Source organism: Meleagris gallopavo, chromosome 2 (assembly GCF_905368555.1).
Source record: "Meleagris gallopavo chromosome 2, MGAL_WU_HG_1.1, whole genome shotgun sequence".
In the NCBI taxonomy this organism is placed as follows: domain Eukaryota; kingdom Metazoa; phylum Chordata; class Aves; order Galliformes; family Phasianidae; genus Meleagris; species Meleagris gallopavo.
In genome coordinates this window covers 34,028,269-34,172,447 of record NC_139405.1, presented here as the reverse complement: position 1 = coordinate 34,172,447, position 144,179 = coordinate 34,028,269, and the positions used below count along the sequence as shown (strand labels likewise).

At 42.0% G+C, this 144,179-nt stretch overlaps 5 protein-coding genes across 7 annotated transcripts; 3 read left to right on the top strand and 2 right to left on the bottom strand.

The window, feature by feature from the left end:
- Positions 1 to 54,040: 54,040 nt before the first annotated feature.
- On the top strand, positions 54,041 to 57,629 carry SPMIP3 (sperm microtubule inner protein 3). The gene is given in 6 exon segments (XM_085218101.1): positions 54,041 to 54,140; positions 54,143 to 54,231; positions 55,150 to 55,220; positions 55,557 to 55,649; positions 56,284 to 56,468; positions 57,583 to 57,629. Coding segments are annotated over 6 exon segments (585 nt in total).
- Positions 57,630 to 59,787: 2,158 nt separating this feature from the next.
- On the bottom strand, positions 59,788 to 91,989 carry ADSS2 (adenylosuccinate synthase 2). Its single transcript, XM_085219608.1, has 13 exons — positions 91,577 to 91,989; positions 80,320 to 80,422; positions 77,842 to 77,910; positions 77,045 to 77,095; positions 74,762 to 74,828; positions 71,807 to 71,914; positions 71,506 to 71,587; positions 70,049 to 70,175; positions 67,527 to 67,681; positions 66,569 to 66,693; positions 66,149 to 66,246; positions 61,283 to 61,432; positions 59,788 to 60,536 (listed from the first exon to the last, which is right to left on the bottom strand). The coding sequence occupies exons 1-13, from the start codon at positions 91,841 to 91,843 to the stop codon at positions 60,484 to 60,486; spliced, it is 1,455 nt and encodes a 484-aa protein (XP_085075734.1). The 5' UTR covers positions 91,844 to 91,989; the 3' UTR covers positions 59,788 to 60,483.
- A 129-nt stretch (positions 91,990 to 92,118) lies between these two features.
- CATSPERE (catsper channel auxiliary subunit epsilon) lies at positions 92,119 to 119,738 on the top strand. The gene is made up of 15 exons (XM_085219607.1): positions 92,119 to 92,258; positions 93,712 to 93,760; positions 98,369 to 98,457; positions 100,983 to 101,013; positions 102,232 to 102,306; positions 102,440 to 102,493; positions 103,371 to 103,477; positions 108,369 to 108,852; positions 109,227 to 109,688; positions 112,391 to 112,449; positions 115,442 to 115,529; positions 115,920 to 115,972; positions 116,177 to 116,270; positions 117,455 to 117,612; positions 119,119 to 119,738. The coding sequence occupies exons 1-15, from the start codon at positions 92,191 to 92,193 to the stop codon at positions 119,210 to 119,212; spliced, it is 1,965 nt and encodes a 654-aa protein (XP_085075733.1). The 5' UTR covers positions 92,119 to 92,190; the 3' UTR covers positions 119,213 to 119,738.
- On the bottom strand, positions 94,935 to 122,896 carry LOC146544934 (uncharacterized). Of its 3 annotated transcripts, none has more exons than XM_085219611.1 (4): positions 121,633 to 122,896; positions 121,346 to 121,529; positions 117,731 to 117,817; positions 94,935 to 105,967 (listed from the first exon to the last, which is right to left on the bottom strand). In XM_085219611.1, exons 1-2 carry the CDS (start codon positions 122,355 to 122,357, stop codon positions 121,523 to 121,525), a joined length of 732 nt encoding a protein of 243 aa, XP_085075737.1. In that variant the 5' UTR covers positions 122,358 to 122,896; the 3' UTR covers positions 94,935 to 105,967; positions 117,731 to 117,817; positions 121,346 to 121,522. The 3 variants fall into 3 exon arrangements, with proteins under 3 accessions (XP_085075737.1, XP_085075736.1, XP_085075735.1); XM_085219610.1 differs by lacking the exon at positions 94,935 to 105,967 and adding an exon at positions 115,966 to 117,107; XM_085219609.1 differs by lacking the exon at positions 94,935 to 105,967 and having other exon boundaries at positions 115,966 to 117,817.
- Positions 122,216 to 136,876, top strand: DESI2 (desumoylating isopeptidase 2). Its single transcript, XM_085219612.1, has 5 exons — positions 122,216 to 122,358; positions 128,759 to 128,831; positions 130,602 to 130,695; positions 131,035 to 131,176; positions 133,306 to 136,876. The coding sequence occupies exons 1-5, from the start codon at positions 122,320 to 122,322 to the stop codon at positions 133,537 to 133,539; spliced, it is 582 nt and encodes a 193-aa protein (XP_085075738.1). The 5' UTR covers positions 122,216 to 122,319; the 3' UTR covers positions 133,540 to 136,876.
- Positions 136,877 to 144,179: the final 7,303 nt, after the last annotated feature.

The window sequence follows — 144,179 nt, the reverse complement described above, 5'->3', positions numbered from 1 at the left end:
GCTCTCCAGATCTGCAATCTATCTTCCCATTTATCTCTAACTAGGACAATTTCTGAGTCCTCTATGAGTCATCGGTAGGTTTTATATAGAAACCAAAGAAGGTTCTTCCAGTCTCTCAGTAAGATATTCCGTGCTGCCAGGGAAGCACTTTTGGTTGTTCTGACAAGCAATTGTAACTGCTCTGAATTGCCAAAAATACTATCTGAAGAGCAAAAGAATCGCTTGCCATCTAAACCCAAAAGGGTTTATGATACAATCTTCATATTGCCTGAGTGCGTTGATCTCACCTTGCAACAGCAGATATTATAGGCTTTGCAAACTGTCCAGATCCCAGTGGGTATAATTTTCAGGCTGGCTAATTCTCTGGGCTCAAGTGATGCCACTCAGGGGCTCTGAGCCAGCTGAGGGGAGGGGGTGGCATGCCACACACGGGAAGGGGTCTGAGTCAGGGCTCCCAAAAGCAAGGACCTCCTTCCTTCTGCTGGACACCGCTCGTCACAAGCCTGCTCCCATCACTGATGGCCACCTACCTGCAATTAGGTCCTGTCCTTTCTCAGCTGAGACAGGAGGGACAGGTGGCCCGTGCCGGAAGCAGTGGCTGTGGCACAGGAGAAGGGGGGAGATCCTGGTAGAGAGCCCAGAGCTGCAATGTGACAAACAGGAGGCCAGGTATTAACAGGTGGATGAGAAGACAGGCTGGCTGGTTGCACAGGGAAGGGGCCGTTTCAAAAGCAATGCGGCAAGGATCACAGAGAGAGCGTGCATGGTGGGGAGGGCATATTTTGAAGAGGAGGAAGGAGCTGTTTTGGAATTGGGTGCAAAGCCATTTGTTTGGAGGAATGCCAGGGTAACAGTAGGTGCCCAGAACAAACGCATACAGTCGTCCTCACACCCCGCGCCTGTATGCTTGTCCTTCGCAGTACCTAAGTAGGTCAGCCCGTTTCTTCAACCTTTCCTCTTCCCTTTCACACTTGCTCTCTTTGTAGGAGGTGGTGGTGGCGGTAGCAGAGGGGCTACACCCGTTTTCACTGATTTCCAACACTGTCTACGTGTGAACAAGAGAAGCGGAGAGAAGCTAAAGCTGCTTTCTTATTAACAGCTGGTGACAGTCCCTTTGCACAGTGCATGTCGCATTTCTTAGTCGAGGTAGAAAGGAGCGAAAGAGGAAGGCAGTTATTTAAAGTTAAGCATTACAGATGAATTACAAGGATATTCTGAGGCTCACGGTCCCCCAGCGATTCCACAAGCCCCGAGGCTGGCCTCACCACACCTTTGCGAATGACTATTTTAGGCAAGTGTGCTCATCGGGTCTGGGAGGACGACTGCTCCAAGTAATTCTGGGATGCAGGTTTTGCACCACAGGATGCCAGCGGGATCCAGTGAAGGTTATGGACCGTCTAGCCTGAACTCCATCTGTGCCCTGAAGTTTCCTCTTGGCTGGGCACTGCTGAAGGACCAGAAGCAGCCAGTAGGAAGCAGTAGGCACAGGGACTCATGGGGACTTTAAGCCATCTGAACGTGGCACGCCGTTTTTAAGACATTTTCTTAAAACGCTGTGAACATATTGCACCCAATTATAATTGCGCTATGTGCTCCACGCCGTGCTATGAGTGCACAGCTCCTCGCTGCTACAGAGGGGCAAATGTGACATACATACAACAAGTGTGCCGTTTTCTCCTGTGTATCTTTTCCCATCGTGTTTATCACGATAGGATTTGCATGCCTCCCAGTAGGGCACTGAGCTATGCGGCTAACATCTGCCACGTGCTGTTTTGTTCTGTCCTCCTCTCCCAAGGAAGGAGCTGAGTGTAGTGGAGCATCTTGTTTTAGTAGTGCATTTGGTTGGCTTTTGCTTTTCCTGCATGTGGAGCTGCATATTTATACGAGCAAAAGGGCACAGAAATGTGTCCTGCAGTTGGAAATGCCTTTATTTCAGTAAGAGGAATTATGGCTAATTAAGTCAAATTAAAAAGGGAAGAGAGAGTTGATTTTCTTTATTCTCAGCATACTCCGTTTGACAAATGGGTCTTAACCACAGATGACAGTATTAAGCTTCAGCCTCTCAGACAAGGAAATCTTGGCTTCTATTCCCTCTGCCCATTTATCTATGATAAATTTAAAGACACATGTTCCCCCTTCTTGGACGAACATTGTTCAGCTCTTTTTTAAAAAAATTCAACAGTAAAATACATCTGGAATAGCTTTATATTTGTCCTTTTTCTCCTTCTTTGAATGAGTAGCCCTCCACAAAGCCCTCTGCAATGCCTCACAAAGCCCTTGGTGGACCTCATCAAAGAGTAACAAAGGCTCTGTTTCATGACAGTTTGGATCTGCACCCGATTTAGTGCCACGGGCACTTCTGAAGCCTGGAAGCCTGGCCTACTTGTACTTCTATTGCTAGGGCTTTATTTAAGTATTTTCACCTTCATGAAGGTGAAACAATCCAATCAAGCAAATAATTAGTATTATTAAGACAACAATTCTAGTATTCCACGAGGAAATGAAACATAGATCGACTTTTCAAGACTAAAGAGAAAAACTGTGTTTTACACTAAAACAGAAATGTCATTTCTTGAGCCTAGAGTCAATGTCCTATGCACTGGATGTGTGGTTTTTTCAGCTTTTATAGTTTGATTCTTTTATTTAAGTTGGCTTGTCTTACCATCAGTACGATAACAAAGACATGTCCACATGTTGCTGCTAATAGCAAGTCTATCCATATTTTTTCTATGTACATTTTGGGATCACCTCATCACAGAGGGTCAGAGTGAACCTTTCTTTGCTTTAAGCTTAGCAAAACACTTGGTTTCCTATGGTCTCTGCAGTCGCCTGTTACAGCCTATCAGTTACAGTCTATCATCCTTTACTTACTGCTTTGGTATTAAGACAAGAAACAAACACAGATTCACAAAAACATTACAGGAAGCAAATAGTACTTTTAATGTTGGAGAAGAGCCAGCCTGACAAAATGAAGCCTGAAACTTCCCTGACCTCCAGCGCAACACTCAGGAGCTGGTCAGGATCCAGATTGCAGAGACTTGGGCTGCATACAGAGCACATTTGGTAATGCCCTTTCTACGCTTCTGAGATATTTGTTGGCATGATCTGTGTCATGTTTCCAAGGTCCAACATAAAATGTGGCATTTCTGCATGTTCAGCGGTCCTTACAAGTCTCAATCCCCAGATTCTGTAACAATTTCAGACTCTCTCTGCCTGTTCTCTTAATGTTAAGGTGATTTTAGTGAGGGAAAAATACAACACTAACGAAAATACACTGAAGCATCAGGACAGGAATTGATATGAAGTCTATTGTACAGTTCACAGATATTTCCTATGTTTCTTCAGGAGTATATCAGGAAGGAAAAAAAGAACACTGCAAAAGCATTCACCATAGGCAGAGCCATTTGTGCACAGGGGCCTTCAGGTAGGCTGGGTGCAGCACCAAGAAACTTTCCTCCTTCCCAAGACATTCCCAGGCATTCATAGTGCTGTGTCTTGCCTCAGCCACAATGTCCCTGCCTGGGCACTGGGGACAAACCCATTTAAACTCTGGACCTGAGGCAACCCCAACGCTGGACTCCCCAAGTCTGCCCCAGGTGTGATGGAGGAGGCTGGTGAGATGGCTTCCCACACTGACCCCACACCTCTGGGCCAGACCTTGGACGCTGGACTCCTCCCGCCACAGTGGGACTGACCCAAGAAGCACCACAGGGCCCTACCCAGTGCCCAACCAGGTGGGGCACCCACCGCCACCCTGCCATGGCTGCAGCCTGCCCTCCAAGGGCAAGCAGTAACCCCATGTTTCTGGAGAACTGGCTGCTGCAAAATCTCCTCCTCACAACAACACTTGTTGTTCTTAAATACAAGTTTTTTCCTTGGGCTGCCACAGATTTTCCATCTTGGTGGCCAACCAACAGCTGGCCAGGGAGATTCATTAGCGCCCATGAGAAACACCATCTTCCAGTGCCGGCAGGGCCTTGCTCACAGGGGAGGCAGGCGGCAGCACCGTGCAAAATGCCAAAAAACCCCAGTTGTTTTCCTCGGTTGCCAGGGTAAGAATTAACATTGTCCCTGGCGGAGCACAAGGACTCCCTGTGATATGAGTAGGGACAATGGGAAGGTATGTTTTCGTGACCCGCTGCAGGAAATCCTGTGCGTCTTGCAGGGGAACACAGCACTTTCCTGCGCTGTCTGTGGCTGAGCCCTGGCTCCAGAGGCCCGTGCAGCCAGGCTCATAGCAACCTATGCCAAACCCTGCTAAATTTTAACAGTCTGTTTTTATCCAGCGAGCTGCCCTGGGCACAGTGGCAATGTTATGCAGCTCTCAGATGGGCCTCCAGGGCAGAGAAGGGTAACAGAAGCAATCAAAAACAAAGCTGAGCTTCTCAGCCAGTACCTGCAACCAGTTCTATTGATGGCTCTGGGCTGCAGCGCTCAGAAACCCCTCCAATACAACTGGGACAGATGCATAGAAACTGTCTGTTTTGAGTTTGGGGATTTGTTTTTTTTGAGCGATGTGGTTAATACAGTAACTCAGACAAGACTGTGTTGCACGACTGATTTTGAATAAAAAGCAAGAGCTACGTATCCCTGCCTCGCGCCCCAGTGGAAATCACACTGATAATTTAAACACAGCTGTCCTGCTGTGCATTTGTGTCTGTGGCCCTCAAGGATGGTGACACGCCGCAATAGCTGTGGCTGTCTCAGAACAGAAATAATAAGAGAAACATCTGTCTCCCTGTTTCTGCTCCCCTAGCTCCAGTAAGCACTTCTGGGTCCTTCTCTTAACGTGGGATGTGCTCCCAGAGAAACAGAGATACCCAGCTCTTCTTCACCGTTTCCCCTGGCTGACACTAAATGGACCACTTACATGGGGCACCACTGCTGCTGTTGATGAAGCCATTTAAAAAAATAAGAAGAAACAATTCAGAAAGTGACGCATTACTTCTGCCTGCGGACAGAGGGAACAGCTGAAACGTGGGAGTCCAGACTACAGCTGTGTGACTACAGCTTTAAAAAAAATATGTATGCATATTTGAGTGAATAAAAACTACTGATTCCCTCTGCTGGTGTTATAGACCTTATTTACTTACCGAGGTGGTGAAACTTGAAACTGTAGTCACAAGAATATCCGTGAAAATAAAGATGAGACAACAAGAGAAGCCACTATCTCTTCAAAACTGGGGGGTGTTGATACCACAGCAGCCCCCCTGCCCTGTCTTCCCTTCAGACCTCATTCTTCCACCCTGTTCCTGTATCTGTATTGTCTCCTTTTATCTTTGTCATGACTTAGGGTCCTATCACACTAAGCAGCCTAACTGCCACAGACACTTGCATCCATCAGGGGAATGGGATCATTGCTAGGAAATAAATATTCACCCAGATAAATTACCAGCAAAAGGGCTTCTGCAGCCATTTGGAAAAGCCTCACATTCTAAGACCTGTCAAATGTGGATATTTTCTGAATAGGAAAAAACAAAACAGAAGTAATTTCTTCCTATGGAGGCCAGGCACAAAGACAGTGGCATTAAGGTTAGGTGACACATCCATCAGAGAAAATGATTAACTCCAAACAACCTGTTTACAGCCAAGCCATAGGCAGCATTTTTAAGTGTTCTTTTTTTTTTCTTGTCTTAATTCCTTGCCAGGCAGCTATGAACAGGAGCACGCCCATGAACTTGGTGCACCCTGTGTGCAAAATTCATGCTGAGAGGAGGAGGCTGCATTTATTAGAGAATTCATTTGCAAAAGCTAATAGGGCTGACTAGAAGCCTCACTACACTTTTCCCCTTTCCTTTCCCCTTCAGCAACAGGGAGAGCAACACCTCCTGGAAACATTTGTGCCAGAATTGTGTGATACCTTGCACTCCCAAAATAACCTCCTCTACGTGAATGTTGGTGACACTGTCAGACCATGAGGGATACCTCCTCTATATTCCGTCTTCCGGCAGCAGTGCAACACGGTGGCTACCACAAGCATAAGCTTACGATTAATGTGGATCAGGGATGCACAGCCACCAGCTGCTGGAGAAGGAGAGTGCGTGTTAGAAGAACAATGTAAACAGACATGATATACATGTGCCTGTGGATCTGAATGTAGGAAACTTTTGCTCTGCCCCCAGATGGGCTGGTTTCTGGCTCCATGATGAATGCACAAGGAAATGTGTGCTAGGCTTTAAACGTCCTTCACAGCAATTGGAGAGTGAGGGTACACAGAAAGCAGGACTTTACTCAGGCGTTTCCACTGCCATTGCTTCCTTTGACATGTCAGCACCTAACTATTTACCTCTTTGGTACTCCTTTGTACTGATGCTGAGACTATCCCTGTATCCAGGAGGTGAACTGTCTCTGACTAGATATGATAGCACAGAGAACATGCCCTCAGGGGTACACAGTCTGGTAGAACTCCAAATACAGACAGATTTGGTTGTCTGACTTTTTGCCTGGTCGTTCTTTCCCTCTGTGCATCCTCTGATCTTCTCTCTTTTCACATCTGTGCCTTGTCCCCCTCCTCACTGTGTGACTTTACTTGTCCCCATCACCCTTGCCCTTCCTTTCCCCTCTCTGCTCTTCTGTCTTCTTCTGAAGTCCCATTGCCTCCTCCCAGAGTGCTCTCCTGGTGCTTGGAAAATGAGAATAAAAACTGTGATCTCAATGGGAAAAGAAAACAAACAGTTGAAATAAGCAGCCCTTCTTGGGAGTTGACCAGTGACTCATTCCCAGGGCATTTGGAACGACAACAGGCATCTTCTCCTGTCTTTGCCATTGCTGCTGTTGTGTTCATTACAGCAATGCTGACCAGCCAGTGGAGAATGGGCCCCCCCTATGCCTGGTGCTGCATAAATCATTTCTTTAGCCTGGGAAAAGAAGGGAAAAAAAAGCAAGGGGGAAAAAAAAAAAAAAAACACTGAAGAAGATGAATACGTGATTCAAGGATTTACTACTCAGATTGCTTTGGGGGTCTTTTATTCTTTACCCTTTCCTTTGTTTCTCTCCCAGACTGCCTTTCCTGCAGGCCTAGCCCTTCACCCCACCCCATCACTCTCACTCCTGTCTGGCTGCCTCATCTGATTTACCTTCCATTTCACTTTGTCCCCTGCTTTGTCCACCCAAATGCTTTTCTTGCTGTTACTCACTCCCTTTCCTGTGTGGCCAGATCTCCCAGTTGCTTTCTCCATTCTGTGCTACCGGGTAGCTTTTCATCACCTTGCTGGTGGAATCAAGAGATGCAAAATATTCAGCGTGAGGTAGACACTGAATGGTTAAAACTTGGCAAAGTTATAGAAAACTGAAAACAGGCTCTCATAGCAGAAAGTGTCAGGTACCACCAGCTCCAGCTAAATTAAATTCTGTCCCTGCAGTGTGTATGCACAGAGACATTTATATTCATATTTTTAACAGCCATCTAAACTCTGCAGTTCACTGACAAACCCTTCACGAAGCTATCATTCCTTTTTTAACACCTGAACTTTAAAATGTCACATACAGCATTTAAAAGGACAGGCAAATAACCAAGGAAACATCCTAGCATGCATTTTGCTTCCTCTCCTTATGGTTTGATCCAAAGTCCATGGAAATCAATGGCAGTCTTTCTGCCTAGTTCAGCAGAGTCTGCACCCAGTATGTTGGTTCCTTCTAAAATTTCAGAGGAAAAAGACCCCACACAAACCTGTTGGTTTTTTTTTTTCAATTTCCTTTTACTCATATATTTGGCAAGACTGATGTGCTGTCAAATGATCTTTTCAGTGCTAAATATACACCATTAACTACTAATAAAAAAACAGGCTTTAAAAATTCAGCTCTTTTTGGCATCTGTACAGAGCATTCAACTTGATCTCACAAGATGTATGGTTTGCACTAGGATTGCAGTCACAGTTTTCTTGTTAAAGCTGTCAACCACTTGAGTATCTATCTTTACAATGCAATTCAAACCTTGGTTATGAAAACAGGCATTTTTACTTGATCTCGGATATGAAGATCATTTGCTAGCCCTTTTCTGCATGCATTTGCAGGATACAGGTCCTGTTAGAACGCAGTTGCAACATGAAAACAAGGGAGGGAAGAAGCTGATCCCTTCTATTAGAGATAGTTCCTCCCAGTGGCAGAGATAGTGTGAACAATAAATGCTTCCTTAAGCTGCTGTTTTTCAGGAAAAAAAATGTTGTGTTAGAACAACTTACAAGGCAAAACTTCAGAGTCTTATGTCATTAGAGTTAAAAAGGTAACTTCAGGACAGAACCTTGCCTTTTGACTCTTAAAACCAGCAGAGAAATTCTGAACGTCAGATTTGTCATAGCATTGCATTGGTGTCTGACTGGACTCACTAGCAGATACTTGCTAATGACATGGGAAAGATAGAATTAAGTTTACGTTTGTCTTGTGAAAACTGATCATCTTCTAAAGACAAACCCCTAGCGCATTTTTGACAAGCCCCCGTAAATCTTCAGCTAATGTTGCTACAATGAACTTAAACGTAGTGATATAAAGCAAAGGGAAAACTCAGGTAAGAGATAAACATATGTCTCCTAATGCCTAGGCACAATGGGGAGCCCCCTTATCTGCTCCCATAATGCGCCTTATTATGCTTAAGTAATGGGTATTAGAAGCCAAGCAGTATGTTACATCTCCTCCTACATGGTACATTCCCATACTGCCTAGATACATATGAATCCTGCATGTCACATGTCATTACGTTTTCTGAAACTATATCTCCATCCATGCTAAAAATACACAGAGAGAAAGAGAGAGAACTTGAATGTAAGCAATAGATACTTCTGCACAGACCCTTGGCAGTACCAAAGATGGAGAAATTCATACATGTTATTATTCATCGTTGTTTGAAGAGCCTTTGTGAGGAAGATAACCAGCCCCAGGGGGCTCACAGCAGGAACCCAATAGGTGCTCATACATATCCATTTCCAAGCCGGCTGAGTCCAAACAAGGCCCTCTGCATCTGTCTTCTCATCTGCATGGTGCCCTGATCTTTTTCTGAAATGCTTGGTTACAGAGCTGTTCCCATAAATATAACTCCAGAACTCTCCATAAACAATCTCATTTGGAAACACCAAGCAATGAGCAAACCTGTGCATCTGTGAACCTACTGCTGGACACACTCCTTTGCTCTGGAACGCAGAGCCCTGAGCTGCTGTGGGGTTGAACCACCTTCCAGCAGCCCTGCCTTGCTGCCCCTCACAGCAAGGAGCAGGGTGGCCCCTGAGACCATGCTGTGGCAGGGATGCAATGCAGACCTTTTGGACCAGACTGCTTCCCTCCTCCCTGAAAACCCAGGAAAATCCTCAGTGATGCTTTTTGAGGCCTAAACAGTCACTCCAGCAGCTTCAGAGCTGGATTCTGTCTCACCTGTGAGAGACAGGGGAGGAGCAGCCATTCCCTGGTGACTTGTGTCAGGCAGAACATGCACACACTGATACCCCGGTGTCCTAGGCTTTCTCACTTCTGTGCAAGCAGCCGAATGGGCAGACCCCTCATGCTCGGCTGTGGCAGATGGAGCAGGGAGGCAGGCTGCGTGTCTGCGGGGCTGGGCAGCAGAGCTGTGCTCTCCAGCTCCAACTAATGAAGCTGATTTGATGAGCTGATTATTCTTGTGTATTAGTGTGTCGCTGACATGGTGCTCCACACTGTACCGGATGCTGGAGGAAGGGCACAACACAGGCCCCTGACCAAGCCTTCCACCTAAATGAGTGGACCGCTCAAACCCAAAAAACATGCTTCTGAATAAGCAGAAGGAGACGGAGCCCCTCTTTATAACAGAGCACTGCTGCTTTCTAAGCTGGAATGTAGCAGCATTCCTAATTTAGATACTCTGGTTGAATTTTAAGTGGAAGCGAACAAAACATTTGAAAAGCTGTCCCCGTTCTCTCAGCAGGGAGACATCGAGAATTTTCTGGTTTTGGGAAAGGAATACTGGCATGAAATCAGCCAGGCTTTTCCCAGGTAGAGATGTGAGCCCTGGAAGCAAACACGGGCTTTCTAGATATGTTGGATGTAAACAAAGAGAGGTTGGTTATCAGGAGGTGATTCATGATGAGAGGGATAATGATGAATAGGTGTTATGACAACAACTGCTCTGCAGCTGTAGCTCTCTCATTTGCCACAAACTGCCAAAAACTCACCAGCTTTCTCCTGGGACCTTCTAATCACAGCAAACAAGGCTTGACAGTGTCCAACACAGAAGGTACCTGACTGTTGACCTCTCCATGGCATGAGAAAATTGGCTAAATAAAATGAAGAAGTGGAATTTCAGATACCTGTTAGGTCTCTGGGCTTTTGCAGACAGCAAAGCATCTTCCAGACAACATTATTCCTGGTTTACATAAGCCATTAATTATGTTAATTATGTTTCTACCTGTGCAGTTTTTCCAATTTTAGCTCAATATTCCTCCCTCGAAATGTAGAGAAATGCTTAATGCTTTTTGGGAGCACTGAGATACCTTTTTCTTTTCTTTCTTTTTTTTTTTTTTTCATTTCCACCTCAAACTGAACAAGAGCAAGCCCCAGCAGAATTTTTTTTAGGCAGAGTAGTGGTTCTACTCTTGCTGAATCATCTATAACAACGATTAGGCAAGAACACAAAAATAAACATTCCTTGGCAGTCAGGCTTGAAACTGCCATAGAATGTATCAGAACCACCATTTAGAGATGAGCCGCAGATTCTGAAAGACACTGGGAGATGTCACTTGGTCTACACTGAGCACTGAGAGCAAACTGCACCAAGCACACAGCTTAACACTGCCCAGAGGAAGGAGCAACGCTGCATTGGTGATAGGTGCTCAACATGGGTACTGAGTGGTCTCTGCCACAGTATCAAATCATGCACAGAATAAACAGGAAACACATACTAGAGGGGGCAATAAGAGGAGGAATGCATGCAGAGGTTTGCTGGAAAGAGAGGCTGACATATGACATTGTTGCTCGCATTTATGTAATCATATACATTCGAATATATTTCCAAATTCCCTTGCTTCAAGTACCTTATTCATGCAAGTCCCTTGCTTGGCCTCATCTGGGAGGATTTTGATCGTCAGCTCCTCATCTCTGCCATTCCTCATTACAACAGTCACCTATGAGAATAGGTAAGAAACAAAAGGCCAGATGCACAGCTGCACAGATGAGCGGAGCACACTGCAACAAAGGAAAGCAACTCTCTTTGGACCTAACTAACATGTGTGAACTTGCTTGACTGTTTGTAATCCCATTTCTTGCTGCCTGCTCTCACAGCTCTGCTGAATTTAAACACAGTATTTTGCAGCCAGAAGTATCTCTTTTTTTTTTTCATATGGTAAGTCCTATTGAATCAATACACCGAGGTGTTAAGAGCAATGGGGATTCAGAGAGAAGGAATGATGAAGAGGAAGTAAGGGCAAGGGTTAAAGCAGAGAAGCTCAAGTCATTCTCTGAGTTCCTGCATGCCTTTGGACATCCCATGTCACCAGTGTGTGTCTTGATTGGGAAATGTCACTTGGAAACACCAGGCACCCCACACCGTGACGTCTTGTTGGGTGTCCCTGATGCATGTTAGTGAGTTTCTCAGATCCCACACTGGCTAGCACCACAGAAGCTTTAACTAAACAGGCAGAAAAGAAAGCAGAGGCTCTGAGATCTGGAAACATCAGCCTGAGAATTTGTGCCTGGCAAAGAGTGTCAATATTTTTGCCAACCACATTCTACCAAACTTCCTGTGACGTGGCTCTCCTTGTTTCTATACAACAGCAAATATTCCATGAGGTGTGAACAACCACTGCCATATTTTGCACTTCATTTCCATCACAAACCAAAGAACAAATTCACTAGATTTTCAGTGACTCTCAATCACTTTTGCAGCCATTGTAGATATAAATGGCTTTATAGATGGAAAAACACATTGCACAGGAAGGCAAGATTCCCATCCAAGATTTGCAAACCAGAATCTCATTCATTGGAGAAAGTCACTGGACAATACTTCCTTGTCTTGCACCCTGAAAAGCTGAGATGAAGAGAGGGTGCTCACGCAGAAGATGACATCTACTCTGTAGGTGCCTCCTTGGCTCATAATGGGACGGGGTTGGTTGGGCAGGTGCCTGATCTGCAAAACTTTGCAGTGCAGGCTTTTCTGGCTCTCATCTTCACAAGCAGAGGTCTGGACTACACAGACACTCTTTCGATTCAAATGCTGTGATTGTAGTCCAGAGCTATCAGCCCAGTCCAGGAACTATATGGGGAAGACTGGAGAGACAGAGCATGCTCCTCCTGCACAATCATGGGCACCTGCAGGCTGCTTCAGGCTCTCATCCCTACTCAGCTTCCCACCAGATATCTCATGATTCTCAGTCTCATTAAGATTTTGATAGGGAACTTCCTTGGACAGGGTAATTGGCCATTGGACAGGGTAATTGGCCAATCCCTCTGCTGTTGTGACAGTGTAGTCCTTCAAATTTCAGACACCAGGTTCTTGTCTTGGTCTCCAGAAAGCACTCTTATCTGAGATTTATTGAACTGCTATAGAATTACTTCTCTCCAGTCCATCCCTCCTCTGACTAGACTGAAAACACAGGGCAAGTCACAGGGGATGCCTCAAGTCTCCTACCAAATTTTTGGTAGGATAGCACCTGAACTTGCGATGGTCTTAGAGTAGTTAATCAGCAGGGTGTGCTGGGCCTGTCTTCTCACACCTTCTTCAACTGTGCATTTCTGCTGGCCATGTATCTCATATGCTCTCCTGTGCCTTTTCTAGCTCCTATCTCATTTTTGTTTTTTTTATTTTTAGAGACAAACACATACCTATCTTTTCCTAAAAGGATTACAAAGTACTTAGAACAGCACCCAGACATACAGTGCTCTAGTCAATACAGAATCCCTTAAATCTGATCATCAGGAAGCACCTGTTACCAATAGCTCACTGAGTCAGCTTCTTCTGCTATCATGTGCATGCAATTAAACAAATTCTTCTGCCCAAATCATTAAGAATAATGAGTACTTATGTTTTGAGATAGGGGGTAGCTGTCTTCTTGGCAAAACATAGGGTTTTTTTGTTGTTGTTGTTATTTTTTTAATTTATCCTTACTTTAAACAACTACTTATAGAAATAACGAATGGATAAATTAGGCACTTATTGGGTGTAAAGGCGGCACCTTTCAGTGATCTCCTGTGCAAGCTTAGGGAGCGATAGCCTGGAATGGTAGTAAGTTCATACAGATAGTCTCTCAGTTATGTTTCTTCTGACTGAAACTGAAGGATCTGAAGAGAGAATGAAGGAATAAGAATGTATTTCTTATTCATTCTCTTCTGACAAGTTTCTCGATATGAAAAGACTCAAAGGCATGCTGGTAGTTGCTGTGAACTCTATAGATATTTTCAAAATGATGACCAAGCCTAAAAGACTTGATAGTTTTCTTGTGCAGATACAAAACAGAAAATGTTTATATTTGTATTATTGTTTTGGATATATGTATCTTTTCTGAAACTCGAGTCAAACTGTTTCTAAAGTGGAAGCTGAGTGGGAAAGAAAAAACAGCTTATATGAAAAGTACCTGTGCCTCGTTTTCCCTTCCTCTTTGCTTTTCCCAAACCTAAGTTATATCAAAAGGGCACAACCAAGCCCTAAAAAAGATTACTTCAATGCCCAAATTCTCAGTGTCGGAGGTTTCGGTAGGATAGGAACGTAAACACAATGGAACATGAAGGAGACAGCATCTGAAGTCAAGCAGAAGTTTGTGTAAGAGAAGATTAACGCTGGAGATCTGGCTAAAGAAGGGACCGAAGTAAATCATTTCTCTTCCTCAGAAAATTAAGCATATGCAAGGGGTAGCAGACAGTGACTATGGGAAAACCTGTCAGAACAAAGTAGCAGTCTTCCATTCTCTCCTACCTACAGATGCAGCCAAATGCACAAGAAAGGGGTTGGGGGTTGTTCATAAATAGTCTGGCTGCTGTTTGTCAAAGGCAACAGTTGAAATGTCCGTACACAATTGCTACTTTAGCATGTGCTAAAAATGACAATGGCATCCAGTCGCAATGGCCCCGCTGAGAACTGTCGTTCCAAGTCACAGTCATAAAACTACTGGTGGGTGGTCTTCATCTCCGCTTGTCCTCATTATCATTTCATTGTGTTTCTGTGGCCCACTGCACCATGGCACTCCCTGCATTTTAAAGCATTTCATTGATGGGGCAGTTTGACATTCATATTTATATGTCCTTGTTGTATTGCAGCGGTTTTCTCTATTCTTGGGATCCAAGCCTTTTGTGAAATGGTGCAAGGAAGATGTGTATTCAAATCTTGGCCCAATGAATTGGGTATTGTCAGGAAATAACAGAAAGTTTTGAGGATTTAAACATCCTGGACCCTATCCTGCTGCTGTGAACGTAAAGGAAGAGCATTTTCTTGCCAGGGGCTGAAAATCAGGCTGCAAAAGGAAATCAGCTGGGGAGCACGTACCTGCTTCAAGAACAAATGACAAACTTACTCAGTTACGGTGCTAAAGGGAGGCAGCCCATGCTCCATCTTCTTCTGCCAAGAGTGGACAAAAATGCTCCTCTTGTCTTCAAAAGCAGAAAGTCCAAACCCTAATAATATCCCTTTTTATTTCTTAATTCTCGCTTAATATGCCAGTCAAAAGCTAAGTGAAGCCTATATGCAGCCCAGTGATTGGCCAAAGCCTGATCTGTAAAAGCAAACTGCTTGCCAAAGCTGTGGAAAATAAAAACAAGAGAGAGTTTACACAGTAGAAAAGTGAAAACTAATGAAACCTGGAGATTTGCTTCAACAGTTTTTCTTTCTCGGCAGATGGCTACTCTTCTTCAGGAACCGGGGCAGGAGCAGCGCATTTGTCCCACAGGCAGAATGGCTGGGGGGCACCATGGAAACTTGACACACACTGAGCTGCTTTCTCCAAGCTGGAACACAAAGTAAAGTGGGCAGACACAGGAGGCGTGTAGGGATGTTGCCATTTTGTGGGGCCAAAGTGTACGTAGCTGGCATACTGTGAGGCAAATACCCCTGTTCTGAGTACGTTGGGCTGCACTACATGGCTCTTCTGATTTTCCAGATTTTGCTTGCTCCAGACACATAAAGGAGCAGCTGCTGCTCATGTGTGCATGCAATGTTGCTCAGTGAGGAGTTGAGGACACATCTTGGCAAATGGCAGGAGCCTTAAGTTTGCAGGTAAAATGCCACAGAAAGGAAATGAACAGATAAGCTCAACTAAAAACATGAGAAGGTGTTTGTTTTAATGTTCTGTTCGTGACTGTTCAAAGTAGGGCAAAGCACTGCTTGAAAATCATACTAAAGAAAGATTTAAAAATCTGACGTGGGGTTTCTCTGGATTTTCCTTTAAAAAAATTACCCTTGGGCAGGAAGTCAGTGGTCTGCAGTCAGTCAAAAGGCCAGTCTGCTCCAGAAGTGCTCCTTCTTGGAATATAGCTTTTAAATGAGCACATTCACAAACCATTACTAAGAATATCAAAACTGGTAGAGGAGACTTCATCCCTCTGGGATCATAATTCCTTCCCTTATCCAGAGAGCAGTTCCATTTAAAAGGAGGTGTAAAGGAGTAAGGCATTGCTCTTCCAACACATCTCACTCCTGATCTGCAAGCTTTTAAAGGAGGATTCATTCCCTGTGCCCATTCAGTCCATGGCCTCCAGCTGTGGGTGCCAACAGTGAGAACAAGTAGAGCCAAGTGGGATGACAGCTTTTGCGCTGTGCTCCTTGGCCCACTAGAAGCTGGATGGTGAGACAGCAATAAAGATGTCTTTATCAACCATTGAGCCTAGACCCCTAGCAAAACACCAGCAACAATGCCTAAATTCTGTACGTTTGTGTTCATATTCGTAGCAATGACCTGAGGATGAAGAGGTGGCTCTGAACAGGCAGTACACATCTCTGACTGGTACAGCAGAGTATCTCTGGTGTGGTCTAAACTCAAGGTATGTGATTCCTGCCTTGTCCTCCTCTGTGAGGTGAGGGTCACGCATAGCAGAGCTAGCAACTGTAACATTATTTGTTCAAGTATCACTTGCCATAGTTGCAGCACCTCTATTGGTGAATGGTTGATGGACCAGCCAGAGCTGTGTTGAGCACGTTCATAACTTTTTGGTTTATTTTTACTTCTGGCTGCTAATGATTTATGGTCATGATTTTCATCTTGTACCCAATTTATGAGCTGTTTGGCCTGACAGTTTCCTATTTACCATTCACCCCTCGTGGTGTTCAGCCGATCACCTAAACCACACACTAATCCTTCTGTTTTCCTTTGGATGGGTGAAACTCGTCAAAGAGAACAGTAAACAAGGAAATACTGACGTGACCATATAAACAGTCATGTTTTTATGTGCAGACGGACATTACAAAGAATAATTAACCACTCCAACAATAGACAACCATTGCTTCCCTAAGCAAAATGCATCAGAGGCAACCTGGAAAGATAAATCAGATGAAATTTAAACAAATAATCACTAAATCTGTTTTTTGACCTTCTCTATTTATTGGGACCCCTGCCTTTTGCTCATGTTGGAATCTTTTTGGAGATAATATTCATGTGTATTTTTATTGCTAGCGTGTGATTTTCTGATGAATTCTCATAGCACTCACACAGGAGAGAGGAGAGGTTCACATTAAAAGTCCTAACTAGTTATTAGGTTATTATTTTCATCTGTAGTGTGTGCTCTTACTAGCCAAAAATCAAATGAACTTTAGACAAGGTTCTGACCGACATGCAATAATGAGACCTGACATTTGAAAGTTATTAACTACTTTAATTTTAAAGGTGAGCCATCTCATGAAACACACGTAACTTCCTCCCATGCTTAGAGCTGCTTCAGCACTCAAGTCCTTCTCCAGAACAGGAACAATCCTTTTTTTGAAGGTGAGTCCCCACCTGTCCCCAGATAGCCTGCAAAGAGAACATATAAAAATTTTGTTGTGATTTAACTTTTCTTGCCCTCGTTGGTAACAAGAAAGGGAGGAGTGCAGGGGGGAATGTGCCAGCCATTAGACTGCATATTTGACATCCTGCTTTGATTCATTTAAGGAAGTCTGCAAGAACATAAGATTGCAAGAAAGATTGTTACAAAAGAACTGTGAAAAGATGACTCTTGGAAGAGATTGCACAGGAAAGAATGTTATAAATCACATGCAGAGACTGTCTATAGACTGCAGGGAAATATGGAAAGAAGAGAAAATATACTTTCTTCCTAAATACAGAAAAGATGAGTTTAAAAAACGAAGCAAGGGACACGGGGATGCTGCTGTTTTGAATGTTTCATTATGTTTGGTTAGATTTTGTGTAATAGTATGTGTCACTGATGTGACTACTCCACCAATATATTATACATAGGGAAAATATTCCATGCAGTGGCATTTTGCATAGTGCATAGCAAAAAAGAAAAATCTCAAAAGATATACTCTCTTGAATTTTGTTTTAAATTTCCATTTTTTATTATTAGCATTGGAACGTTGTGGATCCTGCTGTAATCAGGAGCGGTTTTGCCATGCACTGTCCCCAGTGCCTGGCCGGCTGCTAGGAGGCTGCTCTGTGCGCTGAGAAACACTCAGCAGGGAAACAGGGTCATGTTGGGAATCAGCACAGCCAGCTGTGACCCAGCTCTGCCCAGCAGCCAGCATTACCGAGAGGGCCCATTTGTAAGCACGGGAAGAGTCCTGGTCCCCAAGCACCATCGCCTATATTACCGTATGCGCACTCTAGCAAGGTGCCAACAAGCTTCTTATGTTCACCCGCCTCCTCCAGCTCTATCCCACCTGATGTCTCCAGGACACCAAGTCCTCGCATCCCTCCTGATGCAGCAGGAATGCTGCTTCCCAAGAAATTAAGCTGCCCCAAGGCCCTATCTCAGGATGACTGCATGCAGCTTTTCCATGTCTAGCAGGGCAGGTAGGGAGGTGCAGGCACCAGGGTCTGGGGGCCAGAAAGGCTCCTTCCAAAACGCGAGAAGTCATGTTGTGTTTTGAAGGCTTAATTTGGTCACTGGGCAGCTCCCTCAGCCATCTGTGTTGAGCAGTATCAGCCCTGACTGGCTGGGCAGAAGTACTGGGTTGCCCCCTGCCTCGCTCGCTGCTGCGCAGCCTGACACCTCCGATTAGCCTCCTGCATCCCCCTCTCCCCACGTCCCTTTGGGAGAGGCAGTTCCCAGCAGGGTGCCCAAACTCAAGCAGAATGGTGGCCAGACAGGGTCTGAGCAGTGGCCTCTCTAGCTCAGTGCAGGAGGAAACAGCTTCCCTGCTGCATCCTTCCAGCCTCCAAGGTCTACAGATCGTGATCACAGAGGATTGTGTTCACGGCCACAGCTTGGTACCCACTGATTCTCCAACTTCAAAGATTTTCTTCCAGTTTTGGGGATGAAAGTGACTCCAAAATTGCACTGAACCTCAGCTTCTAGAAACACCAGCAAGAAACAATTTTTGTCGCACAAAAGTTTGTGGTTTATGCTCAATGTTTGACTGTCACATCTTTAAAATGATCTCCCTTGGAGGAGGGAAAACCAAGCATGGGAATGCCTAGGTGGTCCGAAAAACCTTCGGCGCTATTTTGATAGTAGCGGCAGCATGGCATTTTGTTCTGGGAGGAATATTCATGGCTGAGCTCTAAGCCTCTGATTTATAATGGAAATACTGATAGATCCAGATCCATTTGCAGATGCTATTATAATGTTTCATCCTGGGGAGGGGAGGGGGAAGGGAAGCAGCCTCCTTCCCTTTTCATTTTAAATATCGGCACACTTTGATATTGGTTTCATGAAGCATTTGGATGGGTCCTTATTCACAAATGAATAAAAATGAGTAAAGTCCTCAGAATCAAAGGTAAGCCAAAACTGGCACCCATAAGCACAAGGCAACCCAGAGAGCCCATCTGCAGCCAAACCATGCAGCAGACCCAGACACAGCTTAAAGGCTGGCAACAAGACCGCCTGCAGAATCTGCCAAGGAGCCAGATGCTGTTGCTTCCCAAGCTTGGCATGAGGGTTCCTGATTGCCATCCAACAAAGAGGAAAAAGAGGAATGATATAATGTGGTGGGATAAAACACATCCCACCTCAACCTCCTTTATTGCTCATTGAAAAAAAATTGTGGAAGAAAGTATTGGAAACGTATCATTGTTTTCAGAAATACATACATTAGCCACAACAATGGCCTTGCCAAATGGGAGAAGTAGTAGCTATTTAAATGTATGTGCCATTTGAAAAAAAAATTAAATCTTCATATGCTGTGTTTTGGGTATGGATGTCTTTGTGTCTTTTGTTAACTGTTACAGTGATAACCACTAAAATGAATACAAGTGTGGCAAAAAGCTTCCAGTTTTTTACAGCAATATTTCAAAATCCTCTGTCTCAGCACAGCTGTCTAGATCAGATAGATCACAGTGATGGCTATTGAATGTAAAGAAGCCAGGTTTGTAAAAGAAGGTGCACAGAAAGAAAAAAGAAATTGAAAAAAAAAAAAAAAAAAAAAAAAAGGAACCTGAATAAGGATATGTGCAGAGAAAGACATTATGAAACAAAAAGAATTTATTTCAAGACATTATACAGATAAGAGCACTGCTTTTCCACAGAGTTACACAGCTCTGTGTTCATGTATCGATTCCATTGGCAATGTACCCAGGGGAAGCTGGAAGTAACGCTGTGAAGAATTTGGACCCAGCAATACAAAAAGAAGTCGAGCTGTACACTTGAAGATCTATAAAGAGATGAGAGCATCATCGTGTACAGCAGTGTAAAGGAGGAAGCAAAATAAATAGCAAAGTGGGTGTAAAATGATATGTTGAAAGAAGGTAAAAAATAGAAAGCAGTAAAAAGTGGTGTAAAAGAAGAAATAAGAAACTAGTAGTAGAGTTATCTGAATAACAAAACTGATATCATTATTGTTATCATCATCATCATCATCATTGGCATCGTCATATAGTATATTGGAAAACATCAAGGGTTTCCACAAATGGTATGTCAGGGCTACATGAATGTATTTGCAAATTGAAGTCAAATTATCTAGAGAACTGCAGCTGAAACCAGCACATCAGAAGTTGGTGGACAAATCCATTGAATTATTTCTAATGCTAGCTGTTTTAGCACAGTCAGAAGACTGAGGTGCATATTACAAAAGGGGCTTCCAATAAAATCAAGAACAAGGGATCCTCTTTAACTTGATGTATGATGGTTAAAGCAGACATTGAGGACACGGAGAAACAGCTCCAGCTGAACCTGCAGATGAGTGCACAGGGTATTGTCTGAAGAGGGCTGTGGTGCAGCTTCACATCTCTTCTATGCACAGGACAGTGCTGAATGTCAGTGTGAGCCCTCCATGCCAGAAGGCTGTTCTAGCTGCTGAGATACTGGCTTATAGGAGCACTTTAAGCTGCTCCATGATTCCAACTTTTACTAGCTGGAATACATTTGATTTTCATTACTAATTTTATTATAATTTTTTTTACTTAGGAAATTGTTTTATTTTCTTCACCTGAATCAAACCACTTTTAGACTTTACTTTTTAGTTCTAATCTGTTTTGGTCAGTCTAATCTATTTTATTTTTTTTTATCAAATTCAATTATTCATACTTCCAGTGTACGCAGTCAGTCACATTTTCAACAAATCAAGTTGAAAATACTTGATGTAATACGAGGTATGTAAATGTTTGTTGTAATACAAGAATATAGAATAGTGAAAAGTATATTGTGAGCTGTTAAATATGAAAAGAAATAAGGTTGTTCTTGGTGCATCTCCCTAAGTTTCAAAGAGATATTTATACTTACGAAGTGCTAGATGTGATAAATCTATTAGATGTGTAACATCCCCACTGTCGAGAATTTCAGTGGCATCCACACTTAGGCATTGGGAAGTGAAGAAATGGGATACCATGAGAAGGTGAAGCAGAAATGGCTTCTCTTACCTTTGCAAGGCACAGATAAATGTTTCCCTTTCTAGAAATGGAAATTTAAGACAAGTAATAAGGAAGGGTTCAGTCTGAATGGCCACTTTGGGTTGTCATAGCTGACCACTCCAGAGCATGTAACCTAGAAAGTACGTATTATAATGCATTTGTGTCTTGGTCATTATAACTCTCTTCTTAGGGGACAACATTGCCTGTTGCAGCAATATTATATCTTGATGTCATGTGATGCAATGAATTATAGAAAACATAGGCACTAATGAGCTCTAAAGAATACCCTAAGATTTTCTATTCTAGAATCTTGCTTTGTTATATCGTAACGTGGCTGAACATTCACCACTAGAGGTAATATTTTCCACGATGCTTTGCTGTCTCTGGTTGATAATTACAGTTCTTATTTTGCTAAGTTTTAGAAAAATCTCCCTTCTTAAAATGAGCCATCTTCTCTTAAGAAGTGAATTCTTATGGTTGGTGGACTGTCTGAGAACTCTTCTGCAAGGGAAGGAATAGGTCAGAAAAGCCGCTTCTCTGAGATTTGACCATGAGATGGACCATCAGCCACACACAGCCAACTCCAACCATGCTACAGCCTTGAAGTGGCCAGGCTGGTCATATCCTGCAAAGACAGGTTGGGGGCCAGCACATCAGTCCTCTGAGCACACTTGAGGAGATGATGCCTTGAGCAGCTGCACTACTGTCCTTTCCCTGGCCTTGCCCCTTGCCCTGGCTGCTGTGGCAGCACTGCTGTGGCAGCACTGCCATGATGCCAAGAGGCTGCTTCTGCCCTGTAACATGGCTGGTGCTGGTGTGGATCCATCCACCAAGGACTTCTTGGCTGGCAGGGCACCGCTGTCTGGCAGAGCACCTGTATGACTGGCAGCTGCCCAGATCCCTGCTGGTGGGCAGCAGCTGCAGCTGAGGGGGCTGGCACTAAGCGACAGGGCACCCTGAGGCGTCCCATCCCCATGAGCAGGCTCTGAGTTATTAATGGGCTCCCTGGATGCTGTGCTGGGGCCCAGGCCAGGGCAGCCAGCCAGCCCAGCATCCCATGAGGATTCCTCAGCTCTCCTCTCTCACATCTTGTGCTCCATCCAGTGGTGATGAGCCTCTCAGAGCCGGCAGGCATTGACAATGAAGAAGGGGGCTTGGGGCAGAACCAGGTCACCCCCATGGAGGATGGCTGATCAGGACCTACCATCACCTTCACCGAGCTGAGGCCTGAGCCTGGGGTGCCAGTACATGTGGTGGTCACCATGGAGGGAACAACTTGATCCTGATTGCTAGGGAATTTCTTTTTTAGTTCTTCATCTTCTTTTTTTTTTTTTTTTCTTCTTTCACATCTCTTTTTTCATTGCTAAAATCCCCAAATCTGAAATCTTCTCATAATTTATGAATTTCCCAAGGTAGAAATACACTGTCCTGACAGCAGGAGGGACCCAGCAGTGAAGAATGAAGCTCTGACACCCCCTCTCCCCATTCCCTCTTCTCTTACCTGAGATGTTTCAGATAAAAATAAACAAGAGCAAGTGCTTCCACTTCCTGGGAGCAGAGCCGGCAGGGCTGCAGCTCACTGGAGGAGAGCAGCTCAGACCTGAAAAGCTTTCTTCTCTGTTGGGATCACAGCTTGAGCGTAGGCTTGTTGTGTCGGAATGGGCCTACTGTACCCAAACATCTGAGCTTTCTCCAGCTCCGAGAGGAACATTTTATACTCATTATACATGCAGCAGAATTTCAAAATATGTCCCTGGGACCAGAATGCAGGAGGAGGACATTAAAGGTTAGAAGATAGTAGAGGGAAAAGCAAAAGGAATGAGTAATCTGGAGTTGCCTGATAACCATTTGAGGCTTAGCTAGAATGAACCGTAACAAGCTATCGTGAAAGGGAGAGATGTTCTCCTTGAGGTATTATTAGCAAAGAGAGGATTTTATTGCTTTAGGTACCTTTTAAAAGTAAAAAGCAAAGGATCAGCTCCAGGTTTCAAAATGTTATGATCTAAGCGCAGAATTCATCACTGCCACCACTAAGAGATCATACATCCTGGAGTGTCATGAGCCATCCGTGATTTGTGTCATTGCAGAGGATGATAAATCACTGCTAAAGACATAACAAGCAGCATCATCACTGCAACACAATAGATCATGATGCATCAAGATCTTTGCTAAAATATTATTTACAGTTAGCAGGGGCTTGGAATGGCAAAGCAGAAGCTGATATTAATCTTGCCAGTATTGTGCCTTTGTGCATACCAACAGCACTGTCCTGGGAAAAATGGGATCCGTAACTTTCACAGATGCAATAACCATCAGTTGTATACACTGTGTCTGAAAGGGATTAAGTATATGTATTTCTGTGATGGAAAGAAACAATGGAGAGAGTGCAAGTGAAGCCCCATCTTTCAGACCTTTGGGAGCCCAGTGATTACACTGTTTAGAAGACATTTGTAAATGCAGGCATGTAATTGTCCCTGTGCCTTACTGCAACGGCGGAGATAGAATTTAGTCTTAGAGCTTAGGAGGAAAAGGGACTTACAGAAGTCCCTGGGCATTCAGAAGGGCCATATAGGTCCAGAAAATTCTCCAGATTTCCTCCATCTCTCCTAACATACATCATGTGCACCAATTGAAACAAATCGCCTTGGTTTTTCTCTCAACATCGCTTTGGGAATCACTTGAAGAAAGGTGCTGAATAAAAAAATAAAAGGACATCGGTGCTAATTAGAAAACAATACTGCTGACAAAATTTAAGTTTGAGTTTTCATTTGTTGTTGTTTGCCTTGTTTCATTTTGTTTTACTTTCAAAATAAAATTAAAAGATTAAATAAAATAGAAAAGTCCATAAAAACACCAAAACCAGACAAATTGAAATTCTGAAAACTGCTACCAGCTATTTTTATAGGAGGCTCTCTGGAAACACATCCTTGCTCTGTCAATTCAAGCAAGTGTTTCTGAGACACTGAGGACTGTGAATTATTTCTTTCCTATGCAGGACATTGCTGATTTAGGTCACATCAACAGGACTAACAGTTCCATTTAAAGAAATGCTGAGATGGGTAGAAAGTTTAAAAAAGAGGCTTCCTGTTAGAAAGAAATCTGCATTTCCAAGTTGCTGATGACCTTTCTGACAACAACAAAAAAAATTTAATGTTTTACCACAGTCTCCCTAGCTCCAGCCTTACCATGTCAATGCAGGAATATTATCCACTTCCCGCCACTCTGAAGACAAAAGCCACAAGGAAAGTGCTGTTCGGTCTTATATCAGTTACTCATCCTGTGTTTGCCTCATGATGTGAAGCTGAGCCCTCCCACAGACTTTAATTGAGTTAAATCATTGCCAGAGCCTTCCAGGCTGCCTCTCGCACACCCTTGGGTTCGTGCATTTCTGATGAGGCATATGACTGGGGCTGTGCTCCCAGGACATCCGGGAAGCCAGCCACCTGCCTAGGAGCTCCAGATATTTCCATCAACTCTATTTCACTCCAACATTTTCTTCCCGTTTAGATGATCATCAGAGTTGGGGAGGGGAATAGGGAGGATCTGAGAGCAATTTACTGGAATATGTACAGGCATTCCCCAGATTTTCCATCCTCCTCCTTAATTGGATATTATCCCTCATTAATGACTCTGTCAGAGCCTGTACAGTACTAATTGTCTGTGGTTTCTCTTCCTTTCTCTCTCCTCTCCCCTCTCAGTCATTCGTCTTTTGTTCAAGTTCATGAAGTTTAATTTCTGTTCCCCTCACTGTGATGGGAAGCGCATCCAACTTTTGTTCCGGCAAAGCACTCAGAGCCTGGCATTACCTCCCAGAACTGGTTCTGTAGGCTCAGGGGAAGTCCCAATGTCTCCTGCCCAGTGCATTGTCAGTCACTAAAAAACAGCTATGCTTGCAGTCACAGCCCCGCAAGATTCCTTCACTTCTCAGGCAGGTGAGAATGCAGGAGAGCCAGAAGTCTGTGTCACCCCTGTTTAGCTTGTGAGGGGCTTGTGTTCCTTCTCAGCAAAGCAGCTAATCCCAGAACAAACAAACAAACAAACAAAACTTAATTTAAGCGCCTATTAATCAAGGGCTGACATGAACAATGAATGGCTTTGAATGGCTGAGTTATTTTGCATTGTCGCCTGCCACAGTAAGCTTTCTGCTGCTCTTTGGCCTTTTTCTGGCTGAGTGTCTTGCTACTAGGACGTTTTAGGTCAGTTTATTTAAAGCACAAAGATTGGTGAGGCTTCCACTAGTATTAGCAAGCCCTGTGATGCAATTTTGGTTGCCTATAGTCAGCACAGACATGCACAGTTACACGGAGCATGAGTGTGTCTTTTAATCCTTGCTACGTAGGGAAATCTTGCTTTCCAACAAATGTCGTATGACGGGAGGCTGCTTTTTCAGGAAGCAACAGCAAATTATTAGCTCGACATGGTTCAGTCCCCAGGTCATCCCAGGACACCAGCAAACAGGCACGGCCTCTCTTGCTCCCACAGAGTGTCCTCAGAGTGTCCCATGGCTGCCTCCAACCTCCTCCCCACCTTTCCACCACCTGCTTGCCACCCACCCACCCCTGCTTCCCTCCTCCACACTGGGACTGCTTCAGACAACTGGATCAGGTGAGCAAGTGCTTCGTGGTTCCATCCTGAGAAATATAGGACAGTAGAGACTACGCGACAGCTAGAGACTTCACTGTAAGGTCTGACCCATTTTTGTCCTCTAAAAGCAATGTAACATCTGTTCTCAGTATCCCTGCATGCCATTTAAGAAATACGTCTGAAGGAGTACTAATTCATGCCCTGTTCCCTTTCAAATTGTATTGCTGCAGCTCTTACATACAGAGAAGATTATCCTGGGGAAAAGTTCTGTTACCAAATGGACCTGTGGCACTTAAATCTCAGATCTCTCTGACTTCCTGCAAAGCCTACTGTGAGTAAATTCTAGTTGCTCCACATTGAGGCCACTTCTGGGAGACCCTTGGAGCTTTGCTTCTGGAGGTGGCAGGAGAAAGAACTTGGAAGGCATCTCCCCACAGTTGTGAGGAAAGCGCAGCTCTTGCAGGCTCCATGGGCTACAGGAAGGAAAGGCCACAGAGACCTGAGAAGCTGCAGCTCCCAGGTTTCCCATACTTCAGTTTCACAGCCTGGAAACGATGAGCAGAAATCACTTTCCAAGCAACTCACTTCACCTGGGTGCAGTCAAGAGGGAAAGGGACTTGGGTCAGATGCCTTTCACACCTTGGATGGAGAGAGAGAAGTGCTGCTGCCCCAGGGGGGCACTGCAGGCCCTCCGTTTTGGCTCAAGGTTCAGGGAGACCTGGCGGGTTCTGAGGGGTGCTGGCTGTTGCTGAAAGTTTTCTCCAGCTCCTGAATGAGATGTTCTTGTTCTGCAGATATTCTCTGCCAGTAAATATTCCTCTAATCTGAGAGCCATCAAAAATGCTGGCTCCACTTATTTTAGAGTCCATCTTTGACCTTTACTGCTGTGAAATACGTCTACTGATATTCCACCAGAGGCTATAAAACATCTGGCTTGACTGTGCACCAAATAGATGGAAATTTCTATCCATTTCAGCCTGTGGCATTGACCCTAAATAGCAATTTATCTGCAGTACTTCTGAGTCCCTTGGCACCTGTGGAGCCCATGATGCCGGGAGCAGCATACACGTGCCAAGCAAAACTAGCCTGCATCTGGGGAAATTGAGAAATCTTGATATTGAGGGAAGACATACATAGGTCTCACACAGCATGATATATAGCATTTGGGCAGGTCAAGGAGGCTGAAGGATGCTGGTTCCAACTGAGCACTGCAGGTATACATGTGGATGACAAAGCAACATATCATGTGCCCTTAAGTGCACCCATTCTGCACCCAGCATTACTGCTGGGTGGCAGAGTAGTCAGAAAAGGCAGAAAAAATGTGGACAGTAAGGCAAGGTGGCAGCCAGCTCAGCTGTGCACTCACACATCATCAGGCAGGCTGTGAAACACCCACATGCCATGCCTTGGCGTGGGTGGCACCGATGTCTGCCTGGGAGAGGAGCGGTGCCTTGCCCAACGCCCTTCATTTCTGGCTCTGTCCCTTCCTCTGTTCCTCCATGACAGCCTGCAGGGATACTGGCTGGTGAGATGGAGGGAGCTGCCCATCATTTCAAGGTAATTTCCTAGGACAGCAAACAAGGCTTGACTTTGCGTTCCTTTTGGTGGGCCGCCGGGAAGGTCAGCTTCCCAGAGGCATTTCTGATGGTGGCATCCGTACTGGCAAGGCATTGTGATATCTTCGATTGCACATCTAATTCATTGTGTTCTCTGCTACAGATGAATAGACAAAAGACCTTCCAAGCGGGAGGGAGGCTGCTTCACCAGAATTGGGATTTTTCACTGTCAGCCAAGTAGAGGATCCAAACTCCAACAATGAGCTCCCTGCTCCAGTCGAAATACATTTATAACCTCTCCAAGCAGAGCTTTGGCAGGGCAATACAAACTGTGAGCTCCACAAGCTAATGACCTTGAAAGTATCCATTTATCTTGGCCTTTCCCCCCAGCTTGAGATGCCACAGAAAGTGTGAGGTTTTCTTTCTTCTCCTTTCCTTTTTTTTTTCCCTTTATGAACAGAAGGGATGAATTCTCAGCAAATGCAGATGACATGGAAACAGCTTAGTTTCACCTCTGTGGCTGGAGCTCAGGGCTGAAATCCCAGTGGAATTCCAACATGCCAGTGACTGTCCCTCCTGTCCGCAGTCCAAGTACACCAGGAGAGACATTGGTGGTGAAAGGACACCACTGCTCTGCCTCACTTACCTCACCGGTCCACACTGCCTGCTCATTCATTGATATTTCTAGATAAACAGTATTTACAGCCACAAAACCCAATATTTGAGCCCGTTGTTTGTACCCACCAAAGGCAGCTCCTATCATCCTGTGCTGTGACAACCTGAACTGCATTAAAATCCAGGAAACACGTTAAAAGTGTTCCTCGAACAAATGGAGTTGGTGCACAGTAAATGGTATTTCCTCAGGGAGAGCAGTGACTCCCTGGAGAGTTTTACTTTTCAAAGTCAGTATCTGTTTTCTATGTCTTGCCACTGTATAGAAACCACTAGCTGGCACAGCAGGGTGCTCCCTTTCTTAAGGGATATATGACTTGGGTGTAAAATAATCCCTTTTCATTTCCTTTGGCACTCAGAACAGACAGCTGAAAGTGAAAAGGAAAGTCACACAAAGCAGCTGATGGACATAGGCAGAAGCTGCTACTAAGAAACATCCTTCTACTTCCAGAAAGAAAATCAGATTTGCCAAGATGTTTTCTGACTGCTGCATGTTTTTGTCCTCATGCAGATGTGGTGGAGCAGCTCCCTCTATTTGCAGCTCTCCCCATCTGGCTGCTGCTCTGCAGATGCTCCCGTGCCGGTGGCCTGGGACCTGGTGCTCACCTTTGATCCCAGCCGGCAACAGGGGCTGTGGGCTGGGACAAGCATTTGGGCTCCAGAGAGGATCTGCTGGCTGCTGCCTTTGAAGCTGTAGAAATAAGCACCAGCTCATGTTTCCATTTTAGGCATACATGCAATGTACATCTTTGCTTACTGGACACTCTGGGATGCAATCCAGCCTCAGGAATTCTTGGCTTCCCGCTGGGCTTTGATGACTTTATAAGAGGTGGTTTTGCACCAAAGAGGTCCACAGTAGTCATCTCCTGACAGCTTGCCAGGCGGATGGAGGCCTGCACGGTGGTTTGGAGGATGGAATTTTCCTCCAAAGGCACCCCAGCAAGTTGGGCACTGTGCTCCCTGTGCATGGATGCTCCAGACCCCATCCAGTCCATCACTGGAGATGTGGCTGCAGCATCACACACAGCAAGGGCACGAGGCTTGATGTGACTGTGCACCAAAAGTGGTGGCTGTCCTGTGGCTCCATAGACCAGATCTTTGCTTTTTGGCAGTGTGGAGAGACTGAGCAAGTTGCTGATATGTCTCTCTTCCATGCCTTCTAGTGATCTGTTTGCAGGGGAACATTCAGTGAGACCATCTCCAAAGACTGCTTTGCTCCTTGGGCTCTCCAGCTTTAACACACCTCAAGGAGCCACCTGTAAACACTCTGGGTAGAGCCTTGCTGGCTGCCATAAGCAGGCATTAGGTCTGAATGAGCAACTGGAAGTTGATCAGCATTCAGCACAGCACTACAGCGGTCCGCTCGCTCAATGAGATCGCATTCAGTGTGAATACAGCTATCAGAGCCTGGCTGCTTCCAAACACCTTTATGACACATGGGTTCAATTATTTCTTTAAAAACAAAAATTCCTTTGCAGAAAAGGAAATGTCACAGCCTTTTCAAAGCTTCTTAACACAGTCAATAAGAAACCAGCTCTGATTTGCATAACAGTGATATACATACGTATGTATACGTGCGTATACATTTGCATGAAAAGCATTCGCAGAGCATTCTAAAAATAGGAGACATTTCAGAAGGTTTCTTGGGCAAATACATCTTCACTTTCCTTTTAGTTCTATTACTTCCCTCAGAATTAATTGTTTAAATTAAAATCCAGTCCTTCCATCCCGTGCAGCACAGGGAGCCACAGACTTCCCAGACACCTCGCTCTGATTCCCTCCATGCTCACCCAGGGCTATGGGGATGGGGATAAGCAAAGCAGTTCTCCTAAACTGAGACTCACCTCACTGTCTGGAGGCCAGTTTTTCTCAAGGGAAGGTAGAAAAACCGTAATACTTCCCTTTGCAACACTACTTATTTTCACATGCAAATGTCTGAATGTTTGACATACAAAAGCGGGAAAAGGGAGGAGGTTAGAGACCAGCTCTTGTGAACTGTATGCTTCAAATACTTGAAAAGATGCTGAGCTTAAAGCCCAGGCATAGCCCTGCTGACATGGAGGAACAACTTCTGTGCTTCAGGCTGAGTGTGCTTAACTGCTCTTCTGGTCAGGGCCCCTGCTAGCAGACCAAGATCTAATTTATTCTTAGTTACTGCTGCCTAAGATTATATAAAGAAAATCAATCTGTATGAGTAAAAAAAATAGGTTAAAATTTGTCTTGGGATAGAAAGGGAGAGCATAAGACAATAGTGTATTTTGTTGCTGGATGCTGCTGCCTCTGTTACAGTTGTGCACTTTCACAGCTCTTTGTCCTCTTGAAATGCCTCTGCTTCAACCTCTTCTCATTCAGATCAGTCTTTCTATTTGCTTCTGCAAAACAGCCTCTCAGCAGAAGGTGCTCCTAAGCCAGTGAGATAATACTGCACACAAAAATCCTCCAGTTTCTAAAACAAATCCTAGGAGCTAAGATCTAAGAAAACTCATAGATGAAACCAACGTCCACAAGCTAAACCCGCATCTATGCCCATGAGTAACCACATACTGGTATCTTTGTACTTCTCTTTCTTCTCCTTTTCCTTCTCTTGGAGCTATTCAGACCTTGACCCAGCCAGTAGCTCAATCAAGAGCCCTCTGACTCCAGCATAGCTTAGGTGTGCTCTCCACATCCCATTTTGTAATGAGTTTTACATGGGAGTATCCCCTGGCACAGCTAGGCCACAGGGCTTGGCCAAGGGCCTGGAGGCTTGGGGATGGCTTTGGCCAAGCACTCAGAAGCTGGTAACATCCAATGCAGCGTCAAAGAGACACCCACGCTCCTACAGTGCTTGATGTGAAAGAATGCACAATTCACAGCAAATACATGGTACACCCCAATCTCTAGCAGCAGCCACTCCTTTTATCAGAAACATGGTTTCACCTGCCTACAAGGAAAGTCGGGAAAAGCAGCATGGACAGAGATATGCCTGGAGATGACCGAAGCCAGTACTTCAAAAAAGCACTTCTCAGCATCTCTCAGTGGGGTCTGGTTGTCCCCACGCAGACAGAATTATCAACAGAAAGTTTAAATTTTATTAAGCATAGGTATGTTTTTCTGTCAATCTTACCTTTTTCTTTTTTTTTTTTTTTTTTTCAATTGGCTGTAGTAGTTCTGAAATGCAATGTAAAATAGAGGGTTTGTAGAATCACTGGTAGGACAGCGTTGATGTGGCAAGCCAAAAGTTTGAAGAGAAATCCATGCATACAGGCTCCTAAATATGGATCTATGTGGTTATTTTCAGCCAGAGTCTTGCACATCCATAGCTCTGGGTTAGAGAAACACCAGCCCCAGGTGAAATGTACTTGGAGGCTCTCCACCACCCGATGGGAAGGGAGACCCCTGCCACACAATCATCTGTATGACCTACTTGCTGCTAAGGAATTGTCCAGGACTCATATAACAACTCCAAACTCAAGCACATTCCTCGAGCTGTGTGAGGAAGCTTGCACATTGCCTGACCACATTATATCTGCCTCTAGGCAGTGTTATCACTCCTTCCCTTCCATATGCTTAAGCAGAATTTCTACAAAAATAAATGAAATACATATGTACATTATGCAAAGAGTGTTCTTGAGCCGTGCTATATTTGGTTTTGCATGATACGTATCCAGCGTGTAGACCATTGGCACTCGGTTTTTAACTGTTAGAGATAAGCAGAGTCACAGCAAGCTACAAAAGAGTGTAAAATATGCGGGGCCTGATCCTCCGGCTGACGGAGGCCCCTTTACATCACACTGGCACCGTGCTGGAGCCTAAAAGCAAGTGCACATGTGACTGGAATCCACTCTGAGGCCCTTTCATACTGCCAAAAGAGCTTAAAGTTGCCTGCATTCAAATGAGACTCAGAGGCCTGTAGCACAAGCTGGTAACCATAATTAAAAGGTTCATTATCAGAGCCGCCCCTCTGCCTCCAGAGGAGTAGGAGCACTGACCTGGGGCAGCCGCAGTGGTTGGGTCTGGAGGGTGCCATCATACTGGAGGCATGAGGACAGGCAAAGGTGGACAGTACATGAGGAGGAGCTCCCATTTGGCCCCTGCACAACCCACGACCTGCATTGCTACTGTGTCCCTGCTCAGGGCTGCCCAGGGCCACAGCAAACAGCAGGGAGTGATGCACGTGTGGGTGCCCATGGATCAGACACAGCTGGGAGAAGGAGGGGAACCAGAGCTCCTGGCCTGGGATTCTCACACAGAGCAGCCCATGGCTCTCTCCTGCAATAAAAGAAAGTTCACTTAGATTTAAAATGCTGAGGGGAAGGATTTTTTTTTCCAAACTCCAAAGTCACGTGGCCAGACTATTTTAAACATTCCTGGCTATTCCCCCATGCACCAGCTCCCTTGGCTGGCACCGGGGTATTCTCGAAGCTCGGTTAGGAGAGTAAACTCTGCATGTATAATTTATCCATTGTAAAGGATGCAAAATCTACTGGGAACAGGAGGGGATAAGAAAGAGTGAAGACACTTGTGGATGCCAAGAATTCCAAGTGCCAGACCTTGCTAGCTCTCTTCCAAAATGGAGGGTCCTGCACGGCTTGCATTCAGCTTGAGCTGAACCCAGCCGTGCCTGCTGTGTTGAGATTTGGCAGCCTGCAGCTCCCCATTGTTGCCATCTCGCATGAAGGCGGCAGTGCCAAGGCTCCGGCTGCACCCCTCACCGCGCCGCTCCTGCTGTATCAGGCTGCTTGGGCTGTGCCGGGCAGTGCAGGGGACACAAGCCCCAGGCGAGCCCCACCCAGCCCCGCTCACTGCCATGACAGATTGCCACTGTGAAATAACAGAAACGTGACAAAAAATTGGGATGGGGAGAAACGTGAAATTTTATTCTTTATCCTTCCCACTGGACGAGCCAGAGGGGCCTTGCCAAAGCCGGCAGTAACACTAAACACCCTGGGCGCAGTCCCGTGTGGTGCTGGGGCCGCTGCCCGCTGGCTGCAGGGCTCGGCCTGGCTGCCCTGGCTGCATGCTGCAGCCCAGCTCCCTGTCTCCTTCTGTAGGGTGGGAGCACTTCTGCTCCCCATCAGTGCTTGTAGGGACCTTATCCTGTGGTGCACAAAGGTAAAAGGACAGGATTTCACACCTTAGCAAGGCAGTGAGGTCGCTTTAGGAAGCAAGACACATTAATGGCACGAAGCCCAGGGTCCTGTAGCCTGGGTTGGCCTCTTTGGGATCCAACACAGCCACTGAGCAAATGGTTATCTGATGGTTTTTCAGCCTCATTCAGCCCTGGGTTTGAACTAGGTTTTGCAAAACATGAACGTTTTAATAGCTAAGGCTGAGCTCCAAGTCCCTCTGCTCTGGCTGGATCTCAACAGGACATCCCTGCAGAGGGACGTATCAAGGGAGCCAGCCCAAATGAATCCCAGCACCATCCAGAGCCAAAACTGGTCCCAAGCGCCCACCCCTATCCATCCCTTTACACACCTCTGAACTGCCCCTCCTTGCAAGCACCAGCAGGACTTGGCCAGTGGGATGAGGGCACTTTAGGTCCTCAGTAGCCACTGCAGGGAGCTTCCCAGTGCTTATACTGGTTGGAAACCAGAACTGCACATCGTGCCAGGGGCAGGGTGCAGAGGAAGTTCCCAGGGCCCATAGTGTCAACTGCCCCACACCATCACGTCCCAGCCATGCCCATTGGCCATGCCACTTATGTCTGAGAAGAGTGGTGCACTCTGGGTACAAGTGCAAGGAAAGCAGAGGAGAATGTACACACCAGTTTCCCACTTCCCATGCCTCCCTGAAAGCAGAGGGCTGAAAGCAGGTGCTGTTGTCGACTCCAAGCTCCTGTTGCCAGGCCAGGCCAGGTATGTGAGGAGCCCAGCCTGTGGAGGTCAGACCAGAGAAATCAGCCAGGCCCTGCCATCTTGATTTTTCAGCCAGGTGGAAGAGGTCCTTCCCTGCAAAGCCTCCTTCCTCCTTAGCATGCTGGGCCATGGACTGGTGGCAGAAAAGGATCTCCTTGCTACCTCAGGGAGAACTGTGAAGGATTTAGTACCTCACTGGAGTGCGGTGGAGAACATCTCCTCTCAAAAGAGAGGTGTACTCTCTTTTGACCCACACTCTTCAGATGAGCAATTGAAGTTCAGGTGTTCAGTAAGGCACATCATCCAGTGCTTTCTGCCCACCTGTGCTCCCTGAGCCAGGGACAAGGTGACGGTACCAAGAGATGCAGATGGATGCCATGGAAGCTTCTTGTTACCTCTCCTTTGGAAAACCCAAAGGAAACTTTCTATCTTGTAATTTGTAGGTCTCTTGCAATGCTGCACACAAGCAATTGGCTGTGCTTTCATATCCAAGCCTTTCCCACAAACATCAACATACTTCACTGCTCTCCCAGCCTGGTTTCCAGCTGCCCTCACTACACCAGGCTGCCCAAAGTGTTCCCTCCACATCATTAGGCTGCCCTTGGCCATGTTCTCCTCCAACCAGGGAGGGAGCAGTCAGGCAGGGAAGGAAGGGCAAGGCAAGGCAAGGCAAGGCAAGACAAACGAGATCACCATCTCCAGCTTGCTGGAGTTACAGGGTATGATGGGAACAGGCAGCACGTGAACATCTCAGGCTAAACAGGGTGAATTACGGCTAGAATTATGGACAAAGGCTCAACTTGGCACCCGGACATCTCTCACTGTTCCTACGGCTCAGTAATCCTGCACACAGGGGCAATCCCGCAGAGAGCACAGTGGGGCAATGCCTAAGGAAAAATGAATCTAATGGTTAGGAGCTAGCTAACCTAAATAAAGTTTCTTTGTAATTTCTATTAGTATCTTTTGAGAAATTAGACTCTTTAACGAAAGAAGAAGTAAGTGATAAAATTACAAATGAGACCAGCCCAGAAAAATACACATTTGCTCACTTATTTGTTAGAAGGCAACTTAGCGGGTCCTTGTACAGAAAAAGGATAACAAATGTCATTGAAGGCCTGCAGGCCTTTGACAGCACAGTCATCCAGCATGGTGCTAGGAACCAAGCTCACTGCCATCTTCCTGGAACATGTGTGCTGTAGGCTTATTCCCAAACACACAGGAGAAGCATTTAATGATAGTGAGGTCTTTGTGTGTAATGTTTGACTGGTAGCTTATGACTTCTGTTTAGTGACACACCATTATTCAGGTCTCTGCTATTAAGAATGCTTGGAAAAAACCATTAGTTGCCTTTAACTGTAACTTCATAAAGTGATAAGGCAACATTTTTTATTTTACCAATTCTGCCCCTAAACAGCACTCTATCTGCCTTTCCTCTCTGCTGCAGGTACACGTGTATCCATGTGACCCAAACACTGAGGTGTGCTCCCCCCCAGACACACATGGCCAAAATGGAAATGCAAGTGCTGGAACTAAACCAGGGAGCCCCTTTTCTTCCTGAGCATTCCTGAAGGCACTGGTAGTCTTCTGATGGTCAGGGCAGACCCTGTAGTGACAAGCCCCCTACAAGTAGACTTCCAACACGTTTTTTATGTATTTGTACATGCATATGTGTAGCCGCACTCCACATATAATCCATAGAAACATGAATTCCTTTGCAAATACATATGTGTAACTTTTTTTTTTTTTTTTTTTTTTTTGCTCCCTTCTGATCAGGTTGAGCATTGCCCCTCCAGCCTTTTAGTTTGGGGATTGAGGCATTTAAGAAAATACCTGTTAGTTTTCCGCAGTCAACCCTCTCAAGACCCCACTGTTTTCCCACAGATGTACCTATTGCACAGGATCTCTGTGCTCTGCTTCTGCTACTGCTTTGCAGTCAGACAGCAAGGAAATTGTTCCTCCATTCTCCAGATGGAAAGCTTCCATTCCCAATCTTCTCTGCAGCACTCTCCACATTACTTTTGCTTTTTTTTCATTTTTTCTCAATACTTGACCCAGTTGTTTCACGTATTTCAAGCGTGGGTCCACCAGTGCCCACGTCACCACGCTGCTAGCTTGGTGCATCCTTCTCCCATTGTCACACAGAGTGCAATTTTCACCTGTTATTGACAATTCAATATTGAGAGATTCTAATTCCAAAGATTTTGATTTTTCAGTGAAAAAGTGAAAATGAATCTCGGCGGGATTGCAGCAGAAATGTTGTAAATAGGCTAGTCACATTGAGGTGGAAGGGGAAGAAGGAAACAGGGAAGAGGAGATATACTGAGCAAAGGGGAGAAGCACACATAGCCAGCCCTTACAGGAAGGCAGTTAAATAATTCAGACGAGAAGCATGACCAGTAGCACAGATGCAGTTCTCTGCACAATCCAACAGAAAACAGCACTGCTCACACCGCCCCATCTGTTACTTCAGTGCTGCTGTGCCTGCAGCTCAGCTCGCACCAACCATGGGTTCCGACCCCCAGATTTTGGAGTAATGCTACAACACAGCTGAAAGCCATTGTTGGTGTCATCCTTATTAAATCAGCTAGCACTTTCTCCTAAGGGTTAATTGGATAGGTAAAACAATGAAAAAGTGATGTTTAAAAAGAAGAGTCCAATAACCAAAGTTAAATATGGATCTGTTCTCCCTATTATTTCTGATAAAATAGTCTACATTAAATATTAATGGGGCACTTTTTGGTCTTCCGTGCAGCTGGAAATCTCACAGCATGAAGGGTGTCATGCTAGTCCTTAGTTATGAGGGACACTGATAGTTGCACATGCCCGGGGTAAGGAGAGACACAACACCTCCACGTGTCCCAGTGCAGCTGGCAAGGCTTTGGTTGGATGTTCATACCTGGAAACAGAAGTCTTCACTGATGCTGGTTCTGTAGACATGCTAATTTGCCTCCTAGGGCTAACATTCTGCTGGAGACCTGCCTCCCACCTGTACCAAAATCTGAAGTCTCTCATCTTCTCATGGATGAGTAGCAATCAACATGAGCCCAGCAGGGTTAAAACACGGCTGCCTGTATTTCTCCTCTCCCTCTTGTGGATCCCTTTGTCTCCAATAGCTCTGCATAACCTCCATTCCACCACCCCTCCATCCCTCCATCCTTCCATCTCACTGCCCTGTGATGCCTTCACCCCTCCATCCCACCACCCCTCCATGTACCCCTCTGCACCCCTCCATCGCTCTATCCCAGCATGCGGTGTCACCTGGGCAGCGGCTCCTGCGGGCGCCTCCCCTGGGCTCCCATCCAAGCCCACTCTCTGCCGCTTGCAGATTCTTTCTGCATCACGTCTCTGAGATATGGCCTTCCTTACCCATCTGTACAGCTAAAACTCTTGTCAAGACTCTCAGCGTTTCACATCTCAATTACTGCAAAATCCTTCTCCCTGCTTGGCAAAGGCAGCCTCAGCCAGCACTTCCTCTCCCATCTCTCTGCCCAGCCACCACCTTACCCGCCAACCACAGCTTTGAGCCATTTATGCACCAAAGGATCACGCACAAACACCTCCTAGCAGCTATTTTTCTGCCATCCCTCGCAGGCGGTCGCAGAGCAGCGGTGAAGATGTGGAGTGATTTTACAGGTCCCTCTTATCACTGCTGTTAGGAGCTGGTGATCACACCATAAAGCTGAGATAAAATACTGCAGCTGGGGCCAAGCCCTGCCATAGTGTGGCACTGCCCTTCCCATGGCTCTGTACGTGCTATTCTTCTCCTCCCTTGTCCTCTCTTCTCAGATCTGCTCTTCTCCTTCCTTCCTCTCCTGCTGCTTTTCCTTTCCCCTTCACCTCCTCTGCGCAGTGTGAGGAAGCCCGGAGCTGGCTCCTGCATTTCTCTCCCATTTATCCTCAGGTCTGCACAGCTTTTACTTTCTGTTTTCTACCCCGAAGATGACAGCAAACTGAGAGTTTAAACAAATTTGGCTTAAGGTGCTTTAATGAAAAATTAACGGTTTTAATACTGGCTTAACCATCAAAAGAAGGACATTAATGTTTAATATTTAAACAACACGTCTTCACAATAATTCCACCACATTTCACATAGAGGATTCGCAGCAAACGCCTGGGGTGAGGCAATAAAAAAACCCAACAGTAACACTATTTGCTGGCTTAACTCCTCATTGACTGCCATCCTCTGTCTACACCACATTCTTTTACAAAGAGAATTGAGACGTTATCAGTGTGCCCTCCTTTCCTCTGCCACAGCGAAAGGTAAGAATGCTGGGCTTCAGGTTGTAGCCCTGATTCCTGAAGACTTTTCAAGATCAGGGATATGGAAAGCTTCAAAGAATAAAAAATGGCTCCAGCATCTCTACATGTTGGAAGTCTCCCCAGATTCCTGTGCCAAGGTCACCATGTGCCTTGCAGCCAGTGCAGAGGGGACCGAGGTGCCCAGCATGGCACCAGGAACACACAAAAGTGGGTTTGGGGCAGGTGCTGCTGGTGGCAGCCTCATGAGCAGCCATGGGCCAGCTCCTTCCATGCTTTGATTTCAGCTGATGGCCAACATCTCCACGAGTCCATTAGTTATGAATTACCCCTAAGCAGACGGCTCTCCAGACCCCTGCAACTCTCACTCGTAGAACACAAACAACTAGAAAACACCTCACCCAGGAGGAAACACTGATTACATGTTACTGCCTGAACTGGCTTCAACACCTTTTTACATGTAAAATGAGAATAATTTTCTAAATGGTGAGGAAGTTCAATTTGAGACAGGAGTCTCACTTAAGTAAATCTCAGCCTATAAAAGAGTACGATCCAGCTGGATGGCAAGAAATTAAATCACATGCATCCCAATACAGAGGAAAGAAACTACAATGCTTCCAGATGCGTACTGCAGGAAAATAATTAAATAGCGGCCCTGGAAGTAACATCACAGTTGAAGTGGATGAATAAGAAAGCTTTGTTGATGTGAACCCAGAAATAAAGCAGAGGAGGAAAGCACTTAAAAATAAAAAATCATCAAAGAAGTTGCATGTCTGCCTTGATCATGCTTCCAGAAAGTTTCTGGGTCACGTGTCCGCGTAGTTTTCCTGCTTTCAAAAGTGAATTCTGTAGCACAACAAATATTTTACAGGAAAAGATGGACAGCTGAAGCAGGAAGCAGGCAAGGCTCCTCAGACCAAGACACAAAACGCTGCCTGAAAATTCAGATTACAATGTCTCCGTGCTCTTTATATGGCACACATGAGCAGTAAAATACAGCAGCACAGAAAGTACTGGGGTGAGGCATTCTCAGCCGCAGACTGGGATTGCTACAGACACCGGCTGCTCCACTGCCCCATACGACACGGGGTCATGTGCTGGGCGCTTTGATTGCAGAGGCAGAACACGCTGTTAGGATCAAGCATGTTCTTTTAAGAGCTACCATGTCCAAGCAGTTGTGGAATATGACTGATGAAGGTAAATGTTAATTTTATGGAGCAGGCTCAGAGGACTGTTTGGATGGAGCCTAAGACCTTCCAGGATTCACAAAGTCCTGATGTCCCCAATCACCACAGCCCTCTTACTAGTAGCCACCATACAACCTCAAAACTAGGTCATCTCCAGAGATCCCTTTCAATCACTACAATTCTGTGATTCTGTGATTGGGAAGTATCCTCCAGCTCAATCCCTCGGTGCAGCATCCTTTACTTAACCACCTTGGGGGTTGTACAGCTTCCTATGGTATACCCTTAAGCTTTCCACAAACTAAGAGTACCTTTTCCTTTTCTTCTTACAAATTACCATGCCCACAGCTCCAGAGGGGGCAGATTTTCCATCGCAGTCAGGCTGATACCCCTAGGATGGGGCCACTTCTAGGGGGATGAGGAAGAACACAACTCAGATTGCAATCAAGCAAAGGGCATGTCATCTTGCTGCTGTGCAATTGTGCACAGTGCAGCACAGAGGGACCTGCTCCACTGCTGCGATTCCTGGCTGCTGCCACCACACAAATGACAAGGAGGATGAACATATTTTTCAAGGGGAATTGGTGGTACACAAGCCCCATCTGTACTATGGCTAATTCCACTTTCCTCAGCTATCATTTTTTCCCCCTCAGCAGTTGGTGCCCCATTGGAGAGGCCTGTAGTAAGTGGAAAACCCCACGCTGGTAAACTCAGCAGAGCAATTCTGGGACACGGTGCTCAAACAGCAGCTTTAAATCCACCTCAGATTCCCACTGGCCTGAATTGCGTTCAGCAGAAGTGTAACAAGTGCAAGATAAAGCCTTTTAACTGAGCTTTCTCGGTTGCTTCCACAAATGTTCACTGGTAGCGGGTACTAGGACAGGATGCTGCTGCTTCCCCGCAGGGGCAGGTGATACCTGCTAGCTTAGGATGGATTCCATTAGCATACCAGGCCAGGAAAACGTCAAGCCAGAGGGGAGAGCAGGAATGGCCTTAAATGCACTCACTGAACTACTCTGGTGGAGAAAGCGCTGACTTCATTCAGTCACTTGTCACAGCTTTTTGTATTGGTGCCATACACAAATATGCACTTAGAGCCTGTTTTGCACAGAACCACAACCCCTTCCCATTAGGTAGCGGACCCCGACTCAGTGTCAGTCGGCACTGCAAGTAAACAAGATTTAATCCAAGGACTTCTCTCCATGTTATAACTTTTCAAAGAGCTTCACATGAAAGCCTACATTGTTCCTAAGTGCTAGACATTTTCCTTCTCTAAAGTTTCTAACACGGAACTTCTGCTGGGTTTTGGATTCAGGTCTTGTCGGTTCCTAGCTGCCAAAATGACTTTTGTGAAGCAGATAAAACTTGGAATCGATCTAGTGCAACCTTTACAGCCAGCTCCTACGCCTGGGAAGTTTCTGAAACAAAACCCCGAGTCTCTGGAAAGAAAAGGAAAAAAGAGAAAAAAAAAAAAAAGCCCTGCATTCCCGATTGTCGCTCTGTTCTCAGTCGAGTGTTATAGTTTGGGTTGACTGGAGCCCTACTGGCAAAGGGAAGTCCCCTTTCAAACTGGCCCGTGAGTTTGGTCTTTGTCCCTTCCGAGGTGCAGCGTATCTAAGTGCCTTTCGCAGCGCGCACGGCGCGTCGCTAACAAAGCAACAAAGCGGCCGGCCAGGAAACCGGGCAGATGTGGAGCCCCTCTGCTGACCGACCTGTGGCTTCAGCAGACCTCTGCGTTCACTCAAGCCAGGAAATTTGCGCGCGCCGTTTCAGAGCCGGAGGAGGAAAAAAATAGCGTGTAGATTATGGCACTTAAAACAAGAGAGGGAGCACCCGAATAGCCTCCGCGCTGACTTGCTGCAAGGAGAGGCCACCCGAGCCCCGCTGCCAGGGTGCAGCCGCTCGGCCCCGGCCAGCACCGGGCCGCTCTCCAGCTGCGGGGCGGCCTGGCCAAGCCGGCACAGGGCGGCCGCCGCCTTCTTCCCCCGACGCCGGAGCAAAGGCGGGCGGTGAGGGACCCCTAGCGTCCGAGCCGCCCGAGCCCGGCTCCCATCGCCGGGGCTGCGGCACCCTCTGCTGCTCGCCCGCCGCATGCCCGGCCCCGCCGCGGCTGGGCGTGGGGAGGCGGGGAGGCAATGTCCGTGTCGTGCCCCGGGTCGCGACAGGGAGCCCTTTGTCAAAGCAAGCCAAAGTAATTGCAGCCCTGATAATTAGCAGCAGCGGCAGGCCTGGCGCCTTCGTAGAATCATTAAGGTTGGAAAAGACCTCTCAGATGATCTAGTCCAAGCACCAGCCCATCGCCACCACGCGCACTAACCGTGTCCCTCAGTGCCACATCCACACAGCTCCTGAACACCTCCAGGGACAGCGACATCGCCTCCCCCGCCTCCCTTGGCAGCCTGTGCCAGTGCCCCACCACACTTTCTGAGAAGTTTTTCCTAATATCCAACCTAAACCTTCCCGGCATAGCTTGAGGCCATGACCTCTCATCCTATCTGTTACCTGGGAGAAGAGGCTGACCCTTTCCTTGCCTTCAGACAGTTGTAGAGAGCGATAAGGTCTCCCCTGAGCCTCCTCTTCTCCAGATGAACGGAGCCCAGCTCCGTCACCTGCTCCTCATAAGACTTGTCTTATTCCTCTACAGCCAGGTGGTGACAGACCACCTTGTCCTTGTCCCCATCCATGTCCCCATCCCTGCTCCCTGTCCTGCCAGCCCCACACCTTCATGTACCTTCATGTACCTTCATGTACCCTCATGTACCTTCATGTACCTACGTACAAAGCAGAAGGAGAGCAAAAAGAGAGCGGTTCCTCTGAGGAAAGCCCAGAAGCAACAACGACGGTGGTGTGTTACCACCACCTCATGCCCAGCCTCTACCAGCAAGAGGCCACAGCCCAGCCACTAGAAGGGCAGGCAGCCTCACAGTAAACATGGCTGGTTGAAATGGTCAATTTATGTTTTTGCTGTGATGAGGGGAGAGGCAACGGGAGGCTTACTTGAAGGGAGAACAGTTGGTTTTCCACATCTTTGAAGGCACTGTTTGTCTTGCTCTGCTTTTTGTCTCAGAAACCTGGATGGATGACAAAGGAACTTGTCAGACTGAGACACAGGAGATGACAAGCAAGTGAAAATTGGTTTGCAGGAAAGTTCCTTTATCATATTTTGATAGTTTTAATTGCACCTTGAGCCTTCGTTCAGACGTGTGTTCTGTGTGTCTGGAAGGTGCCAAAGCTGCCATGCCGCCCTGCCCAGGACTCTGTGAAGGCACCTGGCAGCACCAAGATCTGAACCAGTGCTCCTGAAAAATGAGCTTTGGAGAGAAGACAGGTGTTGTGCTGTGACCAGGGTGTTCCTGTTAATTTTGACTAGAAAAATAAATGATGTTATTTCCTACCAGCTACTTATCACAAGTAATGAAGAAAGGACACCCTATTTTTTCCACAAAAACCGTCTTGAAATAGGCAAAGAAGAGCTGGAAGATGCGTGAGAAGGAGCAGCACAGCCTTGTGTGCCAATGCCATCACTCCCTGATGGATCTCCTCACCTGCACGTGGCAGATGCACACATAACATACATGTGGCCCGCAAGCACAGCACAAGAGGAACCCCAGATAGACACAGCACTTGTGCACTCGCTTCTACAGTAATCGTGCTGTACCCATAGCACCCACCTGGTAGAAAAGGGTCTTTTCAATGCAAGACAGCACAGTGCACCTGCATGATGAAGGAGGTGCTGCTTGGATGATGTCTAGAGAGCTGATAGCCCTGTGCAATGTGCACCAGCTCCTCTGAGGGGACCCTGACGGGTGGTGGGTGGGAGCTGCCTTATGGGTGGAATGACTGACTGAATGGGGTCTGGTAGGTGGTCCCCAGATCCTCAGTGCCACAGCTGGGGAGCCCCATCACCTGTTGCCCGGGGAAGATGCAAGCAAAGATGCAGAAGTGGCAGAGGGATGCAAGGGAGGAAAAGACTGCTGGGGGTGTTCCAGGAATAACTTTAAAGTCAATAAAGGACTTCATTTCTAACCCTACAGAAGCGTACAGAGGATGGTGTGCAAAGGCCTGGGAGTATGTGCTGGGGAAATGTGGTAACGCAGAGGATTGCTGCCTGACTCTGGGCACTCTGAGGGTGAGGGGGAAAGCAAGATGGAGCTCTCTGCCCAATGCTGCCCTCCTGGCTGGATGGTTGCACAAACTCCCAGATCAGTCAAGAGGAGCAGGGAAACTGATTCAGTCACTTGAGACAGAGAGAACCAGACTGGAGGGGGGATGGAAACATGGGGCGAGGCTCCGTCTGTGTTGTGCGGGAATGCTGGGCTCACTGCTGGCTCCACGTTTCCCTTTCCTTTCCCTGCCGGTGTGAGAAAATGCACGCTGCATTTGTTCGGCTGCCAGGAGGATGGCAGCTCAAGCACCATCTTGCTAGCTTTGCTGTGTGTCTTTTCCCACAGCACTGCTTTAAATAATGAACGGAGTCATGATCCACCAGCTGGATTAGACGGTATGAACTTACCTGGCTTAAATCCAATGGTGATATATTTGGTCTCATTATTTTATGCACAAATGCCACAAAACAGCACAAGATTTTTTTTCCTCCAAAATACTCTTTTTCTTTTAGCACTGACATTTCTCTTCTTTGCATTAAGATTTGCACTGAACAATCTGTGCCAGACCAAATTCGACAGAAACTCGTGCTTGCATGGCCGGGTTGTTCCAGGAAACCAGGCATCGAACTGTGTGCTCTGCCACAGGTGTGGGCCGGTAAGCACTCCCCAGCCAGTGAAGACGAGGGAGGGCAGATGCAAAAGCCAGAGATTCCGAGGGAACAGAGCTTAGGGCGGGGTGAGAAATGCTCTGAGCACAGGGTGATGAAGGGACAGAAGCCTTCACTCCAGCAGAGCCTTCTGCTGCTGGGGAGGGTTGGGACTGCAGGGAGCATGCTCCAGTGTCCTGCCACCCTGTCTTATGCAAGAACGAACTCACCACAAGATGCTAGTTACCTGGGATAGCAGTGCCCAGCAGCTTCAAAATTAATCATTTATTGTGATAAAAGTGCAGGAAAGGAGAGTGCTGAATGGGAAGCTTTACTCAGGCATCCTGGCAAGATCATGCCATGTTACAACTGAGTTCAGGCCCCAGACAACATGTTGCTGCTCTGCTTCCGAAAACAGTGCCTGGGTGCCCAACAGTGTGTTGGGTGTTTCATCTGACAATCCAGAAAGAAGGGGAGACAAGAGAAGCAGAAATCTACTGTATTTTTTTAAAGTCTTTTTTTCCCTTTTGCTTTGTGTTTCCTATAGTCTTAGGCCAGGGCATGCAATTGTGCAGAATCTGCTATTTGAAACAGTTGCTGAAAAGACCAAATTCAGAAACATATGGAAAAAACATGAGCAAAATGAACCTGAAAAGCAAAGTCAGGCTCTTCCCTTTTGTCTTCTATTAAGCAGATAAAGGGAAGAGAGCAACCCGTGTGTTCAGCCATTCAGGTGTGGTGTGCTCAGCACAGCCCCAGCATCACGCAAATCCCAACAGTCTCAGTATAAGCAAGAGCTTATACTTGGAGTCTAATTTGAAGAACTCATTTCACGTGTTTTTCAATGAAAGCTGTGTAGTTAGGGGAACAACAAGCCCGAGGGTGCTCAGTGTCTCTTTGAGACATGTCTTTCCAGCACCACGACACACTACACAATTGCACAGCAGTAACCTCTGCAACTGGAGCTGAGCCTCCTGCCAACAGCCCATCCCCAGGCAGCTGTTTTGATTCTTTGCACAAATCCAGTTACTTAGGGTGAAGCTTAAGAGAGCACTCAATTATATATATATTTTTTAATTTTGCTAATATTTCAGTCTTTAGCAAACTCACGGACATTTTACAGACTCATGAAAATGCCTCCAAGGCTGAAGAACTTTTCTCAAGGCAGTAATTGCTATTCCCAGGCACTCTCCAAACTGCAGTGGTACATTTGGATCTCATGAATCCACAGCTGGATTAATGAGCTCTGGGACAGTATGCAGTCACTGAGTGCTTGTGGTTTAACAACATTATGGGAAAACTCAGTGCAGGAGGGAGATGATGCCTCTGGCTTGCAGGGGAACCAGGAAGCTGAATTTGGGAAGCAGGAAACTATTTCCATACACATTCCTCAAACACACTCAGGATATGTATGTTAATGAAGGTTTTGCAAAAAGCATCACTTGATCTTCAGTGGCCACAGGTGGCCAGAATTGGACTGCACATCATCTGAAGACTATTGAATAAAAGAAAACCTAACATGTCTTCTCTGTAGAGACATTTCCTAACCCCTGGCTCCTGATATAAACCACTGGTGTGGTAAGGTGGCCCTCTCAGCTTCCCTGAGAGATGACGATCAGATCTCCCAGCACACAGGACATGTTGCCTCTCCTGTGCTAACTGTGCAGTACAGTCATACAAGGTGACAGGCAAAGATTTCCGGCGCATTTCAAAGCAGTCACATAATCGATATGGAGGCAGAGGAGCAATGGTGGGGTTCACAGCTAAGCAGATAAGGTGTCCTGTCACGTTTGACCTATTTCACAGCATCAGCATCATTTCTGCTCCAGTTATCCTTTATGAGACACACTGGATCCCAGACCACTGGAAAACAAGAGGGAAACATCAGAGTCTTCCACTGAGGTGTTAAATGGGCTCCAGCACAGGTTCTATTAGCAAGTCGCAGTGTAACTCTTCTGTAATATTTCTAAAGAAAAGCTGAGGAAAGAAAATGAATTGCGCAGGGCAGACTGCCACAGAGATGCTGGCTCTCACATACCCATGAGTGCATCTCCTATACTCAGCTCACTCCAGGCAGCCTTGCCCTGTGGGATACTAGGACAGAACTCCCTTTTTGTGTCACTGCAGGCTGATTACTGATGTGTTTGGAAGTGCAGCAACCTGTCAGGCAGGAGCAGGTAGGCAAAGCAGGCAGACTCAATGCCCTAGGAGTGCAGCAATCTTAGTTCGATTATAAGATGAGTCTGTGCTTCCAGGAAAAGAGCCATGTGCTCAGCAAGTATTTGCACGGTCCTATCCCAAAGAGTTTTGCTTGCTCCCAACCTTTCTGTCCAACCCACCTGTGGAAGGTCAGTCCCATATACTATTGCATACAACTGGGAAGAAGCAGTTACCTGCCAGCAGCACTCTGCAAACACACTGTATATCAGACATAAGGCCATTAGCCAATGAATGGGTGGGCAATGAGGAGCTGGTCCAGATGAACCAGGAGAGAAAGCAAAAGCAGCCACAAAGGATACTTTTTCAGGCTGCATCAGCAAACTAGGACACCAGTACCCTCCATTTTGTGCGTTCTGTGCTTGGGAGCATGGTGCCACTGAAGTGCTGCTGCTTCTGCTTGGGGCATGGACCAACTCTTTTGTCTGAGGTGAAATGTAAATGTATGCAATAGCAGGATCTCCTCTGATGCTGCATGAAGCGTTTTTCACAATTAAGTTTCCATGCACTAAATCGTTTCCTTCTCAGAAATTATTCTTACACTGCATCTCAAGGATCCCTTGCTGTGGGGTGAAGAGCTAACTCATGATAATTAGAAACATGGCAGCAGTCTGTCTCTCTCTTTTAATGTGCAGAATTAGTCTTTCCCATTCTAGGTTGAAACATGTATGATGTAGCTTGGATCCTTGCCCAGAATTCAGTGGTCTCTGCTCTCTGTATTACTGGCCAGGAACAAAGACCTTTGGCTATGTACTACTTCAGCTGCATGACAGATTCAAAATCAGTGGGGCTGGAAGTTTCTCCACAGGACTACCAGTTTATTTCACCAGGAATGGTGAAGGTGGATGGTGAGACTTCTTGCATTTGGTCTCTGCATCCTGGTGCTGTTCTCCTGTGCCACCTGGGCAATGTAGTGCAGCCTATTACATCTCTGATGTCCTCTAAATGCCTCAAGAGTGGGGTTTGCAGAGTCAGGACATGTTCATTTCAAAGTACACAAGCACGTTTCAGTCCCTGGATCTAGAAACTCATAGAAATTTCAGATCTGGTTTGAAATGAATTATGAATAGTTACTGCTGAGCAGGTGAGTGCATGGAGTGTGAATCCCTACCATTGCTCCTGGATCACTTGTCTAATGTGCTCCCTTTTGACACTGCTTTCCACTTCTGTAGTGCTCTCTCCTTAATGGCTCCTAGCTAACACTGCATCTGAGCTGAGGGATTCAGACTTACCTTTTCTTTGTGGATGTTTTTTTCACAAAGGGACTGAACTGAGGAACTGCAGCCTTCAAGAACATCACCTTCAGCCAAGTTGGTTGGAAAGTTCAGAAGTCATGTGGAGGAAGCTGGCAACAATCATCTAGGCTTTGTTTCCATTGAAACAATGCTTTAAAAGCTCCACAGGTTAAAATGTATGGAGGCTTCTTTTACTTAGGATCCCTTTGTCTGTTGTCCCTGATTTGGCCAGTCTGTGCACCTACTTTTTCTCTCATGTCCACACAGAAGCCAAGCAGGCACAAGGACCCTCCACGCCCTGCCTCTTGAGCTCTGGACAAGCCTCAGCATTCTGACTTTCCTGCATGCTCCTGCGCAGTTCCTAATGGAACTTCCCAATTTCTAGACCTTCTCCCATGGTTGCAACAACAAAGCCAGACAGGATTCTGCAGGGCAGGGGCTGACCACATGCCTTAGGTCTGCTACTGCCTCCTGGCTTCCCCTCCAACTCAATGCTATTATCCTAGCATTTTTCTTCTCAAATGTAAGGACAGCATATGTCTGGATCTGCAATTACAAGTTGTATCTTTGTGAATCGCCAAGAAATGAATGCTCCTTGATCCAGCCCATGTGTTGCTTCTTCCCCCTGGTGCCAGAGCATATGATGTGAGTGAGGCACCCAGCCCACCTCTGCAGAGGAGAGCTCTGCTGAAAGTAACACTTGGGTGTGTGAGCTCAGAATAACGCAGTGCTGCTTCCCTTCCGATCTCTGTAATGCGAGCTATGGGCAGACCTGGGCTGCTATGCTCCCACATTTTGTTGCAGGGCACCTTGCTGGCAGCTAGCAAAGGAAGAGGGTGTGTGGGCAGAGACGTCTTCAAGGGCCAGCTGCGGTAGCACCCAGCACTCTGCTACCCAGGCACGCCTGTGCCAGTGGCTTTCCCAGAGCTGCTGCTTACTTTAGGTCATGCATTCCATTGTCTGCTGGGGGAAATTATTTTCTTTCCCCAGCTGAAGAACATTAATGGCATTGAAATAATAAGAGATTTAGAGCATCCCCGTGTTTACACAGTGACATGCCACAGTGACAGGCTCAATGTAAATAGCTAAACACTGAGATAACTCAACACTTAGATCAATGAAAAAAAAATGCCAACATTTTTCCCATTCCAAATTCTTTGGAGTAATCTCATTTGACCTCCAGCACAATGCGTGCTTTAATGATGCCTGAATTATCACTAGGCAAGGAATTAACTTCCACCGTGGCTTAACACACTCACTTTCACCCGGAAGACCTAGGTTCAAATCCTGAATAAATCAAATGGATTTGGTGATCACATTCCCATTCCTCCGAGCTCTTTGTTCGCAGCCCATGATGTGACACGGCCAGCAGCCTCATGCAGAGAGCAGCCTGCTGTTCAGCCCATAGAGGTGCTGCAGGTCAGATGCGGGACGTGTTAGCAAAAGCCAGAAAGCTCTCCCTGGCACAGGGTCCCGAGCCCTTCCTTTGAGAGCAGGATTCGGGCAGGGAGTGCGTCTGGAGAACAGGCAGCACCTCACACCACCTCCGGGATGTCAAACACGAGCTGCTTTCAGACACCTTGATGTCAAAAAAGTACCATTTTTGACTGCAGAGCAGCTGTTTGAAGACAAACTATCTCACTGTGACCAGCTGCAGATTTGTCTCGCCAGTTTTATGAGTGGGAGAGTAAATGGGATTCGTGCAACCTGTGGGAGGTCTTCGCCAAGTGGCTGTGCTGGCAATGTTCTGTGCACCCTATGGAAACCCTGCACCTACAGGGAACCTGAAGCTAAAACAGCTTTCTGATGCCTTGCATTTCTTGCATTTCTTTTCTGCTTGCTGCTAAGGACATTTGGACAACATGGAACCTCTGGGTGGCATTTCCAAATTCTGTCACCAAAAGCTAAATGCACCTGTACTGGAGCTCACAGATGACGTCAGCAAAAGCTCAAGTGCTGAATGGCTACAAAAATCACATCACTTCTGCCTAGAAGCGCTGCTGATGTTAAACACGTTGAAAGACTGCTTAGTTTTTTGTTTTCTCTTTTTTTTCCTAATCAATATCTCCTTCTAATACCATACCCAAAACATAGCCAGTAACAGCACAACTGCAGTACAAATAAATAAGCCAGAACACTCTATTATTTCACCTTTAACAATGTAGACAGCCAAACTCAAAGGTCAGTGAAGCAAAGAGCACGTTTCCATATAAATAAAACTGTTGTTAACAACAGCATGCGGCTAGTGCTTGACACTAAATCATACGAAGAGTAAAATGCACTTAATTTTTTTCTGAAGCTTCATTCAGAGTGCAGACATACTAGGAGTAAGTAAACATGCTAGGAACAAGATTAGTATGGACAAGCTTGAACAAATCTGTATTATACTTTTCCATAAGGTGATGTTGCAGTCTGGAGGGCTGCAGCATGACATGAGGACAGCTTTGCAGCATTTGCTGGGGACATCTCAGTCACAGGATGCACCAACAGGAGCTCATGCCCTCATTTCAATAGCAGTGGCACATTATTCCATCTTTTCATGTTCTTGATGTGCATAGTAACACGACAATCTTTTCTGGCAACACACAGTACTGAAAGAGTCATAAAAAGGTTTGGGTACTTGTTATGAAACCGAGAAGCACTCCCAGTGCAGCAGGATGTTCTTCCTGTTCCCACCTCATTTCACATGTGAAACACAGAGGTCATGTTCATGCTGCTGCATTATGGAGCCCAAATGGTGGCTGAGGAGCCACAGGGACTGCAGCCTTTCTCCTGTGTAGCGCAGATCCAGGGCTGTGAGCAGAGCTCTCCATGAGCAGCAAGAACATCTTGGAGCTGCTGGTGCAGTGCTGTGAGCTGAAACAAACACCTCCAGTGGGTTGCAGAGGCACAAGGGTGCAGAGGCTAAACCCGAGTGGCTCCCACTAGCAAGCAAGGCTGGAAAGAGGTGTAAGAGAGCCAGGATCCCTTCCCTCCTGTGAGCATCAGCTGCTCATCTTGGGAAAGCATGTGGCTTAGTGCTGCCCCTCCAGGTATGAAAGCACATACTCATCACGCCATGGCTTGCTGCCCTAACCCAGCAAGGTCAGGCAGGAGGGGAGGCAAGGCCCAGCTGGCATGTGTCCCTGTGCACAGCCAGTGCCAGCCAGGTAACCCAGCAGGGAGAACTCAGCTGCCTGGGAGACCCACAGCAGATGAGAGTCGCACAAGCCAGGAACAGCCAAGACATGAAGAAATCCCCTCCTGAGAGCATGCTGCTCATCCCCATAACATGCTCTTACTGGGAGGAGTGACGACAAATGGAACAAAACAGGCTCACCCTGGCCTAGAACAGTTGGTCACACACCAGGGAGAGGCTGGGGTCAGGAACGAGGAGCCCTTCACAAACATTTCTTCACCACAGGATCTGCATGATGTTGGCCCGCACTCAGCTCCGCAGCTGAGGAAATTGAGGTGAAGAAAAAACACTCCAACAACTACAGGCACCAGGTTCCATGCAGGATGGCAGGCAGTAAAGCTCTGCTTCCAAACCGTGCCCCCCGGCAGGTCTGCCACCAGCCCCAGCAGCCCTGCACTCCACGCTGTGTGTGCTCTCCCTGTTTGCACACACGGATTTAAAGCATCTCCCCCGGTTTCTCTGCAAATTGCTGCATTCAGATGAAGTGGCAGCTGCTGTAATTAAGACACAGTTAATTACATATCCCCTTAATTGCGATGATAGGATTTTGTCAATTTGGTAAATAAGAACTGCAAGGTTTCTTCCGGCAAGTTGAGCCCCCGTGTGGCACAGGCGTGCCTGGCTTACCCCCAGTAAAGGCTGAGACCCGGGCTGGGTGAAATGCCCAGCCTGCAGGGCCCGGGGCCTCAGCTGGGCCCTCTCAGTTCTACAAGTCCCCACCTGTACCAGACTTACTGTGCAAACACTGCTTTGCTCAAGGGGAGAGAAACTGAAGGAAAAGGGATGGCAAAATGCAGCAATCAACTCTGACCTTCGCAGCCAGTTTCTGAGGCAGGCTCTGCAGCCGTGACCGCAGCCATGATGAGGTGCTGCAGAGCCAGCGGGATGCCGGGTGGGTGATAGGCACCAGGTACAGACGTGTGTTGGGCTGTGGAATTGCCTTTCTGTGACTCAGCACAAAGAGCTGTCAGCCACATTATTAATCAGCTGTGGCTGAGCAAACAAGAACGCTCAGGGTGTTCTCACACAAATAAAAAAAATCATCTCTTTAGAGGTTACCTACAATCACCTCAGATTTAATCATTACTTACAAATAAGTAATGATTAGTTAGAAATTAATCAAAATATTGTTTGTGTTTGCCTCCCAAGCTCTCATCCAGTGAGCAAACCCAACCTTTCTCCTGATGAGAAGGAACATCAGGCAAAAGCCTCTCAGCTGCTGTGCCTGAGGCCTGACACAGCAGAAGGGAGCCCCTGCCCCATGCTTGGTGCTCCCAGAGGCCCCTTCACTACATCCCTTGGGCCCTTCACAGCACCATGTTGGCCTACCAGGACCAGTGTGCTTCCTGCATTATCCTCTGCCTCTTTGCTCAGCAATCCGCAGGTGAGGAGCAGGATGTTTTCCTCAAGCACTAACAAACCACTGGTATCAGCTCCAACAGCAACACGTCCCAGCTTGCAGGGTACCACTGTGAGCAGGCAAAGGAATGCAGTTTACAGAGACCTGTGTTGGGGCAGGTGCACAACAGGACAGCACAGTAAAAAAATCACACCTTGGGAAGTGATTCACCATCAAACCAGCAGCAAACTTTTAGCAAACAGATGCTGCTTCCATACGGTTCAAATTCTTCATTAGTGAAGGCAGCAACAGAATAGAGAATACACTCAGTAAAAGCACAGGAGTAGTAAAGCTAAAAAGGACTGGAAGGATGTTAGAGAACAGTGTAACAGTTCAAAATTGCTTCAACAAATCAGAGAAGCAGTCTGAGAAAAAAAAATGCTGTGGACAACACTGTACATGGAAGCAAAAATAAAATACTGATTAAGCAAACTCAAAATGGCATGAAATATTAGTTGGCAAATCTATTCCATCGAGAAGGTAGAAAATATCACACAGGATAATTAAATTTGTTGATGTAATAAGATAGGTATGCAATGCCATCCATCCCTTCTATCTAGCATTGCAAGCATCAGTGGATAAACCATGTTTGCTTTCAGGTCCCAACTCCCAGAGTTAGGAGAGAGTCACAAACAGCTTCACAGATCTCTAAAAATTACCTTCAAACAAAGCCTGAGAGAACTGGCATTGATCAGCCTGGGGAAAAAAACAACTTAGAAGCTTAGGAAATATCCAAAACATTGCTGCAGATAAAAAAAGGGAAATAGTCTGTCCTCCATGTCCAGTGAATGGAGCACCACACAACAAGCTTAAAATGGCAGCAGGAAGGATCCAAATAAGAAAAGTTTTTTTTAACGGCAAAACACCATAGCAGATCCTCTGGGATGTTACAAAGTCCCATGGCAGGAGGCTGGGCAAGGATGTGCCTCAATCAGCAGAGCCATCCTTTAGTACTTCCTGCCACACCAGGCCCTCACTGACCGGAGGGCCCCTCACAGTCCTCCTTGGTTCCAGAAAGGCAAAAAAATCTCTTCCTTCTTCCCTGCTCTACCCCATCCTCCCTGAGGTCTCCCCATTTCACTGCTGAGCTTATAGCTCCTATGAGAGAATATGGTGCAAAAAAAAAAAAAGTCCATACTCAAATTACACCTACACTTCTAATTCCAGAAAGGTTAAATAAAGTTTTACCTTCTGTCTACAGCAAGTAAGATGCACTGGGGAGTATATCCCATGACTGTTAAGATCCAGCCCTGAACACGTTGCTGCTTGCATCAGACCTTCTTTGTTTTCTCATCCTTGAAGCTTCTTTAAATTTCACTGTTGTCAGGTGATGTTCCTACTGTCAATCCTAGAAGTAACGTGAGGATCATGCAGCCTGAAGACCAGAAGACACAGCCATCTATCCACTAAAGCTCAGGGCGGTGGAGTGCAGGGACACAAGTTTCTGGGTAGTCTGCTGGTAGATCAGACTTCCCCTCCCCATCTAGCTCTGTCTCCTTTGACCCTCGTCTTTAGTATGACATAGGTCCTTCATTGTATCGCTTATCATCAACTGCAGCACTGCTAGCAAATTGAACTCTGCTGCGTTTGCCTTGCAGAAGTATTTTTGTGGATTTGAATGCTGCCAGAGCCAATCTCATTGCTCACAGCTAAACAGGACTCCCAGAACCTGAAGGAAGTGAGGAAGCATCACAAAGCCTCACACAGTGAGGTAAGGGGCTTTGTTCCATCGGCTTCACCAGGGACAGGGAACGCAGGCAGACAGCATGCTCTGCATTGCCTCACCACCCCTCCGTGATTCATCTCATCCGTAACATCTCGGTGCGTGAACTAGGAAAGGAAAGCTTGCTTTATAGCCTCCATCTTCACCCAATCTGCAAACAGAAATGCCACCTGGGAAGAGCTTTCCCAATTCTGGAAAGCAGAATGGATTTCATTCCAAAAAGTACATCCTCTTCCAGTGTGCTAGGTTACAGAACTTCCAAAAAGAGGTTCAGGGTATTTTTAAATGTCTGCTTATTATTTAGCACTACCAGGGCAGTTACAGATGGTCCTGTAACTTTAATTGTGTGGCTCTGGCATTTGCATGTACTCTTTTCCTCACCTGTCACAGGCTTCCTGTAGGCCCCTACACGAATCACTTCACCTGCCCGAGGTTCTCTCCCTTCCTGCTGCGCTTACCATGCCTTGTCAGCTCAAACCAAAGCCATGTTGCTCACAGCACATTGAGTCTCAAAGGCTTCTGAGATTCATAGCAAAGTTACAAGAGAAAGCTGTAAACTAGGCATGCACATGGCAGATATTGAAAATACGCCTTGCTGTATCCAGGATGGACTGCTTTCTACTAAAGTCACACTAAGGGAGAAGAATCACCCATGGGGAGGAGCCAGGAAAGGAGAGGAATCTCTGTTGGTGCTGCTGACTATGATGAGGACAACAGTTGTGCAGAACTGGCTGACAGGGATATGGAAATGTTAGTAAATATAACAGTGATTCTCAACAGCTCATATTGTGTGTGAGTGTTGGAGTTGTCACTTTTGTATGTTGTATAGCTACATTTTCCAAGATTGACTGAAATTATCTAAAGCATGAAAATACATTCTTTTGTAGACTGAATTGGATCAGAGGATTTTACATAGTGCTGTACAGCTAAGTGGAAGACTCACTGATCTTAGTTTTAGACAAAAATCAAACTATGGGTGTATTCAAGGAGTTTCTAAGACAGCAGTGCCAGAATGCCATCCAAAACAATAGTCTGCAACTGAGAACTGATCTTAACATCAAACTCCTCAGGCTGCAACATTAATTCACAATTCAGTGAAGTAGTTGCCATGGAGAGGCCAAAACAATTCACTGACTCCAATGGGCAACAAAACACAGAAAACATCTACTTTGTTTCCCAAGTACTGGCGAGTCACTGTTTTATACATAACAGCCAAATTTCGTTCCTCAGGAGGTAAAATAATTTACAACTTAATTGTGACAAATAAGTAGACTATCAGACTCACTGATATAATGAAGCAGTCTCCAAAGAAATTCTTCTTTGAGTCACAGAAAAGCACTGCTGGCCTGAATTACAAAACACTGCCTGAGTAAGCTAACTACTTCCTGCCTTTATTTCTGTTTCGAGACTTGCTACTAATATCATGCAGCTCATCCTACACAAACCCATACCTCTGCAAAGATGCAGCATCTCATAGAACCTTTATTTTTACATGTATATTCCAGTTCTTCCTGTAGCTGTTTCCTGGGGGATTCTTAATAGATACGCTATTTCACAGAGGGTTTGGGTACCAAAACAGAGATTCATATGTTCAGCCACATAAGCAAGTTCTTTTAGGTCTACCGGTAGACTCTTACCAAACAAAAGTAACTTTTTACATCATTGCTCATAGGAATTTGTCATGTTGTACTCTGCAATCAAACTACGGGAGTTTGTTGATTCTGCGCCGATCTTGCCACCAGGGTAAGGCCCCTGACCAACACAGCACACCTTGTGCACACAGGCCAGGCTGTTATCAGTCATATAATAAAACTGCTTGACACTACTATTTTGCAAGGGTATTTTTGGTAAAGAAGTCTGCCCAGTTTTCTTTCCTTTCCTTTTTTTTTTTTTTTTTTTAAATTAAAAAAAGGTGTATCAACAGAAACTCAGACTTTAAAAAAAAAAAAAAAAGCCATTCCCTTATTTGCTAGTAAGCTCAGTAGCAGAACAAACCCTGCTTTTCCACAGAGCAAATGGGATCTGGGATCCTGCTCTCTGCCTCCTGCTGATACCATCACTGTCTTGGTTGCTTATCAGCTTGGTTGTTCGCCCTGGAAAGGATGTCCGTGGATTGTATCCTGGACAAGTGGGACGGGTCCACCAGACATACGTGCTCAGAGGAGCTCCAGGGTAAGCTTACTTGTCCAAGGAAACCTATAGGAACTTTGTAAAATACCTTTCCTACTTGTGCCTATATTGAGCAACATCACAACAACTCCTAATGATTTTTTATGACTCTGGACTAAAAGAGAATCCAGGCAGAGTAAACCAAAATTAAATCCAAGGCTTTTGGCCATAAGAGAATTGATGCATGTCCTGAATGTATCAAGTAACCGAGAATCCAGGACAAAAATTGCTGGGGGAGGGTGGACGGCACAGAATCCTCCAAGAAAATTTGTATAATAGCACATCAACTAAAAAACTTGTCTACATTTTATTTAATATTCTGCATACTATTTCAGTTGAGAAAAAAAAAATCCTAATAATATTAAACTAATCCAGTTAGTTGCTCAGCTGCAAGAAGCACAACTCTTATCATGCTGATTACAAGTCAGATGGAGCCACCAGAACAATACTGAATTATTAAGGTCTTACCACACATGCTGTTAGCATCTATTAGATTACAGTGCATCATACCAAGTGCTCATTTCAGCTGAAGATTAGAAAGTACATTTATACTGCTGGCTACTCTTTGAGTGGATCATAGTATTTACATACCATACGTCAGCATGAGATTACAGAAAGATTCATTCTTTTTGCCTAGGCCTTTCAGTAGACTGCAACCAGCTCCAGTAAACTATAAAGCCAAAGCTCCATTTCAACCTGACTTTGACAATTCAGCTCTCAGGAATTATGTTCGTTTTCAAAAAATAGTGAGAAAGCCCACAGCTGACTGGTACAACCAAACTTTCTACAAAGCAGCATTTGACTTGCCTTATCTCAAAACAAGTAAGTAACCCATGCTGTACTGCACACTCTAGTTCTTGGCAAGAAAGGCATGAAAGATGAACCAGGGAGGTTCACTCTGCTGCAAGTGTTAACCAGCTTGAATTGCATTGAAAAAGCACAGTGAACAGTGCCTCACTTTTTTTTCTCCCCTCCTCCCCCCTAAAGTGAGCTCCACTGGCCTTCCAAAGCCATTCTCTCTCCACTATCAACACTCAAGTATCCCAGTTCCCTCTATAACAGACAGAAGGGAGCTAACGGATGAAAACAAGGCAATTTACTGATACATGTGCAGACTTATCTAAAAATGTTAGCTGAATGCACTGCAGATAGTGACAGCAATGTATATAGAAAGAGATAAAGAATACACACCCAGGTTTAGGAGCTAATCGATTCAGCACTGAAGAAATTAATAGAGTAGAATGTGCAAACAAATTGTATTTATTAAATAAGAGTTCTTTAGTGGCAAGGAAGAGGATTAGGATTTAACTCAATATTTTAAAAATTGCATGAAAAACCTTTGAATGTGAACTTATTGCAAGATATTTAAAGATGCAAGATAATTTATATTTTGAAAGATATTGTTATAAAGGAGTCTGCTATGACAGCAAAAGGGAAGTTATGAAGTTATCGTTTCCAGGATGATGACAGACAAAGCAGATGTCATGTATTACATCACCATATCTGTCCATCTCTTTATCTGAAGGGTTTGTCCATTAGCTGCATGCCAAAACCCAATTACATGCATAATACAAATGGAAAGGCTAAGCATAAGTGTCCCTTGCTTCCTTTCGTATTAAGTTAATAAAGCAGGCTAACCAAATACAGGGACATGAGGGCTATTAAACTCTGCAGTACAGCACAGGCCCAGGACTATCAACCTCATCAATATTTCAGCATAGGCAAGAATGGCATGAGATCAGAATACCTTACCTGTCATCAGCCTAGGCAGGTCTACCAGGTATTTGTGTCTCTCCTGAACACGAGCAACAGAAGAGAATTTAGAGAGGAAAGTAGTATATAGGAATGGGCCTGAGAAATGTATACTTGTTATTGAAAAAAAATCTTAAGTACAAGAAGTACAGTGGCTTTGTCTTTTTTTTTTTTTTCTCTTCAGCTTATAATGTAGCTTATGACAGACAACTGAAAGCTTTTTGCCAATGACTGTGGCAATCTGTTTGGAGGCTAAAGCAGCTCTTGACTTCATGAATGGTAATTTTGGCTCCAGAAGAAACTATAAAAGCCTTTGAAAGCTACTTAACTTGGCAGCATACAGGCACACTGCTGTTAGTATAGTCTTAGGCTGTTCTCCTCCCTGCTTCTGCAGTCAAATGCAGTACAGTTTCAAGAGCAAAACATGAAATGCTTGAAAATCTTCCTAACTTTCACCTCTTGTTTCCACAACATTCAGACTGGTGGACAAGACACCCATTCCAGTGTGGCCAAAAGACCCATTTCTCCACATGTACAAAAGAAAGATGGGGTAGGAAAAGTACCAATTAAAAAAACAAAAAAACCCCCAACACCCAATAACAACAACAAAAAGCATCAGGAATTAAATAGGCTATAACAATTCTATAACCATTTTTGACCAGGAAAGCAGCTGTGCATCAACCCAAGAATTCACTCTAACAAAGCTTGCTTGTGCAAAACTGGCATTTAGGGACAACCTAATAAGCTTTACAGAAGCTAATTTTAACCATCCATAATTTAAAGAGAAAAATTCTTTGTTCCAGGTTGTGAAAATAAGCACACACCAACAACAGTTCCTGTACCATATACGACCTGGAATAGAGTATCTGCTCAGAGGATGTTTTCTGTTTCCCAAGTGTACACTTGAGTGGAAGAATGAAAAAAGTCTTGGAAAAGGGGCATAAATTACTCTTGCATTCACAGCAATTGTTGTTTCTTTAACTGCACTAATACTTCGTATCATTTTAGGCTAGTTATAGTCCTTAGAAACCCTGTTTCACCTAGGAATATGAATTCTACATCTGTACAAAAGGATGGTTTGTACAGTGTAGTTAGGACAGTGAGAAAATTGAAGGTCTTGAACATTAAGGTTTCTGCTTACCACAAGGTATACAGTAAGCCTTATTTACTCTCTGCAGAAGTAAAGCATTCCCTTATTTTACTCCTTAAACCAAGGATTCCTCCATTCCCTGGCTGGTAGTTTTGATGACAGCTACACAGAAGAACACTCTAATTATTACTTATTTTTCACTTACAGTTTTCACTTACAGGACTAATTCACTTCCTTGCCTGCTTTTCACCTTCTGAAGAAGCTTTGTAAATTACGTATAACAGTTATACCGCTCTCTCTCATCACAGATTTTTATTTTTGATTTGCCCTAGATAGGAGAGGAATAGGATGGTTCTCTCCTGAACTGTGAGGAAGAGAACAAAACTAGGAGAAGACAGGGCCTCCTGTCAGAAAGAAAAAAAAAAAAAAGTATGAAGTTGTTTTGTTTTCTCCTCCTGAGGAGGATAATCTTTACAAGTAATGCTGATACAAAGGCCTCTTGAAATACTTGCCATTTTTTCAGTATTCCATGTCAACCTCCTCTTTCCGTGTTACACCACTAAAATACAAACCTTGCTAACTGCCCTGTCACGTGCCAGCGATTTAAGAGGAAATGCTCCTTCTATCCAATCTCAGGCATGTGGTTCTCTAAGCCATAACGTGGAAGATCGGACAGAGTTCATTTTATATTAAAGGTTTCTTACATTTGTCTCACAGCCAAAATCTACTGAACCACCCCCTGCCTATCCTGACACAAGTTTTTTTTTTTTTCCTTCTTTTTTTTTGTGAAGGAAGATAAGTTTTATTTGGAATGAAAAGGAAGCACATGAGTAACACTGTACAGCACACAGAAACAAGTCGCTCTCAGAAATCTGGAATGGAAACATGTAATGTTTGGGTTATTGCCAAAAGAAATCAGATTCTTTGTATTATATCACAATGCTTATAAATGAAAGTTACTCTGAAACATTTTCCAACACTGGTAAGATAAAATATGTTTATGTCATAAGGCAAATGCTTACTATTTTCCCTACATCGAAGACAAATGCACAGAATATTTTTAATGTTATTTCTAAAGCATCTCAATTTAGAATTACAAAATTGTTTGTGCTTTGTTAGCTCTCCAAAGATCTTCTATTGGTTACATTACAAAAAGTCTAAAAGGGCATCAGAACGTTAAGAATTCTCACCAAAAATAACCCTTTTTAATTAGAGAAATAGTTTGCTGAAATACATGCTTTGGAAGTAGGTAAGTGCAGGGATTTTAAAGTAATAATAAAAAAACAACATTATAAAACATTTAACTCAAAAAATCAGAACTGTTCTTTAATAATTGCAAATGAACTTTTTACAATATCAATTTCCTAACTTCCCGAGCACACTTTCTGGTAAACACTTGAGTGTCCTCTGTGAGTTACAAAGAGTTCAGTTTTCTGTGCTATACAGCTAAAAAAAAAACTTGGCATCACACCTTTTTTTAAAAAAACAGATCACACAATAATTTAGACAGCATTTATAGCATTACAAAATCAGAATCCCTCTCTTTAATCACTCACAAGAGCAGCCATAAGGAATACAAATAATGAGGATGTAAAACTATCTGTGCAAAACTGCATTATTTTTACTGTCTAAAATTTCAGGGAAGTAACACCGCCAAAAGCAGAGAGAGGATAACAAACAGTCATGAAGTAACGATACCTTAGATTTCCAGACAGGAATTACATTATGAACTAATATTAGGAAAAGAAAAAAAAAAATTGATGGCACCTTGAACAAATAACAGATGTCCTGGAATTTGCAGTTGAATAAGAACAGATACAGGTTCAAGTTAAAGTCTCTTTCAGGAGTAGCAATTGATTTAAGGATATCAACTCTAGCATTTCTTTCCATGCAAAAAAATTTATCTTTCCAACGTCTTTGCTTTGCGGGCTACTAATGCATTTAGGAATGAGCAGTCTTTTGAGGAGTGTGCTTTCTTCCATGCATCTGAAATCTTTAAAACAGCTGGATCATTGATTCCCTGGACTTCCCTACTCCAATCCATTTAACTGCAGGAGAGAAAAGTAAACTTTTATTATAAGAATACAAAGCAAGATTGGATTGCAGCTTAAGATACAATCTTATACTCTTAAGTACTTAAAATCTTTAGTTCTATAGCTACAAAAAAAAAATTATACTATTAGTAGGTTAAGAAGTTATATTTACATCTACTTTTTGTGAAGTAAGAATGCACTGGTAATTTGGAAAAGCAAGAAAGGTCTTCAGGCTCCTGTAACAAATAAATCTATTTTCCAGATCATAAGAAAAAAATACAGAAACTGTTAGAAAAGCAAAGATTTGCCTCATTGCTGTTCCCAGCTTTGGATAGAATCAGATCATCTTTATTAGAAAGCTTGAGAGTAATAGGTGGTTTGTTAGCTTAGGATCTCCTACTGCCACACATATTTAGTATCTCATTAGTACACCAGTGGTTTCACCTGACTTCATTATAGCAACAGGACTATATCCCTATAAAACCAATTGGAAAAACACTTAAGCTTAACTTCTAAGAATGTCAATTGAATGAGAACTACAGTGTAAGCCAAAGAAAGGATGCTTATGTAACTTCTGAAAATTTTCAATCCGACAAACAGATGAATAAAAAGTAGTGAAATAGTAATTACAAGTATCACCAGGTACAACAGAGTAACTAACTACAACTTAATTTTCTATATAGTGAATGTTCATTAAGGCAGAGTACATGAAAGGTAAGTTTCATGGAGCTGGGAGAAATAAAGAAGTCTTCTTTACTTACCAGGAACACCTAATTCCATTTCTATAAAACGAACATAGTTCTGTGCATTTACAGGCAACTCATCGAATGTCCTTGCATTTGATATGTCTGTATCCCATCCTGGGAGTGTCTCATACTTTACCTCTACTTTACTTAAGACTTCATGGTTGGCTGAAAAGCAAACAAGATACATCCACAAAGTTCATACATTCTCTATCACTAAACACGCCGATATAAGCTTCTTATTCTTTTCCCATAAGAAGAGATTTTCTCTAAGTACAATGCTAGCACTAAAGGTGCTAACACATCTTTTTGTTAATATAAGCAAAGAAAGCAAATCCAAGCAACTATCAAGAATTAAGACTTTTGGAATTCTAGTACTAACAGTCACATATATTTTGTTTAAACCGCAAAACGTAATTTTCAGGAAATCTGTTTTCCTCAAAATGTTGATTCTTTTTGCTACACAAATATTAAAACTCAATTCTCCTCTCATGAAGGAATTTGGTTGATGTAAAAGCAAAAATGATGTACCAGTTTGTGTGTACTGTACAGCTAAAGTACATATTTTAAATGGCACAAGAGTGTACTTTTTATTAAATAAATATAGTAATAAACATGTCCTGTTTATACAGAACATAATTCTCATGCCCCAAAACTTTACAACAGAGTAGTTTGTCTAGTTCAGTTCTTAAGGGTCTTAGATACAGAATACTGGAAGGAAGGTAGTTTGCCAACATGGTATCCAACATCACCAGTCCTCTTGTCTCTACAGCAGAGCCCTCAGCAGTTATCTTGATCAGACATGAAATGTTCTATTCTTGGTATCACTGTATGCACAAGATGTACAAAGAACCTTTCAGTATCTACCATGATAGTCAGCAGTGTGAATGGACAGAATTTAATCAATCTATTCAACACTGCAGACCTGAAGGTGGAGTCACACATTCCACTGTTTCACTTACTTCTCGGAATAATAGAAATGACCCTATTCTTCCGATGACCCTATTCCATTTTGTCAGTCACTTAATACCTTGCTACAATGATGTCCATCAATTATGAATCCTGTGATCTCAAGCCCTGGAAAAACATGTTATTCTGGAACTGAATAATTCTATTAATTTTCTGAATATTAGCATTGAAATCACACTCTGAGGCAAAACAAAAGCCTTAAAGCTGGCTAACTGTTAAACCTGACAATATCAAAGACACATTGGTAAAACATGGAGGGTACCAATATTCTAGCCTTCCTAAAAGAAGGCAGCATTCTACCAAAGACCTTGTAATTAATTTTTCTTAGGCTCCATGTCTCAGATACCCAATCAAGTCACTCTTGCAAAGACAGTCAATCAACTGGGAAGGTGTTGTAGGTGCAAAAGGCATAACGAATGTGCAAATACAGACTCACAGCTAATCTTCCCCCTCAGTGTGCGTGCAGCCAACAAACTCAGGCTCAAATTATTGAATAATTTGTCCTGGTGAACGTGAGTGCTCAAAAGCAGTGATGTCTTAAGTAAAGCCTCTACGACTAGGCCCTTTTGAGTAAGGGCAAAGAACGCATGCTATGCTCTATTGACTTCAAAGCTTGCAATAGTGAGAAAATGCACAATTTCTATTGGAATTGAGTTAGCCTTGACAAGCAGGCAAGATCATTAAGGACATCTGATTGTAAAGGCCAAGGATAAGCACTTTTCTTTATGTCACAAGCAGTAACAACTAAGCTGCTGTCTGCTGCCCTGGTAAATTGTAAAATAGCTATATTTGAAGTGTAAAACCACACACCCATCTCCAGGCATTGCAGATGGTCCAGAATAAGGTGCCAGCTTGAAAGTCTACAAGCAGTTCAGTTTTACTTTGAAGCCTCTCTGACTAAGATGGGTAGGTGAAGGCTGAAATCACTTGGAACTGATTAGTTTAATCTCACCTACATTCTTCCATTACTCTTAATTCAATTCTTACTTCCTCAAAAGAAAGGAAGAAAAAGGATAAATTTCTTGGTGCTCCTAGTGATTCTCTCATGTTGCTCCAGCAGGCGTGGTAAAAGATGCACAGTAAAAATGAACCATTATCTTAGCTCAGTGTAGGAACAGATGCAGTAACCATCTAGATTCTTCCCTGATTCTAGTTCTTCCCTGAGCGCAGTCATCTTTCAGGCTTTCTGGAACACTCCTTATTAACAGCTGATTAGATAACAGAGAGCACAGATACAGTGACAGCTGGTAGTCTGATACTAGAATTTTAAGAAAGTGTGGTGTGATATTACTTCCCAACTGGGAAAGAATAGCTAATGTTTGGGATCTTGGCATCAGTGTAAAAAGACCTCAGCGTAGAAGATCCTTCAGCCATTTCCAGAAAATGAACATGCACTCACACAGATCAGATCAAAAGTGCACCTAACACAGGGTCCTGGCTCTGCAATCACCAGTAAACGCTCAAGACAAGAGCACAAGAAAAAAAGCAAGTATGAAATAAAAGTTTCTTAAAAATACTCTCCCAATGTTTAAGAATCTGTGTTTTCCAAGTCTTCTGAGCAAGAGGTTGCATCTGTGATGAAATTAAATGGTATCTGAGCTTGTACAGGAAGCATTAGCAGGACTAGACTGTGGTTTTCACACTGCTTTTAATCTGGACCATCCTAGAGCTGGTAGGGACTTCTACCTTTCTTCCCTAAGCTCACAGAACCTAACAGAACTGGCAGGAAGACAATGGCCAGATCCACCCCAGGAGCCACTTACAAGCTGATATGATGAGATGTAAACTGCTAAGACATAATTAGTTCTTCCTTAACAGCAAGTGATGAATTGACCACAGAAATCTAAGCTGAAAAAGTAAAAAAAGATTCCTACAATTCTCAGATCCAGCTAGAAAAATCTAGAATCTACGTAATAAGCATCTTTTTTTTCTTCTGAGATATTAGTACCCTGCTTCTAATTTGGAGACAGTCATTTCACATGAAGAATCAACATCTCCAAGAAAATGAGATGGGGAAGGTATAGAGAGAGAAATATCCTGCTAGTGAAAAATTTCAAGATAAGAACTTTTCTACATTGAATTCAAAATATCGAAGTAGCAAGTTAAGAAATATCTAAGAGCTTGTAAAATGAAAGGAGAGCACAGTTACCGTTTGCTTTCGTACAAAGAGCTAGGGCTTGGTGTTACAAGAAACCTGCAGTATAGGTTCAGAAAACACAAATATTGAAGAGTATAGCAGTGAGAGAGAGAGATGGGGAACACAGAGGCACTGTGAGAGACAGCATCTTCCAGCTTAAGGGATGATCAGCTCAAACTCCTTCCTGACAATTCTGGAAGACATGCCAGCAGCAAAGATAACAGCTTTTACTACATTTCTACTGAAATCTTAACAGTTAAATCAATTAAAAGAATAAAAATACTGTTTGGTAGATGAGTCATATTATACTGCAGTGGCCAAAGGTCAGCTTCCTGTTAAACAGGCACATTCAGGGAACAAAGTCTGCCTTCAGGAGCCTTAACAAGATTCTGATCCCATTTGAGACACAATGAATAGAAAAAAAAAAGTGTATATATATATATATACACACATATACACACACACACACACACATCACTGAATTAAGTCTTCATTCTGGGAAGCACGGTCATCTACTTAAGTCATCCTTAACGATGGACTGCCAAAGGATGTCTTCTCAGCACAAATAATCCTCAGGTTAGATGACAGGGCTATAGATGAGTACCTACAGAGAAGTCCTCAATTCCAATGCACATTGTCCGTAATGTTCAAAGGCTATTTCAAGTACAAAAGTTTCCTTTATTTTTTGGAAAAGATAACAAGGAAACAATATTCGAGTCTTACATGGGGAAAACTGGCTTAGTACAAAATGGCCACTAACCTTCCCGAACAAATCACACATTGTGTTACTCAATATGCACTCATATTTTAGCTGGCACTTTTGTTTGAAGATTACAGAGTGCAAATCAATTACAGAACTCCCTCAAGCACACGGAAGAACAGAACTACAAATTTCTCCAGACGTACTAATTTCAAGGATTACTGATAGATCATTGATTATGTCTTTATACATAATTACATATGTAAACTACCTAGCTCTTTTCTGAGTTGTATTTTATTATCTCTGACCAGCCTCAAACCCCAAGATGGCAACTAGATCAAAAATGTATGTATACACAACATCAGAAAATCAGAAAGCCCAATCCTTACTACTGAACAACGTTCTTCCTTTTTCTGGAGTATTTGTCCAAAAAAACTGAAAAAGATGTGTTACCTTAAAAATAGTACTTTAAAAATTTTAGCAACCAGATATATTTTTGACCACTGTCCTCCTAAGAGAGGGACTATAGTTTCCACATGCTATGCTGCTCCTGCACTGAAATAGTCTTGTTTTCTCCAAAACTAACTGCTTATTTCCTCCTTGCACCTCTCTTCCCTTCCCCTTTTCCATTGTGCAGGTGTGCCTGGTTACTTACTGGTTGCTCTGCGAGTTAAGGGATACTGACTTGTTAAAAAATAATATACACAAAAGACCTGACTTTATCTGGCTTTTCAGTTGGAACAGTAGCCTCATCTGTTTCATTGCACATCTAGATAGTCTTGTCCTGCTGGAAGAGGGGGATGAATAGTTTCACATGCAGCCTGAAGGAAATGCAGGCTGATTCAAAGGAAAGGGCTAAAGCAAATAACATTTAAATTTCAGACATTTTAGATGGTCTTTCCAGTAGGCAAATAACACTGCAGTACAGGTATGGTGCAGAGTGTATCTCAGAAGACCTTGAAGGCTTAGTGCTGAAGTAACAAATTCCTGTCATAAATTTTACAAGTAAAAGTCCAATGCATTTAAGTTTCAGGTTACACTTCAACAATATCCAAAACTGTTCAACAAGTAGCCTTACCTGGAAAATGAGGTATGACTTCACCATCTAATTTGTATGCAACACCAACTTTGATTTCTGGAAATACATCCAAGATATCCAATTTGGTAAGAGCCAATCTATAAAGGAACATTACTCTGTTTAAATATGTTTTTAACTCCTGTCAACTTTCAACACATTTTAACAACACAAGAGAAAACTGATTCCTGCACTTTGAGCACACTGCTATTACTATTTTTTTCCACAGAAAAACAGCCTCTGTGACACTATTCCATTCATTTACCTGGCAACTTAAAAAAAAAAAAACCAACAAAAAAACCAGCCTTTTGATTGTGCACTTAGGTCTAGCACTAGAAGAAAAGTGCAAATAGGTTTAGAGTAATCTGTAACATATAACAATTTTTATGTCAAGTTGCCAGCAAAGCTGTCAAAACAACTTACGCAGTAAAGCCATTAATCATGTAGGCATATCGGAGTTGCACGAGGTCCAGCCAGCCGCATCTTCTCTTTCTACCAGTGGTAACACCGAACTCTTTACCCCGCATTTGCAGCAATTCTCCAATTTCCTAGCAAAGAGTAGCACTATTACATGAGTCTCTTTTCATCTGCAGGAAGCATACATCTGCATCGTACATTTTAACACCATCTTATAATACCATAAATTACTTTAAAACTTTTCCCCTATTTTTCCACAAAGTTGTCAGCTGAGAATGAAAACAGAAATACAGAATCCTACTCCCTGTTCAAAAAAAATGCTATCTGAACAAGTCTCTTGAAAATTCCTCCTGCTCTAGCACTCTATTCCACACTAAAGATCTAATAAGTTGTCAATCAGATTTGGCAGTCTCATAAACGCAGTTTAGAATGATAGAATCATTTAATATCTTAGATAGGAAGGGACCTTAAAAACCATCTGGTTCCAACCCCCATCCATGGGCAGGGCTGCCACCCACCAGCTCAGGCTGCCCAAAGCCCCACCCAACCCAGCCTTAAGCATCTTTAGGGATGGGGCACCCAGAGCTTCTCTGGGCAGCAGTGGCAGGGCCTCACCATCCCCTGAGTGAAGAAATTTTGTTATCCTCTCAAAAACCTCAGCTCATTGCCCAAACACTTTCTGCTGAAAATGAACGGAACTATATTACAGTTTCTTACAATCAAGGCTATTATTATTCCAGAAACAGTAACATGGAACTCACTTAACTTACTGGTGACAACAAACATAGGAACTCTAGTCATTATGACACAGCGAGTAGGAACAAACACATAAATAATGGAATTGGAAGAATGAGATATCTAAACACAGTCTTCTTTTTTAGAAGCAATACTGATTTAATGTAAGACAGACACGGTGAGTTATTTAACTCAGTAATACGTCAAGAAAAAGGAAAATAATGCTCACATTATCTTGTTCTGTAGGAAAGGCACCAATTCCAACTCTAGTTGTATATGCTTTCACAACTCCATACACTTCCCCAACATTCTGTGGTGGCATGCCCAGACCTGTGCAAACTCCACCAACTGTGCAGTTTGATGAAGTCACAAACGGATATGTGCCTATTAAAAAAAAAAACAAACCTGAGTTTAAAAATCACAGACACCATTTGTTGTTGTTGTTGTTGTTTTGTTTTTTGTTTTTTTTTTTTTTTTAAACAGGTTTTACATGTCAAACCTGGTAAGGATCACTGGTACACTGCAATTACCTAGATATTACAATACATAAAAAACAGAAAAACAAAAACCAATACCATATATTATGTGTATTTTGCAGTCAATCAGATTTAATAAGCTCTCAGATCTTACACTGCCTGATCCTTCTTTATTAAAACAGTAGAAATAGAATTACCACTTTAGGAGCCTTTTTTGTCATTACTTCATCAGAATTCAAAGTACTTAAACATCTGGAGGCATTCGAGGCCAGGCTGGATGTGGCTCTGGGCAGCCTGGTCTCGTGGTTGGTGACCCTGCACACAGTTGGAGGTTGAAACTAGATGATCATTGTGGTCCTTTTCAACCCAAGCCATTCTGTGATTCTATGATCTAAAGATCTGTGATTCCAAATGGTACAAAAGCAGAATCTATCAATTCTGAATGATCATACAAGTCAAAAATTGGAATAAGATTCCAGGAAATCATGCCTCATGTTATATAAAATAGATTCACTATTAAAACAATGTGAAAATTTGAAAAGAAATCAATATGAAAACGATATAAAAAGGTCAGAAAATACAGGTTTATCATTTTATACTTCTGGCAGAAAAATAACACGCTCTATGAACCGGTCAACATAATATAATGCTAAGAAATCACAAGGAGGAGTAGAATTTTGGAAAGAAGAGTTTTGCTTAAAAAAAAAAAATCAATTGGAAAAAAATGATTGCCACAAGTGAAATAAAAAATAAAGGAAAATAAAGGAAAGAAAAAGCAACCCAACTTCTAGAATATAATCTAGTTGACTGGTGATTAGTTTGTCTCTGGTTAAATATTCAGCCTTCAGTCTGGATAACAAAATATAGCTAAAAGAGTTAAACTTCCTATAAAAGATCAGCCTTCCACCTCATGCTGCAGATGTTTTTTTCCCTTTTTTTCCAGAATAAGGGTCAGAGTTGGGTAAAGAACAATCAAGACAAAGGCAATGCAACCGTACAAAAAATGGAAGCAATTAGAAACTCCTCAGTAAGGTTTTACAAACTACGTACCTATCATCAGGTATATCTAGCTCTGGGTTGGTGTTTGTTTTTGTTTTGTTTTGTCTGCTCAATTTAAATCTCTGTAGAGAAAGACACTGGTTTACGTGTGTAATGTTATGTTCACAATTGCAGTTCACAAGCACTAATTAAGTCTGTATCTTTTCTATGACAGAGTAGCTGAATTACTCTTTACTGCCAGATTCTACATCTAGTGGATGTCACAGCTGGAGTCAATTAGGCAGTTCTTGCTCATTTTCAGCTCCCAGATTGGTAAATTGACAGCGGTTTATCCTCACCCAGTGTTTAAAATACAGAAAACCAATCAGAGACATGTGCAAGCATCATTACAGGTTTCAGAAAAGTGGCAGAAATGCAAGACTATGGATTTACGATCTTCAGCGCTTACAGACACGCACAATTGTAACTTTTGTTTTGGTATTAAAACTTCTGTGCAATGAGGCACAAAAAACAGCCTCATCCGGAACAATCAATAATCAAATTTGGTATCATCAAATCTTTTGACTGAGACTTGACTGTTGTCAACCTAAGTGCCCAACCAACTGGAAATATCTGTCCAAGGAGAGAACAGGGATTCCTGTGTCAATCTGCTTCTCATAGCACAGGCAGGATAAAATCCAGGTAACTCTGTCAATATTACAGACACACTTGATGATTTTCAGACATGATCTGCATTTCCTGTACTTATATGAAAACCATTCTTACCACGGTAACAATCCACTTTCTCAGTGTCTTTCCTTGCATTGTAGAACATTGTTACATGGAGTTGAAAACACTGACTTTTGAAGAGTTGTACTGTAAGTATTTTGCATATATGCGTTGTCTCTCTATTATGGAGACCTCCATTTTCCTTTTCAAGTGTTTTCCCAAGATTTATAGACGTGTGAGCTATTTCACATGAAATATACATTACACTGAAGTGCCAGCTACAATCTCTTTAAGAAATAATTTAATCACCTAATCCTTACTGTCACTTTGAGTGAGAAGCAATCGAGAAGTAATCTTGGGAGACTCTTGAGCTCCTTGAAAGTATTTATGTAAAAACATTATTTTTTCCACTGATTGTTTGGTAACCACAGAGAGCAGAATTCTTGTGGAATACAAAACATTTATTCCACAAGGACAGGTATGCACAGAAGAGTTGGATTAAATGCATATAAAATATATAGCAACAACAAATGTATAGCAACCTGCATCTCAGAAGGGTTATACCTACCAAAATCTATGTCCAGTAGCGCTGCATTTGCGCCTTCTACTAAAATCTTCTTTGGTGGTCCATGTAAAGCCTCATACATGAAATAAACACCATCCTTTACCATTGGTTTTATTTTTTCCATATAGGCCTAAAGAATAAAAGTAGTGCATACTATAATTTCATTATAATAAAGACTGAAATCAGAGTGTAAGCACTTACGTTTATACTCTCACTTCCTTTTGAAAAGGAAAAGCAAATGCAAAGATGTAAAATAAATGCTAAAGAAATACACTATAATATGTGAACAAGGGAAGGAAGAATATTATACTCAAGCTTTACGTATGCAGAACATACAGAGTCTATTGAATAAAAAAAAAAACAAACAGGAAAGAAAATCCAATTTCTTTAAGAATTTTAAATACTTAGAAATATTCAAGCTTGAGCATAACCACCATACTGTATTAAATGCAAGTAATTTTCCTCAAGCTACAATTATATATTTTTCCATCCTACCACTCCATTTTAGGTATTCGGTAAACCTAATGTGCATTATGTAAACTATAAACCATTATAATACATACAAATGAAACTGATTTTTAGTCCTACATAAGTACTTCAATTCAACAGATATAATTTAAAGTGAACAAAGCTGAAGTTCTAAGAACTCCCACATACTCGATTTTAAACTAACTAAAGATAGGAGAAGGATGATTTCTTCAGCCTGATTTTCTGTAAGAATTAAACATATGTAACTGTGCATGCCCTCTTCTGTTCCACAAATACCTCACTATTTTTAACTCATGTCAAATTTGGTTGACGTTCTCTAAGGGGTAAGAAAATATCTCAGAAAATTAAACTCTTAAAATGCTGAGAAAAGATAAGACAAAGAAGAACACTGCATGCTGAAATTGTACTAGTAGACATAAGAGAATCAACACAATTGAGAAATCTCACAAGTGTCTCAGGTGGGTGCAGGGGGAATCAAATCAGATTTCATATTTAACCATGAGAGTTGTTTGCTGATAATCAGGCTTCATTACTTCTGCTGCTATCAATCTACAGACTAACAACAACAAAAAAAGTCTTTTTTTTTCCCCTAAGGCTTTATTACTTCAGTTCATAAGGTTCCAACAATGTTCTGCCTTCCACAATCACAACCTTGATGCTTGTTTTTTCTAGCCACTATGTCTGAGTAAGCAAAAGTCAAGTAATAATTCTCCCAAAATAAGACCTCTTCTTAAAGTTTACAACAGTTCCCTTGAAACTGATTTTTCTAAATACTGCATAAAGCAGGGTGTCAAAGGTGTTTTCAAGGATGTTAGAAGGTTTTTTAAATGGATAAATATCAATTTCCTATCATAGGTATTTTAACTCATCACAGAAGTATGAGAGCCAGTCACCTCAAGATTTATGTATCAGTAACTGCACACAGTGACTACATCACAACTACATCACTTAACAGACAGAAACAGGCTTACCTTGAGTTTTTTCAATTCTCCTTCAATATCTATCTCTAAGGTGGGATATATCGCTTTGTACTGATTGGCTAACACTTTGAATCTGGAAGACAAAAGTCATCGAAGTTTGTTTCATTTGTTTTCCTTCTCTCACCTCCACCAACCCTTTGATCTACAAACTGCATATCCACAATTATTTTGTTAGATTAAATCATTTTTGAGCAGAATGGGTTATAAATAAACATCAACCTGCTGTAATTGCTTACACAAAGGCACAAATTAAAAGTTATGCTTGAAACATGCATTAAAATACAAAAGTTACCTCTCAGAAAATTCATCAAAATCAGATACAAGATCACACATTCTGAGTCCGCTTCGAGCTGCTTTTGAAGAATATACTGGACCAATTCCTTTTTTGGTAGTTCCCAAACTTTAAAAAGATAATAAGAGAAATTATGATCGATATAAAACTAAGTTGTTTTTTTTTTTTTTTCTTTAAAATTAATACATCCCTAGCATAAAATGAAATGTGGTTACTGAGAACCTTGTTTTAAACGTCTAAGGACACCAGATACTTTTAGTAGTTAACAGTTTCTGAACATCACTGCTCACAGGCATGAAGATATTCACATTCTACATACTTTCGTTTTCAGACCAGTAGCTTTTTGTATTTCAGTCAATTTTATTTATTTGTACATAAATCCCAATTTTTCTACCCAAGGAAGCAAATTCTAGAACAATATCCTGAAACGCTATGAACTGAAACTAACCATATTCCTTCCAAGACGCCTATTTTAAGAAGGGCTAAAGAAAAATACAAACAGTATTGATTTCAAATCTTTGTGAGAAATAGCTCATTTAATTCTGAAAGCCTCAGTTGGAGCCTGGAAAACAAATACTGCCAAACATCTAAGAGTGACATTGGTGCCCAAAATGCTGCACATACAAATATGATGTACATACATACAAAATGACTGGGAAACATTTTCCAACTGTTGCTGATTCTGAATACTAAACTACTGCTTTTACCCCTCCCTACCTACCAATTTTTAAGCTGGCCAGCTTAATATGAGCAACAGTCCCATATCAATTAAGTGATAATCTGAAAGATTGCAAAATAAATCTTTGCCATGTATAATTACAAAGAATAAAGTCAATATTGAAAAAAGAAATCTGATTTTTACTGTTTAATATTATATGGATCTTTCCAGCTGATACTGGAACAGCAAGAACGTCAAATTTAAGTTTGATTTCTTTAAACTGCCTTGAAGGTCGTAACATAACTCAAGAAAGACCCCATTCTACTCCATAAGTAGAAGGTACAAGCTAATCCCAAGGTCATGTCTCTGCTCTATATTGAAAAGTAGCAGGTAGCAACTGATATGGAGGGAAACTGAAATACAGTCATGATCAGTACTTAATTCTTTTTAGCTAGACCATTACAGGCTTGAAGTAGATTCAAAAGAATAACCTTGGAAAAAGCAAACCAACAAATGTTTCGATTAGATCGATCTCAGGGTGCGATACGTTTGTCTGCAGTCCGTTATGAAAAACATTCCAATCGACTCTGCCTAACACAGTATTGTTTAAATACATCAGGAGATTGTGGCTTTAAATAGTTGGTTCTAGCCTCTACCTCAATTCATACCCCTCTCAGATAATTTTTTTAAAAAGGAGTTGGTTTCTATTTATTAAGACAGATCAATTTATAAAAGAGTTATGCTTTCAGAAGACTATTTACTGGCATTAAAAACTGTATAAGCATATGTACTTCTCTATTAAATTACCTTTTCTACAACCTTTCTGAAAGGGAAACTACATCTGAACAGACAAATATTCAGCTAAAAATTAAACTTACTATTTATAGTACTCAACTGTGAAGTGCTAGACACAAAAGTTCAATACAAAACATGCTATCCAGTCAAATCTAGAGTTAGACATGCTAGCAAGCTCTTCCAGATTTCTTCCTCCCACAAGCAGAAGTCTTCCAATGATCAGTTTCTGAGATCCTGTGCTTAGCCAATCTGTAAAACACTTCCCCCACTACAGTTATTTAGCCGTAATATTTTGGAGGAAGTAGACAGCTTAATGCTTTTATCCATCAGAAGATTTAATAAGTTTGGGAACTGTATGATCACAGCAGAACTTCAAGAACATAGTAAGGCTAACGGGAAGAACAGACACAGCACTTCTAAGAGTGACTTAAATTTCTAAGCTTTAAATGTAACTTTTTTAGAGTTCTTTTAAATAAATTAATTCATGAAGGTGTTCATTACTGTGCTTTCCCTTACAATCTTTAATATTGACTAATGAAATAGCTCCATCTCACAAGTAGCTCAGTGACTCCTAGTATTTTTAAATCACAGATATTACCATGTAGCAGTTTTAGCTTACATTCCACAGTCATTCCTCTAGAATAGCTGATATGAAAATACAGACTCATTAAAAATATATATACACACATACTCTGTTTGCTTTTTAATTCCTAAGAGAACAGCTAACAAGACAGCTGGTACAGCACAATCAAGTGTGAAAATGACCCAACCTGAAGAACAACTGACGAGTTAATGTGCAATAACAGCCTGGGTGAAGCAAGATACGCCCAAATCAGACACTGTGAAAGGTTACTGTCATGGATGATAACGCTTTACAGGTCTCAGTAAGGAAGACTAAATTGCTTCTCATCCATGTAGAGATAATAAATTTACTGGTACCTTGGAAGTCCTACATTACTTGCCAGCTGTAGACTCTTCACATTTAATTCTGCCAGCTCTTTCCCTATTCCCAAGAACTAGTAAACTACTTAGAAATCATGTAAGAAACACTGCATCTAGTTTTTAAAACTTTCAAAATCCTCAGTCAGTAGCAATATGAACTAGAAAATATGGACACGTAATTCTAAAACTGAAGCATCCTGAGAAACTAAATTAGTGCTATCAGACCTTTTAGTTACTTGAAGACAATAAAGCAGTACTTTTAAATGTAGATCTGCAGCAACATATTTCCTATAATCAATGAAAATGCTAAGGAGCAGGAACCATTTTTTATGAGGCAAACTGGGAACCAGGAACTTTTCCAGAGGGTAAAATATCTAGATGAAACCCTTTCATTAGGAATATAACATTTTACTAGCCACTGCAGGACAAAAGAGAAAGCAGTTCCAGAACACTCCACATTACAGACTTACAAGGAAACATTTTAAATTTGATGACAATCAGTAATGAAAATCCAATACATAAATTTTTGTTTGTACTAAGCCATCCATTAAAGTACCTACTTCTTTCCTGCTTGTTCTTGCCTTTGTTGTTCTTGGATGCCATCAGCAGCTTGGTGGAAATCAAATACTAAGAAAATAAAAATAACTTCCGTAAGTATAAGTTTTGCATAAAACAAACAACCATATCAGCAATGCTCTGTTCAAACCAATTTTAGTCGTGTTCATCAATGTGGAAAAATATATATATATATATATATATACACACACACACTGGTGAGAGGGAAATAAGATGACCAGAGTTTTTTCCTCCTCTTTTACAAAGTACTTCTCCCCCACCTCTCCACCCCAAGTTCTGCAGTTATTCAGAGACTCTGTGTTTATTTAGTAGAATACTTGCAAGCTGCATAACACATCTTTCATAGAAAAGCTAAGACATTTCAAGCTTCCAGTGGCTTAAAAGGCAAATGGACAGAAAAGAAAACATGCAGTTAAAAGAAATCCAGGACAATGGGTTATGCAAAGATGACATCCTGCTGAAATTTATGGTGAGAACTTTAAGCAAGCATACTCATTCATTCTAAAGATTTCTTATATCACTTTACAGTACAAATTAAAAAAATATTTGGAAATAATAATAATTTGGTAAAGACCTCATGAACACTGCTCATGAAAACCAGTGCAACTGTACCTTGAAGATAACAGAAGTCATCTTCACAAGCCCTGATTTTTTTATTTTTTCAAGTATTACATATTATTAACGACAGGAAAGGGTTATGCAAAATACACCTTCCACTACTTCTCTGTCCACTGTGAAAGTAAAAAATAAATTTGACAAAGTTCATGACAAATTTGAACGGAGTCAAACTCTGTTCCAGTTTAACTGATGCCAGCTCATTTTTCTTAAGCACTATATCCTCAAAATTAAAGAATTAATCTACTCCTACACAGGTAGGATAGAAATCTTGCTAGGTACTTTTTCATTCAGTAAGAGCTTCAACTTCTCTAGAACAAAAGTGATTTTCCTTGCTTTCCTTACCAAATTTACTTCCATGTTTCTTTTCACGCATTCCCATAATTTAAAGGATTAGATCACCAGCTTGAGAATATTTTAAGTTGATCTTTTGTTACAGACTAATTGCTCACAGACTGCCAACATCCATTTCTGAGAAGACATTTATAACACAAACAGATCTCAAGACTGCCCTTCAAAATTTTCTAAATAGAAGCATTTTGCAAGTCCATTACGATAAAAGGCTGAATGACCAGCCATAACTAGCTCTTTTTGCTCAGGACCTGTTTACCCATGAAAATTTCATGGTGCTGCCATTGTAATGTAATCATCACAGAACAGTTCCTCTAACAACCTAATCACCCCAAAGAACTCACATACAATATTCCACTATCAAAAAGAATTTTAGATATTTAGGAACTGTTACTCAACTATCTCAAGTGAAGAGTAATTACTCCAAAATAAAGGCATATTTAATCTGAAATAACAGGTTCACTCACTGAGCAGATAAGTTTTTTAAAAATCCTTTTTCTTCCCCATGTCATAAGCTTTTGTCTGATAAACACTTCAGAAATTCCCATCTTCAGAAGGTAACTACCACAGCATCAATAACTCTATTTCCTAATTCATGCAGTTATATAACTATTATGTCACAAAATCTATTTTACAGCAGGAATTTATGTAGTGAAGACAGTCTATGAGAGATAAAGAAAAAGCCTGTAGCACTGAATCTCCGTTTTGGTGGTTTGGATTATCAACATTTTTTTTCCAGGCTCTAAACTGAAGAGTCTTCTGGAACGAACTGGAATTAAAACTTGATTCATGAGCTCCCTGAGAGAAGAAATGCCATTGTCTTGATCCCAACAGATAAAATCTCTTTTCCCTAGTAGATGGCATTTTAGTTGGTACGGAGCTCATTAGTTTGGAAGTCACATCCAGTCACATGGTTTCCCAAAATAAGTTGATATATTTCATGAAAGGAAAGTAAAACGGCTTTTACATGGAAGGAGGAAATGAGTCCTTCAATGAATTAACTTCAGAAGCACTTTTTGACTGCTTCTCATATCTCATTTTCAGCTTCAAAAGCGAATCCCCTTTCCAGACTATGATTACCAATCTGAAGAGGCACTTCACAATATAAACCTAGGTGGGGGTGCCCATAGGACAGACAAGTTTTTTTTAGTGTCTCCAATAAACCAAAGCAGTTATAATGTCTAGCATACAGAGGCGTAACCCAAAGAAGTTTCACTATAAATGTGAAGAGATGGCTAAAAACAGTCACTCTCTTTACTGCCATGAAAAGTTCAGAGAAAAAGGTAAAATTGGGAACTTACCAATATGAGCCCTGTCAGAAATTACTAGTCTTTTTTCCCAGCCTTCTAGACCTTAAAAAACAAAGTAAAATAGTTCAAGTTATGCTTTGCATAGCATTTTTCTCTTCTGATGTGTAAATGAAGAATACTTTTAGTCTTCAGTCAATCTATTAATGAGCAATCACATTTCAGAGAAAAAGAAGTGTAGATTTCAATAATTAAAACTAAACATCAGCCCATAAAGCTGAGACAAAGCAAGCCTATTCTGATAAAGAATTCCTGACATTCTAGTAGCTTTCAATTTCAGCAATCAATTAGTAGTTTTACACTTATTAATAATTCAGTTGATTTACCTCATTTCTAGCAGACAACTACCAAACATGGCCACAGACATGACAGCAAGAAGCCAAAGAAAGAACTCTGAATCAAGAGGATCACTGTCACACTTACTTCCATTAACACGCATCATCACAGTATACGCTAGGATCAGAAGAGGTAAAGTGTCTTTTAACAGCTAACATACTTGAACAGGTTGTTTTACTTATTAAATTCACTGCTTATAGCAACAAATGTCTGCAAATTCAAGTTTAGAACACGTTCTGTTCCAAAGTTGTACAGATACCTTTTGGCAGTCTATACTTCCCATCAAGGCCCTGGGTCTTTTATCAAGACTTCTGTCAGAAAGAAGCCACTAAATGGAGTTCTGGGAAAAAGTTATTATATGCAACCTCTACAGACGCATCCTCAGTCTAAATCTCAAAAGACAGTAGGAAGTATCCACAAGCTATTTTAGGACTAGTAACTTATGATTTTCTTACCTTTTCCTTTCTTTAAGTTTTTTTCAGTTTCTTCAAAGAGTCCTGGTAAATGAATTACAACACCATTTCCTGGAAAAAAAAAAAAAAAAAAAAAAAGACTATTACACAAAGTTTAATGAATCATGTCAAAGAATAGTATTTCAACCAAAGATTGAACCAAAGTTCAAAGACACTTCATGCTTCGCACACAGAGTATCTTATTTTTTAAACTATTAATAAATTACTGTATTCATTTTAGGAATTAATCTGTGAAAGACTGATTTATATCCAAAGTGTGCCTTTAGATCAGAAAAACAGTAACAACACTGTGGGACCATTCAGAAAGCAACTTCCTCTTCCTTATTTCTAAAATTAACTTCCCTCTTTACACTTAATTTTAATCACCCAATAGTTTCAAAAGTTTTGCACATTTCTATCATCATTATAAACATTAGCACTCCTTCAGGCACTCTTCACCTGTAAAGACACAGAATATTCCACGTGAAGAGTTTGAGTGATTAGGAGACTAGCAAAAATAACATTGAAAAGTTCCATCAGAAGCAAACTCATTTTCCTACAGGAAACAGAATTGCCACACTGTCACATTGCTCAGAAACAGACTATGCAATTAACCAATATCATCTTAAGAAGCATTTCCATACACCAGAACTGAAGCATCTCCAGATGATACCAAAGTGAGTAGATTTAAAGCTGTCAGTATGAGACTGTCTATAAAAGAATGAAGGGATCTGCCATTTGGAATTATATGCAAATCTTCTAGTTTAATCATCTAATACAAGCATTTTGAACATTAAAACATTGACTACTGAAAACAACTTTGCTAAAACTTTTGGGGTACAATCCTAATCACTTCTCTCTGTTCTTCTCACACTTTTTCTTCAAAACTATAAATCCTTTTAGTGCAACCCAAGCTAGGCAGATTTTTTTTCTTCCTACTGAGTTCATTACAGCCTCTAAAAGAGTTTTAAACACAACAGTGCAAGAATCTTAAAAGAAACTAGAACAAAATTCCGAATAGACAAGGCCAAGAGATGGGCACATAAAGATTTGTGAAAAGCTCTCTCCTGCCCACTGCATTTTTATAAGGTGTTTTTTCCTACTTGACCTGAGTCCAGCAAAGAGAACATAGCAAATGAACATCCTTTTTCACAGGCTTCCAGAAACAACATTTAAAAGAAACATAATACAATAGCATACCAAAAGAAAATGAAAGCAGTAATGTCTGTCACAGCTCCCAAAACTAGGAGGAATTAGCATCCCAACCTCCCTTCCATCAGAGGCAACCTATATTTCCATGTCTGTTTGGTCCACAGAAGTACTAGACAGAGAGTTAATCCAAAGCAATTCAACTAAGAATTCATAATATAAAAGAGGTACCTCACTGACAAATTCCCAGTGAGTACAGCACTAACTCTAACTGCAAGCACACAGCCACTACAAACCAATCCCAAGAATTCAGCGGGTTCTGACAGATGCTCTTCAGTTGCTGTGTTAGTTAGCTGACAACGACCACTTACTATTTGCACAAGACCCAAGCTGAGACACATGACTATAGGATCAAAGACACGAGATGTGCAGGAAGAAGTAATGGGAAGGAGCATAACAACAGAGTCCTGGCTTGTATAAGAACACTGTGTAAGGGATAGGTGTCAAAACCTGTGTGTTTTGTGGTGTCAAAGAAGCTAGCTGGAAATCTTGGTAGGTCATAGTCTTTAAGTAATGCAGAAACAACTTCATTTGTGAAAGAGCACATGAACACATGCACAGTTACAGGACTGTTCTAGGCTCACCTTCATTTTCAGGAAGAAATTTTAAAGGCTACACGGTATTACTAAGTAGGTTAGTCATACAAGCCATTCGAAGAAAAATGAGTAGGAGTAGAAACAGGATTCCAGAGTAAAATGGATAAGTGTATTAGTATTGAGCAACAGAGGACAGCCTAAACCTCCTTTTGCAAAGCAAACAAACCGTAGGATCCTGACATCACTTAGTACTGTCACAGGCCCAAATCTTCTAGTGTACTCTCTTGAAGAGACCTTTTGACAAGATCTACACAGTACATGGATCTTCTTGGAATCAACATTCCTTCTGCAATTCAATGGAAAAGGGAAGAAAGTGGCTAATGGTACTGGTAGTCATTTATGGAGGCTGAAGAATAAAACAGAGGAGGAATTGTGAGAATAAAAGGAATCATTGATAGGAAGAAAAAAAAAAAAAAGAGGGAAAGAAAAATGAAGATATGCTTGGCAGTTAGCTGTTTGCATTGATAGAACAATAACAACAAAAATGACCTACAGAAGACAATAAAAGAAACATGCATAATCCAAACTTCTGTTTTTACAAACAAAGCTCAAGCATGCAAGAATTTGAGGGAAAAAAGTCCTGTTTCTGTCTGTCCTTGAGTATATTTTGTTTTATTATGTCAAAAGTTTGAAATCACATTATTGTCTGGTTTTGCTTTATAGATATCCCACTCACCAATGAATGCAGTGACTTTTGGGTTGATAATCCCACTTGGCAGAAGATGGAAGTCATATTCCACAGAATCCACAACGACTGTGTGTCCTGCATTATTGCCTCCCTAAGGTGGCAAGGGGAAGAAAGAAAAAAATATTAATAGTTCCTCATACAGAAGACAAATGAAAACACTAGACATATGGAATAAATTCATTCCACCTTCAACTTTGCAGCTTTCATTTCTGCTACTGATAAAAAAAAAAAATCTATTAGAGACCTCCTTCTCTCAGTAAGTCTGCTGTACTTGGTTTGTCAAGCTTGACAAATTCAACATGCATATTATCAGTCATAGATTTCGGATGGTATTTATCAAAAGTAAAAATGCCTTTTTAAAAATAAGATTAATGTATTTCTAGAAATTGTTGGATAGAGCTATAAATATACTAAAACATGCAAACATTTCTAAAAACCATCAACAGTTTCACTACATTCCTATTACACTTATGAAGAATAAACATTAATTATCAAACTGCAACATTAACAAAGAAAAAATACCAGTTAAAAATGAGTAGATAAAGCCCTAGTGTAATTAGGGAGGATAAGGTCAGCTGTTTGGCAACATACAAGCATGTTGTTTTGAATTTGTGGTTCAGCCTTTTTCATGTTTTTCCACAACAACAAGACAAGTTCATTCTCTGCCTCCTCAGCCAGTACAAGGCATTAGTATCCAAAGCCTGCTGTTAAGAAGTAATTCTAGAGACAACCAAGACAACTGTGGTTAAGTTCCAGAAGACCCCTTGCACCAACTAATATTCAGCATTTATACCTTTTCTCATGACCATGAGGTACAAGAGTATTAAGAGATTTGTTAAACCGTGAAGTACTTCAAAGATACAAAAAAGGCCCTGTGTCTAAGTCTTACAAAACTAAAAAGATTACAAAACATTACAAAATATCCCCAGTTCTTATTTGCTATACTTCTGAAAATAAGCTTACACTCTCTTGTGACTCCAAACCTACTTGCTACCTCTAAAACACTTAAAAAATACAAATATGATACCCAAAGCCATATATCTGGCATTACGAGTAAGGAATATTCTTAGATATTCAAAGCTCTCTCCCATAGGTAAATGCCTCATCTCAGCTTATAGCAGTCTGACGCCCTTTGGGAACAGAGGGAAGACAAAGACCTTCACCTAAGGAGAACACCTGAATTTAAGCAAAGTTGTAATATATTACACAGTTTTTCCATGCAGTACCTTGAAGAAGTTGTAGATTTCTGGATACAGATGGTTTTTACTGCAAGAGACTTAACCAGAAAAGTCCAAATTTCCCATTCACAACATATGAAATATACACAAAAATAAAGCAAGTAATCTGTTTAATTAAAGTTGAGAAATAACTTTCCTCCCATCCTCCCCACAGTAGCAGTTAAGAAAGGTTTAGAGGTCTACCACCTCCATAGTTGCATCTTTGATTTAAAAGGATGCTGAAAGCTACATTAGCAAGTAGATGACTACAACTGTTTTCTAAATGCAATGGCTGGTAACTCCTTAGCTACTGCAGGTTACTGAAAAACTAGGCTGTATTTGATGAACTATTAAGTTACACACATAAATTATACAAGCTTTTTTAGTACATGAGTTCCCTTTCTCTGTTTGCAAATCTAAGCAAAGCAGGTGAAGAAAACAGTTAGATACAAAAAGAGCATTTACAGTAAAGTGAATCTGCCGAAGTTGGTAGCTACCTTCTTCCTCATCAGATTCCTTCAATTCATTCCCATTAGATCCACTGGTAATACCAATGTAAACAAATTGAACCTAGAGACTGACACACTTTAAATGTAAATTTGATAAATAGGTCTAAGTACAATACTGGAATACTGAGGTAGCAGCAATTTGCCAGTAGGAAGATGAGTCCAAACTGAAAATCCTACACTGACTGGAAATTTCATGGTTTGCTTCTCAAGTTACTCAGCAATAACATTTTTTTCTAGAATCAAAACATTTAAGAGAAGACAAAAATTGGCCACTGTATATAACCTTAACAATAAATTCTTAGTCTCTTAAAAGATTGCCAAGCTCACAGTGTCATTTAGATGTGCTAACATAAAGTTCAGTGGCCAGTCAGCTTGAGTAAGGTGCACAGCATAAGAACAGAGCTGCTGTTTGTTGGTAGTATCAAGATTTTTCCCTTACACTGCTGAATGACGTCAAGATACACAAAGGTGTGTTGTTTCCACACTCATTTGAAAATACCTCATGGCTGACAGAACAAAACTGGCAGTTTATCCTTTAAGCCTTGAACCGCAGGCACAGCACAGCTCATACTTTCTCCAAAAGCAAGCTAGTCACCCAAGTTATGTGAACTTCCATATCTTTGCTATTAGCAGCTATACTTCAAGGATTTTGCTTACAAGTAAGAAATAAAATACATACATCTCAGCATTGTGTGTGATGAATCACCACTTGAATGCGCTCTTAGTTCTCAAGGTTTCTTAATGCTTGTTTGCAGATTGTACTCAAATTTTAATCTCAGAATTCACTTGTTTGTGTTAGGAGAATGCCTACAATATGGAAAGATTTCATTCCAAATGAGCTACTGATACCCCAGTAGAACAACTGATAGGTAGGAGTGTCCGGTCAGTTCACACCCTGCTTTCAGCATCAGTCCATCAAAAAGTTCAATTTTTAATGCTTCAAACCGTATTTTAGGAGAGCACTACAACAGCAGCATTCAATTAAGTCAGTCTTCAAAATACTGCCTTACAGGTAAGCCCTAACCTAATGCAAGTGTACTGTTACATAACTAATGAGTTGTAATACATGAAGAGAGTGATTCATATCGTATACTTAAAGTGAACTATCAGTGAAATATACTCATGTTGTATGCTTAGACATCGCACAACACAGCTTTGGTAAACAATTCTGTTTACAAAAACCCAAATTCAGAGTTCTAGCAGCAGGGGGCTTGTTGAGTTCTTGAGTTTGGTGGGTTAATAGTATTGGTTTTGGTCTTTTTTCTCCCCCATCCACAGTATTTCTTTTTTTCCCTTCATCCAGAAACTGACAATAACACCAACATCTTCATTACCGTTGCCTCTGAGCTTAATTCAATTTAGAAACTGAGGAAGTCACTTCTGGCTTCAGTCCTTTCTATCTGTATTTCTCACTCCCCCCTCACCACAGTGATCCAAAAGGGATCAGTTGAGTCATTCAAGCCAACGCTTCTTTGATTCAATTACTTAAACATCAATGGAGAACTCCTGTGTTGAACTAACAGTGAAAAGAAATTTCATTGTTTATGCTCAAATAAACTTCAAAGTTTTATGAAATTTTTGCCAAAGGGGAAGAAAAACACAGAGGTCATTTCTTGAGGAACATTTAACAGACTCAAGACTTTACGTGCTCGGTATGCAATATTTAATCCCCAAATTATGTAAAAGTGACATTCTGTAAGACAGCAAAGATGCAAACACCTAATACAAAAGATAAGTGAGGTACTCCTTTTAAGAAAAAAAAAAAAGAACATTTTAGCTATTTTTAAGTAAACTAAAGTCACAGAAGCCCAAAAAACAGGTCAGCATTGACAGTATATGTAGGACTAGAAGAAAGCTTTCAAGGTCTGCAAGACCCTTTCTGTACACAATCAAACCAACGGAACCTTTTTATGTAGCTACGTGCTCTCTCCCCTGCTTCCATAACTTCTGAGTGTATTACAGCTATACGTAAGAACACGATGCTGCAGAGCTTAACTTTTGCTTATTTAACACTGAAATAACTCTCTAGGTTATGTTACGAGTCCGTTAGGTAAGGATGCAAACAATCTTCTCTCGTGTGTTCTAATAAAGCTAACTTCAAAGATAGACAGCTATTTTTTTTTATATTTGTGCATCTCTATTAAAGCACAGCACTGCGAATTTTTTTTAGCATACTCCGAGGTTTCTAAAATTTGATTTTCAAAAGTCAGCAATCTCCACGTAACTGTGTTGGAGGAAGGTGAATGAAAAGTTAAAAGCATTTATTTTCCACTTGTCCTTTTCTCCCTTCCTTACACTATCCCTTCTACCCACATCTTTCAAACAGTATTTGGAAAGTCTCTCCTCTCTCATAACATGTTCTACAGCGCCAATGGGATCAGCCCTCTCAGCAAAGCAGCCCAGAGCTCTGCCAAATTATAAACAATATTAACTTGTGTCTTGAATAGGATTTCCTCAACTTTTCAGCTGCCACGAGCCTGGACTTTGCGTAACAAAGCTGTCTTTCCTTAATTTTTCACTTTTCCTTGTGGTCAATACCTAGTATCACTGTTGCCTCCCAGAACTGGCTTCACGGCCAGATGCAGCCTCCAACTTGCAACTTACTCACTGCTGCCTGCACCACTGCTAGTGATCCTGGGAGGGTAACAGCCACTGGGTGACACCTAACCTCTCTGCTGGTAACTGGGAACTGAACACCTCTTTTTTTCTCCCCAGCAGTATCAGTTTGAGCAGTTGATGGAATTGTGGAGCTCAGAATCTTAGAAATATCTCTTTCGGTCATGGTTTTGAGGCAAAAACAAAATACACAGCCCTAATACATGTTTCCTAGTATTCTTCCTGTGTCACTACTGCAGTGACTTACATCACTTTCTTGAAAAAGCATGTGATCCTTGGCCACTAACTGGTAATCCCACAAAATCCAAGCTATTCAGCATGTAAAACCGCTAAGCATACAGGCATCTGAGGGGAAGGTGCACAGTAACAGACAAATTATCAGACAAGTTCTGTGCGAATGACAGTAATCATGGTAACAACAAACTACCTATTTACCTACTTTCTCTAGAAGCCTCGTCCCAAAAACCAATCCCTATGAAACACCTATTTGAAATATTTCTTCCAGAGCAGTAAGCTGCTCAGACAGATTTTAAGGGGAAAAAAAAAAAGTTTTTCCCTCTAACCTGCTGAAGAAGATTAAGCAGCGTAAAAATCCTTCTCATTTTAAGTACCACACCCAAGAATCTGCACCCATATACTCAATATAGATAGGCCAGTCAGCACTACACACAGAACTACTGTAGAGTACACCTATCCTGACAAATGTGAACAGGATCAGTTACACATGCACAAAGGGGGCTTAAGATAGCAAAGGCAGCTGCATGTATTGTACATCTGGGTGCCACTTGATAAACATTCTTAGGAAACACCCTTCTTGCAATAGTTTCAAGTGCCTGAAAATACTAATTTTGAAGGAAAAAAGTCATTATCTGCTAGCTGATATTTTACTGGAAACAAATATGAAAGTTCAACAAATCAAACAAGTGACTCCCACTGGCCAAGACCCACCATCAAAGTGCTGGAAGGCAACACGGTATATTTTTTAAAATACCTTCACTGGCAGTTAAAATATTTGGGTTAAAGAATTGAGTAGTATTTATGCAAGCACCTGACTACAACGTAATATTGTTTTTGAGTCTGAGCAAAACCACCTTCTCACCTGGAACCTTCCTGCAGGCTACAAGCCCTTCAGCGCATTACATGCTGTCCAGTCATAACACCTTCCAGTGCAGGCCACGTACAAAGCACAGAGAATGAGCATTTATAATATTTGTCAGACTTCTTTCTCCCACCTCCCCCTCCCTGGAATTGCATTACAGAACACTGAAGTTGAAATGACTCATTGCTGGGGTGCTTAGTTCCTCTTGTTGATTTCTCAGTTTGGTTGTTTGTTGTTTGTTTTTTTTTGCTAAGTCTGCAGGTACGAGCAGTGTTTCCTAAGTTACTCATTTAGCTTCCCATAAATACATTTCTAATATTAAATTTACTCAGGATGTAAAAAATTTAAGTAGACAAAAATAACACTAATATAATGTTTGCTACCTTAAGAGCTCTTCTGAAGCCAAGTGAAGCCCACAATTGAGGAAGCATGGAATCTCATTTTCCAAAATGACCGAAAACAATACAAAGTCACCTTGAAATGTTTATAGGAAAAATCCCAATCCAGAACTCTCTTCTCTGATGAGTTCACTCTGGAAATTCCCATGCTCGTGGGTTTGCAATCGATCTCAAGGACCTACCTGAAAAATACCTACAGGACTTTACTTCTGATCCTTCTGGTGAGAAGGATTTGCAGTTGGTGTATAGAACTCATCTGTATAGGACAGTAGCCAGAGCGCTAAAATCTATTATGAACCAAGACATATCTGTATAAACCAAGACAAGGGAGTATTTCAAATCCTGACACTTTGCCAACACCAGCACCCTCCTCACTGCCCAGCCTACAGTACCACAACTTCACCCAACAGCTGAAGCACACAAGAGGATTTATTAGGAAAGCAGACTGAAATTACTATTAGAAGTATACTGTGAGGGCTCCGATACTGACCTTAAACTCAGAATTGTTTAAAGGAGCTCTGACATACTAAAATACACACTAAAGAGACCCCCCAAAACCTGCAACAGTCACTGTCTTTCCTTATGACACAGCAGTGCCAAGCGGTCTACCATAAAACAGGATGCCTCCGGGTAGAGCAAAGGCGGCTTTCAAGCTAACTCCTCTAGAACAGAAATTAATTGCCTAGTTTAAAAAAGATGTTATCTTACGCCTGTATTCAGAGAGGAGTCATGCACTTCCTTGAGCTCTCCCTATCAGAGGTGTGTGGGTGTGCATGCTTTTTTTTTTTTTTCCTCTTGCCACCACATCGCAGCATTAATTTTCAGCTCAGAGCAGCCATGGTGATTTCTGAACTAGTAATACAAGTGACTGCTAAGCTGGGCAAGAAGCAAGTCAGTGCTGCTTTGGCATCATATGGTCGTAAACACTTCCATTTAACTCTTTAATGAAAAACCATAAATGCATCAAAAAAAGCATCACTACTTACGATGCATATATCCCTTCCTTCTTGTCTCATGCAGTTTCTTGGCATTCCAAAAACACCTTTAACAAGGTGAGCAGTGTGTGTGATCCTGAACTTCCATTACACATCCCAACGTAGCTTTGCAATTACTGGGCCACTGGCTTCTCATTTCAAACCATATTGTCAAAAATCTACTTAGACCCTCAGCTTGCCAATCATCCCTCCTTTGAGAAAAAGTAAACAGAAAAATAACACCAAAGTGTGGATAGTAAATTCATTGCCCCACATACATCATTAATTTCTTGCTCAATGTAGCCATCAAACTCGACCTATCCCACGATTTCAGTATAAACAACATTCAGCATCATTCTTTGCCTACTTTCTCTTAACAAATAAAACAAAACATTTATTTCATTAAGTCTAGCCCAAGTTTCTTCTGCTCATCTCAAAAAAAATGCCATACAAGTAGGAAACTGGACTCATAACGCAAGTCTTCATTTGAGTCAAGAAAAAAAGACTGATCTATCCCGAAGAGATATGAGATCAGGTGAGGGAAGTCAATAAGGAAGAAGAAAAATGCTGAAAGCACAGATGGGTCCAGTGCTACATTGCTTCAGTGCACAGAACCCGCTGTTGTTTTCTACGTTCCACAGCAATAAAGAATGGATATGAATAACAAATAGTGATTTTGGGAACATTTACAGACCGCCTCTTCTAAATATAGAAAGTAGCAAGGGAAAAATAAAAAATACACTTGAAATTTGACTGAGCTGCTATGGAGGACTGCATCTTCATCAACCGCGAGAAAACAGTGAGATTCTGTAATAACAGTAAGAAACCCGTGTGTCAAGGCGTAATTTGTTCTCTTGTGCTGTTAACATCTCCTCTTAACATATAAAGTTCCAGCTGCTCTTCTGTTTGAAATAATGCCTTGTTGCTGGATTGTTTGGATGTGGTGCTCGGAGATATGATTTAGCAGAGGGTTGTTAGAGTACTACGGTTAGGCTGCAGTTGGACTTGATGATCCTTGAGGTCCCTTCCAACCTGAGTAATTCTATGATTCTATGATTCTAAGGAGTAATCACCTACCCACACTGCTCTGAAGTCAGTCTGTGAAGCACTCACTCCTGGCAGGTCAATGAACTCGTTTTACTGACCTCTCTCCCCAGCACCACACATTACCAGCATGGTGATGACCACTACACAGCCCACAGGTGCACACAGCACTTCAACAAAAGGAGAGCTCCAGCATGCCATTATCTACAGAGTGCCCGATCTGATGGAAACTGCTGTAGCTCCTCATCCTTCTGCTCCCATCTGTGCCACGCTGATATCAGCTGAAAAGATGTGGTAAGAAGCTTCAATTCAGTTTTGAAGCAGCAAGAAGATAGGGTTCTCCAGCACAGTGAGCACACCTTAATTCTGGAAGACTCCAAAATCTTCATCTCTGAGGTATTGCTCTAAATAAATCAGCTACCTGTAGAGCTAAAACAGTGACCAGCAAATGTGCTGAAGAAATGAACAAATGAGAATCATGCAGCAAAGACAGCATGTTGGGTGCTTGTTTGGTTTTTTTGTTTGTTTGTTTTTTGTTTTTTGCTGTATTGTGTACAGGGGTACACTGGAGGGAGGTAATATAAGAGACGCATAATATGTTTTTTTCTACTCTTTGTTTTGATAAGATGATTACCTCAAATCATTTGCTTGTATTATTTTCCCATTCCCATATCCATTAAGGAATGAAATCATAGTAATCAAATTTCCTAATTTGGTTGCACTTTGCAGTGTAGGAAGTTCCTTTATCAGAACAATGAACGTTCTCCTTTTAACTTTCCATTACCCACGGAACTGGCAAAAACACAACATACATGTTTAAACATTGCCAGCTCTGAGGGCAGCTAGGCCGACTGCTTAGTAAGAGGAAACTATGACAATAAAAAACCACAAAAGCACGGTTTTCCTAACAAGTGTTCCAGAAACCCAAACGAATTCTTGTTCCATTTTACTGTCTGGGCTACAGTTCAAATGACAGCAGGTAAACAGGCTTTGGTCTGTAAGCCTCCGAGCATCAGATGTAGGTTTAAGTGCAGAAGTCTCACAGATGTATTTGCCTTAATGAAAGTATCATTTTACTAGGTATCTCTTACTCAAACTTAACAGTGGAAGAACCAGTACATACTATGACTATATTGCAGATGTGTTAGCATTAAATGCATCTGAGCCCTCTGTCCTGGCACTGCCATCATTACACAACCACAGTTGCCAGAGCAGCTGCATTAACACTACATACCTGCAGCCTCTGGGCATGTCTTTGCTTTAGCCTTGTTTGTTAAAAGTCTGGTGTTTCTGAAATCACATCACTAATTTTGATAAACACAACAAGAAAACTTCACATCCTTTGAACAACCTCCAAAGCCATGGTGATATTTGGAAGAACAGCCACAGCACTAGGTGTCCTGGCTGTACCTAGGCAGGCAGCCCGTTCCACGTGCCCCAGCTTGCATCAGCCAGGCAGCCAGCTACAGAAGTAATGGGGACACCTGTCACCTATGAGACAAGGAGGTACGGCAAGTGTAACTCCATGCATTGCCTTTACAGGAGTTGTAAAAGTCAGCGACAACTGGCTCTGTTGCAGGACTGTTTTTATGGCCCACATCTGCGCAAAACCAAGCATGGTGGTATGAAGCCATGTGAGAGCTCCCAGACTTTCAGTTCCAATACAATACAGTTTCCTAAGCCACCTAATAGCAGCTAATGAGTCTGCCAATGAAGTAGCTGTAGTAGCACACTTTCATAGGAACATGACAGAAATACTTGGCCTCACCCACAGGTGTTCTAGCAACTACACAGCTGAACAGAGTCCAACAGGAAGACAGGACCCAAAAGTACAGACTGTAGGAAGCTGCCATTAGCCAGGGGCAGACTGAGGCACAGCCTGTCTTCACCAGCTGTACTTCTATGAGACACACAACAGTCATCTTCATACTCTTGCTCAACAAAACCATCAGGGGTATTCCTGCACAACACATAGTGAGATGACACACAAGTCAGCACTGCTGGAAGAGAACAGCCCTATCTCCCCTCTCATTCTGGGAAACCCCTCTCTGTGCTTACACCCTTCTGGGCTCCCCTGAGTCAAGTCAAGTCAGTTTTGCTTACTTACAGCAGAAAGTAAAACCAACAAAAAAAACAGTTTCCTGCCATTTTGATGACTTAATTTAAGTCTGAACATGGGAGGAGGCCCTGACAGCATGAGGCCCTCAACAGGAAACGGAAGAAAGAAGGGAGAAAACCCTCCTTCCTTCAGCAGCAGCCACAAGCAGTTAGCAAGGGCTGAAACAGCCACCAAGATCACACCACAGATTTTCCCCTTTCCTGATCTTTGCTCAGCTGACTGGAAGAAAGTGGCACATCCATTAAGCCTAACCACCTCCCCTTCCCCTGACCAGCACCGCGTGCCTCTCACCTGGCACCGCCTGCCCCAAGAGCAGGGCTGCAGACAAAAAAAACAGTCCCGTGCTCCGTGCCCCGCAGCACATTTTGGTTTGTGTAAACACAGCGCATGAGAAAAGTCATTCATTTGCAAAACCAGTTGTAGTTCTTGACTTCCAAATCCGTCTCCAAGTTGCCAAGTTTTTTTTTTTTATTTCTCTGCTTTGCAACTGCCGCAGCCTTGACAACCCCAGCTTTATGCACCGCTCTCCTCGGACCGTACAACGTCTCAGTGTTCACACTGTTAGGAGAAAGGCGCTCTTTTCCCAAACGGATTTATCAAATATGGATTTCGTGCGCGCACCCAGCGGCAGCGGGCAGATAACAGAACCGAGGTGCAGCCCACACGTGCCACGGGCATTTTGTGTAGCCGTACCTCTAACTTCAGGAAAAACGCACGCAGCTCCAGCTCACACTACGGTACTCCACAGAATCGCTACGAGAGAATTATTAAGGGGGAAAAAAAAAAAAAAAAACTCTCGGATCTCCGTTTGTTTTGATGCAGGCACTGAGGAGCGCCCTGCCTGCAGGCTGCACTCACTTTGTAACCCTTCTGCGAACAGGGCCTCCACAAAGAGACCCGGGGGAAATCCCAAGGCAGACACAGGGGTTCCGCGCCTCCTCCCTTCGCTCACCGCCTCGGGGCCGCGGCGAGATGCTGAGGGCGGGCGCGCTTCCCTTCCCCGGCGCCTCGCAGACAAAGAGCGGTGCGCGGCGGCGGGAAGGGGAGCGCCGACCCGGGGCACGTTCCCGCTCCCGGCCGCGGGCGGCCGAAGAGACGCCTTCCCCGCGTCGCGCGGGGACAAAGGAGGGCTGCGAGCCGCGGGGCCCGGCCGCCGCTCTCTGCCCCCAGCTCGCGGCGGCCCCGCGTCGGGCGGAGAGAGGGGAAGGGGCGCGGGCGGCCTCAAGGTGACACCCGACGACGCCGGCCGGCCTCCCGCGCTCCGCTCACCTGGCACCTGCAGACGATGTCGGCGTCCTGCGCCAGCAGATCCACCACCTTGCCCTTGCCCTCGTCGCCCCACTGGGCGCCCAGCACGACGGTCACCTTGTTGCCGGGGAGGCGGGCCGCGCACCCGCCGTTGGGGATGGCGGGCGCCGGGGCGCCGTGCTCCGCCATGGCTCGCGCTGCCCGCTCCGGCGCCGCTCCAAGCACATGCGGCAGCGCGCGGCGGCCCCGCTGCCCCCGCCTCCTCCCGGCCGGGCGGGGATGCCGCATCCAGGTGGTGGTGCCGCCTACCGGCACCGGCCCGCCCCGCTGAGCCGCCCCCAGCCCTCCGGCAGCGGCCCGCCCCGCTGCCCCGCGGGAACCCGCGGCCGCTACTGGCGCTCTCGGCGCCTTCTTCGCCCTTGTGCCGATCTCCCGCGTCCCGCAGCGCGGACTACGCTACCCATCGCGCCCCGCGGTCCCCGCCTGGCAGCCTGCCGCGCGGAGCTGGGCGCGGTGCACGCTGGGGCGCGTAGTCCCCGCGAACGGCACCTGTAACTGAACAGTTGGTTGGCGGCCGCCCCAGGCGCCACCGCGGCGGCGCGAGCCTGCGGCCGTTAGTGACAGGGTGGGGCGCCATGGTGCCGTTGCGGGTGTTGTTCGTGCTGCTTCTGCTGCGGCCGGAGAGAGGTTGCGCCCTGTGGAGGTGGAAGGAGGGGGCGAGAGGCGCCAAGCGGGGCTGTGGGGCGGGAGGAGGCCCGGAGCGCGGCTCGGGGTTACGCGGGATCTGGTGCCTCAGATCTCTTTCTAGCTCCCCAGCACGCAGCAGCCCGTGGCTGAGGTGCTACAGGTGTGCTTGCGCGTCGCCAGAACCACAGAAATGAGCGTTTCTAGAACAAGGGGTGAATGTGAGAAGCCATTTTCTCCAGAGGCGTCGGAACATGGCTTTAAGCTTACTCATGAGGAGAAAAAATAATGGAAAAAACCCATCTCAGAGAAAAGCCTTCCTCGTGCATACTTGAGGCTTTAGAAGTGGAACTAGTGTCTCAGGGGCTTTCATTCTTTCCTACTTCACAGAATCAACACGCCTAGGGGAAAGAATTTTTTTGAAAGCAGCTATTAAAAAGGCATAAGTCTAAATGATGTAATTACTGCTCAGACGGCTACTCAGAAACATGAGTCACGGAGCAGGCGCTGGCAATCTGCAGCTATTGGGCAGGTCATGGAGTTACATTGGGTTTTAGTTGTGTCTGTGTTCCTTCAGGTTCGCTTACCTCACTGACTGCAGGAGCTATAAAATTCACCAGAGAGAAGGTTAACCAGCTTGTAAGGGTAGAAAGATTTATAATAAAATCATATTAGGATAAGGAGAAACGGCCACAAACTGAAGTGTAGGAAGTTCCACACCAATGTGTGTAAGAATTTCTTCACGGTAAGGGTGACAAAGCAGTGGAACAGGCTACCCAGGGGGTTGTGGAATCTCTTCTGGACATATTCAAGACTCATCTTCCTGTGCAGTGTGCTGTAGGGAACCTGCTTTGGTAGGGGGTTGGACTCAATGATTTCTAGAGATCCCTTCCAGCCCATACAATTCTGTGGTTCCATGGTTCTGTGATAAAGTTGGCTGAATTCTGTGGAAAGATGTTGAGCAATTGCAGGTGATATGACACAATTGTGTGTACGCACTTCAAAGAGTAAATGGTCCCCTAACACTCGATACTGTGCATTGTATTAATATTTTTGACTGCTAAAAACCATAGCAATGGTGTTCCAGTTGGGGAAGTCAGTAAGAAACACGAGGAGCTGCTGAAGTCTGTCTCATCCATTTTGCTGATGCAATGGCAAACTTGGTTCTAGTGCAGTCGCTTTGAAATAATAAGCAGACTGTACATCGTCTCATGACTCCCCAAAACACGGTCCTGATTTAGGATATGATTTTCTAGTTTAGCTGAATGATACTAATGCTAAACCATTGCCAGCACAAATATTCTCTTGAATCTCAAAATGTATTTGAGTCTTTATGGATAGTGTTCTGATAACATGGTATTAGTGTATTGCTACTTTCCAAAGAGGTACTAGATACACATTGTCATTCTGCTGCTATTTTTATTCATTATAGAAGAGTTTTGAAATTATATTTTGGTGTGATTTCTTGGTAGGGATAGAACTGCGGAAGAAAACTATGAACTCTTTACTTCCAAGAAAGATGTAAGTGTTTAATGAAGATTGAGGTAATCAACACTGATCAGTATGGTGAGGTTTAGAATTTTTAGTTAATATATATCTGCCATCCCCTCCCCTTTTTCTTTGCAAACTAAAGGGAGGCTTTCACTCTAATACCACAAGAGATGCTAAATTATCCACAATTCACTAACTGTGTTTGTAGTATAGTTATAAAAAACACTAACTCTTGACCAAAGCACAAAAACAACAGGCATCTAATGCCCCTTGTCAAAAATAGGCATTTAATTGTGGTGTAAGGAGGAGTTTAGAATAATACTGTACAGAAGTACTCAATTGCACTGATTTTGTTTAATATGATCAAGAGAACCAGTAAGAGCTTGCAGTGTTACAGTAGTGATCTTTTTCTTCTAATATGGAGGGGATCTATTAACTTTTTTCTAGTTCAGCAAGCCAAATCTGCTTTGTGTGAGCATTTTGAGGTGATGCAAAGTTTACCTCCAAGGAGGGAATGAAGAAATGTGACTGCTTTTTCTGGAACTAACAAGCATGGTATTGACTTAGTAAAACTGAACCCAGGGTAGAAATGTACACTGATAAAGTTCAGGTTTTATTGTCTTCTGAATTGCTCAATGTGTCTGCTTGGAGAAAGTTATAGTTAGGATAGATTTTACTGTAACTCAGGTACAGTCAGGCTTTTGACTTTAATCATTTTCTGCCTCTCGATAAATTTCAAGAGGTTCCAACAGAAACTTCTAATAAATAAACACAAACTGGGAGCAATGTGAGATAATTGTTGTATTTCATTCAGGTGAGTTGAAGATATAGGTGGAAATGTTACATATGTATGTTTTGAATGAATTCTAATCTCAACTATTCTGATTTTTTTTAAAGTGTTATAGAACAATTTATCTACTTTATTTAGAGCAGAATTTAGCTAAGAACTTCAGTAGTTCACACAATCGAGGGTGAACATGAATGTAAAAATCCAAGAATGTCTGATGGATTATTAGCTGTTGCTCAGCATGGCTTATGGCTCACCGCGTGTTATTTCTTTGACCTTACTCATTATACATGTTGAAAGACAAGTGAAGGGTATGAATACTTTCCTACTGTAAGCAGTTTGATTTATTTTTTTGAAAGAATATAGATAGAAGAGATAAATAGACCACAGCAATGAAAATGTCAGAGCACGTGGCCCGTGGTACAAGTTTTTTGTTAAAATTAGTTGTGTCTGCTCAGATATTTTACACAGAGTAAAATACTTACACTAGAATAGTGGTTGTGGAAAAGAGATCTGTAGGTATCCTGATGAACTATGTGAAATATGAAAATGTTGAAATTTATCACATTAAGTCATTCAAATATTTAATGAAAAGCTAGTTAATTCTGCTTCCTGTTCATATACGACATCTTTATCTAATATATTGTGGCTCACAAAAAAAAAAAAAAAAAAAAAAAGGGTTGATAGTACCATAGTCCAGAAAAGCCTTAAGAATTATTATACCAGACAAGGCTGGCATCTTTAGCACTTCAGACTCTCCAGAATGCTGTTACTTCATCTTAGAATTACTTTATAGAGACAAGAACTGATTATACAGGAAGGAAATATGTCATTTTATTTGAACATTGTGCTTGATGTAATGGATCCCTTCTTGTTTATTCCTGTTTTTAAAGTTATTCAGGTTAAACTTTTTCTTAAGTATTTTTGGTAAAATTCATTAGTCTTTTTGTCATGATAAAAACGAGATTAAGCACATTATAAAGTAATAGTTGTACACATCATCATAATCAATACATTTATCACACAGCAATTGTTTCAACTCTGGTTAGATAGATCTAGAATATGAAGGAACTTTATTCACTGGGTGGGATTTTCATGATGTACGTGCTATCGAAGATAAAAGGTAAAGACTTCACAAATGAGAAACATCATCACTACAGCAGTATTTTGAATTCAATGAGAGAATAGTTAAGATAATACAGTATGCTTTTTAAATTTTCAAACCACCTACTGTAGAGAGGTGTCTCTTTGTACGCAAGTGCAAGTAAGATAGCAACAGACGACTAAAGATTCTCAGGAAAATAAAATACTGGGATTTGTTCTTTGAAAAGTTGCAAAGCTACATCCCTTGCTTGGAAATGGGATTTGTAAATTATGAATTGCAAAGACAACTATTTAATGTAATAATACTAAGAAAAATGAGGAAAGAAATTTTAAGTGAGTTCTTCAGATCTATGTATTCCATTTTCCCTGAAAGCATGGCAAGTGAATTGTTGTCTTTACAGATGAGAAATGAGTTTTGGTATGGATGACATTTTAATTTCAATATTTACCATAAAAACTTAAATAGAAAAGTGGGAAAGTAGACGTGTTAAATAAAAATTAGCTTCTATTACCATGTTCCCCCAGAATTTCACTGTTCTCAATCTCTGTCTTGGCTTTTCACAGCATCGGACATTAGAAGCTTAACAGAATGCATCATGTGATAGATAGGTTGGGTCTTTAACTTTCTGCAGTACGTTTATACGTTTCTTAGGAACCCAAATGTTGTTCAGTATTTGAGAGTGATGTTAAATTGGCAGAAAGCTTTTTCTTCTTCAAAAGTCTGTTTTTTTGTTAGAATTTTTCCCTTAAAATGGTCATTGCAAAAGTATCACCTTGAGAGGGGAACACAGTAGCTCCAAATTTACATCAGCTTTATCTGAAAACAGCAGCCTTTACCATCTCTTGGAAGTGCCTTAACAACTGTGGGTGAGATCTAATACACCAACTATGATTGTATTTGGTTGTTAAATATAGGTTAGAATATGCATTTTTGTCTGTTTTATTTGCTAATCTTTAACCTGCATTATCTGCTAAATCCTTTGTTTCTTTTGCTGTTAATCCTACCTGATGTTTTCGGACAAGGTGGATGAGAACAGACTGGTTAATGAGGTGAAGTGTGACCTTAAAGACAGGCAGTCAGGATGTACAAGCCTCTAGAACGGCCCATACCATTCCGCATGCTTAGATAGTTTAAGGACTGGGAAGTGTGCCCTGCCAGCTGGTTGTCCTTTGGGTCTTGAAGGAGACTGGTCATGTAATTCTTAATTTCCTCCAAGTGTCACTCTGATTCTGTACAGTAGCAAGGTTATCTCGTATACAGGTAAGGTAGAACTTGAGCCAAAAGCATAATGCATATTTTATATGTTTTTAAGCTCACGTTTCTCTCACGCTCTTTTTTTTTTTTTTTAATTTGGTCCAATGTGCTTGTAAATAATGCCCGAAACTCTCTTTTTTTTTTAGTCTTAGAAACTTAGGTTGCCTGTAACCTGAATACTGAACTGCTAGATTGTATACTCTGTTTAAGAGACAGTTCTTGCACAGACTTTTGAAGAGAACCCTGAAATGCTGAATTCTCATGATTTAATCTAAGTAGATTTTCAGACAAATACCCGTTGTTAACTACTGTGTTATGTATGGTCTTTATTTTTTTAAATAATTGTAGTTCACCCAAAACAACACTGAACTGTCAGTTTTCTGGAACTTACCACATAAAGCCAAAAGTAAAGGCTGAGGTAAGCTGCCAAAATAAATCGTGTAAAAATTGATTGCGGTCTCATTGTGTATACAGTGATGGTTTGAATGCAGGTGTCTCTCATGGCATCCGTAGTCTGTTATGGAATGGAGTTCCTGAGCTGGATAAGCTGTTTACAAAATAACTCTTTAGAGATAAAGGTGGTGAAGGGGAGCTTCCAAGTAAGAATGGAGTTTAACTAATGAAATAACGGTTCATTTGGTTGCAGGCTTTGTCAGTGAGTTCTGAGATTTCTGATAGGCCTATTATTTTATTAAAATATTGAATATGTTACACTCATCCCTTTAATGTCCATTTCCTCTTGTTATAGAGATCCGTGTGCTTACTGTATCTTCTCTGGTGAGGCAGCTGTTTATCATATAATCACAAAAAAACCCTCAGCTATCTCAAAATAGCTTTTGTGATGACCATTAATTGTTTTTGTACACATTCTGCAGTATGATTGCAGCTAAAAAATATGGAGCAATTTTATGGATTTTAATCCTAAATGAGAGATAAGAAACCATTGTACATGTGTTATTCAATTTCTTATTGTGTCAAAAGTCTTGATTAAGAGGAACCGGAATAATGGTATTTCCTGCCTGTTAAATGGGATTGGCACAGATTATGTGGATATTGTCACAGATTTCCTTCATGTTTACCAACAAAACCTCCCCTCGAGATTTGGCTAATTAGGATTTTTTTGTTCAGTATTTTGTTAAGAACATAAGTGGTGGTTTAGGAGACTGGTTCTGAAGATGCTCATGTTGAATCCTGATTATGGTTACCTATCAGAAGAAACTGCTGAATCTTTTAAATGGATTCAGGAAATTTGTAATATTCTGTTGCATCCGTGTTCATGAACCCTAGCCTACATATGTGATCACTGACAAAGGTTTTAGGACATTGAGTTCCTAAATAGTCTGGCTGAATTCATTTGGGTTATTCATAAATCAAAGTCTTCTTCTGTAAGTATTAGAGCATTATATAGGCACATTTATTGCTATAAGTAAAACATAAGCTCGCAGCACTAGGAAGGCAGTATATCAAAGCAGAACATCTCTCTCTCTTTTAGACCTTTGAGGATGAAGAGCAGTATTTGCCTGCTTCTGATCCTTCTTATTGTTTCACGTGCTATTCAACAATAGCTTCAGAAATGGAAGGGTAGGTTTTTTCTCTATGTGAATATTTTTGGAAATATGTAATAGTAATATTTACTAAAAATGATACATTTTTTTAATGATCTGTTCGGAGAAATGAAAAACATCTCAATTTGGAATTTGAATTTTGGATAATGTATATTTGTGCATATATATGTGTACAAATATATGTCAGATTTAGAACTTCTTTGTTTTTATATTGAATTAAAATTCATGGAAGAGGAAAAGGGAAGATTTTGTACTTAGTAGAGGCCTAAAAATGAAGGATACTGACAAATGGATTATATGTAGCATTGTGGTATTATGCAGCCAGTCTTCACCTGAGCTCAGTCTGTTTCAAGGCAATTGCAGAAGGCAGCTAACTAGCAATAGATTACAAAGAAAACTGGGGGATTAAATACCAAAAGATGCAGGCTTTGCAGGACATATGCCTAACAGGTCTTGAAGTTACAGTAAAAGCTCCCCTTTAGTGTAGAAAGTGGAGGTATTTTGCTTGCAGTGTCCAGAAATATGTATTTTGGAAGAAGCCAATTGTAGAAATAAATAGTATCCTGGATGCTATTGTGGGATTCCAAAGAACATTCCAGAGAAAGGAAGAAAGTGAGACAGTCTCTATGTGTATTTCTCATGCTTGTTAAAGTAATGATTTTTGAACTTTAAAATGCAAACGTGTCTGCCCCTTCTCATGTCCACGAGGAACACTGTGCCAGAGTGAAGCTGCTGCTAAAAGCGTGTATTCAACCAGGAATTTAAAATATCAAACAGAAGTTGCCATATGTGTGGAGGGAGAGTGCATTGCTGTTCCAGTGTGCCAGGCAGATCAATTTAAAAAAACTAGTAATGAAGCATGGGAGCACATGTCTTAATACAGTAAGTCCACCAGTCCAGGAATGTTGGTGGTTGTCAGGGAGGAAGCCTTGCCAGAGATACGATTGCCCTGTATTCCAAAGCCTTAAGAAAAAGAAAAGTCTTATTATCATCAAACTCTTGCAAAAGTTCCATAGAGATCCTGCATAAAACCAGAAGTTTTTAGGCATTAATAGTAACTCATATTTTGCTCCTTTCATCCACAGAGTTCGCCAATATTTGGCTTCCTTTATTTATACAGGAGGAAGAAGTCTGTAATGCTAGTCAGGAATATTGTAATGGCATATGTTTGTTTATTAGATAAGTATACAAAGTCCTCTTTCTGTGAACATAGAAGTAGGTTTCTTTCCGGTTTTTGAACTGGATGAAATTTTTAACTCCTGTATAATATAAAGCATTGTATGTTTGCCCTCAAAGATGTTTTATCTGTTTATTTAAATAGAAAGCCAGTAAGTTCCATACTTGGATTATTTCCATCAATTCCAGAGCAAACTTCCCTGCATGCTTGTTGTTTTGATCCATCTTAATGTTGCTTGAGAATGTCTTTGCATTTCCCAGACATTTCTGCAAAAGAGAGCACCCTGTTGCTTTTTCTGCTTTCTTTTGCTGAAAGGAATGCAGTCGGTACATTTGCAAAACGAACACTAAACATGATTGACATGAAGTCAAAGACAGCCATGGCAGCAATGTCTCTCGTCCTGAAAGAACTGTACGTCACACTTCTTTCTGCTCTTATACATCAGTCACACTAGTGGAGTTACATGTGTCTGTATCTGAAAATTGCAAATTTAATTTTGAACTCACGTGAATTTTTTTTTCATCGAATTCGAATATAATTGCTAATTTCTTAATATTTTATTCAAACGCTGATAAAAACACATTCCTGTGTTATGTTTTTCTGCTTAAATTGTTGAAAGAATGATTGACCACCTCTTATGAAAGCAGTTGATGTTTTTGCAGTGACTTTGTGGGAGTTAGCATTTCATCCAGGATGTTTAGTGGAGTTTGATGTAATGCAATCCTAACGTATGGCTGACATCAGAGATCTAACAGTTTCCCCACCTCTCCCACTCAAGTTGCAGCCCATGAATTTTCCCCATTCCAGCTGCAGCACAAGTGCAGGACACGTAGAGGTCCTGTTTCCACATGACCAGTGCTTTGTTCCCTGTCATGTCACTGCAAAGAGGGACGTGTTATCCTTACTGGAAAGGGGAATTATTCTCCCGATCCACTGCACAACGCTCAGTCTCCATAGCTCTGATACAGCAGGCATCCTTCCTTCCAATCTGATCTTTTTAATCTGGTAACTTTAAATTAGATGAACTTTAGCAGGAGACATGCTTTCTTTAAACAGTGCATATTTTTGGTAAGAGGGAAACTACGTTATAAAAAAGCCTGTGAATGATGCTTAGAGTATATTTTTAAATGAGAACCACCAGCAAATATAGATGTCTGTCTTTAAACGTTTATGCAATGGAACAGCCAATGCCATAATGCTAAACACATTGTATTGTAATGTTGTAGACAATGTACACACCTGAAACAAGCAGATTGATTTAAATGGTATAATATATATACAATTTTTATGTATGTATATATAATACATAGTTTTATTCAATAGAAAGTTTCTTAATAATATTGTATTTTTTATTGTTTTTGTAGTGCAGATCAACTCTTCTTAAATGAGCACCAGGTGAATTTAATTTTGAATGTGTTCTTTGGCCTTATATTTGTATCTAGGTCTTTAATTGTTTTCATTTTTTATGAAATACAGTTTTGACACAATTTCATGGCAGACTTTGGCCAACCTATTGTACTCATTTCTTTGAACTTGTGTGTTTACTTGAGATTTTTAAAATGTGTCCCGTTCAGTGAATATGATTAAACACACTATTGGTATGGTAAATTAATATCTGGTTTATAAAATGCCTTATTTCGTAACATCTGCAAATTTAATATAAGGAGATTACAAGATAAATTATTTCCTACTTTTCCCCCTTTTTGTTTGACTGTGAGAGAGATTGGGATCATTTGAGGAAATACAGAAACTTTTCTTATAAACACGTCCATGCTAACAAAGTGAATTGAGATAACTGTTCTATAAATGGTTTGCAGCCTGCTAGAAATGGTGGAAGCTCACAAGTGTGGAAGCAAGCTTATATTCTGTTCAAGTTCTATTCACCCACCTCTGAGAAAGCAGCTGTAGGATTCCTCAGTTTGCGCTGTTCTAAGGACAGATTGTACAACTTGGCATTTGGATCTGAGTAGATGAATAGCAAACTGCAGCGCATGAACTGTGGGCTGCAAACTTACAGCATGTCTGCTGTTTCATAGCTGCCTCCGTGCACATCCTTACACTGCTCTACTTTGTGGTAAATGGGGGGAGTCTGCCTCACGGAATGATTCTTCTCTTTGCATGTACCTGGGAATTCCAGGTGCCTTGCCTTCTGCCTGACTGAAAGAGCAGCGTGTCAGCTCTGTGTCGGTCATGGAAGCGTCATTTTAGTAGCAGTTTTGCAATGTTTCTTTGACAAGAAGCAAATTCTGTTTTAATAGTGAGTAACCTCTCTTCCATTGCTGCAGCAGAACAGGCTGTATATAACTGTGCCACCCATGAGAAAGGCTTCTGAGGGAAACATGAAGGCCTCAGGGGAGAAAAAAAATCCTCTGCATGAATTTTACTCTTTTCCCCTTTATTTCTGAGAAAATGGGTGCTGTTTCCCTCGGTAGCTGTTGCCCATTGACATCAATAAGAAACAAGCTGTACAAGATCAGTTTGCAGGATCAGTGTTGCTTAAGTTGATATTATTGTTGTGTTGTTTTATGTCAGAAGAAGAAATGTTGTCACACTAATAGATTTTTAATGTATATTTAAAAACATATTAACTCTTGTCTCTCTTATACTTACGAGTTAACTTTGTGGATATATGATCCTGAAAGTGCAGATGCCTCTGAATTGAATCACACTGCAGTTTTTCCATCAGAAGTAAGTTGAAATTATGCCACTTTAGAAAAAAGTGAAAATGTATGTCTTGTGAAAATTTACCAGCTGAAAGTGGAAATGTCTTGCTGAAATACTGTATCTGCATATATCTTTACTTACTTTCTTTTACTGTTAGGAAAAGTACATTTGCAAGATTTTCTCTTCAGTTAATACTGCAGCAGTAACACAGGTATGGAATGAGGTGAAATTTATTGTCTGTTATATAGATAGAAGAGTTAGCAGGTTTTAGTGATACAGTCACATTTAAGTCTTTTTGAAAATGATACTGAAGTCATTGTAACCGGTAATATCGTGTGACAGTTAAGTTTCTTTTTCAGATTCCCTGTATCCCAAACTGTTGGAAAATACTTTAAGTTAAAAGCATAATGGAAGTCATGAAACGTGATAATTGGGGTTGTCAACTCGCTGGTTTAATTCACACCTAAAATGTAACGAGATATTGTATGGGCTCATCTGTATAGATAGATCTCTAGACTGAATTAGGTATTTACTAACGAGGTTATCCAACATGGATTAGTTATAGGGATGAATATGTGCAGTAAGTTTTGTTAGGACTGGCTTTCTGATCAAAACAAATGGCAGAAAGTATTTAATTTTGGTGTAAGCATGCATGGCACCACAAGTTGTTTATTTATTTTAAGTTGTCATCATTAGATCTTGATTTTTTCACATTTGTTTCATGTTTGTTTCATATTTGACATTACTATCTCATAGAATAAAACAGAAGAAAAAAATAGCAATACTAATTGCATTCTGAAGGCATCTTTGTTATTAGATAACTAGATGTTAAGAAAGTGTTTTTTGTTCTCTGACGTGACAGAAAAAAAAAATCCACAAATTACAGAATTATATTCTGAGCGTAATATATGCTAAAATTGATTGACTAAATATGGTTTTAGTAGTATGCCATTGTTTGAAAATATATTTTATAATATAAGAGCTGATTCCAATGTAAGAATTTCTAAAAAGAAAGGTTGTCATAAATAACCTTCCCCTAATTGGACAAAAACAGATGATTAATAAAAATGTTTCTTTGACTTACACAGAGTTCTCAGATACTCAGCAAGATGTTACGGATTTGGGGACAGAAACCTGTTGTTCAGACCTATTTCAAACAAAAAACATACCGTTCTGAGAGGCTTCCAAAATTCGGGTATGGTATTTATTTATGGTGTTGTTTTTGTTTTTTTTTTTAAATTGAATGTTCTTTAAAATTGTTACATTTATGGCTCTATAGACAGTTGTTAATGAGTAAGTATAGAGAGAGCAATGAATAAAATAATTTGGTCATTTTTCTTCTAATTTTTTTTTACCTACACTGTAGAAAGTGTTCTTGGAAGCATATCAGAGTATCTGTTATTTCAGCTATAAGTATGTCAAGAGACAAGTCAACAAAAATAAAGTATGAGGGACACAGTGCCCAAAGAACTTCAGAATTTCTTTGTAACAGTTTTGCTACACAGAAAAAGAAGGATAACTGAAGGAAAAAAGCAAATGCATGCAAGCTAGAAATTATCAGTCCTGAACTAGAGATATCGGTCTTGTGAATTTGAGTACTTTAGGGAATAGTTTGTTCTCTGCAAGAAGATGTAATTCTTGTTTTCATGGACACGCACCACTTTTGTGGATTGATAACAAGTTATAAACAACTTCCAGATTTGGAGAAATTTTTAGGTACCTGGCTTTAAAAACCCAGGGAGTCCAATAACAGCTTTCAGAGCAATGAGATGTGATTCCTCAAAATACAAAATATGGCTGTGGCCATGTCTAGACCTCTCTTTTATGCAGTGGGATAACTTGATAACTTTATAACTTTGTGCTTCAGTAATAATTTTGCTCTTTTTGCTTTTCTTTGAAGACAGCTTGTCATGTTAAGCAGGTTTATCTGCCCTTTGTTTCATTCACCATAGTACTTAAATTAACATAAGCATGCAGCACAGTGCCAAAAAAAGTCTCTGCATATAATTGTTTTACTTTGTGTGTACAGAAGCCCAAGGAGTGGAAAGCATGACTAGACTCCAAAATCACCTAAAGTTTTTACTGTAACAAATCGTCTCTGAGTCTTAATTATCAAGCTGTAGATAGCAGCTTGAAGTTCAATGTCTCCCCATTCAGTCATGCCATTCCTGGAACTTTCTATGTGAGCTATTGTGTCAAACATTTCTTTTGCATTTAGAAAAGAAATATTGGCCAGCTGTTATTCACCCTCCTCTAGGCTTCCAAGTCTAGTATTTGCATTTTTTTACCTTACATGACACAAAAAGAAGGTAGCTCAGGCAGAATGTCATTCAGGGTCAACTAAACTGCTTCCAGTATCTCTGCTGGCTTCTTGTCCTAATTTTGCTCTCATTGAGTTATTTTTCTTGATAGTAGCTGGTGGGGTGTTGTATTTTGGATTTAGGATGCAAACAGTCTTGATAGCACCAATGTTTTAGTTGTTACTGAGCAGTGCTTATGCTGAGTCAAGGACTTTTCAGCTCCTCATAAGTTTCTTATTTCTCATACTGCTCTGCCAGCAAGGACTCTGGGGGGCACAAGAAGTTGGGAAGGGTCAGAACCAGGACTGCTGACCCAGACTGGCCAAAGAGACTTTCTATACCATATAGCACCATGCTGAACAATGAAAGTGAGGAGGGTTCACTGGGAGGGGCTACTGCTGCTGCTTAAAGACTGGCTGGGCATCAGTTGGCTGATGGTGAGCAATTGCACTTTGCATCACTTGTTTTTTTATTCTTTCTTCTTCTTGTTGTTATTTTTTCCCCTCTTCCTTATCAAAGTGTCCTTATCTCAACCCATGAGCTGATGAGTTGAACACCTCTCACATGAGCGGGAGTTCTTGCTGTGGGAGAAAGAGTGAGCAAATGGTTGAGTTGTGCTTAGCTGCCTACCAGGTTAAACCACAGCACTTCAGGTTTGAGTCCTGGTATTTGTGCAAAACATCTTTGACATCTTCTTTCACCTGTTTGCTTAAGAGCTTGTCATTATCTGTGAGTCTTCCAGCAAAAACCAATACTTAAATATACTCTTCATGATCAGTAGTAGGACAGTAGTTCTAAATATTTGTGATAAAATAATACCCACACTATTGATACTCCTTTTAAAGCTTGTTTACTTTACAGTGTGTTTGCATGTGCTGTAAAGGAAATAGGATAGCCAGAAAGTGGCTGGAGGTGAGGGAAATCTGAAAGGGACCCAGGTGCTTCCTTATGCTACAGCATCCACCAGCAGGTGACATTTGTCAGAGTTTCTTACAAAGGCTATATAGGATTCCAAAGGGTTATTATGCATCTTTCATTACACGGGCAACTATGTCAGTTCAGTTGGAAATAAAGAAATTAGAGTTAGACTTCGAGTATGGACATTGACAAAAAGGCAATTAATGTATCTGATAATTTACATTTGAAAAGTTTCCTGAGGCAATGCCATCTGCTTCTATTCCTATCTTTTCTGTGCTGGAGCCCTTGATGAAAGACATCTGCACAGGTTGTTGGTTTTTTTTTCCAGTAGTTTAGAAGAATAGTTCTAATATGAGGCCTCTCCTACTGTCAGTTGCTCTACTTTTAGCACTACTTACTGCATTTTAGGACAATTACTTCTTTTTTCTTTCCACAAGTATGTACTATTTACCATACATTCCAGTGTGCTGTGAAAAAAAAAAATTAGCAGTGAGAAAAAAAAGTCACAGTTTATTTGATTGAGTTCATAAGAAAATAGATCAAGCCAGTAGATAACAGTCATATGAAAGTATAAGGACTAATATTTAGCAAAGGTATTTGTCACCTGTTTTATTATCTGTAAAATATTAACCTACGTAGACCTCCAGTGAAACTAATCCAAATATATCAGCTAAATTTTTGCACAAGATAATGAAAATTACTCTGGGCTTACATTTTACAAGGCATTCTCAACTGCAGACATTTCCTGCAACTGTATTTGCCATCTGTCTTTTACTTACTCCTGTTTTATATACTCTCTGAACACCAGTTATAACACGCTCGCTACTATTTTGTGACTGTACCTTCTATTTATTGAAGAGTTTACTCTCAGCATATAGCTAATACAGGGTATGATACTGTAAGAAGCAAGTATGGTTTTAACAGGGGTGTTTTAAGTACTTGTTACATAGGTTTGGTTTGCTCTCAGACATCTTCATCAGCTGTATCTAACTGTGTAATCACTAGATGGCAACATAGCAACACTTCATATCAAAAGCTGCTGTTATGAGAGATGGGCTTTTTCTCTAATATTTTTCACAGCAGAACTAAACTAATCCCCCCCTGCCCCACCTCATGAAGTGGGAAAATAACATTCTGGCCATTTCAGTAGACTGTTTCTTAATTATATGAGTTCTGGTATTCTTTTTTATCTTTTTGACAGTTCCTTTTTAAAGAACTGAAGTGCAGAATAATCAAGAGAAAATAAAATTTACAAAGCAATTTTATTTCTTTTTTTTTTTAAACTGGCAGTCTATTGATTCACCTGAATCTTCTCATACACACTTGGATATTTTACAGCAACTTTTTTATTGAAGCCAGCAGCACTCATATCAACAAGAACAGAATTTGGATCATTTTGTTCTTTTCCAATATTTAATTTACTGTGATAAGTCTGAAAGTTGATGCATCTGTTAACAGAAAAACACATCTGAGATGTAACAACAAGTGTCCCATAATCCAGCATCATTGCTGAGACCGCAGGGCCAGCAGACTAATTGAAACTCTAGTCAGACTGGTCAAGATGATTACCACTGTCTGAAATTTCAGACTAAGAGAGAAGCAGCAAAACCAACCTCAATTGATCTGCCAGCCTCTCTTACTTTTGGGGCTTTGGACAGACTCACGGTTTCACTAAATTTTTGCTAAAAATTTGTTGTCTCCTCTGAAGGTCAGCAGCATCTTAGGAAACCCAGACAGTCTACAAGCATAGGAAAAGTTTCTGTCCTGTATCACATTTTTTTCAGAAACCAAAGTTACAAAGCTTATATTCCTCCTAGATCTCCTTTATACTGAACTGAATTTTGTTTTTTGTTCTAAGTTTCTATCAGCCCTGCTGTATCCTGATGTAGTGAAACAGAACTACTTAGGCCTTAATTTTGAAGAAGTAACCTTCTCCAGGGATGTTGACCTCTTGCATACATCAGATCTGTGATTACCCTGTGTACTTCAGAAAATGGACATATCATAGACTATTTCTGTTATGCATGGTTTTCTCTTCTTGCTTATCAACACAATTCTTGCTGGATCATCAGTGGCCCCAGTCATCAATTGCAGTGTGCTTTCACATTAGCTCCTGTTAGTCTGTTTTCTTCTGTGTATTGCAGGTGGCTCAATGGAGGCTATGGGAAAGGTGGGGGAGAAGTTCTCTCAGTAACAGGGAAAGCTGTATTACTCACTGCAGCTATAGTAATGTTACAACCATTCATTTTTAACTTCAGATACTCAATTCTTAGTGAGGTATGTGTATAAACAATGGATATACAGATGGTATAGTATATCCAGGAGCTTGGCTGATGTAATTGTTATACTGGAGTAAGAAAAGAAGGACACTCACCCTATCCTGGGCTCACAAAATAGACTCCAGCAGAGCAGATCTCCAGAAGAGATCCTTCCCCACTGGCAGTAAGCTCTTAAATGGGTCTAGGAGAGGTGCAGCCAGGCCCCACCCCTTCCTGCAGCACAGGTGAATTGCCTTCACCTGTGCTCCCGTGGCGACTCACTGCTTGCCTCAGGTGATCAATCAGAGGTTCAGGCTGTGATTCAGCAGCCCCATACAGGTATGTGTATGAAAGCATACACAGAAAGTTCCCAGAGATCACTGAGATATAGGATATGCCTGCTTAGATGCAGGCAGTTATCTTTTTCTCCCAGTTTTGATTTCATTGTCTACCTTCTGGAAATTAGAAGAGGCTTAAGAAATAATTCTGTACCGCTGTTGGTGCAGTTCTTCTAAAAGTATGACATTACTTGTATACTTCAATTTCTGTCAGTCAGTTCAACAGTAAGATTTCATCTTTCAAATTTACTTTTTGTTTCTTCCATTTTCAGATTATGGGTAGCTGATATACCTGAAATATCTGATGACATCATCATAAAAATAACTGGAGTATTTCAGGAGTGCTTTGTTCAAAGTACTTCTTTTGTAGTTCCAAGGCCCAAGCAATCATTTCCTAGCAAGGAAAACGACATCTCACTCTGTTCCCTTTGTAATACTGAACTCTCTATTAAATGGTCTGCATGTTTTCCAACAACAGCAGTTTTGTTATCAAATTTTGGAACTTTCTATACAGACAATGCATTCAAAACGCACATAGAAATTAAAGTTCTCTCAGATATTTTGACCAAAGGCCTAAATAGCAATATAAGTGTTGTGGCTCTGTCAGATAATGGAATCTCATTTTTAATAAACAGCACTTGTTATAAAAGAGAAGCCAGACATGTTTTTAAAGTTGGAGCAGAACACAAGCTTCCTGAGAGTGAAATAGTTGGAATGCATTCAAGATGTTGGTGTTCATCTGTCTATCCAGTGCAGGTGAGTTATTCATAGTTCTCATTTGACATTTACGATACGGATGATTTTCATTAAATGTCTGGATACATCTATTCTAGATCTTTTTTAAATGGTTCTTATGCTAGGGTGAGAATTAGAAATTACCAGACAGAAACAAGTTTATTTAAAGACATTCTGGGTCCACACTCCATCACTCTGTGTGAGCTCACGCAGCCATATGAAATTGTTTCTAGACTCATGGCTTAAATTTATAAATTGATTTCAGTTCAACTTTGCCAGTTACATTAGTTGAAAATGTATCCCAGAACATTTTGATTTCTTAGCGCACCTCCCTGATATGAACTTTATGAGAAGTTACTGTTTACCTAATCACTGTGTTCATTTTTTTTTAACAGAGTGGAAAACAACTAAGTATTTTGGCAGCAGGGATGTCTGCTGAGCTGTATGATGGATATAATGAAGCATTCAATAAAATAGCAGATACTGCGAGCTTAGTGAAGATCATCAGTGTTCCAAACACTGCTTCTTTAACTGTAACAACTGTTAGATGTGACTCAGTCTCATGTGAAGTGACAATATTACTTATCTGCAATGCCTGCAGCTCCTCCAGACAATTTTTTCTGGCATTTTATAATGAAGACAGACAACTCTGGGGCTTAGGAGATTTTTACTTACCTGTTTCTCAAAGTTCTGCTATGAGGATGATATACATAAATTCAGCATTATTTTCTGGACTGCTGTGGGATGATGTGTTTACTACACCTATGAAAATAGCACGAATAATGGATATCTTCATGTGTCTGCATCAACACTACCAGATATGTCTGATGGGAGCACCATCCACCAGATTATTCTTGGTTAAGTACATTTTATTTTAAGTAGTTATTAACTTTCTTTTTTAGTAAGTAAGTGGTAAATAAATGTAAAGTAAGAGACCATTGAAGCTATCTTGTAAATGACAATACAAGAATATCTATTCAATTCATTGGTCTGTTAAGACTGAAACATAGTAATTTTTGATGGAAAGACACACCAAGAAAGTAGTTAGCAAACTGTTACTTGGATACAATTAACTTGCACTCCTATCAGCATGATTCTAACCTGCACCCCTCTGCTCTGTGTGTTTCTAACAAGACAATTGAGGCTTTCATCCTTAGTATTTATTACAGGAAGATAATTTTATTTGGTTTTACCAATTGCATTTGACTAACAATGTGAGAACTAATTTTTCCCAAGAGAAAAATAGGCATGGCAATAATATGTTTTTCAGTACATCAAAGAATTTCTGATGTTTTAAGGCATTCATTTTCAGATTATAATCACAGCATCATTGAGAAGGAAATGCTTAGGCAGTAGAAACAGACATGCGACCTGGGAAGTATAGGAGGATGCTGTCCAGATGTGCAGAGGTGGGATCAGGAAAGCCAAGGCACAGCTGGAACTGAGCTTGGCAAGGGATGTAAAAAATAACAAGAAGGAATTCTATAGGAACATCAGTCAGAAGAGACAGGCAAAGGAGAGTGTATCCCCATTAGTTAATAAGAAGAGAGAAGTGGTAACAACAGACATGGAGAAGGCTGAGATACTCAACAAGTTTTTTTGCCTCAGTCTTCACTGGCAGTCAGGCTTCCCACGTCTCTCGCATCCCTGAACTGCTAGACAGGAGCTGGGGGAGTAAAATCCCTGAAGGTACCATAGAAAGTCATACTGATGGTTCCATGAGAGGAGGTCAAGTGTTAGTACTGAAGCAGCTTTCACAGTGGTCACTTCTAAAGAGAGAGCCTGCATTCATAAGCATGCTTATGCTGACTTTGGTGGCTGCAAGGCTGCTTCTCCCACATTTCCTCACCCCTCTCTCACAACTGCTATGGCACAGTATCTTTTGTTTTCTTAAATCTGCCCTCCCAGAATTGCTACCAGCAGTGCACAGTGGCTCACCTCTGGCCATCGGTGGGTCCTTTTAGGTACCAACTGGAGCTGTCTTTTATCAAACATGGGGCAGCTTCTGGGTTCTTCCACGTAGGCTATCCTTGCAGCCTCCTGCTATCAAAACCCTGCCACATATGCCCATTACATCCATACATCTCAAAAGTGTCTCTTTTGTGCTTGAGTAACCTGCTAGCTTGGATGTGTGTACCATAATCACAGTGTGTTGTGAAGTAGCTGCTGTTTCTCAGAAATTTAAGTCGTTCTCTCACCTTGTACAAGCTCACTGCCTCCCAACTGGTTACCTCAGAAATAAAGCCATAACTGAGTCTCAACCACTAGTATGAAAACACCAACCTATGCACTATTGTTCTGGCTAAACTCAGGAAAGGTCATTAACTGAAGAGCTGTGAAATGCCAAAATTAAGTAGTTGCTGTAGAGGAAGAAGATCTGATGAGAGAAGGCTGGAGGCAGAATCAGCTGCCATTGCTTCTTGTTCATGACACACACCTCATGCTTCCCCTAAATGCAGCTCTGTGGTCATCACTGATGAGACAGAGTGAATAGTATTTCCAGCTCTATCTCAGTGCCATGATGTATATCCTCGCATCCTCCCTTGAAACGGATTTGGATTCGTTTCCCATGATGTCATAGGCATCACTTCTTTCCTCTAATCTATGTGAGAATGGCTGGCCATAAAGTGCAGAGTGGGTTTGGAAATGTTGAAGGAAATTTTTTGCAGTATTTTTAAGTGGCATTTGCTTCCCTGTGCTGTGCCTATGAAGAAGGAAGAGTTGAGGATTTAGGCAGCTTTGTAATTCTACTGTCCATTGACCATGGCTCCTTGCTCTTCCTTTCTTTCCTTTTTCTTCCTATCCTTGTCTTACAGCTCTCCTACCTGTTCTCAGAGAATTTGCATCCATATTTGCTGGATTTCTTTCCCATGAGAGGTTGAGAGTGAAGAGGTAACCATGGTGGCTGAGTGCTGGAGTGTGTGAACTAATGATTAGAAAAAAACACATTTCTTTTTTTAGAGCTGACTACAGTGGAATAGGATTGGCATTCAAGTAGAGGTGACCAGATAGCTACTATGCATATGGTCAGGTCCTCTTGAAGACAGCAAATCATAAGTATCTGTGAGCAGAATCAAGGAGAAGGCAGGAAATGGGAATAAGGATGCTGAGTTGTGCAGTCCTTGAAAACACGCTGCAGGCATGACAGTGCCTCAGATGTTTCAGGAACTGCATTGCTTAGGCTGAGAATAGACTCGTGGGTACCTTTTACAGAGGAATAATTCTGAGAGGTTCAAGGCTTAGTTTTTTATGCTAGGGAATTTTTTTTAATTATGTGATGGCTCCTGGTTTGTGCATGTAGTCTGCCTGTAGTTTAGATACCTATTTTAGAGTAGGTGAACCCCAGATATACTGTTTGGGCAAGTCAGAACAACACAAAGAGGGAACAGATTGTCTGTCACTTGTCATTGGCACTGTGGAGGAGCCATAAAAAAAAATTACAGAAGTAGAACTGGACATTTTTTCAGATTCTCCAGGTATCATGAAGATATCCTTTGTCTCTCTAAAAGCACCGTGGTCAAAAGATTTTTACTAATTATTTTTATTTATTCTTTTATAGGAATTTACATTTTCTCATCAAACTGACTATATTTTAGAATCCAATTATACACAGGCATTGTGAGTATCAGAAAATGTATATAGTAGATGTAAATTTGATAGTGTAGTTTTGATAAGTAGGAATTAAAAGCATCATCAGGACTTCACTAGCTAATGTGACCATTATTATATAAATAATAATGTTAATATTGCTAATGGACAGATACTGATGCTTGCTTAAATACCTCGAGGAGGGGTATATGCAGCCTACTTGGAAAAACTGAGTCCACCTAATACATAGATTCATTCTTTTTTTTTATGCTGACACCGATAGGGTTTTCAGCATTTATATATTTCTGGGTGAAGGTTCAGCTGTTAACCAAACTTATATCCCTAGGTTATATTCACGTAAGAGGATCTTGGGTTGGAAACCAATCCTAACTTTCTTATGCTCGTTTTTGTTTTGGATTTGCATACAGGTTTATTCCAATCTCTCCATCTCTAAAAGTGTTGACACTCAAGTTACTGAAGTGATAGTTCTGACTACTAACCACCTTTTTTTAGAAATGGAAGTGGCCCTATGACAAGCAAGATGCTGGTGTCTTTTTAATGTGAATGAATTGATGACAAATTGGTAGCCTGCAGGAGGCTAAAGAAGTAGTTAGTAGGTAGGCCTTTTTATTAATATTGTAGAGACTTTCCAGACTCTAACCCTTACATAATGCATACAAATCAAGAGCCATTCTTCCTACAAAGATATGCAGGAGATCAGTAAGTGTACCACATGACTGAACTAAGCCATTATGTGAGGGAGATGACTTCAGCTGCTGTTAGAGTCAGCACCTCAACATGTGACCTTAGTACAGTGCTCTGGCAAAGGGTCTATAAGGATTTGATGTACATATAACATAGGGAATATGAATAAGAACGAAAAAGATCAAGCTGCACTGATGTATAGTATTGATAAAGCTGAGGCTTAGATAGTTGTGTCCTGTTCTGATACTCACCATTCAAAAGGAGTGTAAAAATACTGGGAAGGATTGACAATCAAATCATTTGGTGAGTGAAGCAGAAGTTTTGCAATCTGAGGCCTAAGAAATCAGTTTGGTTTTTGTATTTTAATAAAAGAGGCCGTTGCACTCAACATTTTCATAATTCTTACAACTTTGCACAAGAAAATGAATATAATTTAACATAATGCTTAAGTGTTCCACTGGATATGCTGTAGGAATTAGAAAGGTATGGTTTTCCCCAACACTTAATGGCCAAATTACCGTAAGGGGAAGGTGTGTTTTCACTCTCCTTTGAAACACTGGAGTTTGAGCACAAGATTAACAGGATATCCAATATGATAAACTAGTGCACTTCTTTGCTCCAGTTTTACCCCCAATTTCTGGGACCTAGGATTCCTGAAGTCCAGTCTTGTTGGTAAAGACTGAGCTGAAGAAGGCATTCAGTTCCTCTGCCTTTTCACTGACCTGTGTAACCAGCTCCCCCAGTTCATTCAGTGGGCAAACATTTTCGCTGCTACCAACTATCACCCACAAGAATCTCATTGCCACTCAATGAAGCAACCTAAAATCTATCAGTAGGTCTACCATTGGCAGGCCCCTACATCTTACATCTCCATCTGGGAGAAAGACTATAAGGGATTTGATGCCTCTACGTCCTTCTAACTCAGAGTATAATCAAGCCTAGTTCATAAGTAGAAATTACTTGCGGTTTTTGAGACAATTCTGCTTGTGTTTCATGCAAGCATCACTAGTAGTCAAATCTGGTTTCTTTCAGGCATGTGACTTCCCTATTGTCTATGTGATGAAAGTCCATCTTTAAGCCCTTCATCTGGAGATCTCTGATTACTTCAGAATTTGTTGTCCCCGCTCTCTCCCAACAGCATGCTGTTCAGTTTTTCTTTCAGTATCAACTGTTGCCTTCAATGGTGATTTTAAAACTTTTACAATTTGTGTAGATATGCCATTCCAACTTTTATTTTTCCCTCCATCCCAATCAGTCAAAATGGATTTCTTCTTGGCAAGTTATAAATATTGTGCAGTTGATTTCAGTCTAAGATTCAAAGACAAATGTCTTAACAGTAATATATTGAAGTTTAGAGCTATAAAGAGCACTGTATGCATCTGATGATATCATCGCTATGCTCTGCATCAAAGCACAAAGTAGCCTGATTATTCCTTTGTCAAAAATAGTTATGCTTTCAAAGTTTTGAATCAAGCTACCAATTCAACTCTTAATATTCTCCTTCAAGGAGTGCTAAAAGTACTCATGAACAAGCCTTGCCATTTCAGAATGTCAGATCATAGATGGGAAATACCACTGGGTGCCTTCAGTACACTTTTCAAGGTCTGATGATTTTTTGAAATTGATTTCATTTATGGAAAACTACACCAGAACTCAGTAAGTGCTGCATATCAGGGCTGCCTCAGTCAGCAGACACTGACAGACTTCAGATTCAGTGCCACAACAGGTTGCCTCATGCCTTTAATTTTACCTCAGTAGCCAGAGCTCACAAAATGTGAAATAGGATAGGATGTCTGTAACTCTGCTTATCTCCATCTGCCTAATTCCAGATTGTATTCACTCTGGTAATGGGTTCAATGATAAGCATAAATCTCCCATTACGTTGATCAGTCTCCCACCCAAACTTCACTTTTCTGCATTTCACAGTATCATTTATCTGCAAACTCAAATAAAAATAAAAATAAAATATTCCATCTTTGGGTAGCTATTGTGTTATTCAAAAGTAACCCGGAGGTCTAATAATGTCAAACTTGATTCTCTGGAATCAATAAGCATTTAAAATTACTAACTACTCGAGCTGACTCTCAGTTTCAAACATCCACCTGTAATGCCACAGCAATGCCTGAATTACTTCAGTGGGAGTGAAAGAGACATTGACATTGTAGGTGATGTGATAATAAAGTAACAGCAAATAATAATAATTAGTGCTTCTTGCCTCCAAATGAAATTACCTTCCTATTACTGTAGTTAAGTTACTTTGGTGTTAATGACTGATTTCAAAATAAATTATAACATGAACTCCTGTTTGGGTGGGGAGATTCTTTTGTAGAGAATTGACCAGTGGTGTTATGTCAGCTGAACTGAAGCCTCGCGCTGTTGAAAATGCACATAAATTACAGCATCAGGTAGGCACTATAGCTTGAATAAAATACAGTAACAATGCTTCCCACCAATTCCTGACCTACTGTCAAGAGGATTTCACTGTATAGCACCCCCCTTAGCTAACATGACGTAAAATAACAAAGACTTTTCAAGTATAAATATGAAAAGAGGAAAGTTCACAGAATAGTCTTAATGCCAAAGTGTCCGAGATGAGTAAGGTGTGATAAGCTGTGGACTAGAAGGGAGCCACACTACTGGATTATTATGCAGATTTGTGCAATAGTTCCTGTAGTCATTATTCCCACTAGTAGTGACCAGACTCCCTCAAGTCTGTGAATGAAGCTCATTTCTGGAAAGTTTCCTGGGTAAACTAAAATTTGTTGGTTTGTGATTTGTTTGGTTTTTTTTTCCAGGTCTCTCACTTTTTTGTTGGCTGCTCTCCAGGAAGGCACACTGCTGTTAAGATGTAAGTTTTAATCATTTATTGTAATTCTAAGATGCCCTAGGACACCTAACATCTTGCACAGTGTAGATAGGACACCGATTACCTATCTTACCCTCTGCAGCCACAGTAGCTCTACATGCTTACTGATCCATGCACAGTTAGAAATACAAAGGCCGTATGTGTGTTTCTTCTGTTCTAATAAGGATCACATTCCATGTTTTACAGATATGATATTTATGTTAGAAACGTTGAAGCAAATTTTGTATTGTGGGAGTTAAAAGGCAGAACTGACGATGGGTACACTTCATCCATGAAAAAAGTAAGCCAACTACTGAGAATGCAATTGAAGTATTTTGTGCATAATGGTTTACATGGAAAATATGACTGTTCTTGCACATGCTGAGATTTTTTTAATCTGAATGGATGGATTTAGAAGTTTAACATTTTAACATTTATACTAGATTTAACATTGTATTCAATTTAAAAAATAAAGCATGTGGGAGTTATCAAAGCAATACACTAAAAGGAAGAAGAATCTGCATTTAGAATATGATTTGGAAAATGCAGCTTAAAAAACTTGACGTTTCAAACCGTCTTCTCTCCATAGAGAAAATAAAACAATACACACTGTCTTGTCCAAACAAATTCTGCCCAATCTCTTTATGAGTAAAGTGAGGACATTTCCTCCTTTTTCAGTAGAATGACAATCAATATTTAAGCCAAATCAACATCAACACAGACACTGTGTACAACATCTACACAGATAATACAACCTTATAATGAACCTAAAGTAAGTAATAATTTTATTTTTGCTGTTTGATTGACTAGATTCCCGTGCCAGGAACTCACAAGTGTTAGGAGTTTGAAAGAACATAAAGAGAATATATAAACCATGACATATTATTTTGTTTTTTAACCATCGAGCAGCCAAGCTGAATAGGAAAAGATAGAATATATTATATAATACCACAGAGCTACTGCTTTGTCCTGTCTGCACGAGATTTTCTCATCTGGAATTCAGCCATAATTATGAAGCATCTTCGTCACCCTTTCTGATCAAGGAAAATATTTTCTGAAGCATCAGACATAAATTCTGAGGCAATTCCAAGTTCACTCGTTTTTTTACATTCCGTCTTTTCTGTGTAGTAGACAAGGTCTGTATAGGAGAGGCTGAATAAGATAAACTGAATGCAGACTGACCACAATAAGACCAGCAAATTCCCTAAGATGATGACCTTAGGAGAAATACAGTTACTTTAAGAACTGATATTTGTGTTTGGTAAACTTTTGGCAGTTTCTTAATAGTGCTGTGAAGGGACTGAATTAGATAATTTATGTTCATTGGACATTTAATTTGTACATTTACACAACAGAATCTATTTATCATTTTTAGCCACTGCCTACAAATTAAAAAGTAAAAAAACAAAGAAAGACCAAATCAGTCTTTGTGTCGAATTGCTTTTCAGAGCTAGTTCAGCAATAACCTGTTGTTTTGTTGTTCAGAATTACAGATCCTGTTTTGAGCTTGAGAAGAGTTCAAAGGAAGGACTGAATGAGCAGTACCAGATTTTAAACAGCACTTCTCAAAACCACATCGCTCAGCCTTTTAGTGATGATGCCACTTATGTGTTCAGAGTGAGAACATTAACTCGAAACTACAGGTTATTGTCTTTTTTAATGTTAAAAAAAAAAAGTGCGATGGTGTGGGATCAAAATGGAAAAAAATGCCGATGGTTTATATTTTAAATATATTTTTGCTCAGGAATTCCTTTGGCTTACGTGTTTCCAATGTTTCCATTGCTCTAACTCAGAAATTATTCAGGTGTCATTCTTGGAATCCATGACTTTTCCATTTTCTGGACTAGTCTACAAAATAAACACCTGCTACATAATCTGAAAACAATGAGGAAGTTACAGGAAAAAGAACTATACTATTTGTAAATAAACATAGGTGAGCTGAGAATCTTTAGAAATATCCTAGAATCATAGAATTGTTTGAATTAAAAGGGACCTTTAAAGGCCATCTAGTCCAACTCCCATGCAACGAACAGGGACACCTACAGCTACATCAGGTTGCTCAGAGCCTGACCCTGCCTTTGCTTCAATGATGAAAACAGCCCAGCAGCTCTTCTTATCTATTTCAGCTTTTGGGATTTAAAAACAGTCTTTGGAGTCCGTACATATGGTGTAACAGAAAGATAACAGCTAGTGAATATGTTTAATGGATTTTTATTTAATATATTAGATTCTCCTTTTGGTCTTCCCTATTTACTCATTTTTTTGTGGTTTTTTTTTTTTTTTTTGGTGGTGGTGGTGGTTTGTTTTTTTTTTTTTTAAATATACTTGATAGTACCAAAACAAGAAGGCAGGATACTGTGTTCTTTCTCTGTACAGATGATTCAGAGATAAAGACAGAAGTTATCTGCACATTTTTAAAGATTTTGCTTCTTCAGAACCTCTGCTTGAAAGCAAGCAGGGTGTTTTTCAGCCTGCGAGGCCTCACGTGGTGTAACTCCAAGTTCATGCAAGACCCACAGAGCCAGATGCTTCCCTTGTGACTGCTTACGTTCAGTTTGTGCCACTTGCCCCCATCCTGCAGAAATCCTATTTCCATGGCCCCCTGCTGAAAATAAAGGATTTCCATGGATGGAAATGAAAATCAAAGTTGAACATTATCCCATCTGCACTTCACCAGACAATTGAGAGGATTGCTTTGGCCATGCTTACAAACTTATTTAACTATGTAAGAAGTGTTTAGAGAGAATCCTTATATCCCAGCCTTCAGGCTGAAAGTAAACAACGGATAACACCTGCTTCACACTGCAATTCTTGTGGGTTTTCTGTTTCTGTATAAAAGATAGCTGGCGTTGGTGAGGTTTTTAAACCAAATGAACTTCTAACTGCTCCAGTGCTTTTACTTAAAAGAAGGCTTTATTTGTGACTCTTAATCAAAGGAATCTTGCCACTTATTGGAAGAAGCAACTCACTGTGGTACATGCCTATTGAATTTGGAATCATTATGACCACACAGATTACAAGAAATACCTAACAATTAACCAGATGTCTTAAGTTACTGTACCAAGTGACTGTACTGCTATGATGAAATCTGAGCCATTCTTATTGTTGACAGGAATCTAAAAATGATTATATTTTTATTTGCATTCCAGGTCAGATGTTTCTATGGCTAAGTTTTGTTCCTTCATCACACTCAGCATCTTGTTGGTCTGCACCACCTTCTGCTACAGATACAGCCTCACTTAAAAGTCTGAAACACTGAGTGGATTCCCAGAGAACTCAGTCAAGACCTAAAGGCCAGTATCTCACTGATACACTAACAATGTAAAACTTAAAATAGGATGGTGTTTGGGACAAGTGATACATTGCTTATTAACAGATGGTTTTGCAAGTACTTTTTATATCTCTATAATACTATTTAATGTAATTAGTTTCATATACAGAGGGCATGCCAGTCAACACCAGTTTCATATACAGAGGGCATGCCAGTCTGAGCTCCTATGGGAACAGAGCTCTGGTGTGGCTAATAGTTTTTAAGACATTTTCCAGGCCAAGCTAAGTTAAGCTGCAGCTGTGAGCCTCATGTTTGAGTTGGCTTTACATTATGATTTTCACTGACTCAACTAAGGTATCAGCATAACTTTTCAGTGTGAAATCTGATAGAACAATGCAGGCAAAGTTTCTGCTCTGTCAAAGGGCTGCAGCCAATCGAGTTCTGAAAGTGCTCAGCACAGTCCACAGAGGTAATATTGTGTGTTTCTGAAGATGTCTTTTGATGCTACATGTTTTACTTCTGCTAACAAATGCTAATTCTATCTTAAAAATATGTATTTGGATCATATGTTCTCTCAGGCTTATTCACTTCACTTCAGTATACAAATGTTTGTTATAATATAGTTGTAAAAGTTATAGTTGTTGCAGTAGTTACATTTGTTATATCAGTAAGCAGTCATACTTGCATCTATTTTTAACACCATCTGAAGGTGTTAAAAGTGTCAGGCTTCCAGCCTGAATTTTCTTATCGTCAAATGAAGATACCTTGCAACACTTATGCTCTTAATCGTAATTGTTTCATTTCTCCAAAACAAATTATCAAAACTCTACTGGTAAATAAATGTTGAAATTCTTACAATTGCTCTCAACGTTCATCATTTATGAAACTTTTCATAAAGATTATAAAATCTGTAGAAATCTAGCTTGAATATGAACGCATTTTAAATACTGTTACTGATTCATTTTGTGTGACTCATACCCTGTGTATCTCAGTACAGTTTGCACCAAGATGGAAATCAGAAAAAAATAAGTAATCAGCTTAGAAGTTTCACCCCCAGTGACAGTCTGTTCCTACTGAAGCCAACCTTCCTTTAGGCAGGAAGACCTGGCCTGAAGCACAGGTGGGAGCCCTCCAGTTCCTTCTGCAGTGTCTACACATCTGTGTTCCACTTTCCCTGCACATACACCCCACGCATGCAGGTTTGTAGTAACACCTGTGTGGGGCATTCTGCATTTCTCTGGCCGCCACAGTGTTCTCTCAGCTCTCTGCTACAGCTGAAAATTGCTGCTTCTCTACTCTTCACTGTTTCTACACCTGTGAAAACTAAGTAGACAACAGCATTTCCCACAGAGACAGAAAAATCAGACTGGTCTTTAAACTGATCTCTCCATACAAGCTTAGTAAAATGTTATGGCGTTGTCACAGTCAGAAAGATTAGTACAGTAGAGGCAATACTGGAGTGGAATGGAAAAGAACAAAGAGGAAAGGAATGCTCATCTGTCTCCAAGGATCTATGCTCATGGGGAAAAACTCCACAAGTAAGGAATCTCCAACCAGAGATCCTTTCCTAGTGGCAGTCAGCCCTTAAATGAGGTCTAAGAGAGGTGCAGCCAGGCTCCACCCTTTCTGGTCACACAGCTGAATTGCCTTCACTTCTGCTCCCAGGGCTGACCAGGTCCTTTCCCCAGGTATTCAATCAGTGGTTCAGGCCGTGACTCAGTGGTTACCATGCAGGTATACCACTGAGTGCAGTATAGTTTCATAGTCAAGCAACAATTCAGGGTTTTGTTTTTCTTGAAGGAGGTTTTCTGCATTCCTGTTCAGGGCCCAAGTACCTTTCAGTGTTACAAGGCAGAAGTCCCTGAGTTCACACATTACAGTTTTGAGGTAATGGTGCCCACTACTGATCATCACCGCCTTACAGTGACCTTGAATGAAGACACACAAGGTCAGGCTGGATGGAGCTCTGAGCACCCTGATCTAGCTGTCCCTGTTTATTGCAGGGGAGTTGAACTAGATGACCTTTAAGCATCCCTTCCAACTCAAATGCCATTACAAACATAAGATGCCGAGAGCAGAGAAGCAATACCTTAGAGGAGACTTACCCTAAGCACCCTGTGCTACATGCCGAGCCCAGCCCCTCAGCTGCCTAAGTAGCCTACTGCTGAGCACGGAAAGAAGATGCTGGCCTGACTCCTCCCCAGCTCTTTCTCATCACCTTCCAAACTGCAGCCACCGAGGAACAGAGGTCATCGGCAAGGAACGAAGAGGAGCCCGTGAGCTCACGAACTTCGGTTGTCACAGTTTTCAGACAAGGTTTCGATTACTACTGTTTTAAGATACAACCCCATTTTCCTCAGCACCCCCTGATACGGAAGCGGCTTCTGCCTACCAAACCTCTGGTTTGTAGCTACCAGGCTCGGTCCCAGCCGCCAGCCGGAGGAGCAGACGGAGCGCACGGCGCCGATAGCTCGACAGGCACCGCGAACCGTTACCGCCAGCAGTCCTCGCAGCCCGGATGGACCTGAGGCTACACACCGGCACAGCCCTTCCGACCGCAGCCGCTCCCGGCACACCAGCGGCACGGCACGGCGCGCCCCGCCCACGCGGAACCGCGGACCGACGTGGGGCGGGCGGCGCCGGGCAGGCCGGGAGCCGCGCCGCACGCCGGGAGCTGTAGTCGCCGCCGTCCCGCTCCTGGCGGAAGGTGGGGGCGGGCTCGAGCGGCTCCATTTTGCGCCCATCCGAGGGGCTCCCGGCCTGCCTGGCGCCGGCGGTACCGGGGCCGCCCGGGAGCCGCCGTTCGCGCTCTCCCCTCTTCTCCCGCTGCCGCCGTCGGGGCGGGGCCCGCTCCCCGCCTCCCGGCCCCGGCCGCGGGCTGAGCGCTCCTCCCGCGGGCCGGGCCCCGTTCCTCCGCGGCGGCGGCTCCATGGTGCCCGCCGCCCCCCCCCGCCCCGCAGCAACAGGCGGGACGAGGAGGAAGCGGCCCCCGGGGGTGCCCACCGCCCCGCCGCCGGCCTGAGCCGCGCCGCCCCAAGGGAGCAGCCAGCGGGCTCGGGGCGCCCGCGGGCCGCCGGCGATGGCGAACCAGCTGGTGATCCTCAACGTGTACGACATGGTGAGCGCTCGCGGGCCGGGGCCGCTCGGCGGGCGGGAGGGGGCTCTGGGAGCGGCGCGGCCCCGGGCCTGCGGGGCCAGGAACTTTTCCTTTCTCCTTCCCTTCCTCCGACCCGCGCGGGGCTCTGTGCGGGGGTGACGCGTCGCTTATGCTCGGCAGTAAAGTTTGTGTGTGGCTGGGTCGCGCTGCCCGGCTGCGGGATCCGCAGCCTGCAGAGGGGCTCTTCCCCCCCTCCCTGCAGCCACAGTAGGAGCAAAGCGTGAATTTGTGCGAGGAGTTCGTCCTCGTCCTTCAGAGGGTTCCTGCTCTGCACGTGTTGCTGCGCAGGGTGCTGGCTGGGGGTAACCACTGTCTTTGGAAAGTTATAAGTTTCTGAATGCTTTGTCAGTATTTTTGAACTGCTCTGGCATGGCCGACGCTTGGCAGGAATAAAGGAATTGCCTCATCCCGATCTGCGATGCTGTGAGCTCACCTTGGCTTCCCGTGTGATGCCTGGCTGATACCTCCAGCAGCTGTTGTGTTGCCCTGCATGCAGCTGCAAGCCGCTCAGCTGCCATAGTAACCAATGAGGCGGAAGCACCTGTGTGGTACAGCCACGGGATAAGTAATATTAGGGAAATATTATCCCTTAATGCGCCTCAGTAGCTGGAAATTAGATTGTGTGCTACTGGTTGTCCTCTGAGCACTGTTGGGCCTGTGGTGAGGGGCAGGGAGGCTTCACAACAGCATTGAGAACCATGTGGGACAGGCTCTCCTTGAACTACCACCAGTTTTGAAGTGAACTTTTTGTGCTTTGGGAGGGTGGAGGAGCACAGTGTAGGTCTCATGCTGGCAGAGAAGTGCATTGTCTTGCTTGAAAGTGTTGTACTCAGGTGCTTGAGTATTTGCTAGCAGTTGATAGAGAGCTGTCTTGCTTGGACTTAGTTATGCATCTGATTGTTGCCATTGGTTTCTGTGGTAGGTATCAGAGAGAGAAAGAAAACAGCGTCCCTGTCAAAGGATTCCCTTCCACTTCCCGTGCCTGGATTCTGTTGCCAGTGAATGCAACCTGTTATATCTGTGTTGGGTTTCCTGTGCTGGAGCATGGGGGGCTAACGGGGACGGGACGGGAGCTGTGACCTGCTGAGAGGCACAGGAACGGGGCCTCGCTCACCTGGCCAAGCACACACATGGGGCCTGTGAGGTGCGGTCAGTGTGTTGTGTTATGGTAGGCCCAAGTGGGAAGGATGTGATGATGGTGGACTTCTTTGGACTACAACTGAAAATTGTGTGTGGAAGAAGCTCTTGTAGTCTTAAAAGAGCTGGTTTTGTGTGCATTAGTTATAAATACTTGTATGGAGAAAGAAGCAAGGCTTTAGTTCCAAGGCTGTTACACAAGCAATTACCTGTGAAGTCAAAGGCATGGCACGCCTCTGATGTGGGAGGTGCAGCGACCTTGGCTGTGAGAGCCGTCCTGGGGAGGCTGCAAGGAGCCACGGGCAGCAGCAGGAGGGCTGTGCTTTCCCTTGGGATGTGCCAGGGCTCAGTAGCTGTGTCTCTGTGTCAAGGAGAAGGAGAGTCTGTAGGCCCACCGCCTGTGGAAAGAGCTCGTTCTCCAAAAGAAGCAGGCCAGCAAAGCTATCTGTGGGTGTTTGGTCAGATTGGGGTGCTTGTTGAGTGCTGGTCTGCAGCTGTGGTATCTGCTGAAGCTGAACATCACCACAAATTATATATAGCACGAGCTGAGACACTAACTGGGGGATATTTATTTATCCCACCTCAGCTATAGCTGTTTTATAATTGCATCTGTGTTATTTGATTGCTAAAGAAGCAGATTTCTTTTAAACAGGAAAGAAAAGCTAAGGATGCCATAGTGTCTGAGGGACACCATCAGCATGCAGCCTTGAACTCTCTCAGTCTGTTTTATTCTTGCTTGAAGCAGGTACCTCAGTGAAGCCTGGCTTCATGTGCAGTGTTAGTGTTACCACTCTGAGAGCCCGCTGAAAGCAGTGGCATGTTTCAGCTGTTTTGGGGTTATGTTTGTTCATCGGGTGCCTCCAGTTGTGTACCAAGGCACTCAGGTTTACTTTTGGCTTCTGACATTTCACAGTTGTGGCTTGGGGTGTTCAGGTATTTGGCTTTTGTGAGAAGGGAGTTCTTTATTTGGTGGGTGTGGGTATTTTTTGTCCCATTCTTTTTTAGGGGATGTGTAGGGGGGGCACAAGAGAGCACTATTTGTCACGGAATCAGCACTATTACAACTGCAAAGACTGTACAGACAGCTTGGTGTCAGCCTGTAGCTCCATCTCGAAAACAGCCCCTTCCATGCAGGGACTGCAGGGTATTGCTGCTGTTCAAGTCTGCACAGGACCAAGTTGTTTTGCTTTGTAGCATATACGCCTCACTCGATAAGGAGAAAGCCTGGGGTAAAACCGAAGGGTGAAGAGGTTCAAAGTTTATTCACTTGTATGGTAACTTTACAGAGGGAAAGAAACTTAAGGGCATATTTATGTGCAGTAGCTCACGCCTTCAGAAATGCTTTCTGATCATTAAAAGGGCCATGTGAAGACCAATAGACTGTGCTTGGAGCTGGAGTACTTTGTATCTTCATTATCACAAACCGCTGTCCCTGTAGCAGTATAGGTTTTTTGAGCCCGAAGTAGCATCCTATTTTTCCACGTCAAACGGAGGCGTTAACGATCTGAACTATTGGCATAGATGAGAGCTCTGAAGAATGTAATGAGGATGCTGTTGAAGCAGTGGGATTAGCGTCTCTGTCAATGCGGTGACGTGACTTTATTATGCACGTAGAAATGTACTTCCCTAATATTTTTGTTTTGATGGTTGCATTAAACATGAATCCCTGTTTCACAAAACGACTTGCTGCAAAATACTGAGGATGTGGGGCTGTGCTCTTAGACATTCTTCTTCTACAGTAAAATTCAGATCAGACTAAACGAAGGGAGTGTTTTGTGCAATGGAAGCGTGAGTGTAGCTTTTGAGATCAGTTTGGGTTTCCAGATTGTAGTGCATATCACTGACGCAGCCAGCTATGTGTATGTCATTTAATCTGTTGTGATCTTTATTTTCTAAGCTGTATGTAATCTTTTCAGCTGTGGCCAAACTCAGTGTACTTTCAGCTGTGATTGTTCTGCATTTCTTTCTTCACCGAGATAAGGCATTTTGTTCAGTGGGAGAACGCGACCGACCTTCCAATAACTGATTCAGATTAAGTAATAATTAGATGTAATTACGGTTCCTAGGGGGAAGGTAATTCTGCCTTACTGAAATTCTTTTGTCTTCAGTTCACCTACTCTGTTCTTATGGAAATACAACGCAAAGTGCTTTTGGCACTCCTTTCAAGCTGCTGACTTGTGTTTAATCTGCTGCCACTGCTCTGTTTCTGTAGTCGGGAAATCTGCATCCCAGCTACCAGTATTGAGCAATGCTCACCCAAGTAAAACGAAGCTTGCTGAACAGCGCACTGCAGCAGCTCTCCATCCCAACCACCTGCCCTGTATGGCTCCACAAGGCAGCTCCGTGTCTGCCTTTCCGTTGTGCTCCCACCTCTTGCATCAGATTTCGCAAGGTTGTAGGAGCAGAGTTGTTTTTTCCTGCCCAGTAACAAACTAGTTTTATTACTTCCAGTGCTTATGGGATATCTCATGTAACTTGTGTCCCTTTGTCAGGCAGCAGATCTGACATGTGTGTGATGGGGAATTATTTGGAACTCAGAGGCCAGACCCAGAATTTTCTGCCAAAATGGCTGTCCTGGTGAGGACCAGAGCTCTGCGGACCCTGTCCACATCTGTTTGAGGTTACGTAGAGCTGGACAACCATTCTCATTAGGCAAGCACACTTTTTGCCTGTGCTGACAAACTTTATGTTGAATATTCCTATGGTTTTGATTGTAAGTATAAATACAAAATTATTTTGAAATGATGAAGTGGACAAGTGTAGAAAATGAGCTTCAGAGGTAGGTTTACATTTAAGAAGCTCTTGAGTTGTTCTAGTTTTAATTTCACTTCAGTGAACGGAATCTATTTTTTACCAGTGCAGTTGGGTAGTTTTAACTTTCACCTTGCCTTCTCTGTTCTGTTTCTCTACACCAAGTAGATCTAGCCCCATGTGTTCCTGGATATACTTGATCTGAGAAGTTGGATTACATACTAATGGACTGTGGCAGCACTTGTTCTTTTCTAGAGAGAGAGAAGGAAACAATTTGTTAAACCCTTGTTAAGGTGATGATGTAGTACAGTCATCCGCATCCCACTAGCTAATGTAGTGATGGATTAACAGAGCCAGCCATCAAGGCCACTTGTAAAGTTCAGTCTTAAGCAAAATGTATCCACAGATCTTAATGACCCTTGGCCTTAAATATGTGCAAGGAGCAAAATCTGTCTGCTGTTAACTCCTGCTGTTAACAAGAATTCCCCCAGCTGGCATGTCTGAAGAAGAGCTTGTCAAATCCTTGGTGTCTTGTTATGCAGATAATTATCATGTCCCGTGCCTGCCAGCACAACTGTGATGTTTGGTGACTGCTAGCAGCTGAATTTGGGGCTGAATTTGGTGGAAGCTAAATACATCCATTTCTGATGCCAAAAACACTGTAGCATTTGGCCCGAACTGTTCTTTTTGCCATTTAACTTTGATTTCATGAGTGGCATCTCACTCCAAAGTCTAGTGGATCATTCTTACTGGGAGAAAAATGGCTTTCAGAAATGTTCATTAAATGCCAGGTCAACTAAAATATCTGTAATTATGTACTAGCTACAGCTAGCGCACTTGACAGCATGACACCTGTCCCCTCGGACATTTTTATTATCAATTATGCTGTTTTAATAGTGACTTCTTATCAGAAAGCACATATTATGTCAACAGTTTGTGTGAATAAGATAGTTTTTTTTTTTTTTTTTTCCTTCCCATTTACTAAATAACTTGCTGAGGGTACTCCCCCTGTCTGTGTCCCCTCTGAGCTGCCTCTTTGCAGCCTGCCCTGCAGCCCCACAGCTGTGTGCATTGGGAGTGGATGACATGGGAGGGAGGATCCCACTGCTGGAGAAATTGACAGGATAAAGATTGCTGGGTTTTGGTAAGAGGTTTCTCTTCCTAGTCTATTTAAGTGTTAAGGACGCATCTGAGAGTTTTTATTTTTCTTGAGCCTTTCTTGGAGATTCATAATATTGCTCTCCAAGGAGCAGTTTGAAAAAGAAAGTTGTGACGTAGCCAAGGAAAGACAGTCATTTTGAGGGTTTCCTTTTTCCAAACTCTGTGTATCTTGATGGTGCTGAGGGTAATTGTTAGCTGACAGGCACTCACCACTGCTACTTTCGAAAAGTAAACAGAAAGCATTGAGGAAAGGGTGTTTTTTTTCCCCCTTTCCAGGAGGTGAGTGGCAATACTACTGAAATACAGCTATGCTTCTTATCATAGAAGTGATCAGCAGTGATAGATTGGAAACACATACTGGAGGTATGCAAAGGACATCTGATAAATGGAGTCAGATATATCAGGAGCTGAATGAGAGTTCAGGCTGTTGTATGCTGTAACAATCAGAAGGATCAGTGTGGTGGAATGGCGATACAAGAGGTGCAATGACAAAAGGACTAGTGTGATAGGAAGGTGTTACAAAAGAAAAAAAAGCTCACCCATCTCTGAAGATCTAGGCTTGCAAGGGAAACTCCACAAGGAAGGAATCTCCAACCAGAGATCCTTCCCTGGTGGCAGTCAGCCCTAAAATGAGGTGTAGGAGAGATGCAGCCAGGCTCTGCCTCTTCTGGTCACACAGCTGAATTGCCTTCACCTGTGCTCCCAGGGCTGATGGGGTCCTTTCCCCAGGTGCTCAATCAGTGGTTCAGGCCATGACTCAGCAGCTCCCATACATATGGTGACCAGCAATCTAATATTCAAAGGCAAAATATAAGCTAATTTCATTCCATTTTAAATACCTCTTGAGTTGCGATCATCTGGTCATAAGCAAAAGTGTGTTCATTATGTAAATAACAACTGGGGTCTGTGTGTAATAGTCCTACATTTGATGTCCTTTCTAAAAAACAACAACATTTTTCTCTTGCAATATCATTGGAGTTGATTCAAGTGTGTACTCTATTAGTGGAAAACTTTAAAGTTCTAACTTGGTCAAAGATTAAAAATAATAAAGTGGATTTCTCCCAAGTATGGGCTCCTTGGTTGACAGACAATGACTAGCAGCACTAAGACATGGAGTAAAAGGTAATGGGATTAACTGACCGTGTATAGTTAATGGCATACACTGTTCCAGTTAAATAAAAGATTGTGCAGTTTTATGTGGTTGACTTTCATGCTTTTGACATGGAGGGATGACTATTTGTCAATCTGCTATCTGATGACAGACCTGTATTGGAAACTAACTGGAGTGGTTTTTGTTCTTCTTTCCTTTTAGTATTGGATGAATGAGTATACTTCTTCCCTTGGAATTGGAGTGTTCCATTCGGGTATAGAGGTGTATGGCCGAGGTACGTACATAACCTGCCTTTTGTGCTTGCACTGTTACTAAAACAAACAAACAAATGTATGTCAGGTAGTGAGGGAAGTCTGGTTCTTGAAACCTGTTTATCAGTTTCCTTTCAGAGTTCTTTGGAAAAAAGGAACACGTGGGTGTCAGTAATTTGGAATCATCCTGCATTCTTGTGTAAAGCTGTATGTGCGGCTACGTAAGAGTATGCAGACTCTTACCCTAGAAATAGCAATATGTAGCTCAGGTTTTGAAACACCAGCTGTATGCTTCATATAAATACAACGAGATCATTTCATCTGTATTCTGCCAGCACTTGTGCAAGGAGTTAATTTTTAATTGTAGAGACTGTAAAGTTTATTTAAAAGGTAGATTGTGCATGCTGTTTATTTAAAAAAGACAGACCTCGGATAAATAGAGCAGCACAGTCTGAATTTGCTAAATGGGTTGTACTGTGGGATGCAGCTTCCTGAGCTGTTTTGGGCCTCTTTCAGTTCCTGCTGCTGCCAAAAAGGGCGTTTCTGAGTGTGCTGTAACACAGGCTTGGGTCTGAGGTCTTCACACCTTCCAGGAAAACCAGCCTGGGATGAAGGTGTTGCTATAAGTAGTCTGTTTAAAAGTAAATAAGCCTCCTTTAGGTTTTTTTTTTCTTTACTGGGATGTGTTTGGAGGTGAGTGGGAACAGCAAAACTGGTGGCATGTGATGCAAAGCCAATGCTGTGCCAAGTGTCTTATGCTGGAGATGTTTCAGTGGCTGGAGCAGTAGCACTGCCATTGGGTTTGCAATGGTGAATTGATGAAATACAATGCTTATTGTTAAAAAATCATTAAAATGTCATTTAATCCAAACCAGAAAGACCTGATTTGTCATAGTGTTGTGCCTTAAACACACTTGTGCTGTGCCAGATACATGTGCCTCCCCTTCTTGTTCAGGTCATGACAGCTTTCTTTCTCATGTTAGAGATCATTTCCCTGCTGGAACAATGACTTGCATTTTTCAAAGTACCTCACACTTTAATTTACCTGTTGTAAAAAAGATTATCCACAGAACTGCATGCTAGATGTGGATGTTTAGTGCAAGTTCTTAGGAAAGGAAGTGTGAAGTCATGCTTAAGGCTTTTTATTATACCTTGGGAGTGGCACGTTGTGTTATCTTACAGACACAGAAGGAAGTTGAAGCATACTGTGATACCTCCATGAATTCTAAGGACTTAACACCAGCAGATGTCGTGTGCTGACTTCAGATTCATGCACGGGTTTATTTTTCTGTTAGAGAAGAGCTTGGGATGGTTAACTGTTGCTTAGCAAGAGATTCAGAAACATATTAGGCTACTACTAGTTGCCACATGTACAGCTGTAGCACGTCATCAGACCTTTGAGGATGCAATACTTTGAATCTCTAATCTAAAAATATGTAAGAGGATTTTTGGAGATCAACACATGTAAAATACATAGGTAGAATTTACAATTTAACTTTTAAATCTTCACTTCTGCAATTAAAACAATTGCATACTTATTAATTAAATCTGCATGCTGATATAGGAAGTTTCTTGTCAGTTTTTGCTGAGGTCGACTACTGATCAACAAAACGACTCGTTGGCAGCTCCTTGCTTTTGTTATCCAAGTGTAAATGTAGCATCTGATGTCTAGCTTTAGATCTTCATGAAGTTCTCATTGACTGGAAGATCCCTGGAATTGATCCACCAGTCAGTGAGGTCTGCTGTTCTTATACTTCATATGGTTTTTGTTAAATCTGAGCTTTCTTTTTCAGAATTTGCCTATGGTGGTCATCCATACCCTTTTTCTGGAATATTTGAAATTTCTCCAGGAAATGCTTCCGAGCTAGGAGAGACATTTAAATTTAAGTAAGAGACATATCTCCTCTTGTTTTTGAGAAAATTACTGTTAAAAAAACAGTTTGTTGCATGGATAGACATGTTGAATGACACTTCAGAATTTCTGACTGAGAAAAGAGTGTTTTCTTTGGTTTGAAAAATAAGTGGACTACAGGTGTACAGTCAGCAAGGAAGGAATCTCATATAAGATGAAAGTAGTGCTGTAAAATGGAATAGAAAAAAATCTGTCTTTCTGGTGGGCAGAAAGATCTTGCCACCCACAAAGGGGTATATTTTGAGCCATGTGAAAACAGTTACCCACCTATTTCATGGAAGCCTGATCATCCTAATTTCTGTTTCTCTTTTTAGAGAGGCTGTGGTTCTAGGCAGCACTGACTTCATGGAAGATGATATAGAAAAAATAGTAGAAGAGCTTGGAAAAGAATTCAAAGGAAATGCTTATCACCTAATGCACAAAAACTGCAATCACTTTTCTTCAGCTTTATCTGAGGTAAACAAACACTGGGGTCTATAGAAAGGTGCGTTCCAGGTGGCTACAGAGCATCATCTCTTTCCTCTCCTTCGGGTTGTTTGGCATAATTTCCAGCATCTTATCTCTGTTACCTTGTGTGAATGTTACCATTTCTTCAGATATTTTGTGTGCTGTGTTCTTGGGAGAAAAATGCAAGCCTGTGCTGCCAAAAATGCTGAATGTTGTTACATGCAGCTTGTGTTCCAGAAGGTCGTACTGCTAATTGAGAGACCCAGTAAAGCAAGTATTAACAGGGTTCCAAAATCTTTACAGACACTTCAGAGACAAGTGTGGGAGACAGAACCAGATGTAATTTCCATTACACAGTGTCCTTGCATTCAAAGTACTTGCTAAAGAATAACAGAGGCATTGTAGTTTCATAGATGATGTTTAGCTTCTGTTTGAGGGGCTTTTGTCAAGTTGTCCCTCTGCCTGTGTCCTGGTACATACCTCTGTGGTCATGCAGAATATCTGACTGTGGAATTGAATGGGCTTGGCATTTCCCTCTCACCTTTGCTTTAACCTTTCCAGTTTGCCAGCACAGACGAATGCCTGATCACTTACATGCTTGTACATACACAGGAGAAACAAACAGTCAGGAACAGGTAACCCAGTACAACGAAGGGAAAGACAGTTGTGTTTTTACTAGTAGTTGCTAACCTGTGCTCGTCAGAATTTATTCTAATGCTCACTGAAGTCTTTCAAACAAGGACTGGCTGTGTTTTCCATGATAAACTTCCATAAAACTCAGCTGCTTTTTATTCAGAATATTTAGTCTTGACAAAGCACAGGCTATACAATGAGTAAGCCGTCATGTCTGATTTCCAGTGGTGCTGGAACATTTTGAGATGATGATTCGTAGATGATTGTGCAATGCTAGTAGGGACAAGTCTGGTGACGTACTGATGAAGCTGCAGTTGGCATGAAATCTGGCCAGTATAGCCAGGCATGTGCTGCACTCATGAACTCATGCTCATGTTGTTTCTGTTTTAACTCATCCTGTTTAGTGTTCAAGCTGGCTATAAACTAGGGATATAATTTCAAGTAAAATGCTCTTCAGTTACAACAGAATAATGCTCTTGCTAGCTGTGATTTATTCCAGATTTGCAGTGGGGTAAGTAATACCTGAAATAAACATGGATGCAGTTAAGTAAAATAGGTCACTTCTTCAGTAGCGTCAACAAAAACATTTAATGGCTGATGTACAGTAAAAATGACCATTTAATGCAACTTTTATGTATTCTTTGAGGAGTTGAAAGCAGCTTTGCATTGTATAGCCACTCTTGTCCTAGTGAACTTACAGTCTGTGTGCTGTAAGATACTGATCTCTTGTCCAAAGTCATCAGAGGCCATCACAGTAAATCATAGAATCCTTAGATATGGAAGAGACCTCTGAGGGCCTTTTAGTGCAACACCCCTGCAGCGAACAGGGACATGCACAACTAGATTGGGTTGCACAGGGCCTGATCCAGCCTTGCCTTGAAAGTCTCCAGGGATGGTGCATCAGTCACATCTCTGGGCAGCCTGTTCCAGTGCCTCACCACACACACTGTAAAAAAATTTTTCCTTATATCTAACCTACATCTACCCTCTCTGAGCTTGAAGCCATAAAAATATCCCCAGTTGCATGCATAACTCCACATAACTGTAGCACTGACACTGTCTTTTTGACTGCTTCATTTCTGGGTGTTTTTTGTTACAGTGAGCACTCTCCTTCAGCTGCTGTTTCTGAGGAATTATTTGTGAATATGAAATATACCTTAACTCATTTATTTTAAAGAAGTTATTCACAAAATGAGGTGGTTGGGCTTATTAGAACTCTAACAATGATAATGGTTATTTTTTAAAATAAAAAATGGAGTATAACCACATGTCAAACTTGCAGTGGGAAAAAAGTGTCTGCAAATTGGGACACTGCTTTTACTGACGGTGGAAATTGTCTTCCTGCAGTTTTGTGTTACAGATAGTCAGATAGTTGTGTTACTTTGTGTTTTGTGGTACAGATAGTCAGACAGCAGCAGCTTTCGCTGATTCTTTACAGTAATTAACATCCATTATTGCTCAGTCCAGAATCTGAGTTAATTTTTTCTTTTCCCCTTTTCCTTTAGATTCTGTGTGGAAAAGAGATTCCACGATGGGTGAATCGCCTCGCCTACTTCAGCTCTTGTATACCATTTCTCCAGAGCTGTCTGCCGAAGGAATGGCTGACTCCCGCAGCCCTCCAGTCCAGTGTCAGCCAGGAGCTACAGGATGAGCTGGAGGAAGCTGAGGATGCAGCAGCATCTGCTTCCTTGGCAAGCTCAGCATCTGGGTCTAGAACTGGACGCCACACCAAATTATAAGTCCTCCTCCAAAGTACTAAATGGTTTGAAATACTTCAGTTTAATCTCTCCAGCAATTGACTTTCTGACAGAACGTGAGAGCTGACTCCAGAACATTGTTTTTATATGCAAAAATGGCTCTCATCAGCCCCTGTTTCAGCTCAGGATTATTTAAGTAGCGAAAAGAATTGCTTGGAGAAAAGGGAAGGATTTTGTGTGAAGCCACCCTTTTCATTTTCACCTGTTTGCTAGACCTGAGTTAACATCTTGTATAAAGTAGGACTTAAATTATTTGTTTACAGTATTGTGTACTGCTGTTTACAAGTCCTATAAGGACTCCTGCCACCATGGAAGAAGAGAGAACGTGAGTTTTACTGGTGTAACTCGAAGGCAGTGGTATGATGCCCTCGCTATGAACTCTCCCCTTTGTTTTCAAGATTTAAGGCAGGTGAAACTTAGATTTCTGAGAAATGCTAGAAACTGCTGAATACTATCCATGTGAACAGGGTACCGTACACTCAAAGTGGCTGATGTAAACAGGTAGATTCCAGGATGTAGGGAGACTGATTTTTGTGTAAGATCTGTTATTGAAGTATGACCTCTACATTCATGAAGCTGAGGATTTTTGCACATATGAAGCGAAATTTCTATCTCATTACACTGCCCATTGATCCCTCACGTTTTGGTTTTTCTTTTAAATTCAGCCATGCAGTTTGCATAGTATCTTCTGTCCACATTTACAGTCTACTTCAACCAGAATTTAGATCTATGAATTACCACCTCTTAAAAACATCAACAGTTCTTTCACTGTTTGTGTTACTTGATTTAAAAGTTGTATATACAAAATTAGTACTTGTATTTTATTTTTTTTAATTTTATTATTATTTCATGTAGTCTGAATAGCATAATACAAGCCATTTATGGTTGGGGAATGGCCTTGCTTCCTGCTGCTGATTTTTGCTTCATTTAAGTTTGTAAACATCAATGGGTTTTGTTTTTGTTTTTTTTTTTTTAAACCGATATATTACCATCTGGTTGTGCATATCTGCACAAATTATAGAGAAATCTTAATTTATTTTCCCACAGTTTCTATCTGTGGCATTAACTTTCCTGTCAGATGTAATGAAGAAAAACCTGAAAATTGCTTATGCACCTGCGTGTTTACACAGCAGAACCTGCTAATCTGCACACGTAATTATGTCTGAAGGTAAGAGATGCTATTTTCTAAAACACAGAAGTATGTTTGCTGGTAGATTATAATTAGAGCTAAATTATAATTAGTGATCAGAATATATAATGGAATGCCTTATTCTTGTTCACTTACCAAGAGAATTAATGGTTCTTCCAGTCATTAGTGTGAATTAGTGAGGTTCTGTTGTACGCATAAGGATACAGTAGCACAAATATGAGGGAGATGAGCTTGTGTATGTTGTAAGACTCGCTGCCTTAAACTGTAACAAAACAACATCTATAAACGATGAGCTCTCCAAGAAGTGTGCGTTACTAGAAACATAAACGATTTTTACAAGCTTTATTTTTGATCTGTTGCTCAGTTTAATTTTTTCATCAAGTGAAATACTGACTCTACTGTTTCTGTTGTTCAAAAGGGGGAAAAAAAATCCTCCTAGGAGGCAAGAATGCTTAATGCTGTGTATTCTCCAGGCCGTGGGTAGTCAGTGCCATGAACCCTTCAGGAAGGTACAGTAGGTTATGTTCTAGTAAGGATTTGCATGATAGCCAACTCAATTAATGGTTGAACAGAGCGAAAAGTCTTTCTTCTGGCAGTTGGGCTGAATCCTTTGGAAGACAGTCTTGAAGCTTTCACTCATCTTCTGCGATGCATTGTAGTGACAGAAAGATAAGCTAGTATTCAATACTGAGGAAAAATCAAGAGGTTTTTTTTTTTTTTTTTCCAGAAGAGTGGGATAGTTGTAGAAGTCTTGTTATCTGTGCTTTGGTACGTGTATTAATGATCTCTTCTACCAAGTGGGAAATGCTTAAGACTGACAAGTCTACCACGATATTTCTTTGGTCTCCAGAAGTTGGACATACTGACTCATTTTGTTTTTCGCTTGAATCTCTGAATTGGAGATGGGTTTTTTGGTTTATTTTTTCCGGTGTGAAAATGAACATGGTGGTCTCCAGTCAGCTCTCAAGCATTACAGAATGAAATACTGCACTACTCACAGCTAAGGTGACAGACTGTAGGAAGGTCGTTCTGTCTCTCCTGTGCAGCTGTAGTAGTAACGTGACTCTCTTGGCCAAGGCAGGTCCTTTATTTCAGCTCAGGGTTGAGGCCACTGATCTAGCAACGTACTGTAGCTCTTCCTAGGTTTTAGGAAAAATAAGTAGAATAAATTTTCATTGCTACCTAACTCTTCTGTACCAAAACCAGCTTTTTAGGCTTCTAAGATATCCAGAGCTCTAGTTCTCAAATATCTACACCTTCATTAACACAACTACAGTATGTACAATGCAAGAAAGTGACAGATCACAGCACAGTTTTTGTTTAGAAGTAAAACTAAGAATATTTTTTATAAAGCAGACTGGAAAGTTTGTAACAATTCATTTTATCAGTAGCTGTACAGATGAAAATACTGTCTTAAACTCCACTTTTTGTTTAAATACATCCATTTGTAAGTCTTGTGAGGAAACTGACACCTGAACCCTGAAGGCTGTTGGGTATTGCATCAAAGCAAGTGGTACTGTAACTTCAATCACGTGCTGTGAACTTGGCCTCCGCTGGATGCCCGCGAGAAGTCACCCTGCCAGCGGTTCCGATTTGTTAGCAATAGAGCAAGTTACCTTTCACCAGCATTACTGCCAAGCAGGGATTACTTTAGTCTACTAATGACCACACTGTGCTAGGACTAGAACACTCCAAAATGCTGTGAGAAAGCTGGACGCCTGTGGAGTCTTTTCCATCAAAACGGGTAGAAAAATAATTTGCTACTTCAGGGTTCTGCTCTGTTTACTTTCTCATTCTCGTTTAGTTTTCTGTAAGGTAATACTTTTGATACGTAATGTATTCCTTAACTCTGTCATTTTATTTAAATGCCATTTTCTGTTCAGCAAGCCAAAAAAATCCAATGTACTGTTAGCGTGCACCAGAAACTTCAGAGTGGCTTGGTAAAAATATACTTGCATTACTTCTAAAATTTGCAATGCAATTCTGATCACTATTGATACATGGTAATTTTCACTGTTGGAAGTTGGTTACAAGCTGAATAATCACTGATGCATTTTGTTTTGTAAACTTGTATTCAAGTTTACTGTACTACATAGTATTTGTATAAAATTCAAAGAATTTTGACTTTTGTTACCTTGTACATGGCAACAAGTTGTCTAGCATCTTAAATCCATCTGTTTATTAAAAGTACTTTTATAAAAAAGACAGTTGCTGTGTTTTTCTTACTCTCCTGGTACGTGTAGCCTGTATTTATCAGTGCTGTGTTGTTATTCTTTCAAATAATGCCTTATGTGAAAGGTGGGTAGCTTTGCTATAGTTACTTAAGCTGCATGTAGGCTATATTCTGATTTGGGCAGTTTGGTTTGTTTGAAGCATAATTAAAAGCTGCTAGTTTTTAATAGGCTAGTTTCTGAAAGTTTTCGTATTCTGCATGCCAACCAATACCTGTGGGCATGCAGCCACTTGGAGTACACTTGGGTTATGTTGCAGGTATTACATGCCATGCCAATGTGCTCCAAAACCCAGATCTGTAGTTTAATCTGCTGCAAAGCCAAGACAAGTACTAGGTAATACCCCCAAGGGGCACAGCTCTTAGTGGCAGATCACTGACAGCCAACAAGGAACCTGAGCTCTGTGTTCAGCTATGCTTTGTGAGCTAGGCATGACATCTCCAGATATGCTGTTGAAGAAGAGTGGCTAGGATAGGAGTTGGTAGAGAAGCTGCTGAAGTATAGGTGCATTACTTTGTCCAACTGGATCCAAATAACTGTGAGAGCTGCAGAGGTGGGAGGAGCTTACTGAAACAAGACTTGACAAAGGAGACAGAGTACTTCTCTTAAAACTAATAATGTAAATACAAAGATCTGTTTTGCTGGGGATTTTTCACTCTACACTCTTCCAGATTTCACTTCTGTCATCTCTTAAAAGCAGAAACTTTGGAAGTGTAGATGAGAGAGAAGTTGCTCTATTCTGTTGTTCCAGAAAACACACCTGTGACATCCAATGGCCAAAAGTGCTTACCCACTTTAAGAAGGCATTCAGTACCCAAAAGGCACATACAGGGTAAATGATGTGTGTCAGGTATCTACCTGCTGAGCTGGGGCAGGGGCAAAGCCTATATAGGCTACAGCTAAACGTGATCAACCCCCAGTGGGGAGGGCAGGAGCAGAAGACTGTTCCCAGTAAGTGCTTTGCTCCAGTGTGATGGTGAGTGTGGGTTAGGCTGCTTCCATCCTGTTTCCCAGGTCTGAATAGTCCTTAATGTTTGCTCAAGCAAAACAGGGCTTTCCTCCCAGTATAAGAATAAAGCCCAATTAAAACCACCTACTGACAACAAAAATAATCTCAAACAGAAAATGACTTGCATTGCCTGCCTGGGATTCTGAAGCTTGTGGGTTTTGTTCTGCTTTTCCCATTCCCAATTTGCCTGTGGGAAACACTGCCTCCTCCCAACTTTACCAGCACAAATACACAATAGCTTGTTGTTCTTTGCCTGGAAGGAGCTGCTGAGCATTTAAATAGCTGCAGTTGAGTTTATTTTTCTTCTGTTTCATTACTACAGTTATAGCACCCTGAAAGTGAGGGCTTCCTAGAGTACTGGAATTTTTCCTCTTTTTCCCTCAAAAAGTTATTCTGTAACTTAAATTTCTTATACCAGCCCTGTGTTAGAATCACTAGCTCATCATGTGGGTTAGCTTCCAACAAATTAATTCACATGTGTTAAGCGGTATAATTTGAGTAAGGACTAGCAAGAGCTGATGATAGCATAGCCAGCTCAAATGTAAAAGTCACTGATATTCTTATGTTGAAAAGACATAAAAAGCACAGTAAAGACACTGAATGAGAACCAGGAGGAAATAGGCTGTGTAACTACTGTACCCACTCAGTGCAACGGAAAACGCAACAGTGATAGCAGAGTAACAAAGTCCTAGGCTATAGCAAGCAAGGATTTGCTCAAATGCAAGAGCCATAGGCACAGAAACAAAGGAAAGAATCCACTTCCCTTTGAAAGGCCTCAGGTAGGCGGGGTCTCCAGCAAGATACCCTTACCTCCACTGCTAACCCTTACATGAGGTCTGGAAGGGGTGGATCCTGGCTCCACCCCTTCCAATCACTCAGATGCATTGCATGCACCAAAATTCTCTGCCAGCAACTGCATTTTCAGTTTCTCTGTTCTGGATGGCATTGGAAGATAACACTCATAAAAGAGGAGACTGATTTTTGTGTGTATGTTTGTGTGTTTCTTCCAATTCTTGTTCTTAGATCAAAAAGAAAAAAAAATCAGCAAGGCCCAGCCACGCACCCAAACTCCTGCCAGTCAACCAAGGCAGCCTGCTCTGGGGGAGGCTTCCCAGGCCTTGGAGGATGCTCTCACCTCTGCAGCTGTTCTCTTTAAGCTCCTCTGCCCTTCAACAGCCTTATGGTTTCCACACACAGTAAGAGGTTTAAAAGCAGGATGACAGATGGCTTTGGTGGGCCTCTCATCCCTGCACTCTTCTGAGAAGCCTCACTTGGTTGCACTGTAGGTCAGGGTAGCTTTGATTGTCTGTTCTAAAAATGCTGAAGTGGCCATGACAAACCAACCATGGACAGTAGAAGGATGACCCACTGGCTTTCAGCTTCCACAGTCCAGCAGTTTAGGAGCTGTCTTTTGAAAGTGGCAGTGCCCTGGGCTAGCCCATCTGCAAGGCCATCTTGCGCTGCTCCAGGCAGGCCAGCCCACCATCCACCTTCTCTCCTGTGTGTGGCAAGGCCTTTCTTGGTTTCCATGGGAACCAGCTGCTGTGTGATACTATTACAAAAAATGTCCTATAATACTAAAACTCACAGAAGTGCTTTGCTCCAAGAAAAGGGATTTTTCCATGTGTTTTCCTGCCCACAGGTACCCGAGCCAAACCAGAAACAAGTGTGGCACTGCCAGCTCCAGGTAGGGTCAGCAGGAGGAAGAGACAGAGCCAGAGCACTTCCAGGTTCTGAGAGCTCCTGGCAGGTGTGGGTCAGATCAGTACAAATGGCAGCACTGCTGCTGAAGGTGAAACCCACTATTAGCACTACAGATGCTGGGAAAGAGCCCATGAAAATACAAAGGTGTTTTCAGGAGAGAAATGGCAGGGCTCAGTTTAGGTAGAACGGCTGGAGCAGGGGCTCATAACTGGTGTGTGCTCCCCAGCTCTGCCACAGCAGCAGCAGCTGGAGCCATGAGAACTGTGCTTTCCACACAGTGCTGGCACCTGCAGGAAATCACTTCAGTGGAAGAACAACCTTCTTAATGGGTGATAATAAGGCAAATGAGAGGGAAACAACTGGAAGCAGAAGTTAGCGGGGTGAAGTTCATTTTTAGCATGAGTTCTGGTAAATTTTGTGAAAGTCGCTCCAATATTTTACAAGTCAAGAATACAGAAATACTGAAGGCAGCCAAGTCAAACACAAAGCATTTTGTTCATCATGCAAACATTACAGCTGATCATGGCAGTAATCAGTGTTCATTACTGAGAAGTTCCCATGTTCCCTGGTGCAGAGAAAGCCACATAGTCTTGTAAATGAAGATTTTTATCCATTTCTTCTGTGAAATTCACTCAGAACAATTATAATGAATTAGTCCTGACCTCATTTGTGGAAAGATTCCCATAGCAAGGCTCTACGCAACTTGAGGAGATAAAGCTAGAAATCCTCGGAGTGTGATCCCCGCTCTTTGTAGGATGTTTTCATCTCCTTGTGCAGTGTTGAAAGCACTGCTATGCAAGCCTCAGGAACATCAGCACTAATCACTACAGTCGTGTAACTGAAGTCATAAAGAAACGTACAAAACAACAAATAAACAATTAGATGCTAAATTAAGAAGCAGAATTTGGTGACTGACAGTCCATCAAAGGAGGAACAAAGTTCTGTGGCAGACAGCTGTGGTACTTCATGGAAGGAAGACGCAGCTCAGAAAATGCCTCGGTACAGTACAGGTAGCAAAATGCCTCACGGTGCTTGACTTAAAATGTATGCTTAGATTATCAGTAACGTGATGGAAAACAACACAATGGTCATTCCATAGATGAGGACAGCAAAAGAATACATATAGAATGTATAAGCTACCAATTAAAACATACAGAGCTGTAGCTTGGTTCTTTGGATTCAAGATGATGGACAGTTAGGGCATGATTCAGTTGCCTAAATTCAATTGCATTGGGTCCCTCTTGGTTTAGCTACCCAAACATAAGGTACTTTTCCAGCTGATTTACTGTTGCCAAGGAAGCAAAGAAAATCACATATATGTGAAAGGAACTCATTTGGCAAGGACAAGATTTGCAGGACTGAGCGGGTTCCCTGTCATGTAGCTCTTCCTGGGTGTCCACCTGAGTTTTCCTTCCAGCTCACATCAGAGGAAAACAGCAAGAGACAGATGTGCTTTCAAAATGTTCTTTATTTGGTCTGAAAAGGCAGTTCAGAGAGTTGTATTGCCAAACTTTATGTCAAAGTTACCCATCTGCTTGACCAAAGTTGATGTAATCTTTTTAAATTTCAGCAAGCTTCTGATACAGTTTCTCACAGCAACCCTGGATGTACAGATTTTAAGTCCCAGATTTATTTGGAGCACAATAGGTGTCTCTTTAAAATTTTATCTATAATAGGCATAATTTTATATTCTAACAAGACATGGTAAAAGAACAGTCTCTAAAAAGAATGCCAGGCATTATGTCATTATATTTAAGTCAAATCGTGAAACAGTTCCCAAATCCTAACCAGTTTATTTATTAGATCTTCTCCAGAAAAAATGGAGCTGTTGGACATTTGGAGGAGTCCATTTAAGCATTTTATTTATATTTCAGTAACCATCAACTCCTTGGTTATTAGGGGTGTTCCTAACATCAGTGTCACGTGTCAGCATGCTTGTAAGTGAATATGACTTTGGGAATAATTCACCAGATCCAAAGCTAAAGCAGGTAATTGATGAACTCCTGCAGATTTTAGTTGAGAAAAGCACTAAATTTTGACACTGCCATTATCCACAAATATGCTGCAACTTTTTTCCATTCATTTCACATTCACATGCAATTTTACTTTATAAAGACAGACACATGGACTGATTTTAGCTAATCTTTAAAGGCAAACTGTTCAAAATCTTCAAGCTTATGTAAATGCTTTTTAAAACAGAATTGTTCATAATTAGAATGGCTCATTTTCTGGAAAGTTCCTGGAATTCATTTTAACATGTATTCCTGAATGTTTCACCAAAATGAAGAGCTCTCCAGAGCCCTATAGGCTATCAATAGCTTCAGATTGATTAAGGTTATTAATATTGGTTGTTTGGGAGGGCAGATGTTAGCATACAGACACTGTGAGTTTTGATAATTGCTAAAATACCATGCTATCAATACACAACAGCATCATTAAATAAATCCTGTTTTCTTATCCAGAAGAATAAGAAATTGTTATGTGGCTTCTATGTCAGCAAAAGTTTAACATATTTAAATGGCACTACATTCTTGGGAAAGATAGGTCTGAAAGAGATTACAAATGCAATTCTGCACAGATTTCTGTCCCAATGCAAAATCATTTATTCCAGCAGCTTGTCTGTACTGTCCTCGCGACCTCATGTGAGGGATACTGCTGCTCCATCCACAAGGAAATGCTTCCTATTGCCTTTATCAATCTGTCCTCAGCAGGAGGGTAGGAAACTAACAGATTCCTCATCCTCATTCCGATCTGTGTTCATTAGGAACCACATGTGAATAAATCAGTTAAAAATCTCTCAATCTGGAGAGCTCCTTAGACACAAAAAAAGCCATTGCCCCTTTGGTAATATCCAGAAGGGGAACAGCAGTTTTCTTCCTCTGCACTTTGCCTAGTTGCTCTCACAGGATAGGAAATTTTCTGATCCCTGTTGTGAACAGCTGGGGAACTGAGAAACAAAGAAGTTATTTGCTCAGAGTCATCATGGAAGAAGAGATTAGATAAAAACCTCACACAAATCCTATTTGCCTCTAGCATCCTCTTTGCATAACTACACTTCCAAGTCATCTCTATAATCAAATTCCTCCATAAAATACTGATGTGAAAGAAAAATTATATTTCATGTATTTGACTTTTAGTACCAATATTTGAACTCCTACTGATGCAGCCAGATCCAGCTAACACGACTAACTAGAGTAAACCATACCTTCAGGAAAAATGTGATCTGGAGAGTCAGCTACCTCACCTTAAATGTCTTCTCTCAAGTCAAGCAGACTCAGGCTGCCTTCATGGCACAGAAACCACGAGCAGTCTGAGCAAAGTGGCTGGAGAAGTCCCAAAAGTCAGCATATTTTGGTTTTTAGAGCCACAGAAGAGCAGCTCTATCTGCACTACCGTCAAGCACAGGGAGCTGCTGTTGGTTGCTTTTTGGTCTTTCCTGCATCTTGCTAGTAAAATATTTGCTACCCCTTTTCTTACTGTTGAGTGATCTTGGTGCTAGCGAAGCTATGGCCGCATTAGAAATTAACTCAGTGCAATGTGTCTGAATCAGTAGATAGATGTGCCTGATGTTCAGGTGATTTACCTCTTGTAAATTTTTAAACATGATGAGCTTCACTAGAAAAAAAAAAAATAAGGACTTTCACATGCTCCTTAACTCTGTTCATGAACTAGCAAGCACATGAGCAGCATATCTCCAAGCAGGGAGTGGATCATTTGTGGCACTAGGGTGCTACTTTATATCGTGGAAGTTGCCACGTATCACTTTGTTCATAGGACCATGCCTCTGTACACAGTTATTTTTTTTTAAAAAAGCCTGTCCTTTGTTTAATTCTGGCCTTACCATTTGCAATGTGGAGGCTAAACATGCATTTAGTTGTCTTCCTGTGAAAGAGCGGGCTCCAGACATTAAACATGTCACCAGTCTTCCCTAAGGCCTCTGAATTATGGATGCTTTCTGTTCCCTGCACAACCTGTGCAAAGGAAGCAAGAAAACTCCCCCACTGTGCTGGAGTCAGGAGGACCGCTTTCTTCACCAGCAGTGTGCGCAGCTCCCCATCACTCAGCAGGCAGGCAGGCCCCTGGGGATGGCACTCATGTCCTGGATGCTCCCTGCTCCTGCACTGGTGATGGCCATCAGCACGAGGTGAATCAGGGACAGAATGAGCAGGAAGGGGAACACAATTTAATGTCGATATCTTGTCAAGCATGGTTCTACAAGCAATCACCACAGATGAGATATTCAATAAAGGCTGGAAAAGTAAGGGTGGAGCTGGTGGCTGCTGCTCCCCTGAAGGGGATGAAGGAACCTCACAGGCTAGATGCTGATCTTCCATGGTTAGGAGGTAACACAATGATTCCAGGCTTAGGGGATCAGTTCAGAAATATTCAACTTGATCCCCTTTTTGAAAGCTCCCTCCTGCCCTATTTTTGTCCACCCACCCATGGCGTTATATTTTTGTCTAGCTATATCCTGGACATTTTGTCCAGAAAAATACTGTGAGAAACACTATCCAAAGTTTTGCTGGAA

What these genes read in the sequence shown, in the direction of transcription:
- ADSS2 (XM_085219608.1), bottom strand. Translation starts at nt 91,843, where the DNA reads ATGCGGCATCCCCGCCCGGCCGGGAGGAGGCGGGGGCAGCGGGGCCGC. An exon ending in ATGATTAATGGCTTTACTGC is followed by an intron (nt 66,247 to 66,568) that starts GTAAGTTGTTTT and finishes GTTCCTTTATAG; the next exon opens with ATTGGCTCTTACCAAATTGG. An exon ending in AATGGAATTAGGTGTTCCTG is followed by an intron (nt 60,537 to 61,282) that starts GTAAGTAAAGAA and finishes TCTCTCCTGCAG; the next exon opens with TTAAATGGATTGGAGTAGGG.
- CATSPERE (XM_085219607.1), top strand. Translation starts at nt 92,191, where the DNA reads ATGGTGCCGTTGCGGGTGTTGTTCGTGCTGCTTCTGCTGCGGCCGGAG. An exon ending in CTGCAGTTTTTCCATCAGAA is followed by an intron (nt 102,307 to 102,439) that starts GTAAGTTGAAAT and finishes TTTTACTGTTAG; the next exon opens with GAAAAGTACATTTGCAAGAT. An exon ending in ACACTTCATCCATGAAAAAA is followed by an intron (nt 116,271 to 117,454) that starts GTAAGCCAACTA and finishes TTTGTTGTTCAG; the next exon opens with AATTACAGATCCTGTTTTGA.
- DESI2 (XM_085219612.1), top strand. Translation starts at nt 122,320, where the DNA reads ATGGCGAACCAGCTGGTGATCCTCAACGTGTACGACATG. An exon ending in TATAGAGGTGTATGGCCGAG is followed by an intron (nt 128,832 to 130,601) that starts GTACGTACATAA and finishes TTTCTTTTTCAG; the next exon opens with AATTTGCCTATGGTGGTCAT. An exon ending in GGAGAGACATTTAAATTTAA is followed by an intron (nt 130,696 to 131,034) that starts GTAAGAGACATA and finishes TTCTCTTTTTAG; the next exon opens with AGAGGCTGTGGTTCTAGGCA.
- LOC146544934 (XM_085219611.1), bottom strand. Translation starts at nt 122,357, where the DNA reads ATGTCGTACACGTTGAGGATCACCAGCTGGTTCGCCATCGCCGGCGGC.